Source organism: Pteropus medius, unplaced genomic scaffold (genome assembly GCF_902729225.1).
Source record: "Pteropus medius unplaced genomic scaffold, Ma_sr-lr_union100, whole genome shotgun sequence".
NCBI lineage: Eukaryota > Metazoa > Chordata > Mammalia > Chiroptera > Pteropodidae > Pteropus > Pteropus medius.
Genome location: NW_024342467.1, coordinates 18470748 through 18614926, shown reverse-complemented (window position 1 = coordinate 18614926; position 144179 = coordinate 18470748). Strand labels below are relative to the sequence as shown.

General features: G+C 43.0%; 3 long non-coding RNA genes and 3 pseudogenes across 6 annotated transcripts; 4 read left to right on the top strand and 2 right to left on the bottom strand.

The window, feature by feature from the left end:
- The first annotated feature begins 20957 nt into the window (after nt 1-20957).
- On the top strand, nt 20958-21076 carry LOC120602693 (uncharacterized; annotated as a pseudogene).
- A 12165-nt stretch (nt 21077-33241) lies between these two features.
- LOC120602675 (uncharacterized) lies at nt 33242-33360 on the top strand (annotated as a pseudogene).
- A 40639-nt stretch (nt 33361-73999) lies between these two features.
- On the bottom strand, nt 74000-125310 carry LOC120602436 (uncharacterized). 4 transcript variants are annotated; one of them, XR_005652762.1, is made up of 9 exons: nt 123471-125310; nt 122569-122753; nt 121087-121304; nt 91325-91690; nt 87756-87823; nt 85715-87645; nt 78887-81022; nt 76282-76469; nt 74000-75772 (listed from the first exon to the last, which is right to left on the bottom strand). It is a non-coding gene; the product is annotated as an uncharacterized LOC120602436 (long non-coding RNA). The 4 variants fall into 4 exon arrangements; XR_005652764.1 differs by lacking the exons at nt 74000-75772; nt 76282-76469; nt 78887-81022 and having other exon boundaries at nt 84489-85883; nt 87437-87645; XR_005652761.1 differs by lacking the exons at nt 74000-75772; nt 76282-76469; nt 78887-81022 and having other exon boundaries at nt 86108-87645; nt 121087-121297.
- LOC120602687 (uncharacterized) lies at nt 93856-93974 on the top strand (annotated as a pseudogene).
- Nucleotides 125311-125333: 23 nt separating the features above from the next.
- Nucleotides 125334-143020, bottom strand: LOC120602433 (uncharacterized). The gene is made up of 5 exons (XR_005652758.1): nt 142815-143020; nt 141182-141227; nt 126856-127326; nt 126295-126460; nt 125334-125686 (listed from the first exon to the last, which is right to left on the bottom strand). It is a non-coding gene; the product is annotated as an uncharacterized LOC120602433 (long non-coding RNA).
- LOC120602434 (uncharacterized) lies at nt 132427-135142 on the top strand. Its single transcript, XR_005652759.1, has 3 exons — nt 132427-132930; nt 133036-133105; nt 134351-135142. It is a non-coding gene; the product is annotated as an uncharacterized LOC120602434 (long non-coding RNA).
- Nucleotides 143021-144179: the final 1159 nt, after the last annotated feature.

The following is a 144179-nucleotide window of genomic DNA, read 5'->3' as shown; positions in this document are numbered from 1 at the left end:
AGCAAAGGACCCAGGCTCTCAGTCCGATGGGCTTCGAGGAACTGAATTCTGCCAACAACCGCGTGAATGAGCTGGATGTGGGTCTTCTGCCCTCAGCCTTCAGATGAGACCTTGGCCCCTGCTGCCACCACGACTGCCACCTTGTGAAAGACCTTGTGGCAGACGCACCTCGCTAAGCCACACCTGCCCTACAGAAGTTATGAAATACAAATGTTCGTTATTTTAAGCTGCTAGGTTTGGGGGATCACTTCTTACACAGTGAAAGAAAACTAATACAGATCCTCTGTGGTCCCAGTTGGGGAGGGAGTCACTGAAGGTCCTCGCTGACCCTCAGAGCTTCTGGGGGACCTAGGGGCTAGCATGGCGGTTCCTTCATTTGATATAGAATTAAAAGAGCAGGAGTCCTGCTGTGATTCACCATCATCCGTGGACACAGCCATTGTGGCACATCGGCATGAGGCAAAGGGAAGAGGAAGGAAAAGCACCAGGGCATTCTCTCCAGATACGCTTTATGACTCAAAAGAACAGAATCCATGTCCAGGATAATAACAACCAAATGGAAGAAACCCGTAGGGTTTACAAAGTGTTTTATATCTGTGATGTCATCTAACCCTCACAAACACTCTGCAAATTTCTTTTTGGACCTGGAGGGATCGTTTAGAAGGATTGGCAGAGGAGCACACTTTCCCACAGACCCAGATCAGAAGGATGCTGCTTCTCTATTCGAGAAGAAGACTGACCGCTTTGACCAAGCGCAGAGCTTTAAGTAAGGAAGGAAGGGGCCACCTGCTTAGCCAGCCAAATGGGCTGCATCAAGCCCGGCCACCACGCAGAGAGAAATGTTGTAAGTAGATCACCTTCATACCTCTGCCCCAGAGGGGACGCCATGTCCAATTCTACAGATGAGGACGTTAAAATTTGCAGAGCTCATCCAAAGGAGCGTAGCCAAGACATGGTACATGTGCAAACTGGGCCCAGGACCTATCTCATGCCCTGTGGCTTTTCCACATGCCAACTTGAGTTGTACACTATTTAGTATGCAAATCCAGGTTCAGACTTCTTCCCAGGTCACCCTAGCAATTTTCTCAAGGCTTCCACAGGAAACTAATGACGAAGGAGAATGTGAGAATATTAGCAGAGGCTTCCGCATTTGGGATTGTCTCACATTCTTTGACATAAAAGATCGAAATGAATGGGCATGGTCCTCGCTCCCAACACATGCTTACCTGCAGTGTTTTCCCTCTTCCCCAAATCGTAATTCCAGTCGACTCCCAATCTCATTTGCCCTCCTAAACGTGGAGAAAATCTGTTTCTCCCTCCGTCGCTGTTCGCGCTGCTGTAGCGCAGGTGACACCGCTCACCTTGACTTCTTCATAACTAGTCTTCTGTCTCGTCCACAAAGTGAACTTGTCAAAACCTAGATCTGACCCCATCACTTGCTCCTTTCAATGTTTCCCCACAATGTCTTCCCATATAGTCCAGGATGAATCTCATTTCTTAGCTAGCATATCAGGTCTCCCATGGATGGCCTGACCCCATCCATCACAGCTTATGTTCCAGCTGCCACCGGAGCAGCTTCTGTGTTCTTACAGATTATCCCATCTCATGCTCCAGACTTTTGCTAGTACCAGTCCCTCGACATGAACGGCCCATTTTGTCTTCTGCACTCAACTAAATCCTGCTCCATCTTTAAGACCCAGGATCTCATCCTGCTCCTCCCTGCCTGCCCCTTCCTCCCCTCTGTGCTCTCATTATACTCTGGGCATCTTTCCACGGTCACTCGACCTCGCATTACGGTGTCATTATCTGTGTGCGTGCCTGCCTCCCACACCAGCTGGGGACAGAAATCTGAGAGCAAAGCATGTGCGAGAGACAGAAGGCTGAGAGCAGAGCCTGCCATCCACGCACACGAGTGGCCAGACAGAATCCTCACACGCAACATGAAAAGGCAGGCCAAGGAGTAAGTTCCCATGCTCACTGCCTTGGACACAGATTCAGGCTTGTTGCTTGCTGTCTGCTCAGAGTAAAGTGGTCATGCGAACATCTTCAATTAGCCAAAAAAAAAAAAAACCTTTCTAGATTCAAACAAGCACATCTGCTAAGGGTGAGAAGTCTTGCAGTTTAAAAAAGGTATATAAATGCCTCTGATCTAACATTCCCAGAATGCATTTGACCATGGCCCGTCCCTCCTCTTCTCTCTTTTCCACGTCATCTGCAGTATCTCTGTTCCAGGTCCCCTCTAGGAAATGTGAGTATAACAGAAGCTTGTTTAAGCTACCGAATCCAGCAGAGACCAGGTCAACTCTCTGCTCCACTACGTTCCAGCAATGAGGGCAACTCGTCTGAATTCTCAGAGCCTGAGTGTCTTCACCTCTGCAAAAACGGACAGTAATATCCACCTTAGAGGTCGTTGTGAGGATTAAGAGACGCCTTAAGTAAACCACATGGCCCTCATTAGATACCAAACGGTCGCTAATTCGCTTTCCGCAGGATTGCCTTAACTTTACCCTACAGCCCTATCTAGATGGCCTTCAAACCTCTGGCAACGAAGTCAAATGCCAGCTTCATGATTAGTTGCTTTCTAGGACACCAAACAAACACCAAGCTCATTTTTTTTTTTTTTCTAAATCAACCTAAGACAATACGTATTGCGGGCACAGCAGCAGACCCTCCTGTTGGAACTGACTAATCACTATTTCCAAATAATGACTGCCTTTGTGCCATGAATATCAGAAGACCACGACACAGACAACAAAGCTGAACGTCCCGGCGCCTGCGAGACGCTCAGTTATAAATTAGTCCCCAACTAGAGGACTGGGGCCACCAGGGTACTATTCAGAACACACGGCAGACACAACCTTCATTTTGTTTCTCTTTCTTTGAATAAAACTATGTCTGATGCTTCACCTACAATGAAAACATTCTCCCAGTTGTAAAAAACAAAAGTAGTAACAGACTTCGTAGGCGTGCATAAGCATGAGATAATTGTGCTTCACAGTTCGCTGATGTCGAAACCCCCCGCCTAACCAAGCTGGGTGTGATAATGTACGCCTTGTTGTGTGGCAGTTCCCCAAAATATTATTCATAGGAGGTTTGCAATAACAAAGCATTTCCATAATAAATACTGGTCACAAGAGTCTTCTATCGAGGAAAAGCCTGCTGACCTCGCTCACATTCCCTACCCTTGATTCGAGATTAAATTTCGCTTTTTTAATCAAAGATTCTTAAATCCTAAGAACTCCAAACCTTGAAACTGATACCCTTTTTTAAAAGAAAAATTGTACCAGAACTGTCAGAAGGAGCAGTCAAAATGACATGAGGCAAATCAGATGACGTGTGTGTAAGAGGTTTTCTTTAGTTCAGCTGTCAAGAAAACATCGAGGTGTCTTATCTCCCCAAAGCCTCAAAGCCATGGTCTCAGGCCCGGCAAGCCAAAATTGTTTTAAGAAAAAATAAAGGCACAAAAGGCTTCTTAGGAAATTCACGTTGAAAGTGTTACTTAAGCTCACAGCTTGGACCAGTAAGAAACAGGAACCCAGGACAGCAGTGGGAAATGAAAGAAGAAATTATTTATACTAAAGATCAAACCCTGTGAGTAAGAACTCTAAAGAGACCAGGTTGTTTAATTATTCGACCCTCCTACCCTATCGAATATTCCTTCAAGTAAGTAAGTCAGGATTTAGACCTGAGAAATGTAGTTATTATACATAATTTTGTTGGAGGAACATTTGTTAGAATGCAATTAGGCTTTCCGTTTTGATTGAAAAGGGAGCCTACTTTTTTTTAAATCTCTTTATAATGAAGTATTAGCAACTTCTCTTGAGGCGTCACTGTCTCAAATCATGCATAGTACAGCAGAGTCAAATCTGTGGTTAGGCAACATCGGACTTACTGACTATTAAAGTCTCTGTGTTTGAAACTTAACTGGGACACCACTTGCCTTGGCCCTTAAAAAATATTTGGAAAGAGTTTGCATGCACTCTCCTGTTTTCGTAATGACCACATTATGATCATAAGAGAATGAATTACTGTCCCCAATTTTCACCATCATTTGCCTTGGTCTCATCATGGGCAAAGTGCATTTCCTTACTTACATTCAACCAGAGAAGCAGAATCATGAGGGAAATGTTGGATTTATTATACAAATTAGATCTTGCACAATGTAAGGAGTGGGTTAAGCCACGCATGTAAGGGTGTTGTACTTGCATCTGGTGCCGGGCCCAAAGCCAGCACATGGGAAGGAGAGCTGTATGTGAATAGGGAACAGCAATGGCCAACCAGAGCCCAAAAGATGAGCTAGTTCCCACATGGGTGCCTCACTGTCCCCATGCCCCCAACATTCATGCAGATCTACAGAAGAGCTGGTGCATTCCTCCCCCTATGGAATTGCCCACGAACTTGGCCCGTGATCCGGAGAAGCTAAAGAACAGGATCTGGTAGGTAATAAAGGCACTGCAGGCCAGCTATGCTTCACACCCACAAGATGAGCCAGCAGGTCCTCATCAGTGATTTGTGACAGTTGTAGACATGGCTGTGGCTTCACTTCCACCGCCGAATCATGTACACATTTCTCTTGGGGCGAATCCCACTCAAGAATCACGCAGGGAAGGGCATTCTGAGATCCACAGCTCCTGCCTGGCTAAGCCAACACACTGCCCCTGACTTTGAGCTCAGCCACCTGGCTCGTCTTGGCCAATGGCATATAGACAGAAGCAACGGCATTCCAGATCACTATCCAGGATAATTAAGAGACCTTAATTTCCGCCTGACCATTTGTATCATCTTGACCAGAACTGAAGAGATAACAGAGCAACTCGACACAACTCTAGCGGCCACAGCCTAAAACAGAAGACCCCAAGCCAAGCCACAACTAGATAAGCTGAACCACAGCCAACTGGCAGAGGTGTGAGCAACAGTAAGTGATTGTGGAAGCCCCTGAGCTGGGGGAAGTAACTGAAACAGACCGAACTTTACTTTGATGATTCAGGACTCATCTCTTTACCCGTTTCTCCCATGATCTGAAATTCCTGCCATGAACCAGACTCCTGAAGCCCACAAGCCTATGCCCACAAGTGATGCACACTGATGCTCTATGACAGGAATCTAGCCCACTTGCCTAATTTCAGGACATTCTTCTCTTAAAAATAGTTAGAACCAGCACCAACTCAATATTAAATCCCAGCTATAGCTACGACAATACAAAACCTTCAGAAATACAGTTTCAAAAATGTGCAAGTCCTTCATGGAGGCAAACCTAAAATCTGATTGAGGACATGAATAAATAGAAAGACACATGATGTTCCTACTTGAGAAGAATCAGTATTGTCAAGAGGATGGTTCTCCAGATTAAATTATGAATGGCATACAATTGCATTTAAAATCCCGTGGAGTTTGTGGGGTGGGGGAAGCTTGGTAAGCATCATGAGGGAGAAGAATAGCAATGAGAATCGCCAAGAAATACTTCTCCAAGGTAAGTAAAGCACACTCAGAACCTGGCGACCAAGACCCTGCTGGCCCAAGGACACAAGGAACCTGTTCCTCAAAGACCCCATTTCCTTGGCTCCCTGTCAAGGATGTGCCAGGGACTTCTGTGTAGACTCAATAAAAGCCAATGAGATAGACGTGTGTTCACACACATACGCACACACACACAAATAAGTCTTTGCGTGTGAGCATTTGTGTGGATTTCTGTTTTTAGGTGTGCCTCTCCATTCTTTGAGCTACTTTAAAAGTCTGAAAGTTGAGATTTGTCGCTGGGCAAGAGAGAGCAAAAAGAGGTGACCCAGTGGCTTCCGAAGACGCCCCTGGTGGTGTAGAAGGTGTCAGGGCTTGGTGGCATTTAGACTCACAACAGACCACCGCCCAGGCCAGGAGAGAGAGGGTGATGTGAAAAAGTTTCAAGTTTTGCAGGAGATGCAAGGGGGACAAAGTTAAGGTTATGTAGTTTGGTCTTTCAGAAAAAGGCTTCGCTGACACTCAAAAGCCTTCTGTTTGTTGTTGTTGTTGTTTTGTTTTGTTTGTTTGTTTGTTTTTACTAGAAAAGCCCTGAGTGTCAGAGAAATCACTTGCCAGCCATGGAGACTCAACCGCTGATTTTCCCGACTGCTTGGCTGGTCCTTACACAAGTAGCATCAGCTACAGCCTTTTGAGTCAAAGGCTTTACTGCAATAAGATTTTGTGAGAGAGCTCAAGCAAATAAGCTTACATTAGCCAACAGGTAGTCCCCGGCTGCTTCTGTGGGCCAAGGCCAAGGGGAACTCAGAGAGAAACCTGATGGGGATTCTGCTCCCCAGACAGCTGCTGCTGAGGATGGGGCTCGGACGTGGAGTTAGGTCTGAAGGTGGCCAGTAAGACAGTGTAGCCAGGCAAAGGGTAGAAAGAGTAGAAAGTTCTGGGTTTAGATGACTCTCATATAGACCATATCACCCTGAGCGAATCACCTGTAGAAGGAGGGTATTCCTGCTTCCTTGGTAGATCCTGGTGGGATTAAATAAGAAAATTACGTTGTGCCTGACACACAGTAGCACCTGGAAGACACTTTGCATATTAATGAATGTTGAAAACAGTGTTACGAGTGCTGGGCTGTAAGCACATTCGATAGGCAGCAGGGGCCAAGGATGGGACTATTTCAGCCTGGGGAAGTTGCAATTGGCTTCTCATAGGACATAATGTTTGAGCTGGAGCTTCAAGAACGAATGGGATTCAACAGCTGATGATGAGGGAAGGCTTTCCAGGGTGAAGAAAGAGCACAAGCTAAAGGATGGAGGTAAAAAGCGACATGATCAGTGAAGGCCGGGAGAGACAGGTGAGGCCACTGAAGCAGAAGGGCTCGGGTTATGGGGTGCCCTGTGTCCCATGCTGATGATGGGCGGTCATGGAAGGTTGTGATACAGGATGATCCTCACCCATTTCTTATACCACTCTCCCTTCTAAATTTGAAACCTTCAGAATTAGAGAAAAGCAAACAAGGAATGGCTAAGAAGGAAGTGGCCCAGAATCCCCTGGTCCATTATATTACAAATCCTGTGCAGTGTATTACACAGTCCGGCGTGGGACCCAACCTCCCACCAAACCTTGGCGGGGCAAGCCTGGTCGCCAGGCTGTTCCATTTTCCCAGAGCCCCTTCAGGTATAAGAAAATATTTTTCCACTGGGAGTCAACTAGATGTCATGTCTGATTTAATCCTAAATACATTGCCATAGAAAAAGAAGTCAATGAGTAAACCTCTCCTAGTCCCTGATTTCTTGTTTCCCTAGCCCTTCACCCACATCTCTGTTCCATCTTGTTCTTTCTTTTCTTTTCTTTCTTTTTTTTTTCTTTTTTCTGCAAGGGAAGTAGAAGCGAAAGAGAGAGGCAGACTCCACACTCGCTAATTTGTTTTCCATCCTCAGCTCTGAATTTCTTTCTCTCTGACCTGCACTGAGACGGTACAGAAGGGACAGTGCCAAGGGGAGACTAACTTATTTATCTTAAAAGCATAAATTACTTCCAATTACCAGAATACCAGATATATCCAAGGAAGCACCTCTTGCTTCCCCTTAAATGTTCTGGTTTTCTCAGCTGCTCATGTAAGTTTTAACAGGGCGGCAGGAGGTCAGAAAGTCAGAGAGACATTTAGCTTTGCTGTAGATCGAAGCCCTCTCCCCCTTCTACCTCTCTTTCTTCCCTGCTCTTCCCCACGGGGGACCTGAAATGATTTCGATCAGATGATGGGAAGAGTGTTGGTTAAGAACTGGAGACCTGGCTTAGCATTGGCTTGCCACTGAACGCCCATGTGGAGACAAACTCTCACACACCCCGAGGCTCACGCCCCACATCGGCAGAATGAGAGGATTGAAAAAATTGACACCCGAGACCCCTTCCCATTTCCACTGTGATGATTTCAAGATTCCAACTCAGATTTACCTTTTGTTTCTGAATCATACATACTCAGTTTGATTTCAGATTATTTATTGAAACCTCATGTGTTGTACGAGTTAGCACAAAGCTACTCCAAGTGTGGTCATGGACCCAGGCTGGTCTGCAAACTGTCACTGGTCTGCGATGAGATCAGCAGGCTAGTTGAGAGTAAGCAGTAGAAACTTTCTGGCAATTTGGCATGGCCACAACATCCAAGAGTGTGACGGTGGCCTCATTTGGTTGCGTTTGCATGATGAGTTGCATGTGTCACGAACTGTGTCCTACTTACGTGCAGTGGGACCACATGTGAAATAAAATGAAAATAAAAAGAAACAAATACTCCATCCAGGTGATGAAGGTCAGCATCAATGGCCACAAATCACGTCGAGATTTGTACCCTTGATACGATGTGATGAGAATGGCGCCTTCACCACTAGAGTTTTATTCCCAATAGCCCATTAGCCCAGGCTCATCATGAGAAAAACAGCAGACGACTTCCAATAATGAGACAGTCTACAAAATACTTGGCCAATACTCCTCAAAACTATCAAGGTCATCAAAAACAAGGCAAGCTTGAAAAACTGTCACAGCCAAAAAGAGCTAAGGAGACACGCCAATTAAATGTGATGAGGTACCATGGAGGGGTCAGATGAAGGACATTACGTAAAAACTAAGAATATCTAAATAACCACGGACTTTATCTTTAAGGGGAAAAAAAAGAAGAAACTTAGATAAGAATTTCTCTATATACATTAATTTATTTAATCCTCATGAAAGCCCTGGAAAATATGGAGAATAGGCATTACGGTCGCCATTTTAGGGATTTTATGGATGAGGAGACCCAGTTAGTGACATTTGGTGAGCTATGAAAGCATAAGGTTTGAATCCACTTCTCTCGACTTTTCTCTCTTGCTCTTATCTACTAGTTTTTCTAAGTAGGCAGACATTTATCCAAGTTTAAGCTATTTTTCCGATTAGAAATACGCTTGATGTAAAAAAAAAAAAAATTAGAAAGAATATACAAAAATAAACAGATTCCTTTAAAAACATCACCAATAATTTTCCAATCCAGAGCAAGCATTTGTTAACCTTTAGATTTCCTTTTATTTTTCCTTTTTCTGAGCACTTAACCACTCCTAAGTGTGAAGAGGAGAGTGTGTAGAAAGAGAAAGACAGACAGACAGACAGACAGAGACAGAGACAGAGAGACAGAAAGAGAGAGAGACTGTGGAGAGAGCCATCCAACAAGTGATCAGGAGATGGGACCTCCAGTGGAGGAATGCAGTTAACCCGCTGGAAAGGGGAAGGGGAGAAAAAACAGAAGCTTCTGGGAGCAGCAGAACAGAGGGGAGCTTTATTTAGACCAGAGTAGCCATGATCATTTGCACACAAATAAGAAGTTGCTATTTAAGACAAAGGGGCCGCAAATGCACGGGGGAGAGGGCTAGATGGTAACACAGGCTCTGGAGGAGGCGAGAACGATGGGTCAAGAGCCACAGGGAAGCCCGTGTTAGAACAAAGAAAGGACCGGATTCCTCAGAATCGAACAAGGAGGAAGAGTGATAATACAGTGATGTCCCATGGACAAGGGACACAACTGAAGTCAAATGACTCTTTTTTTTTTTTGCAAAGTAGGATTTGAAGCCACCTACTACTTAGGAGGGGACGAAAACACAGTCAGAGTTTGGGGAAGGTCCAGGAAGTTTGAAATGTCTGTATTGTCATTTCTCAGCTGCATCCGTGGAGCGATGACTGTACTTGAACAAACTGCGGGAACCTGGCATGGGCGAACCTCCGGACTTCACGACAATGACCTTGAAGGAAGCCCTGGGGTCACCGTCAGTTCTCCCCAGCCTGGCACCACTCGCTTCGTCTGCAAAGGATCGAGCTCAACATTTCCCACACACAGCAGTGTGACTCAGCTCGAGCCGCACTTGTGACCATCATTCGCCAGGGAACGGACGTGCCTGCCATCTAAACGCACATGGTGAGATATTTCAGTGCGGAACCTGAGGTCACGAAGAGAAGCAGAACCCGTGACGGAATGATAAACCAGTGAGAAACGGCGGTCTTTAAAGGCGCAGAGCAGGCCAGGGGGTGTCGTGGTCACCTCCCGAGGAGTTAAGAGGAGTGAATCTTCTTGACGGGGCCAGCAGACACGCGCGTTGTCATAACAACGTACCCTCGCCCCTTCTTCCTGACCAATGAGCCCCAGTGAAGCTGAGAACGACATGCCTACTAAAAGACTGTATTTCCTTCTTTGCAGATGGAATGGCATGTGACACAGTTCTAGTCAAATTATGGAAGCTGAAGTTAGTGCATGAAGTTTCCAGAATAGCTGCTTAAAAATGCGGGGACGGGAGCAGAGGGAGAGGGAAGAAACGCAGACGCGGCTCTCTCCAGCTGTTTCGCCCTCCGCCTGCCCCCTTCGTCCTGCCTCCATCAGGAAGACGATGCCAGCGGAAAAGCGAGGCGACCAGCGGTCTGCAGCGAAGAACAGCAAGAGACGGCCAAGGACCTGGATCCCGACATCCGTGACCCACATTTCAAAATCGTCAGCTATGTACCTCCAGATGGCTCATTCTCTAAGAAAAATAGAACCAGCAATTTGTTTAAGGCTCTGCTTTGGGGGCTCTGTTTCTCCCAGTTGAATATAATCCCTGATCTACACAATAGGCAATTTCGCTTCTATCATTAATTTAGAAGTAGTGCGTCACGGCTTTGCGCGTGGTCTAGAGTTTCACGTAGCCAATGCCCCTTGAAAGAGCCAGGCCATGCTGTGGGGACCTGGCAATCCTTTTGTAGAACTGCGTGTTTTGTTTTGGGGGTGTCTGTCTTTGCTGTAAAGTGAGCTGATCTACACACACAACATATGATAAGCATGAAGCAGCCCGACTGGTTTTATTAGTTTTCCTTGGGCTTTGGTCTAAAAAGGTTTCTTGCTGAGTTGATTTCACCCCCGATAACTTCCTTCACACTCCACTTCCTAATCGAAAAAGGCCCACATCAGGGGTGGAGAAACAGAGACCAGTCCTTTCCCAGCTCTCTCCTGGGACTCTTTTGCTCTTTACTGCACCGCTGGGCTGGCTTAGCAAAAGCAGTTTGACGTCCAGAATCCCCTGGCAGCCTTCCACGGGTCTGTCTGCTTCGGCAGAAAGCTCCAATCAGTAAGTCTGTGGGCTAAGGGGAGTCTGATCTCACTGGTGGCGTTGCCACGCTTTGTTCTTTTTCTGATACGTTCCCTTTTCACAATGGTTTTGTTCTTTTCGAGTCCCGAGAGCTGACGTGCTCTCGGAAAGTGCAACGTGCTTCCCTAAATTCTGGCCCACACTCCCTCAGGTGAGAACTCTCCAAGTCATTAACCTTCAGGTAAACCTCGGAGGAGGAGGAGGGCTTTTTGTGCTGGATTCCAAGAGCTACCTTTCTGAAAGCCTTGACTTTAACAGTGCGAGTTACAACGCAGCTTTTCTAAATGAAACCGAACAGGGAAGGCCAGCGCATAAAACCAACAGAAGCAGAGTAGTTTTGTTATCAAGTGAAGGCAGGTGAGGGAAGGGAAGGGGCCTGTGATGGGGAGGCAGCTGAGAGTCCCTACAGATTAGCCATAGCCTTTTCCCTAGGGGATTTCCATGGGACGTACCCCCCCCCAAGGAACCCTGGGGTTCCAAGGAACACAGTTTGAAAACCACCTTGCCAGTAAGCCCAGAGTGGCAGAAAAGATGTTTCATCATTGTCTTTAAGAAAAGCAAGCTAAAGACGACTTGAATCTAGAACACTGGGGACTTGGGTTCAAGAGAGTCTATTTAAAACTTGCCCTCCATTTCCGAATTATATTGCTCGTTTTCAAGCCCCTTGCGTTTTGTTGGGATCCGTTTTTCACGAGCGTGAAAAGCTTGTTGATCTGCCAAACCCAAACAGACCCGGATCGTTGCCATAGCTCCCTAGCATTTTCTGAGTTGCGAAGTAATGAGTCTGTTATGCAGGCGATGACCATGTTACGTGACCCACAAGCAGTGATTCAGAATCAGGGACTGCGTTAAGAGACACGTTCTTCGGGTTGTGGTGCTCAGGCATAAACAGCAGTATTCTCTCGCCCACAATTCCAAATTATATTTCCTTTGCATCACCTAAGAGTGTGTGTCGCTTTTTCTCTAGTATCTGCACGTGGTCTCAGGACAGACAACGCCCCCCTCATCTCTTTTACGTCTAACTCTCCTCAACATACTATAAGCATCCGCAAGCAGACACACCTAAAAAGACAAAAAGCCCATATCCACCTCCAGAAACTCCATTTCCTTACCAGCCAGATGGGAAAGAATCCCCTGTGTTTCTAGAGCAGCCCTGGTGACAAAATGAAATAAGGTCCCTTGAAAGTACTTAGCACAGTGCCCAGCGCACCGTAGAAATTTTATTTCAGACGTCGTATTTCCTGTCTTTCCTTCTATTCACCTTACAGGGCAATGTGAGAAGACCAGGAGGAAAGCTCTCCAGATAAAGCAGAAAACTCAGAGTAGGTGAGCGGCCGGCATTCACCGGCTGCCGATCCCGGCTGCCGACCCCGGCGAAGCTCTGCATTGGGCCACTACCGAGCCCTCTGAGCCCAGAATTCCGGAGCCTCTTTATTGTCACACACACACAGCACTCGCGCTGTCTGTCTGTGGCTGGTTTGTCTTGGATCCGCTTGTCCAGCCTCTGAGAGGGGCCCCTCAGTGTTTGCCATGAGGCATCTTTGTTTCTGCCTCTAACCGTACGAGCTTCCATTTCATGCTGGAAAAAGCCGGTTCTTTAAAAAAAGGTTTCCTTGGACCAATAGCAGAGTTGAATTTTCGAGTAAAGAAAATGTTTCCTCTTTCTTGCTCTGATTTGCACCCCCTTTTGACGGAGCAGAAGAGATCGCCACCCCATGTGGCATCGCATTCAAAGCGTGGCAGAGAAGCCATTTCCATCCACTCGGGCCTCGTCCTGCCATCGTAAAATTCCACCACAAAGCTGTCTTTAGATTATTCCAATGGTTAGAGAAGCTCTATTGCATTCAGATTTTTGTTTTAAAAGGTCTGTGTATATGTGGTATGGCGGGGGCATGTGGGTCTGTGTGTGAGCACTTATGTGAGTACACCAAGATTGTGGCAGCGTCTGGTGGACAAAACACCCCAACTGCGATCTGCCTTTCAACTCCATCCTGCCTGTTCATGTTTCTAAGAAAGTTTCTCATTCATCTGCCTCTTGCCCAAAAACTTGAGGTAGTGTAGGATGAGAATTAACATATCTTGGTTTCCTCTATTAGACCAGGCCCAGTGCTGGACACTAGATACTACTTTAATCCACGCACTAGCCCTTAAGGTCAAGTGTCATTATCACCATTTTAAGCTGAAAGCACTGAGGTCACATATTACGAATTTCACCCTGTGAATTAAGCTCTCAGAGAGTAGAACTGTGTTTTGTTCACTTGTGTACCCAGACCACATTTTCTGACCTATCATGAGGACTCTCTCAGGAAGTTTCAGCTCAGTTTGGGTACAGGAGTGATGACTAAGATTAGAAACTCGGGCCAAATTTAAGGTGTCGGTGAGTTAGCCCAGGCTGATGACGGGGAAGGGCCTGGAGAAAGGCTTTCTCCATGGAGTGGGGGAAGAGGGTGCTGTCTGGATTTCCTCAGGGATAGATGATGGGGTTGCAAAACCTAGTGGGCTTTAGAATGGGAGGGAAATCCCTGGGCTTGAATTCTCATTCTGCCAGTTACAGGCTGTGTCACTTTTGTCTCTTATAAGATCTCTTTGAGCCTTCCTTTTCCATCTGAAACAAATGGAGACAAAAATATTTATCGCAGACAGTCACGGTCATGAGTGTTAAATGAGAGAACATATGTGAGACTCCACAGTCCTGATTTGGCAAACGGTGAACGCTCCGTAATTATTTGTTTTTTCCTTCCCTTTCCCCTGACTCCAAAGCATTCACAGACTCTCTTTACAAGGTGACAAGGTTTGTACTAAGTACTACCACAAGCTCCAATGTTCCCAATCTTGACATCTTTATGAAACGGGACAATATCTAGAAATGATGACTTTTAAAAAAAAAAAAAATTAGAATAATGAGAGCGAGTCGATGCAGTGGAATCACCGTCTTCATTTCCACGTCCCCCCACCCCACCCCATTGTAGAACCATTTTCGAGTTTTATTTAGTACAAAATTAATTTCACATTTTCATCAAGGAACTCATGTGGATCCCAGGGTGATTCAGATTTTCCGATACAGAAATTCATAGCATGCATTACTGGTCTTTTTCAAGACAAAAGAGTTGATGCCAGAGGAGCCCGTTTCAGACCTGCTCTACAAGCAAAATAAAGGAACCTTTTACGTGATACTTCCAAAGTCAGACCCAACATCAGTTTTTGTAACTGATCTTTAAATATATATATATATATATCTGCATGAGTTTCTCAGCCTCAACTTTCTAGTCTCCCAAATAAAAAACACAACTTGATTTACCTTAGAAATAAGCTGGGTTCCTCGTGAGCTGAACTCAGAATTGACACTGGGCTCCCTTGTCAGGGAGAAATGCACATTATGTCAACATGTGTGGGTAAACCTCTGGCCACAGAGAGCAGGAAAGTTGGTATCTTACACTTCTCCGTTGGCACAGGCTACCCCGGCGTGACCTTACAGGGCTGTCACAGGGAGGCTCCAGCGATACCACATGGCTTTAGAACCAGGACCCCTCTTGGCTGGATTCCAGCCCAGCCAAGGAAAAGCAGAGGCCGTGCTTTGGAACTACGCATTTTAGGGAGTGCTCCCTACTTTTAGTGTCCAGAACAGAATCTACCGTCAGAAAAACGAGCCAAACCAGGGCGGGTGAGCAGGGGACACTGGCCGGGGAGAGGTGAATGGGTGTCTTCTGGGTGTCCCTGTGTGCACGCTGCTTCCCCAGCAGTCCCGACCCTGGATTCTTTACCTGCCTCTCTCCAGTGCTGAAGACCAGCCGTCCTTACCCCTGGTCCAGCTCCAGGCCCCGAGGCGCCTCTTAGCAGCCCCCAGGATACATCAGCACTCTGCTCCTGAGCACTGGGGGGAGCTGACGTTTGTTCCATGGCTTAACATTCTTAGTTTCTGGGCCTCTTTTCTTTTCTTCCATTGGAGGTGAAACTCACGATTTTAGCCATTTTAAAGTTCACAATGCAGAGGCTTTTAGTAAATTCATGATGTTATGCTCTCATCACCACTATCTAATTCCAGTACATTCTCCTTACTCCCAAAAGAAACCCTGTACCCATGAAGCAGTCACTTCACAGCCACTGCTGCCCCCGCTCCTGGCAATCACTCGTCTCCTTCTGTCCCTGTGGCTCTGCCTATTCTGGATGAGTGACTCCTCGCTAAGCAGCACTTTTTGCCCTTGGCCAAAACCATGAGAAATGAAGGTCAAAAAATGACCCAAACTTCTTTTGATATCACCATGTCTTCAACAAAAGGGCAGATTGCCCTCAGAGTAGATTTAGTGTATTTTGTTCTATTATCTCATTCCCTGAAATCTGTCCGTGACATTGCAATAAGCCTGGATGCTTGAGCCATCAAAGTGCGCATGCACGGACAGCTACATGTGTCTAAACGTGTCTCTGCATATGTCCCTGTATGTTACCGTACATATGTGTTCTGCTTACACAGAAAGTCAACATCCCACTATCTTGCCATTGTCAAATGAGAGGAAGTCTCTGACGTTGCTTTCCAGGGGAAAAAGAGAGGGTCTCTGATTACAGCCTGGCACAGTGGGAGAAAACAGGACCACTGGATTTTGGCCAAGGCGCCCTCGTCCATGGGTCTCATGTGCTTACGAAAGTTCAGGAAGGGGCTGTCAGGCATTGATCTGTCCGAGGCCTCCTGGCAACACTTGGGGAGCACAATACAGTTTTGTAGAATTATGTTCAAAGGTCAACTCTACTTGTTAAGATTCTTAAGGTGTCTGTTTCATTTAAATCAAGTTTTGTGTTTGTACATGTGTGTTTTTTAAGGGAGAATGGAATCTCCTGAGAGAAAAAATCCTACGTAAATTGGAAACATGTGTAGGCATTCAGAAGGTCAGCTCTGTAAAGATGTGTTGTAATATCTCGTGTTTATAGGAATTTTATTTACAGACAAGGCCCCATATAAATTGTATGATTCTCTGGTGCCCAGGTTAGCCATTCCTCCCCATCCTGGTATAGTTGTTTAGATAAAAAAATAATAACAAATAAATAAATAAATAAATAATAAAATAAAAATAAAAACTTCTTTTCCACTCCTTTAGATACAGAAAAAGAAGAAAAATCTCATATTACAACTGAAAAAGCTAGAGCTTAGCTAAGTAATGGGTACATTTATGAAATATTTCAATGCGGCATCATATTTGATACCCAAAGAGTGGAAAAGACACAAGGCTGTGGACCGCACTGCTTTAAAGTAGCCCTGGCCTATCTTGCTTTCATTGTAATAGCACAGCCCACATAGAGGCCGAAATCCTTTCTAAGCATGAGACACATTTAGAGGCAAGATTAATACTGTTCATAGGACTTTCTGCATTTTAAATTAAATACATAAAACCATATTTCATACGCTGTTTACAATTATAGCTTCCTCCCCAGCCTCTCAAATACTGCTAAATTCCATATGTCAATATAACAGAAGAGGGAAGCAGGAAGAAAGCGAGGAAAACGAACATTGATTGACTGTCTTGTCCTCTCTGTTAGGCTTTAATCTATTTGATCTTATTTTTATTTCTTACAACTACCATACAAGGTAGATATAATTATCTCCATCTTACAGATGAGCAAACTGTGGTTCAAAGAGATTGAGTAGCTCCGCCCAAGCACACAACTAAGTATTGAAGCTGGAATTTGAAGCCAGGCTGGTCTGACTTTAAGAATCAAGTAACACTAGACTTACTGGGGGAATCACTTCATAAATTATATAAATGTCTAACTGTTATGCTACACTCTTGAAACTAATACAATATGGAGTGACAACTGCAATTGAAAAAAAAAATTTAAATAACGTGTAATTAACATAAAAAATAAAAACATGGTATATTAAACATGAAAAAAAAATCACATAACACTGTTGGTGTTAGACTAGAAGCTCCCAAATATAGTGGGACAAGCCCTTGGCAGGGGCCAGAGTATTCTGCTCCTGCTCCAAAATTTGCCAGTCCCTCTTGGTAATGTCGGGAGAAAGCCAAGAATTCTCTGGGCTCCACATTCCCCACTGAGGCCATGGGAATAACACTACCTGCCAAATAAGAAAATAAATGGTGGGGAACATAAGGCGAGACTTTGAAATACGAAAGTAAAGCATTTGAATTGTAAGGTTTGGTGATACACAGATCTCCCCAAAGCGGGATGCACAGGATAAGCCATGGGAGTGTGGGAAGAAATTAATTATTTGAACTTCTATATGTGTTTCATTTTAATTTAAAACATGGAAAATATATAGATATATTAATAATAGTAGATGTGCATAGTTTATTAATAAATTCACAGATAGTAGGACTGGATGCCCCCAATTTTTTTACCGATTAGGTGCATGATCAAAAAGTTTGAAGATCACACATCTATATAAAAAACAATATAAATTCAAAATATTGTCTATTGTTGTGTGTTTATGAGTAGTGGTGGCTGCAGATACATCATGAACTACCAAGTGAGTAGCTCAGAGCTCTGCTAATAAATTGTCAAATATTTGTTTCTAATCCTCGAGCATCCCAACATAATGGAAAGACCATAAAAGTAACTTTTTGTCTGTTAGCGGACTTCAATTGTAGAGTTAAATTTTTCATTGCCTTAGTTCAATCACACTGTCACCATTGGTCTACATTGGGCAAACTTCTACTTCATTCATTCATTTACTCATTCATTTGTTCGTTCAGTTACAATGCCATGAATACCCAAGAGCCTACTACTGTACATAAGAACTTGAAGTATATTTACCTATATTTATCTATGTGTCTCTCTCTTATCCTATCTCCTGCCTCCCCACACAAACGTAACCAGTATTCAGAATTTTATGATTATTCCTTTGCTTTCAAAAGTTTGATCACATTTTGTTTGGTTTTGCTCGTTTTTTGAACTTTATGAAAAGAGTACAATATTCTAAGAAGTCATTTGAGACTTGTTTTTATCTAACACTATATTAAATGCCATCCATATTGTAGGTGGCTGTAGGTCACCCCATTTAACTGCTGAGTGACAGTCCAGTGTGTGATTAGACCATATGTTATTGATCCATTTCTTTGAGGATGGGCATTTGGATTATTTCCAGTTTGTTGCTACTAAGAACATTACTTCTTTGAACATTCTTATGTGTGTCTCCTACTGCTCATGTGTAGAAATTTTCTTTGGGACTATATCAAGAAGTGGAAATTTGGAGTTGTAAGGGTATGTGAAAGTTCAATTTGATAGAATAAAACCAAATTATTGTCCAAAGTAGTTGCACCAATGGGTCACTTCCTTAGCCAATTTACTTTGTTTTCTCATATGGGAAACCTGGCTAAAATGACTATTTTACAGGTACCTGTGAGGATTAAAGAAGTTGAACAGGAAAGTGACCAGCACCCTCTCTGGGATACAGAAGACGATCAGTAAACTAGCACTTAAATCTCTGTCTCCCAGAGACCCGAAACCTATGCCCTATGCAAAACAAGGAGGCAGAATTGGAGGGGCTCAAAGCCCGTCGCAGCTCTGACGCATCATTAGTGAAACAAATGCTGGACCAGTGGCCCCTCACTGTGGCTTCCCGAAGCTTGCCTCCACAATGAATGGGGTGTGCTTGCTCACAACCCTGGTACTTACTCCCTAATTCCTGGAGCGCATAGTCCTAGAAATTCCTGCATAATTGGATGATGGCTGATGGGTACTTGGTGCTCAATAATGGTTGAAATTACAGTGGGAATAAAATGAAATTAATGATAAAATTGTGCTTAGCATGAAATCCAGACTCTACCAAGGTTGCATGTGACCCATTCTCGCTGACCTCTCCTGCCTCGTCCTTCCCAAGTGGTTCACCTCATCGCTTGCCAGGTCACAGCCATCGGTCGTGTTCAGTCCCTGGAGCACGCCATGCTCTCCCTCCCTTGGGGCTACTGCACACACCATGCCCCCTGCTTAGAATGCTTTACCCCATGTTCTTCCCACGGCTGGCTCTTCCTCACGCTTTAACTCTGCTTAAAGTCACCTGCTCAGAAAGGCGTGTCCTCTCCTACCCTAAATGAAACACTTTCACACTTACTTCAAATATTCTCGGTCTCAGCCCTTGGGGTCTTTATAACATTTGGCTAAATTTGTTGTGATTATATATATCTATCTGATTACTTTTATTTTGGGTCTGTCTCCTCTACTAAAATCTTAGTTTTATGACACCAGAGGACCGTCCGTCTTCATCATTCTTATGTTCCCCAGCGGCTAGCACAGTGCCAAGCATTTGTTGAATAACTGAATATAACTTAAATCTCTGTAGGTGCCAGTAGGCATCAAGTTTTAAGTAAGTCACTTTGTACGCATGTAACAATTTTCATTCTCTCAACAACCTGTGTTATAGTCACTGTCAACAACATTCGGAAGGTAAGGAAACAGGCATATGGGGGGTAAGTAACACCTCCAAAGGCCCACGGCTAGAGAGTGGTAGAGCTGGATCTGACACAGATTTGACTTCAAACTCTGTGCACTTTCTGCTGAGTCATGAAGACCACAGGAAAAGGTATTTAAGGAACCCAGCTGACATTGATTGGCCTTTTCGGCTGCCAACCTAGACTTTCCCTGGGAATTTCTCGTTTTTCTATGCTAAGTCTTGGAGCTGTTAGTTTTGCAGTATTGTAGGACATGCCGATGGAAAATGCCACCTGACTTCTTTATCTGTTAAGCAAACGTTAAGAATAACTATTTGGCCAAACTCACGCTATTGTTCCCTCACCTATCACACTGCAGTATTACTTATCAATAGAAAAGCATGTTCCTAAAATGTCACAGCGGGACTTAAACAGCTAAGTAGGCCAGTAAATCATTCTTCTAAAAGCAACAAAGCTGACCTCTTCCTTAACACTCAGATGCTTAATCTGTAAATTATTTAGCTTGTGCTATTTCTTTCTCCCAAAGCTTAAATAGTAAAGCAGCCGTTTTCATTTCCTTATGATTTCCCCAAGTGATTAGAAAGTAGCACTCTTCAGAAACACAGGCCACGTCCATATTTTCTATAAATGGATAAAAAATAGGTTTCCTTGGCCCACAAGGTGTATTGTATTCTCACTCAAGGGACCCAAACGCCAAAGGAAAGTTGTGAGGATGTAAGTAACTTCCAATTTTCTCAGTCGCTCCTCTTCATTTTATCATGTCAAAAAAGACTAGAGAGCTATATATTTCTCCACCGACCACAAGCATCATTTCTCTCAAAAGTTCAGGAAAGGCTGTGTCCCCCGGGCACCCTCCCCTGACTAGTCCTGATTTATGCTGTTCAATCCCATTCTTGACACTTACATGTGACACTCACACCACATTATTCACCTCAGATTTGGGTGCTCACTTATGTTTTTGTTAGTTCCAAGAGTTGCAGCATGATTACATGTTTGGTCTTGTCATATTTAGATGGCAAGCATTTCAAGGATAGAGACAATTTCTTCTTATTTTTTTCTGTCCCGCAAACACCTATGAATACATGCATTCATCTTTTATCCCTCTATCCACTCAGAGCTCTTCAGAGCAACTTTAAGGCTCCAGAAATGGTGCTAGGGGCTCCTGAGGAAAGAAAACTGAAAGATATATATGTAGTTTGAACTCAGTCGAAATGAAGAGGTACTGATTCAACAGGCATAGAAAAAAATGCAGAAGATAGTGGTTGTCCTTAATTAAGGTGATAGAGTTCCTTCACTGATTTTTCTGTATTTTCAATCAGAATATGTGTTTATCTTATATCAAGGAAAAGCTATATTAAACAAAATCTAATCAGTAAATTGAAAGAACAAAGTCAAACTTACATCACAAGGAGGCAGATAGAAATAGAGTGAATAGAGTCCTCAGATAGGACTTAAAGATTTCAATTTGAGTTGGGCCCACAGCCATGCCACCCTGAACAAGCCCGATCTCGTCTGATCTCAGAAGCTAAGAAGGGTCGGGCCTGGTTAGTACTTGGATGGGAGACCACGTAGGAAGACCAGGTGCTGTAGGCGTAAAAAATAAGAATTAAATAAATAAATAAATAAATAAATAAATAAATAAATAAGGGATCGTAAGCTGACAAGGTCCTTGCAATCTGTGAGGTCAACCAAGGGTTGCCTCACCTAAAAAATAAATAAATAAATAAATAAATAGATTTGAGTTGGGACTATGTGATCTTTTCAAGACTTAGTGTCCTTGTCTATGAACTGAAAATAAAAATATCTCCTTCATAGTGTTGTTCTGAGGATTATATGAGATAATGTGACTCAAATGCCTTACAGGACTGTAAAAGGCATTAAGTATTGGAAGGTATTATTACTTATGTTGTGAATTGGGCCTGATTTCAAATGGCTGGTGCTGGAAGTCAGGCCTACTGCAGACACCACTAAGCATATTATGGGACTAAGAGGCTCAAGGCCAATTATCCACAACACTGGTTTAAACGTTTGGTTCTTCCCACCCTGTGGATGTCACAATTTTCTCCAGAGGAGTGAATGCTGAAAAAGTGTGCCAGTTCAAGTGTCTTTCCGATTTGGAATTAAGACCCAGGCCTTGAGGACCACAGAGAGAGTGGGTTACAAATCCCTTGGGCTCATTCACCTTTTCTGGGCTTCTTTCGCCTTTTCCTGGGCTAGGATAAAATTACAAAGATATATTTTTATTTTATTCTCACAATTCAGGAAAACTACAGAAACCAAGTTGCTCTATTTTTCCTATTCATAAAAAAGGGGAAAAGGCTATGGAGTTCTGTCTCTATATCTAAGATGAGATGGTAAACTTTGGTTTACAGAGGGACAAATTGCATTTCTACTCTGACCAACTCTCAACTTCTTAATATCTTGTATTATTCCCTCTTCTAAAAGTCCTTTAATAATTTTGGAATTGACTGTACCTTCTACAAAGCTCTGAGGGAAATATCCGCTCCGCATGTCACTTAACCCAAAGACGGAAACGAACCTCTCACGGTGTGTACTAATGCCTGATTTCTCCTCATTCCAAATTTCTCTACACCAAGCAAAAGGAGTGAATCACTTACTAGACATGCTCACCTCTTCTGAACCTCAAGCTTTCAAGTTCTATCTCTTTCTCTCTCTCCCCACCCCCACCCAATTAAATGGAAAGATAACAGCTGTTGGAATCAGATTACACTGGGTTTAAATCCTGACTCCCCCACTTACTCCATTTACAAGGTTTATGGGCTTGGGTAAGTCAGTGGTCTTCTCAAAGTTCCAGTTTCTTCATGCTAGTAAGAATACCTAATTTGCAAAACTTCTATGAGGATTAAATGAGATGATTGCAAAGCATCAAGTACAATGCCTGCCATATAATCAGGCTCAATAAACACTAGTTTCTATCTCCCCCTCCTTGGCCTACTTAGCACTAGTTTGAGCACAGCACATGTCTTGATTGTATATCCATCACAAATTCCTGGACCTCCAGCACATCAGATGTTCCAAGCATAGACGTAATAAATTGGAGGGAACCCCTCAGGACTGTAGGAAGCCTGGCTTCCCAGCCCCTTAAGCAGACCACCTACTGCTGCCTGCAGCAGCCACCCCATGAAAAGAGCAGCTGCCAGACAAAGGGACAGGGGACAGGCTTCCATCTGCACCTCCGCCCTCTTGCCGCCTTGCACAGAGGGCAGCCGCGATCCCTAAGGAGGCAGAGATTTCACTGTTTCAAATGACAGATCAGCCTGTGCTCTCTGACCCAGATTAGACCCAACCCAGGACCAGCTCATCCGCCTAAGTCACCAGCAAATGATTTTAATTCACTCCCGGGAGACCGTAAGAACACTTGGACCAGTAAGGCATGTAATCCGGTGGAGCTCTGCAGTGAGCCTTCGTAAGGATGTGGGTTTCACATGTTCCACTAATATTTCACTGGCCCGTCAGCCCCGGCTTGTCTGTGGGAGCTGGGCTGCACACACAGCCCTCCCGTGCTCCCAGACAGTTGGGGGAGGGAGAGATAAGGAGGAGGCAGAAGAAAAACTCCGAAGGGAAGAAGAAAACACTAAAGACCTAACAGTGGTTCTCAGAATGTGGCCCCTGGGCCAGCAGCAGCAGCGGCACCAGGGAGCTTGTTAGAAATACAGATTCTCAGTTCTCACCAGGCCCTACTGACTCAAAAACTAGTGGTGGGGTCCAGCAATCTGTGTGTTCCAAACCCTCCTGTGGATCTGATGCATGTTATAGTTTGAGAACCACTGAGCCAGATCGACAATATTTAAGTCGACTCAAAGTCTAAATTCAAAGAGGAAAGCAAGAATCCAAGGAAGTACGATTATGATAAGGGAGGAAACCTCTGGATTTGACAGGAGGCCTTCGTTTGAATTCCGCCTCCAGTGATTGCTAAGTGTGTGATCTTGGGCAGGTGGCTTAACTTCTCTGAGACTCTGTTTCCCTATGTGTAACATGGAGGTGATCAGACCTCCCTTGCAGAGCTGGGGGTTGAGATATACTCTTCGTGGATGGCCTGGCACCTGTACACCTATTCTGGTCACTACGCCACACGGCTTCCCCGGTATTCCTTCAGGGCAGGATTCTTTCAACCTTGGCACTATTAACTTTTGAGTCTGATAACTCTCTGCTGTGAGGGGCTGTCCTGTGCATTGCCAGATGTTTAGCAGCATCCCTGGCCTCTACCCACTAGTTGCCTATAGCTGCCCCAAGTTGTGATAAATATAAATGTCTCTAGACGTTGCCAAATGTCCTCTGTGGGGCCAAATTGCCACTGTTTGAAGACCACTGCATTAGAGTATTGGGATTCGACATAAGTAAAAAGCAAGGGCGTTGTATTAAGTTAGATCTAAAATACAAGTTCATCTACCAACTAGATACCTGACCTCAGACATGTCTGGTACCTGTCTGAGCTTTGGTTCCTTCTCCTGCAGAATGATGATTAAAACATTTACTTCACAGGGACGGGGTAAGATTGAAAAGTTATCATATGCGAAATGCTCAACGAACTTGGATTTCTGTTGAAAATCTGATCTTTCTTTGCTTTTGATTTGACTACTAAGAGGCAGAGGAATAGCTAAGATGAACTTTTGATGATGTCTCTTAAATTACAAGGTAAGGAACAGCCAGAGTCATAAAAGACAGGCAAGCAACCGTCAGAGAGAAGGCCTGGGTCTTCACTCTGCTGGGCTTGGTATGACAAAATATCTTCTAGAAAAGGACAGGCAAAAAGTCACAGGCAAAAAGGACAATAACAGGCAATTCTTTTGAGAGGTTGTATGACAGTCCATCTCCCCAAGTCCATATCTTGGAACCAAGTCAATATTAGGGTGTCATTAGGCCATTCACGTCAGCCTGGCAGAATGAGAGGCGGTGAAGTAAGGAGGGTGGGTAAGAGCTTGGGGGTCTGAGTCACACAAACCTGACTTCAAATCCTAGGTCCGCACATACTGGTTCCGTGAGCGTGGCCAAATTACTTACACTCTCTGAACCTCAATTTCCTTATCGTTAAAATGAGGAGACAGATTGTAGCCACTCGTTAGGGTCTTAGCAAAAAGTTGTATGTGCTGGTGTGTGTGCAACACTTAGCACTGTGCCTGAAAATTATCACATTCCTGTGTCAGAAACACAGAAACCACGATCTTTGTAATATCGTCACATTTGGCTAAGCCCAGGGCAAGCATGTATGATAAAACTGAGAACAGTGTCTCTTGACAATGATCACAAAACAATGCATTTCAGTGCAAGGAGAAACTGGTTCGGCATGTCGCTCTCCATCATTCAGTCTTCTGAAGATCATTCTGAACCGAGGCGCTGTCCAAGCAGAAAGGCTGGAGCTCTGACCAAGCCCTAAAAGGTTAAGCAACATCGGCTTTAAAGGGACGCTTTCCTTCATATTCCTAAGTGTGCGCGTGTGCATGCGCAGAGTGAGAGAGAATAAGAGAGAGTCTTCTTGAACTCAGTACCAGTCAGCTAGAACCTCTCACCTCAGTGATAGGACGGAAAGACCTCTCTGTAATATTATTTAGGGGCCGCTTATGACACCATGGCTCAGTGTGTTGCCTGCACTACTTACTTTATACAACCATAGTCCCTATTTATAGATGAAAAAGCTGAGGCTTATAGGACTCGTTATACCTATACTCTATTAAGCAGATAGAGAACTGGCCTAAATAACTCTCTTCTTAATTCTTAGAGAGATCTTACAACCAATCTTTAACATCTATTTCACCGTCTAACATTTTCCACAGTCAGAAGAATTATCTTCCTCTAAGCTCAAGTTACTCTGAGATCTGATTTAGGGAGGTGAAAGGAACTGGATTGGAGCCAGGGTCATGGGCTGGATTTATGGTCTCCTCAAAACATCTTTATATCCAAGCCAGACGCAGCCCCAGGGACAGAAAGTTACAGAACTATACTTCAGTGTTTCTAATTTCTGTACCAGGATGAGGATCCCAGCCTGGATTCCGCCTGAAGGGCAGCTGGCAGCCACCTAGGTACATCTCGGCCATATCTAGCACCATCTTGGCAATTGAGGTCCCCTTTCATTTTTCGAAGGGCACCAAATTTCACTGGTTCACACTCTCTTCATTTTATGAATCCCAGTTGACCATAAATTTATCACCTCCAAAATCTATCCTTTTGTTTGGGGTCTACACTCACTGAGCCACCAACAACCTCTGGATTTCCTGGGTGGTTTGTCAGGCATAGTCACACTTTGCTCTCCTCCCAAATTCTATAAAACCCAGACACTGAGAACACAACGAATCAGGCTCTGAAAAATCTCATCCTGGGCTCCCCTCCGTGGCTTCCTGCAACCATCCCACTGAAGTCTTGTTGAAAGACTCTTGCCCTGATTAAATGGCAGATGATACATTTAAAAGGCTTCCTTTAATTTTTCTCAATGATGTTTACATTTAAGTCCCTTCCGTATTCTTTCTTTTCAGGGGAAAAAAAAAAAAATCACCTCTCCCATCTACTCTGGTGTGAGTCCACCAAGAAACCATTTGCGATTTATCATTAGGAAGGTTTTTAATCAAGGATAGAGTGAGGGGGTGGGTGTGACTGGGTAACTGCTAGGATTGATTTAGAATGCAAAGCCTGGCTGGGAATCACTTCTGCCACAAAACTGTCACTTCTTTTAAGTTTAGTCCAGTAGGAAAATTCTTCCCCTGCCCCCATCAGTGGAAGAAACCAAATAATAAACATACTTTGTCATCAGATTCACAGATTTTGATTTCTAAGGCATCTTTGCCGTTGGCCCTTGGGTTATAGTGCTCAGCAGGCGGTGGGAAATAATATAGAGGGACTGAAAGATGGGCCCTGTATTAATCCCTAATCTAGCAAAACTCCAGTTACTGCTGGAACTAAACTTGTTTCCTAGGACTTTTACCATCTTTCCATCTCTCAGACACATCTGGACAGCTGGGTTCCAGATAACTGGGGAATGAAACAAACACTGAAATCTTGCAGCCAGAAAACCTGTTTATTTTTATTTGAAGTTCTTAAAAATCGTATCTGGGAGGAAGTGTGGTCTAATTTTTAAAATTGTCAGTGATCCCTAATGTCCTGAGTTCTGGTCTCTTTGATTATTAACAACTAATCATAGGAGACCTTTAAGGTGATTTAATTTAAACTAAATGTGGCCTGGTGTTCCCGGTGAGTCCTCAGACCCCAGAATTAAAGATGTTATTCATGTGTAACTAAGCATCCAAAATAGAAAATTTAATCCTGGGAAAGAAGCCTGAATTTATGATCAAATTTGGCGAAGAAAAGGAATCACTAGGTACTTCTTTTAGGGAGGCAGCATCCTATATTTACAAAATTTCCACCAGGCACTCAGGAGTTAAGGATTTGGTTCTCCAACTGGGTTTCAAGACATCCCCTCCCAGAAGTCTCCCAAGGCAATAATGAGTATTGGCACACAATCTCCATCACTATGTAAAGCCCAGTAGAACCTGTACGTTTGTCCTTGATAAGGCTACGCAGGCAACTAAAACACTGAATTTCTTTGATTTTCAGTTTGTTGTCATGTTCTGAGCAGAAGCTCTCACAGGCAGTCTTTGATTCATGAAAATCCAAAAATAAATCTTTATTACTAATTGAAGTTTGCTAGATCGATGCATTTAAAATATGGGGTCTATGAAGAAAAAAAATGATTTAAAAAGGGGTTCTTGGTGGAGATGTTTGTTTGTTGGACCATTGGGTGGTTGATTTGTTTTGAGGAGAGGTAGAGAAATGAGGCAAAGAACAAAAACGAGTGTGAAAAGAAAATAGAATAGCCAGCAAGCACTCCACAAAGCTTTTATAAATTAAGGGTGATTGGTTATAGCGCCTCCTAATGGTTGGAGGAGTTTTTGTTGTGATCATTTATTTAGGTTTCATTCACTTATTACTTTTTCTCCAACTCAACTGGAAGATGGAAAATGATTGTTCTCTAAATAGGATGCTTTCAGGATGCGATACCCTTGGTATTTCCAGGGTGCCTTCAGGTGTGTTCCACTTCCAAAAAAATGAGCCCCTGAAACGCTGACCATAACTTGATAGTTCCCAGAGTGACAATCTTTTTGTAGAAGGAGGCATTCTTTTTGTAGAAGTTTCCTCCCAACAGGATGTAAACAGTGTATCACTACCAACTTATAAGCATCAGGCTTCTTGTGGATATACATTACTATTCAACACAAACTTCGCACGGCACAGTTCTGCCCAGCCCCCAGGCCAGACATCATTAATCAACCACAGAACCTTTCTCAAGAAGAATCGTTCTCAACGAAGCATTCCAGGCCCTAATACTAATCGACCGGATTTGGCATGAATCCTATTTGCTTACACAGCCTTAAGACAAAGAGGTCCCATACATTTAAGATATAAGGCCTAGGAGACTGAGCATGAGCCCACAGCCACAATGAACTAGTTTTAAACCCCAGCTCTGTCACTCTGCTAGCTATGTGTCCTTAGAGAAACTACTTTGCCTCTCTGGGCCTTGGTTTTGTTCTCTCTTCAACAAGGGTTTCTCATCTGCCAACAGGATTACTGGGAGGACAACATGAAAGAACCTTTCTAAGCCCGGAAGAACTGTGCCTAGGACTTGCTGTGTTTAACAAATGCTAAGTCACTCTCCTGCCACTATTAATCATAAATGGAGTTCTGCGTCTTACCTGGAACTCCGAATTCTCTCTTAGTACCCTCTGCCAATCTCCCCAGCTTTGGCTCACCAGCTCATGAGCGTCCCAGATTCAGCAGATAAAGTACGAGAAGAGAAATGCATTCACTATTGCATATTTCAGGGTACGTTAAAGACCTAAATACGGACTGCTAAGCATAAAGTTTCACCCTACACAAACAGCAAGTGTTCACCGTCCTGTTGGGCCCCAGGTAGGCACAAAACAGACGGCTAAGCCTGTAAAGCCACGTCCAGAAGCCATTAAGCAAAGGAAAACAATTGCAAGGCAGGACTGAGCAAATTTGCTATTGCTCAGGCCATTTCTGACTTAGTTCCAGGTCTTGTGACAGAGACCCCTTTGCCTCAGCAATTCAACTTCGCCACGCAGTCTTTCTCTGCTTCCTTCCTCTGGAATAAACGGAGCTGGTCCTGGGTCTCTGTGACCTGATCCTCAGTGCAGGCACCGGCTCCCACTGAATCCAAGAAAACCAAAGAATGAACAAAGGGAGGGAGGAGGCTACCACCGCCACCTCCTTCCAAAGAGCAACCCCACTGCTTTCGATGGGCAGACGGGAGCTGCGAATGCAATTATGCCCAATGCTGAGATGAAACCCGGGAATGATCTGGCTCGAGCTTTCACAAGAGATCAAAACCGTGTAGCACAGCAGTGTTTACAGGTTTATAGATCCGCCTGCGGCATCCGACGCCCTTGACTGTGATTTATTATTACAGGACAGAGATTATCTCAGACTGGGCTGGAAATGGATCTTGGCTGAGTTATTTACTCACCGGATGCAATGTGTGAGAGTTGATGGCCTTGTTTCTCAATTTGTCAGTTGTAAAGGGAGTCCCCAAGGCTCAATTTCAGACCCAGTATTGTTTACATAGTCCAGCAATAATACATCACATGTGGCAAAATAGTACAAATTCATTTTTATGCTGATGATATGGCTCATGCATAATAGTGGCTAATGTGCTTCTCTTTTTAGTTGAAATTGCAGCTAAGTTTCTGAAGGCACAAAGGGCCTTTTGTGTTTTGAACCAGAAAGAAGAGAAAGTATATGACAGTTCTTAGAAGGACTAATAAAGGGTTTTGATCTGCCTCGGCTGCCATCTGTAAAAGAGCCCCATTATAGCAGTTAAGGCCATTATAATACCAGACCATCTGAAGGTATCTGACAAGATTTTTAATATTATTATTATTATTATTATTATTATTATTTTGGAACCTATGGAAAATGGCTTCCCATTTCGCTGTTTGCATTTAGAAGATGGGAAAGGAATAATCTGAATGATCCGAATGATGATTTCCATCTGGTACTTTATTCAAATGGCCAGCACCAACCATATGGAGACGACACTCGCTAGCATATATATTATGTACCAAGAGATGTGCTATATTTAAAACAATCTCCATATAAATCAACTCACTAGGAGTCACAACAAATTGCCTGCACTCTGACTCTGAAGAATCTTTATCAAAAAAAAAAAAAAAAGCACCAGCATATTTTAAAGAATACAGAGACGCCCCAAAGAAGCAAAAACTGCATTTGGTTTCTAGATTTAGATTCCGAGAATATAAATCCTGGGCATCTTTCTCAAGAAAGAGCAGTGCCTTTTAAATAAGATTTCATGCTCTATGACACTAACAAATTAAAAAATAAACAAAACAGCAACCTCTTCAGGAATTTGGTGCGTTTTAAATGACCATTTACAAAAAAAAAAAAATCATTCCATACCTTTTTTTTTTTATATGGTCTGGTCCTAAGAAGCCCTCCGCTTCTCCACACTGGAAGACAGCAAGTAGCTGCTTGGCCACGGGTAATTTGGATTTAATTGTGTTTGCTTAAACTGTACATTCCACTCCCAAACCATAAAAATGAATCCTAGAAATCTCGAAGACTTGAAAACTCTAGAGTCTGTTTCCTGTTTGCCTTCTCAAAGGAAGACTCTCAAGGAAGCTTCATCTCAACCTGTGTGTTTGCCTTTGACATCTTGCTAACATGCTCCGTGTGCACCACCTTATTTTGAGGCATATATGGAAGATGAAAACAAGTGCCTTCAAGTAATGACATCGTAGCTAATTGTTAGAGGAGGCCAATGAGAGGAAGGACTGGATCGCCCGGGCCCTCATTCTCATTTGCATATTACATTAAGGGCTTGCGTCCATTCGTTCATTTTTCCAACAAACATTCGTTGAACATCTACTATGTGCTGAGGAGGGAAAAATAGTAGTAAGAGCACACGCGGGCTTGAAATTTGATGGGCTTGAGTTCTAGAAATGGCTTTGCAGCTTTCTAAATGGGTGACTGTGGGCAAGTTATTTAACCCCTTGAAACCTGGCACACAATAGGAGGTCAATGAAGATTTGTCGAAGAAATAAGCGACTAAGTTTTCGTTTCTTAATCTGTAAAATGTGGATATCAGGGCCTATTCTGCAGGGTGGTTGAGGATCTGATGACAAAATGGATGGTTAGTGCTTTGTTATTAGTTCTCTCAGTGGCCCCTGTGGAAGGAAGACCAGCAAAATCGACAAGTATTCTGCAGTGTGGTCGAAAACCAAATCTAACTCGGGCAGGCTAGTGAGATGCAGAAAAGGCATCTCAGGGGAAATAACTCTTGAGCTGTTTTTCAAAGGTAGGTGAAATCTAGCCAGGCAACAACAGGGAGGAATGGCACTCCAGGCACAATGCAAGGCGCAGGGATTGGAATAAATAGAGGCAAAGGGGCATGAGGGCGTGGCGCGCCCTGATCAGCCTGCTCTGCGCGGTTCGGCTTCCAGGCCTGAAGAGGTAGGCTGCACAGTGCTCTGCTGGGCCTCGTAGGCTACACTGTGGACCCTGAGAGCTGTGAGCTGTGAAGAGCAAAGGACGCCCTAGGTTCTCAAACCCAAACCAAGCGCCAACGATGGAGGCTGTGATATCGTGATTTAGAACAAGAAATATATGTTTGGTCTTTGTCCCGTTTCTGGCACAGAGTGCCTAAAACTGTTGGAATTTCCTAAGAGATGAGAATGATAAGCATGTCTTTTGTTGTGTTAATGAGGTGACTTTTGGACCCCACCTAAGGATGGGGGCTGGTCATAGGGAAAACGACCACGTGATTAGAGGGCTCTAACTTTCAGTGCCGCCCCCCACCTCTGGGGAGGAAAGCGGGGCTGGAGGCTGAACAGTCTCCCAAAGTCAATGACTTAATGAATCGTGCCAATCTAATGAAGCCTTTATAAAAACCTGAACGGAGTGAGTTCAAGAGGTTCCAGGTCAGCAGCTTACCAGGAGGGGCATGGAAGCTGCCTGCAACTTCCCTGTACCTCGCCCTGTGCATCTCTCCCGTCTGGCTATTCCTGTAATAAAGAGGTCACCCAGCAAGGAAAAGGTTTCTCTGAGTTCCGAGAGCTGCTCTAGCAAATTAATCGAACCAAGCGAGCAGGTTGTTGGACCGTCTCACCTGTAGTCGGTCAGTCTAAAGCACAGGTGACAGACAACCTGCATCTGCGATTAGCATCCGAAGTGAAATCGGGGGGTATCTTACAGGACTGAACCTTTAACTTGTGGAATCTGAATCTGACATGGTCTCCAGGTAGTTAGTATCAGAATTGAGTTGAATTGTAGGACACCCAAGTGATGTCAGGGAATTGTTTGCTTGGGTGTGTAAGGCTGTGCGCACACACACACACACACACACACACACACACACACACACGTTGGGATTGGGAATTTAGGTAAGAAAGAAGCCTGCTGCCAGCCGTGGGAGGATCTAGGCACCAGCTCTCCCAGATGTCACCAGAAAATTTGTGGGAGCCGCCAGGAAACCTATCAGTCCCCTGAAGTACTCAACCCTACGGACTTCTGAAGACTGAGTTTTCATATTTTCAGCCTAGTCCTTTCAGACCTGAATTCCTGAACTTAACTGCTAATCCCATCGACTTTTACATTTTTAGCTTTTTATCTCATGAGTCTTTTATCTTAACATTTTACCTCTTTTATGTTTTTAACCATTTATCTTATCAGTTTCAAGCCTTTTATCTCTTATTTTAAATATTACCTATTTTATCTCCTGAATCTTATGAAGATTTTAAATTGATTTTTAATTAATGTTCTATTCCGCTTCCTTTATTTTTCTCACCTTGCTGTTCTAGTTTTACTCTCCTTGTAACTTTCTAGCTTCCTTTATTTTAAAAAGAATTCCTTCCTTCATTTCTTTCTCATTTTCCTCTTCCTCCTCTTCTTTGCCTTCCTTTTCTTCTACTTGACCCTGTTTGAGTTTGTTTTTTTAATGTCTAGGAAGACAAATGTCGACAGTGAAGGCAACGTGGTGAGAGGCTGCTCCACGGACAGAGGAGGCTAGTGAATCGCAGTCTCTCCCCAGCCTGCTCAGCCACCCCTAAAATATACCGGTGACTCCCCTCCCCCTGCCTGCAGTCCCCACTCCCGCCAGCTCCACCAACGGTTTATCCAGCCCTTTAAAAAATGGGTTAAGAGGGAGAGAAAGAGAAAGGAAACTTGCCTGCGGAGAATAATGGATGAACCCCTCCCAGGCCACGGTTCTGCGACAGAGCACACGAAAGTCATCGCCACCCCTTTCCAAGGGGATTTTATTTCTCAGTGTAGAGACAAGGAAAAGGAAACAGAGAAAGTGGAAAAAAAAAATGTACTCAAAAAGGTACTATTTAAAATACCACCCTAAGAAGAAAAACACTATTTACATTTTGGGGTGTGTGTGTGTGTGTGTGTGTGGTGTGGTGTGGTACATGTACACGTGTTTTTTATTTAAGAAAATGAGATGATACTGTACATACTAAAAGGTAATATGCTTAACTCATGTACTTAATTACAAATACATTTCCACATCAGGAAAAATCATCCAACAGAACTTACTTTTTAATTTCGTTCTTTAAGATGTTTAAGGTTTGTCCCATTTTGTGGGTGAACTACGATTTGTGTGATCCCCTATTTATCTCTGTTAGATATCAGAGCCACACACAGTGAACATCTTTGTAGCTACACCTCAGGGCACACCCAGGAGTGTCTCCTTCAGTGAATTTCCTAGGAAGAGTCTACGGCCATGCCACCCTGCACAAGCCCGATCCCGTCTAATCTCGGAAGCTAAGCAGGGTCGGGCCTGGTTAGTACTTGGATGGGAGACCACCTAGGAAAACCGGGTGCTGCAGGCATAAAAAATAAAAAAATAAGAGATTGTAAACTGACAAGGTCCTTGTAATCTGTGAGGTCAACCAAGGGTTGCCTTGCCAAATAAATAAATAAATAGATAAATACATACATACATACATACATACATACATACAAACATACTCCAGGCTATCCTCATCTTGCAGTGTTTTTTTATTGTCTCACTGCCAGGCAAGAAGGCTATATCAATTCAGTCACATAAAAAATACCAGTTTCTACTCACTGGTTCAAGGCATTATTCTTCTTCTGAATTATTCTTTACAGCCTTGCCAAAGTGACAGGCGGTGTGTGGCACTGCATTTTCATCTGCGTGTTGGGCAGTCCCAGCGATGCTGGCCATCTTCTCGTACGGATGCAATCCTGGCTGTGCCTTCATCCCGTCCCAAACTGCTTTTCCCAGACTGAACTTTGGAGCATTGTCATGAACGGACCTTGAACAACACTATGATCAAAACTCCTATGATGCACGTGTTTGTATTGGCTGTGAGAATACTGCGAATGGTTTGTTGGGTCATCATGAAAAATAATGTCATCTTCTAGGACCCATTTTAGTGCTAGAAATAACTGTGCTTCTACTGAACGTCTAATTTATTTTTATCTCATTGATACTGTGGACTGTGCAGTGGATAGCATCGTCTTTCCCTCCCTCCACCCCACTGGCAGCTAGAAAGCTCGGAGCCAGTTCCTTCTAACTTCCAGCGAGTTTGTTCCACTCGCCTGTTTGTGTCCCAACCTCACGCATGGCTTCTTCTTATCTTTCCAATCCTTATTTTCTCTTTGTCATATTTTCTTCAACTCCTTCACATTGATTTATCCTTTGCTTGGCAGGCATTTATGCCATATGGTGTAAATTAATAAAGTATGGTAATTTATGAGTTGATTGTGGCTCCTTAGGCTTGGTGTCACCCAGGGCCTTGGCACCGATATTGAGCTGATGTGGTTCTGCCTAGAATTTTTCACATCGTGCCAAATCCTGAAAATGATGATGTTCGTATGATTCAATGAGGTAAATGGAAGATGTTTAGAGACAGGATATCGCCCACCCTGTCCTATTCCCAAAGGCCTGAAAGACCATTATCTCTGAACGCCTGTAACCCATGGGTGGCACCCAGGTGGAGAGGCACTGGGCTTCTGTTCAAGGAGATCACGGCTTCTTTGGCTCCTCATCTCCCCGCCTAGCTCCTGGGGATCCTTTCCTCTTCGCTCCACAGACTCCGCCCTCCTCCCTCAATTTCTTCGCAGTAGCGTCCGTCACCTTCTCCATCTCTTCAGTCTCTTCTCTCTGTTGTCCCACCAAGACGAGCATTGAAATAGGACTCAGACACCTAAACTCGGTATTTTTTCTCTCTCACAGTGGCAGATGTAACCGAGATGTTCTCCATGCAGGTTTCATTTTTCTAGACGCACAGCTAAGTCACCTTTCCTAGCACACGTGCATCTAGGAAAGCACATGTACATATTAAAGGGTAATATGCTTATCGCATTTACTTAATGACAAATACACTTCCATATTGGGAAAAATCATCCAACATAATTTATTTTGATTTTTTTTCTTTAACATGTTTGTTAACGTGTATCCCATTTTATGGGTAAACTACAGTTTGTTCACCCATAAAATGGGATACACATTAAGAGAAGCATGAGACCGCATCTCAGCCATGAAATATGAGCAGAAGTGATTATGTCACTTCTCGGCCCAAGTTGTTAAGAGCGTGTGTCTTCTCTCTTTCTCTCTTCCCTCATCTACAGCTAGATCACGCCGGGGGACCTCGAAGTCCCATTCTGAAGATGGCAAAGCCACAGAATGGGAGGAGTGTGGATCCCTGAATGATTGCATGGAGCAGAGCTCCTCCATAACCACATTAGACTGTGGCACAATGAAGAAATCAACCTTTATACTTTAAGATTTCAAAATTTAGAAAGTTGTTATAGCAGTTAGTGTATGTTAATTAAAGCATCTTTTTTTTTTTTTTTTTTTGCTGTTTCTAAAGAAGAAAAACAAACGTTTCTAACTTTTTCAAAGATTATTATTACTAATTACCAAGGAAACACAGATCTTTTTTAAAGCCTAAAAGTTTGGGAATTATCAAATTCTTGGAAGAGTGCTTTCCAAAAAGCAGTTTGTAGAACATTCGTTTTCCAGGAAGTACATAATAAAATGTGGGGGAAAAACGTTCTGTGGTGTAATAATATTAGGGAGTACAGAATGAAAAGAAACAGGCTTCCTTGGTACAGGACTTCTCAGAGCCTTTAATATTAAGTTGTACATTGTCACTGAGACAGATTTGTCTCGGCCTGAAAGCCTAAAGATCAAATCAGAACAGAATAAGAACTGGCTTCTTCCAGCTGTGAGATTTGTACCTCTGAGTACCTTTAGATGCGGAAATTCTATTCCACTGGAACTCTGCTATGGTCCAGAGTTTCTCCCAGAACTGACCTTCTAATGACTCCTTGCCTCCCAGAAGAGCCAGTCCAGAGCTGACATGCCATCATCTACTTCACCATGACGCCTCAAACCCACCAGAGTTTTGGCAGTGCCACCTCCCCCAGCGAAAGCACAGGCCCCTCCCACTTCTGAGCTCCTGCTACTTGGAACAATCGTGGCCTCTTTCTGGGAAGGCAAGAGAAGAGACAGTCTCTGCTTAACTGTCAGCAGTTGAATAGTCGATCTGGTACAACTAAAGGGAAAGAGCGAGGGGCATACCATGTGTGGCAAGAAGAAAAAAGAGTGAGAAAGGACAATAGAATGGAGGAAACCAAACCAGCAAGGCGAACATTTGGAGTGTGTGTTTAATGACAGTCCAGAGGGGGCAAGACACGTTGCTGTCCGAATTCCATGTAAGCATGTTAGCAGTCAACTGCCTACAAGCCTTGTGGCAAATAAAGTTTATATTTGCATAGATTTCTGAAGGGGAGACTGTCCGAACTAGCTCTGAATCACAGGCAACTGGAGCTTGTAATGCTACAGTCTTCGAGCCTCAACACCAACTCAAAGCTGCATCACCTGCTTCTGCCTAAAACTCCTAGATTTCAATCCTAAGGAGAATTGCAGCGTGCAGATCTCAACAGACAAGATAGCTTGTGAGATACCTTTAAGGCATATTATATGTGCATGTCAGTTTTAATCTCATTGGAAGATGGCCAGCACCAACACCAGGAGAGGTCTCTGTCAGCTCCAGACCAGAAGGAACCGATGTCATCCCCAGGAAAGAGGTGGGGTAAGACCTGCCACAGGCCTGCAAGCCCATGATGCTCACTGATAATCCTTACATCTGCAGCACATTGTTGAGGCGGCAGACATCAGCTGGTGCTGCAGAAGTCGTCCAGCACCCAGAATCCTGGCCCACTTCTTCCCAAGGACTTCATTCAGTCTTGCCCGTCTATTCCTAGTTCTAATCTCTTGGCTCTGTCATCCAGATGTCATACCTGATGGCAACGGCATAGAAGGACACCGAACTCGCCCCCTCCCATGAGCGGATGTAATGCCTACCTCGAGCCTAGATACAGCAGGGAAACTAAGTGTTCAGGCTAAATCTGCCCCTTGCCTCTGCTGACACCAATGCCCAGACATTCACACTTCCCAAAGTCAAACCTCCTCTTTGTCACACATCTCTGTCACAAGCCCGGACCTCTGCTGAGGACATACAGAACTTGGAGTTGCTGACCAGTTCCACAGACACAGGAGCTCTGCTTTCTTTATTTGTGTTTCCTGCAGTACCAGACATGTTGGAGCGTAGTAGATACCTTCCAAATAGATGAAATGGGACGAAATACAAACGAGAACACGTTTATGACCCCTAACTCCGTCCAAGTTGCCAAGTCTTTTGTTCACTTTCTGATTCCTCACTGTATTTCCTATGTGTGGTTAACTGCTTGCCAGCATCATGAGTCTAAAAATGCAATTCCCAGGCCCCTCAGACATTTTGATGTAGAGTCGAAGGGAAGAGCCTAGGAATCTGCATTTTAAAAGCTCTCCACATGAGATGCTCCTGCACACAGAGTCTGAAGAAGGTGGCTCTCGCGCTTCCATTCCCAGCAGTCCCCCCTCCCATCGAGAATGAACCGCCAGCCTGGCCCCCACATCTCATCTCCTGCTTTCCAAGGCTACCAAGGCTACCTGCTTGCCCTCAACTCTACAAGCCCTCGCCTCTGAGGCGGGCAGTGACCTTCTCACTCTTGCCCCAAATTCTACCTCTCCTGCCTTACCCAGGATAAGGCTCCATCGCCTGGACTCCACCCCACATGCATTGCCAAGTGATTTCCCGTCCTGCTCCATCTGTGAGAACCCCAGAGCATCCCCATTCTTTAAAAACAAGAAAGTGGCACATTTTTCTTCAGTCCACCTGTTCAGCCTACTGCACCTGTTCTTCTCTGCCTCCCACTTATTTTTTAAACCTCCACAATCAGATTCCTGCCCACAGCACTCAACTGAGTCAACTCCACAGCACTTGTCATGAGAATCGCAATATATGGCACCCAAAGGGTACTTCACAGCTCATAAAATACTTTCACACACATTTGTCGTTTGGACTTCATGAGTCTGTGCAAAAAGCATGTCATAGACCAGACATCCCCAAACTTCAGTCTAGATTATCGGACCACCTTCCCAATTTTTACCATATCTATTTGCCCCTACATTATTATTAACTTAGTGTTTTTCTTAAAACGGTTCGCATATTTTAACTTAACGTACATACTTCTCATAAGCGGAGAAGCAAAATCATTAGTCATAAATAAGAGGAACCAGTAGAAAGCAATTCAGTGGCAACAAAACAACGTTATTAAATTTTAAAGCCAAACTGACCCTGGCCTGTGGGCCTACAGTCGAAGGTGGACACCTGGGCCGCAGGAGGAAGCCAGCTCTCTTGTCTCACTGCTCCGACCCAGAGCCTAGGAGGGCTCAGCTCTACTGAACTTCCTCCTGGCCTTTTGGGTTCACAGAGGACTGGCTCACTCACAAGGGGTCAATATCAACCCCATCCCTTCCCCAAATGCCAGACCTTTCCCAGGACCTAGGCCAAAACACTGCTGTCCAGCCACCGTCCAGCCCATGAGCTGTGCAACACCAGTCTTCCCATGAGGATTTCAGCAGAGCGAGGGACTTACTCACATCCAAGTGCCTACAAGTTTCAGCCACTGCCTATAAAAGGGGCAAAGAGCTTGAGTGGGGGCCTCTTCAGGTGGCCATGTTCCCAGAATTCCTTGCATGATTCTGATTAGATACCACGGCCTGTCAAGGCATAGAGTCCAAAGTCCATTCATACTTTGCTTAAAAATGAGATCACATCCATTAGAATAGCTATTACTAAAAAAAAAAAAAAAAAACAGAAAACAAGTGTTGGCATGGACATGGAGAAATCGAAACTGCTGTGCACTGCTGTCGAGAATATAAAATGGTGCAGCCACTGTGGAAAACAGTGTGGTGTTTCCTCAAAAAATTAAGCATAGATTTACCATAAGATCCAGCAATTTCACTACTGAGTATATACACAAAAGAATTGAAAGTAGGATTTTGAAGAGATATTTGTAGGCTGATGTTCAGAGCAACATTATTCACAGTAGCCAAAAGGTAGTGACAACCCAAACATCCACTGACAGATGATAGACTATTTTATTCAGCCTTAATGAGGAATGAAATTCAGGCACATGTTACAACATGAATGAACCTTGAAGACGTTATTCTAAGTGAAATAAGCCATTCACAAAAGGACAAATACTGTATGACTCCACCTGTATAAGGGACCTAGATTAGTCAAATTCATAAAGACAGGAGGTAGGAGGGCGCTTGCCAGGGCCTGGGGGCGGGTGGGGGGTGCGGACTTAGCATTCAGTGGAGACGGGGTTCCGGTATGGAATGAGGAAAGGGTTCTGCAGATGGATGGACAGAGCTGCTGACTGCACGACAACGTACACATACTCGATGCTGCTGAGCCTTATACTAGAAAATGGTTCAAATGGTGAATTTTATGTTACAGATATTTTATCACAATTTTTAAAAATGAGATCAGCAATTACATGTCAGAAGTGTTAAAGTCATCCTTGCACCAAACCGACACTTTCTACTTGACCCAATTAGGGCTGAAATTGAACTGGAAAGCAGATAACTTTCTCATGATGTGATTCAATATTATCGAAGGTCATATTCCAGCATCTCCAAAACCACCAGTAACATGTTCACCAAGTTCTAAGAAAACACTCTGATATTTTGTATACTCACGACACGGATAAGGACACTGAACTCCAGGCGCAATGGATAATAAGGGAATTTCCCAAGGTCTCACATGGTAAATGGCTGGATATTGGTTATTCTGATCCCTGGTTTAGCATCAGTCCCATTACCCAGAGTGCTCCTTCCCACCCCTCACCTCTTTCTTCCTTGGTGTCTAAGACACTGAGCTCTTCGTTTTCCTCCTCCCCATTTTCCTTTCTCAATGATTTTTTGTGATTTTTTTTAATTAATGCATTAATTGTTTAGAGAAGGTTTAGGTTTACAGAAAAATTGAGCAGAAAGTACAGATTTCCCATATAACTCCCCCACTGACCCCCCTTTGCCTCCTTCCTTCACCCCAGGCTCCCCTATTACTAACACGTCGCATTATTGTGGCACATTTGTTATCATTGATAAGCTAATATTGACATAATATTATTAACCGAAGTCCATAGTTTAGAGTTCATTCTTTGTCTCGTACATTCTGTTGGTTTTGAAAAATGTATAATGACTTGCACCTTCCGTTACAGAATCATGCAGAAGAGTCTCACTGCCCCCAAAATGTCGTTTGTTTCTCTTTTTTCACCCAAATTGAGAGATTCCCCAAAGTCCCAACCTGTTTTGACTCTTGCTCTTAAGGGATCATTTCCATCCTCACATTTTCAGGGACCACGTCCATCCTAACAGCTCTCCAAGGCACACATCCATTGGCTATCAGACGCGAGCCCACCGTGTACCCCACCCCCTTACCCCTGACCGCCGATTTCTCTTCATGACAAGCCATCCTCCTAGTCACCTCGTCACCCTCGAATCAACTTTGACTCTTCCTTCCTTATCCTTTGAGGCAGAGGCCCTAAAAGGAGGGGGGAGGGCACCCAGTGACAGGTTAGAGTCGTGTTCACGATGAGCTTAGACTCTCTGGCTGCAGGAATCTGTCTTCGAGTCCTGTGACCCATGCAAGGTGAATGGCAAACATAATGACCTGGTGACCCAGCAGCCATTTTCACAGAAGTGCGTCTTTGTAGTCACCCCAGCAAAGACTTCACCCTCTTTTCTCACATCAAGCAGATCTCCCCGCCAACCCCCCTCTGCCTTTGATGTCTCTCTTCTCTGACCCCGTCTTGGCACTGGTGGGAAAGAAAGTCGGGATGAGACCAGAGTTGCTGATGACCAGTAGGATGCTCGAGCTTATTATCTGAGGTCAAAGCTCAAAGAATTCATTAAAGGTTTCTTTTAAATATAAACTCATCGGTGGGATAAAAATACACTGCACGAGGCTACGTATGACCCAGTGTTGCCCACCACGTAGTTCGCCAACGTTGAGGAGAAGCCGGTGTAAATAAGTCATGAAGATTCGGTGTGATGTGTGTAGTAGTGGTAATTTTATGAGTTCAGAAGACAAAGGAGTGCATTGGTCAGGATGGTGCCCAGGTGCTTGTAACACGAAACTGACGACAGCAATGTAACCCAATAGGGGTAATTTTTCTCAAGTAACAAGAGGAGCAGTAAGGCAGTCCAGGGCAGCAGGCACAGAAGCTCCATGAAGCTGCCAGGGACCAAATTCTTTTACCACCTCCTTCTGCCATTCCTTATTTGTGACTTTCATCTCCATGCTTGCAAGATGATCTCTTATACAGCCAGATATCAAATATAAATTTGGGGCAGAAAAATCAGACAAGGCTAAAGGTTAAAAGGCACGTACGAAGTGAAATCATCTCTTTTCAGCAGGAAAATAAGAGCTTTCTTAGAAGGTCCACCCGGTGGACTTCAGCTCATATCTCTTCGGCTGGAACGGTGTCATAGGGCCTCCTTGGGTACAAGTGAGTCTGGGAATTTAAGTTTGTAAAGTGAGTGAACTGTTGCACTGAACAAAATTTGAGACCAGTAAGAAAGAAAGATTTGAGACAAGCCAGCCACCACGTCGTGGGGACACTCTATCAGCTCTGTGTCGAGGTCCACATTGTGAGAAACTGAGGTGTCCTACCAATAACCAGCACTGACATGCCAGCCATGGGAGGGAGCCACTTTAAGAGCAGGTCTCTCAGCCCCAGTCGAGCCTTCGGCCCAGCTGTGACCCTACAGCAACCTCATGAGAGACCCTCGGCCAGAACCACCCCGCTCGGCCCCTCCTGAATCCATAGCCCTCAGAAATGGTGTGAGATCCTAAGCAATGATTGTTGTTTTAAATGAATTCGGGAGCAATTTGTCATGCAGTGATGGAAAATAAGAAAGAAGAGGCACCTCTGTATGAATTGGCACCCAGCTGTGCCTGCCACGAAGAGGGTGCCATTAACCTTCCTTCGGATTTGGAGTGCCAATAAATCTTTGCAGAGGAAGTAATACCTTAGTAAGGTGTATAGGAATAGATAAGTGACCAGGCTGAGAAGGAATCTCCTTCAGATAAAGGGGACACATGCACAGCTCAGTGAGCCCACACAGTGTGCGTATGGGGGTTGGGGGAGTACTGTTATTTCTGTTTAGCATTGGGGGGGATCGGGAGAGGAGCATGAAAGAAGCAGAAGATGTACACAAGAGCTGGATCGTACAGGGTCCCGAAATTCCTCTTAGTAATCTTGGTTTATCTTAGAGGCAACAGAAGGCTATTGAAACTTTTTAGAAAAGGACAGTCATGCTCAGATCAGAATTGACAAAGGTCACCCCAGCAGTACTGAGGAGCACAAACTAAACGCCAGCTTCTCAGAACATTTAAAAGAAGATTCTGTTTGTTCAATGAGAAGCAGAACATTTACCAACCATGTGGCTTTTAGGGGCTTAGAGTCTTGCAGAGCTCATGGGCCATTTCCATAAGGCCTAACAACAATGTTTAGCATCTTTATATCCAAAATACAAGTCGTGGGCAATGAGCAGAGTCCACCTGCCGGGGCTCTGGACGGAGACCTGGGCCTGGATCACGCTCTGCTACTGAGGCGACACATCACCGTGGGCAACTCTTCAGCCTCGAAGCCCATGGCTGCTAAATGAGGATCACAACGAAGCCTACTGCATAGCAGTGGGTGAGCCCAGAAACAACTGTGGAAGGATCCCAGCTGAACACCTGCACATGGCAAGGGTACGGAAAACTCTTGTGTGGATGGTCTCATTTTACCTGCAGAACTGTTTGTTGAGTGACACAGACTGGACTGCGGTACCCACCTCGCAGGCGGGGAAACTGGAACGGAGATGACACGTGAGTTACAGCAGAGTCAGGATTTCAATCTGGGGGGTCTTGACTGTCAACCCAAGGCCAGTCTACTCATCGACAACACATAGCCCAGCAATTCTGTTCTCGCTTCTTTTTGGTGATGAAGCAAGTATTGGAAAAGATCAATGAAATTATAAAATGAATAATCAAAATGAGAGCAAAGCATTATTCCCACAAAACGACCTGCAGTCTTCGCCTTGCTTCCGGTTTACAAATCTCTAGTCCATCTCGCTTTTCTTCCTTGCTCTGGTTCATAGTGCCATCAGGTAGCTAATAGAAGGTGATCGTACCTGTCTATGACTGACCTCATTTTACCCTCAATAACTGTTTGGTGAGTAAGAAGAAATCAGCACTTGGTTTTGTCACGTATGTTACAGGTACATTATTTGAATTCAGAAGAAATTGAGTCCCCAGCATGTAGAGGTTATTGAGTATATAAACATGAATACGTCAGGTCTCAGCCTTGAGGAGTCCAGTATTTTGTGGGGAAGTCAGACCTTGAAAAAAATACCTGTGGTGCCAGATGATAAACCCTCCCCTCGAGAGAAAAACAACCTGCCCTGAGGAGCACAGACGAGGACGCATCTCAGTCCGTTTCAGAGTGCAGCGAGGAGGATGCATGGCCCACAAAGTTATAATGAGAGTTAGGTTTTGAGGGATGAGTAGAAGCTCGCCAGAAAGATAAGCATTTGAGCCAAAGGGGATTAGCATGAGCGCTGTCCAGGGGCACCTCACCGTGGGCACAGATGCACAAACCGTTTGGGAAATTTAACGTATTTTGGCACTGCCAGAGGGAAGGGTGCTCAGGTAGAGAGTGACAAGTGATGAGTCTGGAAAGAAAGGCTGAGATTTTGATGCCTCCTTAGGGAGGTCAAGCTTAATTTTGAAGGCAGCAGGGAGCACCTGGGACATCTATAAACATTATGTTCAGCTATTAGGCTTTTGGGAGAGGCGCTGACAGGGAGCCCCTCTCTGACCACTGGGCTTATCTTATGGCGCTGGGGTTATTCACACAGCAGGCTCTGCTGGGAACATGGAAGATCTATTTTATTGGGGACTGAGTCTGTCCCTTCCGTGAGCCTACTGGAGTCACAAATGAGAAACAGCGTGAGTGAATTACACGATCAAGAGACACTTAATCTGGGCCAAATCCATTTGGTCACAAGGATGGCTTATCAAGAAAGCAAACCCGGTGCCGAGATAAGGGAGTAGAGGCTCCTGGAGTTGATTTACTCTGGCCAGCCACACATTAACGTCACCACGTGTCACACTGGAGCCAAGCACTTCTCCCTGACCACTTTATTGCCTCTCCGCCACAGCACGGGACTGTTTGAAAGCAGAACATCACCTTTCAGACCACAGCACCACAAAAAACAGCACCAACCAAGCAGAAAGGCTTTGGGGTCCGCGGAAGTTGTCACGAGTCCCCCCAGGCTCCAATAATGTGATTTGCAACCCTCACGGTGGCCTCTGATGGGTGTGCTTCGTAGAGACACTCGGCGCCACGAGGACTGAAGAAATTATTTATCACCTGCCACTTACAGGGCTGCAGGAGGAGCAAGACCCAGAAAACTGAGTCTCCCATGGTTCAAGGAACACCCTGACTGAATATTATGCTGCTCGGGCTTTTACTGCCCTTCCCAGCAGCCCTCTGGATTCCGGCTCTGGGGCATCGCCATGCCCTGGGGGAGGAAGCTGCTGCCATCTCCACCAGCCCATCCAGTCCTCTCAAGTGACATAAGACCCAGCCGAGGAGCATAGCAATCTAACTGGCAACAGCCCCCTCGCTACCCGTGAGACACATAAGTATCTCGGGGCCACGACCTCATGCTGTTTTGTAACATAAGCACTTTCCACCCGGGGTGCATAAGTCAAGGAGGTCTGACTGCGGGCTCCAAATAGTCCCTGTCACAGTGTTATTGTAGCCTCCCGTTCTTCCTCCTGACTTCTTCACTCAGCATAATCCACAGCATCCGGCGATAAACCCACTGGCACTCAATTTACAGGCAAACAATTCCTGTCTCTTTTCAACCACTTATCTTTTCCAGCAGTCAAAGAAAAACTATATATAGTGTCTCTCTGGCATCCAGTCCCCTTTTTTTTTTTTTTTTTTTCCTGGACACAAGGGAGACATCAAAGTTTTATGTTGGGTAAAAGCAGAGAGTCTAGCTTCTCCCTTGGAACATGACAAATGGTGGGACTGTGTTCCAGGGTGGGACTGTGTACCGCGGTGGGACAGGCCGGTGATGCACGGCCGGCTGTAGCAGAGGAGAAGATGACTGAGGTGGGAGACATGGCCCTGGCATGGGTCAAACGACAAACTCAGACGCAATAAAAGCAGAATCAGTGTTAATAAATAAAACTACTAATTATCGTAACTACTATCGATAATTGGCCAGGATGCCCATTATCGATAGTGGTTACGAAAGCATCTCATGTGTCTTCACAGGGCTAAGGTGTCGAGGAAATACCATGGGATGTCTGCGCAGCATTTTATTTATCAAGCATTTTTAAAACTTCTGATTGCATTTACGAGCTCTCCTATAAGGCAGACAGAGATGAGAATCTCTCTCATTTTTAGATGAGTAAATAGATACAGTAAATTTGCCAAAGGTCACAGCACTGATAAGTAGAAAAGAAAGGAATAAAATGCACAGGTTTCTGATTTTTCAACCGCTGCTTTTCTCATTTACTCTGTTGTGCCTTTATCCACCTAACTCAGCTGTACCCCGACCCAGTTACACACACACATACACACACCCCTAACTACAAGGGTTCAAGTGGGAAGAAAGCTGGAAAAGCGGCTGAAACTCTCTACAGCAACATTTATAATATTCTCTATCCTCTGCACAAATGCAGCACTTCAGAAGGAAAGCTAAAATTAATCAGAAGAAAGCTTCACTTAAGTGACTATGCGCTGCCCTCAACTTTTGGAGAAAAACATAAAACTCCCAGAAAACAATTATTAATTAACGTTACGCCCCAGATCACTCAGCTCAGTCCCCTAACCGACATCTCTGGTCCTCTGTGCTGTGACGAAGGCGAGCACCCCACTTGCTGCCCCTCAACTACCAAAACAAAACAAAACAAAACAAAAATGTAGTGTAGGCAAAATAGTGACAAGTATGAAAAACTAAAAGGAATTTTGCTTAGGACGAATTAAAAGAACAAAACTCCCCATTCTCCGAGCATTCCAGGTAATCAAGAGGTTTCTCTACAAGATTTTTACAAGAGGCTTTTAAAACCCTTCTCAGAACAAAACGCAGGTATTGCTCATTACACAAAAGCACCTGCCTATTAGTTTCAAATGAGTGTTTAAGGACTAGACCCATTCTCCACCCCAAATTCCAAATCAGATTCTTCTATCAGAAATACTCTGATGACCAGATGGTTTTCTTCCCACCTCCAGTCCTGGCCCTATTTGGTTCTAATGAGATCTCTGTAACGACACCACTTTTTAAACAAGAATTGTGCTGGGAAGCCTGTGTGATCTAGGTCCAGGGAAGAGGGGGTTCAGGCAAACTGTGGGGACAATTTCCAGACATATAAGGTTTGCAACAAGTGTGTGTCAGATGGAGGGCAGAGCCACAGAGGCTTCAGAAGTAAAGAAAGCTGTTTTGACCCAAAACAGGAAGAGAGAACCAGGACCCAGACAGAAGGACCTTGGTCTTCATGCAAGAGAGAAGCCGGGAAGCAAAGTTGGCCCTTGGAGCAGAGGACGTGGGCCCTGCTCCGTCCTTGAGGAGCTCTGGGTCAAAGGGGACAGACGATCACGACGATAAGCACGTGCCGTGAGCAAAGAACTAGCACCCAGGAGGTGCTGTGAGCAAGCGTGTCCCATAGAACAGTTCGGGCACGGTTTCATACTGAAGGTGACCCCGGGGTGGAGATTTGAAAGATTTTTCTAGATAGAGGAGGGCTGGGGAATAGTTGGGCAAAGTTAAAGAGATTATAGTGGGTTGAGTGGTGCCTCCCCGCCCCCAAAATAGACCCACATCTTAAGCCCCGGAGCCCACGAATGTGGCCTTATTTGGAAAAGACGTAATTGAGTTATGATCTCTGGCGGAGCTCATCCTGGATAATCGGGGTGGGTTCCAAATCCAATGACAAGTCACACAGAGGAGAGACACAGAGAGAGACGACGGGGAGGCCATGCGAAGACCGAAGCGGCGATGCGGGGGACGCAGCCAGCACCGAGGGAGACCGCGGACCGTGGACGATGGCGGAGGCGAGCGAGGGTTCTCTGCTAGCACCTCTGCAGGAAGTGTGGCCTTGCCGGCACTTCGTTTTAAACTCCTGGTATTCAGAACCGTAAGAGAATAAATTTCTGTTGTGTTAGGCCACCGAGTTTGTGGTAATTTGTTGCAGCAGCCACAGGGAACTCGTAGGAAGGTATGAAAGGAACGCCAGTCCCAGGACTGCTGCCCCAAGGCCCGTTCCTCGCCGTTTTCCTGCCCTGCTCTCTATGGCGGGGCCTGAGCCCTCCAGGCTGTTTCCCAGACTCCTGTGGTTTCCAGCTGGACTGGGCCGATGGGCAGCAGTCTGCGGGAGACTGAGGCTGGGAGGAAGGGGGCAGCCAGGGTGCTTCTCCCCGGCTCCCTCACCCCCGAGTGGCATCCCCAGCAGCAGCTGTGTCTCCTCCAGGGCCCCCACTTCCCCCAAATGGGAGCACCGTGATTCCCGGTTCTCCTGGGTGAGCGCGGCCCACTGTTCTAACGAAAAGTCACAGTCATTTCCTGAAATAATGAGTCCAATATGATTAGAGCACAAGAGAGAAGGGGAGGGAGAAGAGCCTGGAGCCATCGGCTGATGCCAGATTGGGACGAGCATCCCGTACACTGAAAACCATCGGGGCACCAGGAGCGAGGCTTTGAGGGTCCTCTAACAAAGCAAAACCTCAAAGAAGTCACAGGCTCTCCCCCGCTGGTACCCAGCTTAGTCACCATGCAAACTCCAAACATTTCCTGGCAGGGGACGCTATTAGCGGTCTGCTAGGGTGGCCATCACAAAGCACCATGGACTGGGTGGCTTAAACAACAGACGTTTAGTTCCTCACAGTTCCGGAGGCTGGAAGTCTGAGATCAAGGTGTCAGCAGGGCTGGTTCTTCTGAGGCCTCTCTCGTTGGCTCGTGGATGGCGGTCATCGCCCTGGGTCTTCACGTGGTCTTTCCTCCGTACCTGTCTGTGTCCAATTATCCTTCTTAGAAGGACACTGGTCAGATTGGATCAGGCTCCATCCTGAGGACCTCATCTTACCTTAATTAGCTGCTTAAAGCCCTGTCTCCTAATACAGTTCATTCTGAGGTCCTGGGGGTTATGACTTCAACATATGGATTTGAGGGGGACACAAGTCAGTTCATAACGGGGACGTCACCATCCACGGCAGACTGAGAGAGGCTGGGACTCACCGTATGTCCCGTGGGAAATGGATGTCACCAGCAGGTGCTCGGTAGGAAACAAAGGTGCCAAGGGGGTTCAGGGGGTTCAGGGGTCCCGGGTAGGAGTTGTAAGGTGCTGGACCGGAGCCAGCAGCCCTGCCCAGAGGAAGAGGCCAAAGCGGGGGAAAAGGAAGGACACGGGAGATGCCTTCCGGGCGCCGAGCAGATGGACAACTGGACAAGCCTCTGAGAGCACGCGAGAAACCCAGCGAGGACCCCCGGAAAGCTTGAGTTGAGGTTCTTGTAGCCGGTAAAGACAGAGCTGGCAAAAGAAAGTTTTGCATCATTGACGCAATCCTGTTTATACCCACAGGTTGATGAAATCTATAAGGTAAAATCTGTGCATTTTGGAAGGAATTCATTTCTTCCTACAGCCTTGCCCTTCCCACTGCGACACACACATAACAGATGGGGTCTGGTCTCATTTATGTAGCATCCTCCTGGAGATAAAAACAAGAAATCAGGGCCCGCAAACAGTCATTGCAAGGAGAGGGAGAATCAGATGGAGGCAAAGGGGTCTGGACTGGGGGCCCGATCCAACGGGAACAGTTATGTCTGTGTGTTGGCCCCATGCGAACGTGCCGCAGCCCTCGGACCACAAACCTATGTCCCAGGGAGCCATATACACGCGCTTTTGCAGATGAGATGCAATTTATTAATATGAGACTCTGTGGGGTGCAGAGCAATAAATTGTAATTCGTGAAATTTATAAACTGAGATAGCACTGGTGAGGGTCCTGTGCATTGTAATTCTCTCGACCTGACAAATGAACTGCTCTGAGCAGTGACAGCTTCGGCAGGGTGAGGGAAATAAATCAGCCGGCTGAATTGTGGTAAGAAAGCCGTTTTATTGGTCTGCGGATCTTGAGAAATGTTGATTAAGTCAGATCTGGAATCCCCCCACAGTTGTTTTACAAGCTGCTTTATCCCAGAGACCCCCCGGGCCTCCCCCTATTACCACAATCTCCCAGGAAAAATAGGAAGTTAGCTATGCTGTGTTTGGGGTAGGAAACAAAAATATATATTTTTACGGTCCTGGGAAAAGGTAAGTCTGACCGTTCAAGGAGCCTTCTGTGTTCCCAAGGTCGAGATTGGAGGAAAACGTCGGGGGAGGTTTGCTGCAGCATTGATAACCTCTCAGTCTCCCGAGAACGAAGGAAAGAGAACACTTCCGGTGTGGAAGCCATTTTTCAAGAATATATTTAGAGTAAGTAGGACTCATCAGAAGTTAGCTTTTGAACTCACAGAGTAGGGATTAACTCATCGGTAGAAGGGAAAAAAAAATGTGGGGGGCAAGATTTAAACCATAGACACTAGAACAAACTGTTTTTAATTGTATTTGTGTCCTAGGAGAACCCACTTGCTATCAAATAACTAACCTGTGAATAACACGCTGGTCCATTGATGAAGCAGGCCCCCTAAAGACATTTTAGGAAATGGTTTGGTTTCAGCAAATGCTCACATTTATTCTAAACCGTAGCCATCAAATTTTAAAATGTCATGTATTTAAGACTTGTCTTCCCTCTAGTTGATCAAAATTACCAGACGGGAACTATTTAATTCAGAAGTTTATTTGCGAGAAACAGCAGGAGAGAAATAGCAAGTCAAGTCGGGGAGAGGAGGGTGGAAAATCTAACACTGGTTAGCCGTCCATGCGCCAGGAAGGACGCCCAGGGTCTCACAGCTTTCGAGAAGCTACTATCGTTCCCTTTTAGAGAGAAGACCAAGACTCAGAGAGTTTTGCTACCAGCCAAAGTCACACAGCAGCGACTGGAAAAGGCAGGAATTAACTGACAACCAAGTTCACGCCTTTTCCTTGCGAGGCTGACAGCCCTAGAATCTTCCCATCGAAAGCAAGCGTTCTCTCCGTGTCGCCCAGCTTCTTTTTGCATAGGACACGGCTCCTGCCCCTCCCATGCCCAGGCTGCCGTGCTTGCACAGCGACGTGGGGCACACGGCCCGTCCTCCTGCCACCCCACGAGCAGCACAGACGCCGGAGCCCTGGGAGTCTCCGGTTTCAGGAGCTGGCCGTCCTGAGACCCGGCAAAGCCGGTCACGGCGGTGCTGCGAGGCAGACCCCGACCGCTTGTTGTAGCCGCAGGAAACCTCCGAAATGCCTTTCCCAGAAGCTCTGGAGCCACCGGGAGCAGCCGGGCCCTCCTTGCTGTCCTGCATCCCCAGGGTCCGGCGTAGACTCAGTCACAGCAAGGAAACCCAACTTCAGTACCACAGACCCTGGGAGTGTCCATTCCCGAGTCCCACTTCCTAGGGCTACAGTGACAGCCACCAAGTTTCCTGCTGTGAAGGGGTGGCCCGCAGCTAGAGGCCCGCCTCAGGCCTTTGCTCTGGGAAAGACTATCTCATCCGACTCCCCTGCTGACATCTGGAATTCCCATGGACCCCAAGTGAGTGTTCTCTCTCACTCCACTGGGCCCCTTCCCAAACGCTGCTGCCATCACATGACTCCCAGCTCCAAAATCTTTCTCGCTTCCTCTTAGCCTAGAGCAGTGCTTGAATGAAGATACAAATTTCTTGCGAAAATGCAGGTTGTGATCCAGTAGATCTGGGTGGGCCCTAGGAGTCTGCATTTCTAGCAAGCTCTCTGGTGACTGCTCGTCCTGGGACCACACTTTGAGTGGCAAAACCCAACAGGATATGTCCCAGATTCCTAAGCCAGTATTGAAAACTCCAGGCTGGTTCCGCAGACTACCTTTCTATCCTCTTTGATCTGTTCCCCTCTTCCTCCTCCTTCCCACCTCTGCTGGGCTCCAGGCAGACACCATCTAGCCCTCAGGGGCACCTAGCTCACCCATAGAGGGGTTACGTGCCTGCCACCTCCCCTGCATCCTTCTCTTTGCTGCTGACACCTTTCTTCCTTGCAAGTTCTCGCCTTTCCATAAAGACCATTGTCTTCCTAACAGGAAGAGCCGCATTCCAGACTTGTGGCACACCAGGGAACAAGCCCAGCTTTCTCAGGAACCCAGGGATTGTGTGGGAGAGAAAGATCTGGACCACCTCCCTCTGAATGGAGCAAGCGCAGAAAGCTCCCCAGGTCGGCCCATCACTCTCCAGCTTGAAGCCCTGCTTCGTGATGGTCGGTCATTGTGAAGGCAGCAAAGCTTAGCTATGCTCAGTTATTTAGGGAGCAGAATGCCTCATGCAGCGAATATCTGAATCTGAGAGCATCCACTGACAAGCAGAGTTGAATTTTCCTGCTTTTCGTTGGTGAGAACAAATACTCACTAATGAAAAATGGATTAGGTACTGTCTATAGAAACTACTTTCTACAGTCTGATATTTAATCGGGAAATGACTGAAGAATGGGAACTCTTAGCCATCTTTTGTTTCAATTTAAATATTCAAAAGCACCTATTCCGACGAAGCCCCCTCAGAAAGGCTATCCGAGGCGCTCCTTACTTTTCCCTTTTTGCTTTCAAAGGGTGAAATTCCAGCCAAGATTTTCTGGTTCTAGCACCTCTTTGGACCTTGATGTCGCACTGTGAAAATTATCGAGAACTAGAATGAAATTTTCATCTTATCTGCCTTCTGTGATTTCGCAGCGGAGGGTGTGGTGTTGTCAGCTTGCAGTGGGGCGTAGGGAGGGTTAGCCTTGCAGAGATTGTGGCGGGTTCTCTCTCCCTCAGCTTTGCTGTCAGTTGTTTTGAGGGAAATGGGTAACCGGATCTTAGAATCCCTGGATGTGACGAGATAACATTGACTATAGGCAATTCTACTTACTGATAAAAATAATATATAGTTTTCAAATAGTCCCAGAATGAGTCACTTCTAAATAGTCAGAAATACGTTTCCTGCAATTCTTCTTTGAGACTTGTATTAATAGTTTTATAAGATTACTCCCCTCATTAAGTGAATGCATGTACAATTAGCAAAACGGTCTTATATTTGCCATAACCTAGTCTTTGGGGACCCACCAGATATAAATCAAAGCCCGCAGCATATTCTCTCATAAGAAATGTGTTGTACTTCTCTTCCTGAAAGTAGCAAAGAATAGCATAAGAACAAGAGTAGACGAAACCTATCAGCAAGTTTCCAGAATGCCAGACCACCGGCAAAACGCTAACGTCCTGAGTCACTGATGGATGTAGCCAAAGCCCAGTCTAAACACGGTGAGCGAAACTGAGGAGTCTTGAAGAAAAACCCATGAGACCTGGATGCCTTCTCCTGTCCTACCTCTCAGCTCTGTAACTCCGGGCAGGTGTTTTACACCATCAGAACCTAAGTTTCTTTATCTGAAAATGGGGTTATGGCTGCCCCACCACGTGACACTCAGATTGGCTTCCTAGAGCGGAAGCCTTCTAAATTCACAAAGAGGTCGATGCCGTGTAGGTGGCAGGCAGTGTCTTCTGCTGGTTCTGGGGCTCCGCAAAGGAGCCCTTCCAGTCCTTCCTCCCACCCCTGGTTACTTTGTGAAGGTAGAAATGGAAAGAAGAAAAAATGATAGGTAATTTAGAGGGACCAGAATCTCATCCAGTTTCACATGTGATTCTTTACATCCCTCTGCTGCATTTCCCTCATTAAGTCCCGAAACAAATTCTCTCACCTCATCTCATTCATCTCAGTAACAGAACTGGTGAATTCTAGTGAACCTAGATAAACTTTCGCCCACCCCTAGGAAGCCCAGGTCCTCGCTGTGTTTCTAAAGGCTCTCCGAAAGATTACTGGTCATCTTCGAAAGATAGGGGAGACAGGAGAAGAGTTATCTTCAGAGAAGGGAGCCTGAAAAGAATTCTAAGGCCCCCTCCTGTATGCCTGCTTCACGTTGGTGAGACCAAAGGGGACAGTCCACCTTTTTGAAAGCCCTCAGGGCCTCGGGGAGAAGTTACACCCATAGCAAAGCTCTGCCAAGAGGCAGGAGAGCCACCAGCCTTCGAGAACAATGAGGACCTGGCAAACAAACTCATCGGCAGTCCACCCACGTGGACCAAAGACCAGAGGGCCCTACCTGAGTGCCCTGGGTGGACCCTCACAGGAACCAGGAGGGAGTGAGTGTTCCCCAAAGGCCTGAGACTGAATTTTCTACCACCCTGGCAGAATGGCTACAACAGCATATCAAATTTAACTTAAAGTAATAAAAGAAATGTGACATTTCTCATGCATGATCATGTGGAGTCGAACTCACATGCCTGTTGTTCTTTCTGGGACATTCTGGCAGATAGCTCTGCTTTCTTTGGATGCTCCAGCGTTCGGGGAAAACAGTTCTAAAGACCAGCATAAGCTCTTTGTGAAGTTACCTTCCGCTCCCACCCCCAGTGAGCATTTACCCAGGGAAATACCAGCCCAGAAAGTATTTCCTTCATAACCTGAAACTCAAGCCGTGAGCGGCCTTCCTCCCCTTGACACACAAGCATGCCTCTGCAAATCTGTAGTGAAAAAAAAAGGTTTTCTCTTTACCGCATCCCAAAAGTTACACACAATAAACACATCGAGAGACCAATATGAACGTCTAGCAAACGCCGTCCATGGTTCCTAGGCGAGAACCGAATGCTGAACTGCTGATTTATAGTCCTTATTTTGCCCTGAGGAAACTGAGGCCCAGAACTGTTAACTAGTCGCTAAAGATTTCAAGCCATTACATGGCAGAGCTAGGATTAGAACCTAACTCTGCTTTCTATTCTACTGGGCTACCTCAGCTCAATGACCTAGCGTTCTTAAGCAATGCTCCCATTTCTGAGCTGGGAAGTGTGTGAGTGTGTGAGTGTGTGAGTATGTGAGTGTGTGTGTGTGTGCGCGCGTGCACGCATGTGTGTGCTTGTGGTGAAGGCTCTGCTGCTAAATGTAGACTAGCGAGCACAGATTTTTAAGTGTAACCATTGCCATATTTGCTTAACTCTGGAAGGAAAAACTGTGAGTTCCAGTAGGCGTCTGTTGAGCTTCAGCTGAAATGTGCCCATTGCTGATTTAATGTGATAATCAGGGGTGGGGGCCCTGGTGACAGGCTATGATGTATTGGCTGTTGTTCTGCACTTTGATGTTCCTTGGAATTTGTCAAAACTTCAGCACTCCGAAAAGTGCCATGGCGTCATCTGTCCCACTCTGACGGTAGGAGCAAATGGCAGGGGAGTGGCTGCCACTCGAGTTAAGGTCAGCACCAGGTCAGAAAGTGGCAGACCTTTCCCAAGGACAGCCAGTGGCAGCCACCCCTCAGGGTCACCACCTCACACCCAGGGGACGCCTGTCTCTGGGGGATAAACATGTTTGCTGTCTCTGGCTGAAGGGGGACTGCAGATCCCTGTGGTCTCAGCTCAGTCATGGGGCTTTGGGAGAAAGAAATCGTCTTCCACACCCTCAGTTATGCTGGATGGAGCTGCAGGCAAAGCAGGCGGGCCGGATGCAGGGGGCACACCAGCCGCGCTCACGGCCTCCAGAATGCTCCCGCTCAGGGCCGGGCAGCCAGCAGCATGGGGTGGGGAGCCAGCCTCTGCCGTGGTCATGGCCAAGGCCCCAACAGGCAGGAGGGCGTGCTGCTGCACAGGCTCCCGTGGCCAGATGAGTCACTCCGGGTCTTGCCAGCTGGAGAGCGATGCCAGTTTCCCAAGGCTGGTCTGGGCAGCATAAAAATTTTGGAACAGTGCTGGCACGCAGCGCTGGAGATCTGCAAAGCCTTCTTGAAAGCCGCTGATCTCTGAAGGGTCACCCTGTCCTAGAGGAGAGGGATGGCAAAGTTTGGTTGTCCTCAACTGTCCCGCTGGATGGGGAGAGAGTCAACTGCCGAGAAAATCCCGTTGTACTATTGGGTGCCTTCACGTTGGCCTCTTGAGGAGCCTGGGTCTATTGAATAGGGTCTCAGCAGGTCCCTGTTACAGTGACATTGGGATCATTGTTTTAATCCTCCCAGCAGAAGTTGACACCACCTCTGTTGAGGAGCCAGTCTTCCAAAGAGTTTTTTTAAAGGCCATGTAACTCTTCGTTTTATTTTTAGCTCTCCAGACCTTACCCCCAAATCCGTAACATGAGATTTGTAATGCTCTATCCTAGGGAGTTGTTTTGAGAGCTAAATGTGATCACATACATTAAAATATTTAAGCACAGTGGCCGGCTCATAGTAGGTGCTCCATAAATGTTCACTCGTTCCCACGTCCCTTCCCTAGGCCCATTGCCACATCCTCCAAATGTCCAAATTAAAATGAACGTCATTTTGTGATAACTAAATCTTAGGAAAGATGATGTGACATTGTCAACTATGACCAAGCTGGGGGCTCAGCGCGATAGCAGGGTGCTGCCAGTCTATTGCTGGAAGCCACATTCAAATCCTCCACGCTGGGGCAGAAAATTGTGCGGAATGCCTACGGATGCGCACCAGCTAGGAAGGGTGCCCGTCGCTACAGCCTGTAGAGGCAAAGAGACAAAGGTCTAAAACGTAAGGCTCGGACAGCCCAGACACGCGTCTGCCAGGGAGAGGGCCTCAGCCAAACAAGCCATCAATTTCTTTTCTGTTTCAGAATGAAGGACAAGCTCATTGCCAACTGCAGGGACCCAGGAAGGACCCTGCTTGCTGCAAACCAATAATTTCTGACAGGGAAGTGGCCTAAGGGTCACTTGGGATTAACTACTGGGAGACAATTCCAGAAGGGGCCACAAACATCGAGACAGTTTGGCTCCCTGTGCTCAGAAAGCGACGTCAGCCATGCAGATAAATTCCAAAGAATCTATCACCCCCTCTAACAATGTTTTACTAGCTTGTAAAATGTTCCTGAGCTCTTTCCATACAGACAACTTCTGGGGGCTGTCCAGGGCATCCTGGAAAATTACAGCAAGAGGGTATCTTTCCGATTCTTCCTCACCCAGAGCCTAATTTCTTATAAACTTAGTCTAATTTCTTTCTATTCTATCAATCATTGTTAAATAGGAAAGCTTATTCCAGGGCTAATGCTGAATGCTGTGCGAAATAGCCTGGAAAAATGACCAAACTCTAGGTACTGATTAGTAAATATGCCAGACTCGGATGATGACCATAGCATTGAAATCATTACATTTTTCCCCTCTGAGTAGTTCCTGTGGTCTACTAAGTCCCCTGTGTCCTTTAGGGGGCTCTTTGAGAGAACAGAGATTTCATGGGGTGGAAGGAGGAGGAAGCATGAGAAGCAAACATTTGCTACCACCTCAGATCATTTCGTGGAGAAGGCAGTCTACTTCTACAAAGAGCTTCTGAAAATATATAACTTCTTCAAGCTTGTTGCTGACAACAGAGCTATGAGTAAAGTCTGATTATTGCCATTTTCCAGACAAAGAAACAGAAGTTTGGAGGTGGTACTTTGCCCAATGTCACTCAGTTTAATAAGCAGTAAAACTAGACCACCCAGCAACCCAGCTTTTCTGATTCCAAGTCCACTGCTCTCTGCCCCATATTTCAAAGTTCTTGCACAGATGAGTTAGCCAGGGCCTGTGTCATTGGACACCAAAGGAAATATTTATCAAAAAGGGCATGACCGTGAACTAGGGGAGCTGACTTTTAAAGGAAAGTTCCCCTGTCGGTTCCCAAAACTACTTATACAAAACACAAATGGCAGAGGGGATCCAGGATGGGGATCACCTAAGAAGACTGCTCTGGGTCAGGAGAAGTTCTAAAAGTCTTTCTTTGCCCTGAGAACCCTCTAGGGCTGGTATCTTTCCAATATGAGAGTCTTGGATTCACTCTAATGTGGGTCCAGGGTGGCCCCTGAGATTTTAAACTGTGGAGCCTTACGAGGAAGCCCTAGGATGTTTCAGGCCTTCTATAATTCTGAAATCTGGTCTAAGAGGATGCAAACCAGGCCTCATGTTCTCCTAGGATCATGCAAGAGATCCAGCCTCCTGCTCTCTGTTGTGTCTGAACCCATAGGGCTCAGCCCCAGGAGATGAAATGAGAACAAGATAAGGTCCCCAGGTGTCAACTCCAGCCTCGGTGCAGACCATGGGAGACCAGTCCATAATGAAATACCTCCCCCTGGCCAACACAGTCATAAGCAGAGACCATCATATTCCAGGCTAAAGCGGCGGAAAACCAGTAGGCAAGAAAACCGTTTTGTCATCCAAGGACAATAAAGTTTATATATTCCCAGATGTGGGTCCTCCCACTTAATCAAGCAAAAAAGCCCATTCCAGCAAAAAGAGCTTTTCTCCAACAAATTGGGAAGGCAGCTTCTTTGGGGCTAAATTTAGATTTTACCCACAGGGGAAGGGCTCCAGTTCTTCGGGGCTGCCGACAGAACGAGTAAATGGTTCAGTGTCCCAGCTGGCCACAGGCAGCCCCAGAGCCAAGCCAGTGTGAGTCTGAAATGTTCCTAGCCCAGGAGCGTGGGCTATGCTACCCCTGGGGCTGAGCTCTGCCCCGGCTTAATCACAGTTTAGAGGGTGTGCGGCTTTGGGCACTCTGCCGCGGTGTCAGGTCTGTTCGCTCACTCTGCCAAGGGGCAGCTGCTCCGTGCCCACTGCTCCAAAGCCTGGGCTCAGAGCCCCCAAGGATCCAAGGTGCTAGAAGGCCCAGCTTCTGTCCTCGGCATTCTTTAAAGGTAGCTTGGAGATCCAGGATGCAGAGGGCAATGCTTGGCAAAAGGACCAAATTCATAAATAAGGTGGTATGCTTCCAAAGAATGAAGACTCAACCACCCGCAGTGACATAAGGCTTCCTGGGAGAGTTGGGGGTTTTCTCCTGGGGCAGGGCCTCTTCCCCCACCTAAAGCTTGCTCTGTCCTCTCCCTACATTGCTACTTTTTCTCAGTGTCCAAAAGGCATTTACGGCAGAATATGGAGAGGTGTGCTTCGTCCTGGGGAATAGTTAGTGCTGTCCCTACCAAAGAAGCCAAACCAGTTCTATTCGTGTCTCTCCTTAGCCAAGTAAGAGGGGAGATGGAAGAAGCTGGCATCGAGATCTGGGTTCCCATCCTTAACTCTCAGGAAGTGTGTGCCAGTACACCCCACAGCAGTCCCCAATTCACTACTGTCAAATCTAATCACGACTTAAACCAGACAGGGCTGGGTTCCCTGGGCAAGATGGCGAACGGAGTAGGTAAACGCTGTGACCACATTAAAATTACAACTAAATTATAGAACAATCAGACTGGAGAACCATCTGAAGACTAGCCGAACGGAACTCCTATAACTAATGATACAGAGAAAAGGCCATACAGAGACTGGTAGGAGGGGCAGAGTCGCAAAACAGGCTGGCCCCATGCCCTTGTTGGGTGATTGAGCATCAGGAGGGATATCTCAGCTGCAGAGGTCTCCCAGAGGGGCCCCAGCCCCACACAGGGATCCCCAGCCTAGAGCACCAGTCCCAGAAAGAGATGCCCCCACAACGTCCGGCTGTGAAAATCAGTGGGGATTCCATCCACCTGGTGAGACAGAAGGCTGCAGGAAACCCTCTTAAAGGGCCCGCGCACAGATTCGCTCGCTCGCAGGCGCTCACCTTGGGCTCCGGCGGAGGAACAGCAACTCGGGAGGCTCCAGAAATGTGCGAGGAGAGAGTGAGTTGTGTGGCTTCAGGGTGAGGGCTGGAGGAACAGCCACCATGGTCTCTGTGTAGAGCCCTCCTCCCGCGCAGCCTACCCATCTTTCCTACGTTCAGCCCTCCCCCTACGCCGCCCAATTTGACGCTGATTGGCCTGGTGAATTCTGTTCACTCCACCCCATGACTCCCAGGCCCTGCCTCACCCAACTCATAGTGTGGTCTCTCCCACACACCTCTAGGTAGTGACCAACCTTGGATCTCTTTGTACTCTCACGAGGTCACCCGTGGTCAGTCACAAGCAGCAGCTGACTACGGCCTGCATAGGAGCCCCTTCCAAGAGGACCCAGAACCAACGCTCTCAGAGTCTGACTTCAGATCGCAACAGAGAACCATCCAATTAGCCCCTCAAATGGCATGCTCTCAGAAAGCACCGGAACCTGCTGGGGCAAATCCCACTTCACGGGGTCAGTCCCCCCCAGACACAGCAGCTCATATGCAATGGGTGTGGACAATCCTCAGAGCCAGGCAGCTTGAGGGCCAATGTCACCCACTGACATGCCAACAGCAATCAAAGCTCAACTACAACAGGAGGGCACGCGTAACCCACACAAGGGACACTCCTGGAGCACCCAGAGGAAGTGAATAGGGAGGCTCGGAAACAGAGCATATCTACTTAATAGATGGAAACAAACACAGGAAGGCAGCCAAAATGGAGAGATAAATAAACATGTCCTAAGTGAAACAACAAAACAAAGCTCCAGAAAAAGAACTAAACAAGATGGAGATAAGTGATCCACCAGATACAGAGTTCGAAGCTGGTTATAAGGATGCTAAATGATCTCAGAGACAACTTCAACTAGGAGACAGAAAACATGAAAAAGAACCAGTCAGAAATGAAGAATACAGTAACCGAAATGAAGAATGCATTAGAAGGAATTAAAAGTAGATTAGATGAATCAATTTAGATCAGGTAGCAGAAAACACCCAATCAGAAGAGCAAAAAGGAAAAAGAATCCAAAAAAATTAAGATAGTTTAAGGCAGCGGTGCCCAACCTTTTTGGCACCAGGGACCAGAGCTGCTATGAGAATCTGATGCTTGATGATCTGAGGCGGAGCTGAAGCAGTGATGCTAGTGCTGGGGAGTAGCTGCAAATACACACGAAGCTTCACTCACTCACTCACCACTCACCTCCTGCTGTGTGGCCCAGTTCCTAACATGACACGAACCAGTACTGGTCCATGGCCAGGGGGTTGGGGTCTCCTGGTTTAAGTGACCTCTGGGACAACATTAGTGTACCAACATTCCCATAGGGGTGCCAGAAGGAGAAGGGAGAGAACAAGGAATTGAAAACCTATTTGAAGAAATAATGGCTGAAAACTTCCCTATCCTAGAGAAGGAAATAGACATGTAAGCCCAGGAAGTGTAGAGAGTCCCAAACGAGATGGTCCCAAACAAAATGAATCCAAATAGGCCCACACCAAGAAATGTCATAATTAAAATGCCAAAGTTTAAAGCCAAAAAGAAAAATTTTAAAGTAGGAAGAGAAAAACCATTAGTTAAGTACAAAGGAGCTCCCATTAGATTGTCAGCTTATTTCTCAATAGAAACTTTGCAGGACAGAAGGGATTGGCAGAAAATAGTCAGTGATCAATAGCAAGGACAAACAACCAAGATTACTTGACCCAGCAAACCTATCATTTAGATTTGAAGAACAGATAAAGATCTTCCCAGACAAGAAAAAGCTAAAGGAGTTCATTACCACCAAACCAGTATTACGAAAAATGTTAAAGGGACTTCTTTAAAAAGAAGAAAGGGAAAAAAACATATAAATATGAATAATAAAATGGCAATAACTATGTACCTATCAATAACCACTTCAAAAGTAAATAGATTAAATGCTCCAATCAAAAGACATAGGATAGCTGAATGGATAAGAAAACAAGACCTATACATATGCTATCTATGAGAGACTCACTTTATTATTTTTAATAATATTTTTTATTTTTCTTCTTTAAAAAATTTTTATTAATTTATTTATTTATTTATTTATTTATTTTTATGGTGACATTGGTTAACAAAATCTAGAAAGTTTCAGCTGTACATTTCAACAGCAAGGCATATTCATATTTACACTGTGTGTTCACCTCCCATAGTTAGATTTCTTGCTGTCACCACATATTTGACCCATTTTACCCTATCTATCTCCCGCTTCACCCTACCCCCTGGTAACCACTAGTCTATTGTCCATGTCCATGAGTCCTGTTCATTTGTTGCTTTTAGGTTTATATTCTATATATAAGTGATGTCATGTGATTTTCAACTTTTTATGTCTGGCTTATTTCACTTAGTATGATTATCTTGAGGTCTGTCCATGTTGTCACAAATGGCAATATTTCATCTCTTGTTAAGGCTGAGTAATATTTTATTGTATATATGTACCACAGCTTCTTTATCCAATCATCTATCGTAAGATACTTTAGTTGCTTCCATGTCCTGGCCACCGTGAATAATGCTACTAAGAACATCGGTGGACAAATAAAGAGACTCACTTCAGACTAAAAGACATACACAGTCTGAAAATAATGGAATGGAAAAAGATATTCCATGTGACGGGAAATGAAAAAAAAGCCGGAATAGCAATACTCATATCAGACAAAATAGACTTTAAAACAAAGGCTATAATAAGAGACAAAGAAGGACATTACATAATGATAAAGAGGTCAATCCAACAAGAGGATATAACTCTAGTAAACATATATGCACCCAAGATAGGAACACCTAAATGTATAAAGCAAATATGGACCTACATAAAGGGAGAGATCAACAGTAATACAGTCACAGAAGACTTTAACACCCCATTGACACCAATGAACAAATCTTCCAGACAGAAAATCAACAAGGAAACAGTGACCTTAAATGACACCAGACCAGATGTATTTAATTGATATTTTTTTGAGCTTTTTACCCCAGATCAGCAGAATATACATTCTTCTCAAATGCACATGGAACAATTTCCAAGATAGGCCGTATGCTAGACCACAAAACAAGTCTTAATAAATTTAAAAATATCGAAATCACATCAAGCATCTTCTTCAACAATAATGGTATGAAACTAGAAATCAATTACAAGAAAAAAACTGAGAAAACACACAAACACAAGGAGGCTAAGTAACATACTACTACTAAACAATGACTGAATGGGTTAACAATGAGACCAAAGAAGAAATCAAAAGATACTTTGAGACAAATGAAAATTAAAACACAACAATCTCAAATCTATGGGACACAGCAAAAGCAGTCCTAAGAGGGAAATTCATAGTAATACAAGCCTACCTGGACAAACAAGAAAAACTTCAAATAAACACTCTAATCTTACACTTGAAGGAACTAGAAAAAGAACAGCAAACAATGCCCAAAGTGAATAAAAGAAAGGAAATAATAAAGATCGGAGTGAAAATAAACAAAATAGAGTCTAAAAAAAAAAAAGATCAACAAAATTCAGAGCTGGTTTTTTGAAAAGACAAATAAAACTGATAAACCTTTAACCATCGGACTCATCAAGAAAAAAGAATGAGAACCCAAGGAAATAAAATCATAACTGAAAAAGAAGTAACAAAAGACTCCACAGAAATACAAAGAACTATAAGAAAATACTCTGGACAATTATATGCTAACAAATCTGACAATCTAGAAGAAATGGATAAATTTCTAAAAACATACATTTTCCAAAGACTGAATCAAAAAGAAGCAGAAAATCAGAACAGACTGATTACTACAAACAAAATTGAATCAGTAATCAAAAAACTCCCAACAAACAAAAAATTCCTGGACTGGATGGCTTCACAGGTGAATTTCATCAAACAGTCAACGAAGAATTAATACTTATCCTTCTCAAACTATTCCAAAAAATTCAAGAGGAAGGAAAATTCCCAAGCTCACTTTACAAGGCCACCATTACCCTGATTCCCAAACCGGACAAAGAAATTATAAAAATATTAAATTACAGGCCGAGATCCCTGATAAACATAGATGCAAAAATCATCAACAGAATATTAGCAAACCGAATTCAGCAATACATTAAAAAGATCATACGCCATGATCAAGTAGGATTTATTCCTGAAATGCATGTTTGGTTCAATAACTGCAAATCAGTTCATGTGATACACCACATAAACAAAATGAAAGATAAAAACCATACGATCCTATCGATCAATGCAGAAAAATCATTTGACAAAAATCCAGCATTTATTCACGATAAAAACTCTCAGCAATGTGAGAATAGAGGGAACATACACCAACATAATAAAGACCACGTATGACAAACTCACAGCTAACATCGTACTCAAAGGAGAAAAGCTAAAAGCATTTTTCTTAAGATCAGGCACAAGACAAATACGCCTACTTTCACCACTTTTATTCAGCATAGTATTGGAAATGTTAGGCATAGCAATCAGACAAGAAAAAGAAATAAAAGGCATCCAAATTGGAAAGGAAGAAGTAAAACTGTCATTTGCAGATGACATGTTACTATATAGAGAGACCCCTAAAGATTCTACCAAAAAATCTATTAGAACTGATAAATAAATTCGGTAAAGTAGCAGAATACAAAATTAAGATTCAGAAATCAGTTGCATTTTTATACACCATTAACAAACCATCAGAAAGAGAAATTAAGAAAACAATCTCATTTATAATTGCAACAAAGAAATTAATAAGACTCCTAGGAATAAATTTTACCAAGGAGGTTAAAGACTCATATTCAGAAAATTGTAAGACATCGAAGAAAGAAACTAAAGAAGATACAAATAAATGGAAGCAGATACTGTGCTCACGGGAAAAATTAACATCATTAAAATGTCCATATTACCCAAAGCAATCTATAAATTCAATGCAATCCCTATCAAAATACCAATGGTATTTTTCACAGAACTAGAACAAATAATCCTAAAATTTGTGTGGAACCACAAAAGACCCCAAATAGCCACAGCAATCTTGAGAAAGAGGAACAAAATAGGAAGCATCACGTTACCTGTTATCAAACTATACAACAAAGCTATAGTAATCAAAATAGTCTGGTATGTTCATAAAAACAGACACATAGATCAATGGAACAAAATAGAGACCCCAGAAATAAACCCACACCTATATGGTCATTAACTCTATGACAAAAGAGACAAGAAAATGCGATGAGATAAAAATAGTCTATTCGATAAATGGTGTTTGGAAAACTGGACAGATATACACACACAAAAAATAAAACCGGACCACATTCTTACTTCACATACAAGAATAAACTAAAAATGGACTAAAAACTTAAATGTAAGACACAAAACCATAAAACTCCTAGAAGGAAACACAGGCAATAACCTCTCTGGCATTGCTCTTAGTAATATTTTTTCTGCTATGTCTCCTCAAGCAAGGGAAACAAAAAAAATAAACAAATGGGACTACATTAAACTAAGACGTTTTTGCACAGCAAAGGAAACTATTGACAAAACAAAAAGACAACTTACTAAATGAGAGAAGAAATTCGCCAATAGTACATGTGATAAGAGGTTAATATCTAAACTTTATAAAGAACTCATACAACTCAATACCAAAAACCCAAACACTCTAATTAAAAAATAGGGAGAGAACCTGAATAGATATTTCTCCAAAGAGGACATACAGATGGACGATAGACATATGAAGAGATGTCCATCACTAATCATGAGAGACATGCAGATCACTTCATACCTGTCAGAGTGGCTATCATCAATAAATCAACAAACAACAGTGCTGGCAAAGATGTGGAGAAAAGGGAACTCTAGTGCACTATTGGTGGGATTGCAAATTGGTGCAGCCATTATGGAAAACAGTTTAAAGATTCCTCAAAAGATTAAAAATAGAACTACCTTATGACCCAGCAATTACACTTCTAGGTACTTATCTGAGAAATCCAAAACACTGATTCAAAAGGGATATGCACCATTATGTTAACTACAGCACTATTTACAATAGTCAATATATGGAAGTAACCTTCATATATTGAAGTAACTAATATATATGTGCCCATCAATAGACAATTGAATAAAGAAGAAGTGGTACATATATACAATGAAAGATTACTGAGCCATAAAAAATGAAATCTTACCATTTGTGACAACATGGATGGACCTAGAGGATATTATGCTAAGTGAAATAAGTCAGACAGAAAAAGAAAAATACCATATTATCTCTCTTATATGTGAGATCTGAAGAACAAAATAAATGAACAAACAAAACAGAAACAGACTCATAGATACAGAGAATAAAATGATGGTTGCCAGATGCGAGGGGATTTAGGGGGCCAGGTGAAAGAGTTGAAGGGATTAAGAAATAAAAATTGGTAGTTACAAAATAGTATGGGGACGTAGAGTGTAGCATAGGGAATATAGTCAATGATATTGTAATAACTGTGTATGGTGCCAAGTGGGTGCTAGACTAATCGAGGGGATCATTTTGCAAATTATATAAATGTCTAACCACTGTGTTGTATACCTAAAACTAATATAAAATAATACTGAAGGTCAACTTCAAGTGACAAAAAAAAAGCAGGGCTGGGGAGACTTGGAATAATACAACTTGACTGCATCTTTCTCATCCATCATTCCTGTAGACATGGACCAAGATTTGCTTGGAGGGTGAAACAAGATGGAAAATTCAACCTCTGAAACGTGTCTCATGCACAAAGATACAGCTCAATACTACCTCTTTAGGAGCTTCCCACAGATGGAGCTACTTACCATCTCACTGTGCCCTCATAGCCCTGCACCCCAAGTTCAGTTACAGTACTTACCCCTCTGTGGAGTCATTAATCATTCACATTAGTCTCCCCTAGAGACTGGGAACTATTCAAAGGAAAGATCCTGATCTTATTTCATTTCGACTCTCCAATTCTTAGTGTACAGTAGTCCTTCCATTGACATTAGATGAATGAATGAGTGAATGAATGGACGATACTCAGATGCATAGACCATCTTGTTTAAATATCCGGGTGCCTTCCTTAATAAAAGGGGCTGATATGATGCAAAGGTTAACAGAGTTCCCTAGAAGGGAAGAGGTATCCCAGTCACCTTCCACACAGTAATGAGACAGGCACAGTTCTCTCCAGAGCGAGCAAACATCACTAACCTGATTATCCTCAACTGATTCTTGTTAACTGGAAATAACTGGGCTACCTTGTTTCTCTCTCTTGCTCCCTCCCCCTCTCCACCTCCCTCTCCCCCTCACTCCTTCTCCCTCCCTTCCTCCCTCCCCCAACATCCTCCCATCTCCTCCCTGATCTTGAAGTGTTTGCACTGGCGTATCTAATGTGGTTCCCCTGGCAGCGTGTTAAAGCAGGATATCAAAGACTCAGCTGCACTCACTGTCTGCAGTGAAGCCCCTCGGCGACTTCCCGGGGGGTCTGCCCCTGCACCAACTGGCACCACAGGCAGAGTTCCTAGACCCTACCAAACAGACTCAGGAGATCAGTTTCTTGGTGGAGAATTCCCATTTAAGGAGTGGGAGCATCTCAGATAACCTAATCAAGCAAAGCAATCACCCTATCTCATAGCACCGATGCCAAGGATATAAATATTTAAAACAGAAGCGAGTCTATGGCATCCTTCCTGAACAATTTGCTCTGCCTTTTACCCAGCCAGGAAGGAAGGAAGAGAATGCAAATTCTTTTTATTTATTTTTATTTTATTTATTTATTTATTTATTTATTTTAAAGATAACTTTCATGGTAGCCAGGCATTTCCAAAAGAAGCCTGGGCTACAAGTCGATGTGCCAAACATGAATATCTGGAGATTGCTGAATGAAAGGATTACTAGGATGGACACATATGTTTCCTTTAACAATAAACAAATATTAATGACTGTAAATTGCCATGATTGTACTTCAACCTGATGTTTAAAGATATTGGACTTAGCTGATAGGAACTGTTGCCCTCTACTGGATGGAATGTCACAAGAACGCCATGATTTCAAATTTGCAGTGGCCTAAATGCTTTCATCTTTTCCAGGATCCCGATGGTCAGGACGGTGGTGAGGATGAGAACGATGATGAAGGAGAGGAGGGGAAGGATAAAAGGGAAGAGGAGGAGGAGACAAAAACCTTGACGAGGGGGAGAATCCCCTAGATTTATGCAGCACGTTAGTGCCTTACGAAGTGCATTCACGCAGATTATTTTACCTGAGCTTCGCAGTTACTATGTGAAGATGACATATAGTGTTGCGAATGAGAGGACTTTGGCAAAGAAAGTTAAATCATTTGCCTACAGATTCAGAGGCAGTGAGCGGCAGAGCTCAGATTCTGACTCAGGCTTTCTAAATCCAAGCCCTGGAATGGTTTTCCTTCATTCTTCTTATTTGATGGGCTTTACTTATATTTACCTAAATCCAGTCTTGGAATGTTTTTTTTTTTTTAAAGTCTCTTTTATGTATTGAAGACATCGTTCATTCACGCATCCATTCAAAAGCATTTATTACATGCTCACTCTATGCGTGGCCCCCCAAGCTCATTTCTGAAACAGCTGTATGACTGTTACGCATTTAACTTATTCAACCAGTTACATGACTTGAGCAGCTTTATTTATAATATCCAAAACCCGAAGGCAACCTATGTCCTTCGACAGGTGAATGGTCATACAAACCTTGGTGTATCCCCATCACGGAATAGTATTTCAGCAATGAAAAGGAACAAATTATTAACACATCAATGACTTACATAGATCTCCGGGGCATTATGCTGAGTGAAGAAAAAGCCAGTCTCAAAAGGCTATGCACATTGTGTGATTCCACTGATACAATATTTTTGAAATTGCAAAACTGTAGAGATGGAGCACAGGTAAGTGGTTGCCTGTGGAGAGAAAAGAGCCAGGGCTGTGGCTACCAAGGGAAATACGCACAACTCCAGAACTGTTCGGGAACTCGATGTGGTGGTGGCCGTACAAATCTAAACATGTGATCGAATATCATAGAATTATACACAAAGACACACAAAAACATGAGTCATGTACGAACTGGTGAACAATGACATAATCTGTAGTCTAGTTAATCGTTTTGAGTCGACCGATTTCCTCACTTCATAATGTCCTGCTATGTACGAGGACATCCTAGGGGAAAGCAAGGAGATGGGTACACGGGACCTCTCTGTACTACGGTTACAATTTACTGTGAGTCTGTAATTATTTCAAAGTAAAAAAGAAAAAAAGAAGAATTAAGAAGAAGAAGATGTCCTCGGATGGGCCAAGCTGTCCCACCACTCCATCGGGCTCTGCTGTTACCTTGAGAGGCGTCCTGGGGTCCTAGGCTTTGAGAGGTGAGTAAATAATTACATGGTGGGCACACACTCTGGCGACGACAAGGATGCCATACGAGTTGTAAGAAATAGAGAAGAAAGAAATCAGGATCCACGATGAGCACAAATAGAAAGTTCTACATGGAAAACACCCTATCGACACGCTCCTTGCACACAGCCCATGCAGTCGAGAAAAGAGAATGGGGGCGGGGGAAGCGTGGGTCTGGGGCAGTCCTGCACCCCTCGATCTCTTCAATACTGCTCCCCTGTGGTTCACAGTCAGAGCACCCGAGGGCCCCCACTCCTGGCAGGTGGGACTCGGGCTGGCGTTGGCGGGATCTGTGGGGGCTGTGGGGGCTCATGTGGCAGCAGCTCCCAGAGCTGGGGCCACAGCAGAAAGAGTCTAGAGAGGGCCTGGTTTGGGGCACTCGAAGGGACACTAACGTAGGGGCTGGCCCTGCTGCTGGGTTTGCTGGCAGGACATCTTGGTGAGAATTCAGTCAACTCAGAAAGATACATGTTTTTCTTTTAAATGGAGGGATTGTATTAGATGGCTCTCAGGATGATCTAGCCCTACTATTCTGCATTTCCATGAGTCGCCTGAGCTAATCTGGTCACTGTGATTCAGCATTCACTAGTGCTCTTCACTTTCAGCTTTCTGGCAGCCCAGATGAAATCACCTGGTTTTTGTGCCAAGTATCTGACACTCATCATAGACAGCTTCTATTATTGACTATAGCTTTATTTAAATATCTTGTTCCGCAACTAAACTATAAGCTCCCCCTGAGACCATAACTATTATTTGTAACCCTTCGTGTCTTTCGCATAGCAGGTATAATTGTAGAATTTAATTGAACATAACTCGATAACTAAAAAAATAAAAAGATTCACTTGAAAACGTTGATAGATTTGACCACTTGGCTATATAAAAAGTTAAAAGTTTTATAGAGTAAAAATCACCACAAAGCCAAAAGATTAATGGTAAATCGGGAAATGTATTTGCAAAATATATGGAAGATAAATAGAATAGGCCAGACGAGAATAAACAATTCACAAAACAAACAGAATAAATAGCCAATAAGGTATTCAGTCTCACTACTCATCAAGGATATGAAAATTAAAACTATATGATGATGGCTTTTGTCTTGCTTTGTTTTTATCAGGTCAGCAAAAAATTTAAGTCAATCAGAATATGTAATGTTAGTGATTATCTAAGAAATGGACATTCTCATACCCGGCTGGTGAAACCAGTAATGACGGTGGTAGAGATGGAGTAAAATCTGACAGTTGATAACAAACATCTTTAAAATGTGCCAAATGCTTTATCTATTAGAAAATTGTCTTAAAATAATAATAATTTGGGAACAAGGAGACACCACAAAAATAGGCATTGCAGAATTGCTTGTAAATTTTAAAGGAAATTGTCCATTAATAGAAGAATGTATAGATAAATAGTGTTTTTATTCAATAAGCTATTATACTAATTAAAATTAATGGACTGGAGATACTTGAATAAATGTCTAAAATACACTATTGATTCCAAAGACCAGATTGGAGAAGGAAATGGACAGTTATATTGTTTTAAAAACGTAGGAAACTATATGACTTTGTTCACTATATATTGTCCATAGTTATGTAACAAAGGCATAAAAAAAAGGACCAGGAAAGATACTCATCAACTTCAAACCTGTGTTTGAGGGAGGGAGATGAGACTGGGGCTTCGACTGTTTCTATATTTTTCTTAAGGTTGGATTAAATGAGAAACCATATGTAAGGCATTTAGCACAGTATCTGGATTAATAAATATAAATGTCAAGTAATTATTAATGTATACTGTGGCTAAGTTTAAGGATAGTCTAAAAGAGAACTTGAACTTCATGAGGGAAAATAGAGTAAAAACAGGGCTCAAGTCTAAACATGAGTGAAAATGGAGTATACATTAAGATAGCCGCTCTGTGACAGGAATCTTGCGAGGGGTAGGACACGGCTGACTCACCGAGTCCTCACTGCAACCTTCGGTATGATTTCACTGGGCCCATTTCACTGACTGGGAAACTGAGGCTAAACCAGGTGACGAAATTTGGACAGAATTATATTTCTGCCCATGGAAGACCCAAGATGTGAATTCCTGCTGGTTTGACCCAAGTCTCTTCTTCTTTACATAGGAGACAATGAATCCAGAAGGGTGCAAATAAAGGAAGTTTCCACCCGATTTTTGGAGGACTTTGCAAAGAAAGGCAGGGAGACCGCACTCTACCCAAGTCTGGGAATGGGTTTGCCCTCAAATTCCCTGCTTGCTTATTCTCCAAAGCTGTCCCCAGGCTGGGGACTGGGTCATTGACTTATTAAATAAACTTCCCTGCTGACAAGCCTAAAGGCTGTTGAAAAGGAACATGGAGAGAGAAGGAAGTTGACCGGCAGATCCCAGCACCCACAGCATGATCAGTGAGATTTCCAGCAAAGCCCTGAGTCCCAGAGGGTCAGAGGGCTCCCAGGTTTCTCCCTTTGCTGAAGCCAAAAACGAGAGCACAAATGATGAGCAGATTAGGGCCACCTGGCACGACAAACAAAGCCAGGGGCTTGGGACTTTTGGGAGAAAGGGGAGACACATGATTTGCAAAAAGTTTTTATTTTTCCTTTCTGTGAAAATTGCCAAGACCTGAAATATAAGTGTTGGGAAACAGGAGACAGTGCTGTTGTTACTGCAGATAATACAGCTGTTGAGCTAGAAAATGCAAGAGAAACAAGTAAAAAACCATGAGGATGGAATGTTTAGCAGGATGGTGATTATAAAATGAATAGCGGCGTACCAAAGGAAGCCGAGAGGCAAAGTCACCCAACACCAAAAAGAAATCTTCATAGGGAAGAGACGGACACGACATCGAGAGGAGCCTTCGGAAAGCTCACCCTCTGGCATGGTCAGATGGCCCAGGAGCAAGTCCAAAAAAAGCCTTCCGAAGCCCCGCATCTTAGACCAGCAGGAACTGGGGACGCTTGGGCAGTGATGCTGGGAGGACCAAGAAGAAGGATGACGGCGTAAGAAGGAGCCCAGTAATTAAGCCAAAGCTTAGAATCTGCAGAGAAATGAACACTGCTTTAAAAAAAAAAAATGTTCTTAATATTTAGCATCAGAGAAATCTACAAATTTCCAAGAACGTGAATAGCTGAATAATGCTTCCCTCGAAAATAATTTTTTTACAAGTTCTAATCCCTACAACCTGGGAATGTTACCTTATATAGCAAAAAATAAGAAGAAGAAAACAAGATTTCGTAGATTATCTTGGATAATCAAAATGATCCCTAAATATAATCACATGTATCCTATACGAGAGAGGGCAGAGGGAGATTTAACCACAGAAGACAATGTGACTACAGAGGTACAGATTACAAGGATGCAGCCACAAGCCAAGGAATACCAGAACCACTAGAAGCAGAAGAGGGAAGGAAAAATCTAGAGCCTCCAGGGAGAGAACAGCCCTGCTGACACCTTGTTTTCAGTCTAGTAATCCTGGTTTCGGACTTCTGATCTCCAGGGCTGTGAAAGAATCAATTCCAGTTGTTTTAAGCCACCAAATTTGTGGTAATTTGTTACAGCAGCTGCAGAAAGTTAGCATAAATAACTGACCTTTAATTTTGAGAGCTCTGCTTTGTTGTTCTGGTAAATTATCCCCACCACACTGTTAAATGGTCATTTCAGCTTTGCTTGTAAAAGCAAAACATTGGAAACGGCCTAGAATGTCCATAAACATCAGTTTAGTTAAACAAAGTACGTTTTATTAAGTGGAGTACTATGCAACTATTAAAAATCAAATGGCAGTGGTATATTTACTGACATGGCATTATGTTCACGATACACTTACCTTTAAGTAAAACAAAAACACCACCAGTTATATACTAATGAGTTAGATTTAAACTCTGACCTATTTGGAATTTATCCTGGTAAATGGTATGTATTTTCGTAGCTATAAATTTATCTCCTTTCACTTGGCTACGATTTTATGATTTGTTCCAATATCATTTATTGAGTCGAACAGCCTTCCTTCACTGATTTCTCAGATATTGAGGCTTATTTTTGGACTTTTCGGTCTGTTCTAGTGATCTCTCTGTTTATTCAGGCATCAGTACCACACTGTTGCTAATTTAATATCTGAGAGGACAACCTCCTCTATTGCTCTATTCCTTCCAGAATTTTCCTGTTCTTCTTGATTTAGAATTATCTCAACTATTTTTTAAAGCCCTGTGGGTTTTTCTGTTGTTGTTGCGATCATGTTAAATTTAAAATAAGTGAAATTTGACATCTTTATGGTATTTTCTTCCAAGATTTGGAGTGTCTCCCATTTGTTCAAGTGTGTGTGTGTGTGTGTGTGTGTGTGCACCACACATGTGTTCACATTTTATGCATGCTCTTCAGAAGTGATTTTAAAGTTTTCTTCATATAGGTTTTGTTATCCTTATGAAGTTTATTCCTATGTATTTCTCTCTCTTGTTGCTATTAAACATGGGATATTTTTTCCTTATACTTTGTAACTGATTATTATTTTATGCGTAAGCTGTTTATTTCTCTGTATTAACTTTTATACCCTGATATTACTGAATTTGCTCATTTCAACTGTGTTTCAGGTGATGCTCTTGGGTTCTACAGATTTATGCTAATATCTTCTGCCAATAATGCCAGTTATATTTCCTCCTCCTAATTTTTGTAGCTATAATTTTTTCTTGTCTGATTCTATCAGTTTGTACTCTAGCACAATGATAAATAATAGTGGTTTCTATATAATATTCCTGACTTTGGTGGGAATGCTGTTAGCAATAAGTACGGTACTGGCTTTTGGGCTTGAGATACACATAAATAAAGTATCAGACCATTATCAATTTATTGAGCATTTTATCAAAAAAATGTATATGGGATTATGTCAAATGATTTTTTCAGCATCTGTAAAAACAATTTTTATAAACAATTTTTCTTAGATTAATATAACGAATGGATGGATTTCTAGATTTCTCAATGTTGAACTACACTGGCATTCCTAGAATACCTACTTAGATAGGATACATTATTATTTTAATATGCTGTTAATATTTAGTTTAAGATTTTAGAATAAGTATTTACATGACAGATTGCTCTTTAACTTTTTCGCAGTCCATTTAGGGTTTTGGTAGCAACATAACGCATTTCGTTAAACAAAATTGGAAGTTTTCCTTCTTTTCCTATGCGCTACGCTTTTTCTCTGCTATGGAGTTATTTTTTTTTATTGAAAGATGCTTTGTATTTAAAGGTGCTTTTGTGGGGGATCAGTCTTTGACGACTTTCTCTGTGTGTTTGGTGGAAACTGTTTTGCATTTTCTTTCTCTTCTGGGGTCAGTTTTAGAAAATTATATTTTCCTGGAAAACTGTTTATTTCATCTAAGTGTCAGAATATATACAGTTTAAATGCAATACAGTTGAACAAAACAGTCTTTTATGATTCTACTTTTTTCTTCTATTCTTTTCTCTTAATTTATCATTTCATATTTTTGTAGAAAAATAAAAAAATTTCTTTTATTTAACTTCAGAGTAAAATATGAAAGCTTTTCCAACTATGACTTAAGGTCCAGAAACCATCCAAAAGAATCGATAAATTCTGTTACAAAAAAAGTAAAATAAAAAAACCTTGCATAGCAAAAAATAACTATAAGCAAAGTAAAAAGTTTGACAACAAATTGGGAAAAGATTTGCAACTTATGTAGTAAGTCAAGGACCAATATTCTTATATATTTGTGAGATTTTTTTTAAAAGCTTCTGTAAATACATACAAAAAAGACCAGCAAATCAATAGAAAAGTTACCAAAGGATATAATCATGCAGTTCCGGAAAAACATTACATATGGCTCTTGTTCCCTCACTCATAAGAGAAATGCACATTAAAACACAACTGAAATACCGTTATTTAAACATGTACTGGCAAAATATAAAAGTTTGCTTCTATGCTCTTTGTGGGGTGGGGTGGGCTGGGGGTGGGGAGCAGGTAGCCTCCTATATTCCAGGAGGAAGTAAAATTTCATACAATATCTGAGGAGGGAAACTTGAGACTCTCCATCTAACAGGAAATGCTTTGACCCAGACAGTCCACCTGCAGGAACATAAGCTACATTTCCAGACCGACAGCCAAATGCAACTTCTGACACCATCTCTGCTTCTAGCAAGTTCTACAAACTCTCACCGGATGGGGACAGTTTTCACACAAAGGATGACAGGAGCCGCAGCGGGCTGACAAAATCCCACTTGCTGATATTGGCCAGAATATTTCTCACAGCTGGTTCTCTTTCCTCAGGATCTCTCACCTCTCAGCAGACCGAGCTATCTGATCTCACGGCACAGTACCTCTTAGTCCTCAAATGGCAAAAAACCATCATTGAGACGGGGTACTCCCTCCACAGATCACTCTAAGATGTGATGTGAATTAAAGTCACTTTTCCCCCTTTTGAATTCAGACCCCTCTATTAATCTCGTAACCCAGGGGCGATAACCCCAATTTTCCTTCATTTTGTTTAACAACCTGCCCTTCACTTCAAATTTATGACATGTTTCTAGAAAAAGCTTTTAGTCAAAAATGCCCTCCGTCCTTATACTTACTAAGCTGTGCACACTGTCTTATCTGCCTTGTCATGATTCTGTATTCTGAATAGCAATACGAAGTGACAGGAACTTTACCAAAGATGGTCACGATCCTAATATAACATTTTCCATTTCTATCTCATTCCTCATTTCCCCCCAAATCAGAGAAGCCCTTCCTCTCCTCTTGCTCTGCTGTAGGAATAGGAGATAAGCAGATGTTGGGTCCTGGGCTGACGGGAAAGGCAGCATCCAAAGGGTTAAGCCCTTCCCCCACTACCCGCCCCCAACAGAGTGAAGGGTTTTGCTGACCTAGTGTGAGATGAGTTGCAACAAATTCAATTTAGCTGCAGTCAACAGGAAAGTAGGAAGGAAAATAGGATTTAACCAACAAAGCATTAAAAAAAGGGGGAGTCCACAGCAGGAAATAATTATCTGGGCAATTGTTCACTTTGCGAAGGGTCTGGCCTGTATGAATATCTATCAGGATGCAATGCTGCGTCCAGGGGTTTCTCCCAGCACCCTATCTGGTCTGATTAGCTACAGAAGTGGCTCTCAGGGCTGAAGAAATCTGCAATTGTGCTGTATTTCAAGGGAATAAACACATGTGTCACTGGAAGTGGAGGCTGGCACCAGCTTATTCTGGCGAAGCCTTGAGTGGCCAGCCAGAATGGAACCAATACGAAAGGAAGCTCTGGACGGCCACAGAAGTGGTATGCAGAAATAATTCACTGACTATCCATCTGCCTCGGATTAAGCACATTAAACAGTTCAGTTCAAGTTAAGGTTTCTAATATAGAGAGATACACAAATAAACAAAACCACATATTTTGATCAAATATTTGCCTTTGAAAACCTCTACCGACACACGCAGAACTCATCACGTACTTTCCCCCTTAGAATTAACACGTACGCTATCGACGTAATCTGAAAGGGAACTCGGAGTGTCCGATTAGAGAAGAGCAAACCCCCTTTGGAAAAAAGTGAAAATAATACCTTCGGAATAAAAATTCTCCAACCCGTAAAAGGAATTTTGTAGCTTAGCCTCAGGAAAGTCAGCCAAAGGTTCGACTGACGACGGGAACAGAGAGGAGCCCAGGCCTCGCAGATCGCCTGAGTCACTGTCCCAGCGCTGGGTGCTGGAACCAGATCGGTGATCCGTTGATATCATAAAATATCAATTTGCAGGTAAAGTCTGTGGACTGCATTTTAAAAGCGCGTAAATTAAAAATCTATGAAGGTGACATGATGTCATAGATAAATGGCAAACAAAAGATGTTACCACGTATTGAATACTGACTAAGCTAAGTACTTCCATGTAATCATTACAACCACTCTGTGAGGTGGGAACTTTATTACTACCCTGCTTTAACGGATGTGGAAGCCGAAGCACAGAGTGGTTAAGTAACCTGACCAAGGCCACACAGCCAGTACGTACACAAAGCCTGGATTGGGATCCACATAGTCTGACTCCAGATCATGTTCTACCCTGCTTCCCCATGTACACAGGAAAGACAGAGGGGGCCAAACAGAAACTCAGAGCAAGTCCTAGGAGCAGACAGAGCGAGAGTCACCGACGCATCTGCAGGCTTTCGCCTCCCTTCACACCCCCCCATCCCCACCCGCCACGGGGCTGTCACCCTTGTTCTAAAGTTGAAGACCCTCCATCTCGCTTGGTTTTCGCTAAGACTGGGCCCCTGCTGCTTCTCACCTGTGCAGAGGAGGGTGGCATGGGAGAGCTCTGAACATTCGTCAGGGAAAGGAAGCCGGCTGCCTCCCCGGGAACACGTGCCTGAGCTGAAGGATGGCTTTGCGGGCTGTCCGAATCAAGCCAGGTCAAGTTTAGCCTTCGGTGCTTTGGCATCCCTGGAGGTCACATGATCCGTGATTCCAGGTCGCCTGGTAAGGAAGTAGGGAGTGGAACCCTCGGGCAAGCCCTAATGATTATGAACTCAAGCAGTTCTTACTGAGAGAAGCATCTTCCCAGCTCATCTCATTTCAGCCTCACGTAAAATCAGTGATAACGGGTGATGAAACCAAAGCTCAGAATGTTTAAGTGGCTTTTGCCCAAAGTCACAGAGGCAGGAAATGGCAAAGCGAGAATTGGAACTGGGCTCTGACTTCAGAGTCCTTGCTTTGTTCACTTGGGGATGCTTGGCAGCCCCGCCACCGGCCTCAAAGGCCACTTTGTGTGAATTCGTCAAAGGTGCCCTTGCTCAAGATACTTTACTGCCAACTGCCAGAAAATTGTCGCAATCATTATAAAAACCTACGAGATGAATGGCACCCCCGTACTGGGTAGCCCTGATGCTGGAAGACAGGGACTCACGTCCCCAGGCACCTTCCCCGTACCGGACCCCGACAGAGTGGCCCTCCTTTCCTGTAACCCTTCAACATGAGCAAACGCACGTCCCAGCTCAGGCAGTGTGGGGCGTGAGCTCATGCGGCTCGCTTTCAGGTTGAGCAGGAGCGTGGAGAGTTTCCAGCACTCAAGGTAACGGGAAATGTTGAGCAAAGTAGGTGAAAAGCCTTGTCCAATATTTCCATTTACCTACTTTGTCTGTCTGAATAAGTGTCGTTAATTCAAACCATTTCAAGATGGGGCTTGATGATGTGTGAGAGCGGAAGCCCCCGCACCGCATGCTTGCTGACGCTATCTCTTGCTTGGAGCGATCGATTGAATCCCAGCAAATGTGCTGTGAAGGCTGCAGCTAAACCGACCACTAATGTGCGTGTGTCTGTGTGCGGCGAGGGGGCCGGGGATGGGGAGGCGTAGCAGAGGCCGCTCTTCCCAGACCCCTCTCCCTGGCCTGACGTCTCTCTCTGCCCAGCTCTACCCCTCCTTCCTAAAGCCCCCCACTTCAGGGCCCCACAGAAAACTTCAGAGGAAGAAAAGACCCAGGAGCGTGATTTTCTCTCTAGGAAATTCCCCGCAAATCAACCGCCTCCCTTCCTCCTTGCTACTAATGCTTTTTGTGCAGACGGCAGAGTTCTTACCACACTCCGAGCCAGCCTCGATAATACTGTAAAAACTCTGCAGCCAGGAGGAAAATCCATCCCTTTCCAAAAGCAAGAGAGCAGTCTGAAAGCTTAGCAACACACAGCTTTAATATTTTGGTTGATAACGTGCCATGGACTCAGAGTATTTTCCATTTCCTCTTTGTCCTTTTTCCAGTGATTTCAAAGGCCTTTATTAAATCTATCGAAATCTAAATATGGTAAAATTAGGTGATTTTTTTTAAATACACTAAAAAGTATATGGATCCAAATAAGTCTTATTCTTTTCAAAATAGATTCCTGTTTGGGACTTGGACCTATTTCAAGGAAGCCTCTCCCTTTCCCTTCCCCCAACACACATGCACACATACACACACGTGCACGCGCACACACATACACAATCAGTTATCTATCTGTGTGAGAAATTCTTTTGCAGTTGCGTTCAGTGCTTAGCCTATCATTTGGAATATCCTTCAGCTTGCATAGTATGATTTGTAGGGAAAAAAATCCAAGATGCTAAGTGCCATGTCTGATGTCTTAAAAAATATAAGCTGGAGCATAGTATTAGAAGGTCAAAATGAGATTTCACTACAGCAAAATTAGTTGATTCTCATGGCTTTTAAGTGGGCTCTGCAGGCCACTTTAGGGCAGTGACCACCCACGCGTTCTGAGCGGAACGATGCATCATGGGCTAAATGGATTCTGGGATGTCGTGGAAGCTCAGGGAACCTCTTTCCTCACTGGCAAGACAGAGAAGTTGACAGGGCTCTACCTACCCCACGAGGGACCCAGAAGACTTTCTCATGAAGAAGTGTTTCTTCAGAAGTCATTTGTGTTCTGGTTCAATACCCAGAAGGTGTCAAAGCAGAGCTGTTGTGGTGTGTGGCCAGGGAGGAGGGCAGAGCCCGGCCTGTTGAACCTCTGGTACTCAGACCCTGCCCACCTCTCGGCAGGCCCTGAGGCACCTCTGAGGTCCCTGCCTGCCCTCCGCACGGAGCCCCATATTAGAACATTCAAGCCAGTTCTAGAAAGGTCTTTGTAAATTGTAAAGCCTGGGATGAACATGAGTCTATTCTCCCCAGTTTGCTCTATCAGCCACAGGATCCATCACCTCTATAGTCACTGCTAAAATAATAATCACTTCAAAACATTCATCTACTGGTTGACCCTGGCTCTGACCTCTAGCGACTTACTGTCCCTGTTCTCTCTAATTATCTCTAATCTCTATGGTAGGCAGGATTCTACCCTGAATATTTAATCCAACACCAACCTAGGCACTCCTGTGAAATGATTTTGCAGAGGGAGTTAAGGTTACTCACCAGCTGACTTTAAAATCGGGAGATTGTCTTGGATTGTCCAGGAGAGCCTGATGCAACCACATGTGCCCTGAAATACAGAAGAGGAAGGTGGAAGAGTGACTCAGAGAGATCGATGGAAGAGAGAAAGATGAGTCAGAAGGGGAGGTAGGAGAGTTTTGAAGTCTGAGAAAGACTCGACGCATTATTGCTGGCTTTGAGGATACAGGAAAGGAGCCACAAGCCAAGGAATACAGGTGGCCTCTGGAAGCTGAGAATGACGATGGCCAACAGTCAGGAAGGATACGGGGACCTCAGTCTTGCAACCACTTGGACCTGATATCTGCCAACAATCCGAATGAGTCTGGAGGCGGATTCTCCCCCAGGGCCTCCAGTAGGGAACGCAGCCCTGCCACACCTTGACGTCAGCTGGGTGAGACCCGCGTCAGACTTCTACAGAACTACTACCTACAGAACTGCAAGATAACAAAAGGGTTGATATAAATAAATTCGAATTTGCAATAAATAAACTGTAAGCTGCTAAATTGGTGGCAATTCATTATAACAGCAAGAGAAATCTAATACAGCGACTCGCAGTGTTTTTCTGAAAACTGCAGCCAGCCTCCTAGAGGAACCCAGTCATTCTTGGTATTAGAAGATCTTGTTCCGGTCAAGTTCATTTGTCAAACATACGGAGACCCATACACTGGGCACGAGAGAGGGCATGGGGCAGGCAGGAATGGAGAAGACATTCCAGCAGCTAGATCAGTTAGGGCCTTTTATGCGGAAGCAGCCATGGGGAAATGATGCGAATCCAGCAGTGGCTCCATTTTGGCGGCTCATTCAAATCACTCGGGGTGCTTTTAAAAATCCCCTTTCCCAACTTGCACCTCAGGCCAATGACGTCGAAACCTCAGAAAGGTGAGAATCAACGGCTTTTAAACCTCCCCAGGTGATTTCAAATGAAAGCCAAGTTTGGGAACCACTATGTGGAAGGGCTGGCTAGACTTGAGGGGAGAAGAAACTGACTAGCTGGAGGGGGATTCCATCTGCTGGTAGAACTCATAGAAAACGCCCAAGGGGACAAACTCGTGTTCAGGTGTTGGTAGGTTGTTCCGATGGAGTTTACCTTCACTGTAGATGTGGACTGCTTCATCAGAGAATGGCGCAGACACTGTCTGTCTTGAAAACTTTCGCATCCTCCAGAACTGAGATGCACGTAGATGGTGCTCAGAATGTTTGTGGATGATCCTACCTTCTCGGTGATTCTCAGTTCCACTTAGGCGGATATGGAAACGCTGCCAAGTTTCCTAATGTAAGAGTCAAATGTATTCACAAAGCAAACAGGCCCTCTGCTCACCTCTGCTGGGAGCAGCCTTTAAGAGGACATAGAAGAGTTTTCGCAGAAATGGGAAGGAGGGTAGAATGGAAAGTCTGTCACAAGGCTTGTCCTTAAGTCTGAAGTCTGGATGCCAACAAGGATACTTCTTTCCATGATGGAAGCGACAATTCTACAACTTGAGCTAACGATGGTCTTTTCTGCATTTACAACTTGGCAGAGGTCGCTTTAGAATCCTCAAGTTATTTTGTGCGCACTCAATACTTGGGCATCAAGGCAAGGTGAAAGACAGGGAGGTTTGTCTTTCTGGTGTCATTCTCCACAGGATGCATTCTCTGGCTCAGGTGTGAGGCCTTACATACCAGGTGGGTTCAGTGTGATCGCTTTCCAGAATCTCTCCCACATGAGCTGCACCCTGGGGTCTTCTCTCCTACCCGAGTTGGCACACTGAGCGGGCATTCCCCAATGCCTGGCACTCTCCAGACACCTGAGAACGCCCCTGCGTGGATCCTCACATACTGACTCCAGCTGAAACTTTGAACAAGTTTTCCCACGCCACGAACGTGCAAGGTTTTTCTCCTCTGTGGATTCGCGTGAGGCCAAGTTATGGCTGAATCTTCTCCCTACAGTGGCCCTGTGGATCTCATGGTCTCGTGAGCACACATGCTAATCACATTTTGAGACAATTTGAGAGGGTAAGTTATTATTTCAAGTGTCCTTCCATTTCATAGGCATGAATCCGTTTTCATTTGGCCAATGGCCTAAATCAATACCATTAGCATCTTGAGCCCAGGCTGGCACAACAAACTTTCCCATTAAACCTGTTTTTGAACACACAAATATTACTTTGTCAGAGGCTCCGCGTGCTACTAGTCCCCGGCCCAAGAACCTAGAGCTAAAGTTGCTGCTGCTGCTGCTGCTGCTCCCGTGAGCTGCTCCTCTGTGGCCCTCGGCAACCCCTCCTAATAGCCAGTAAGCCTGAAGGAAACGCAGACCCAGGCAAGCAATGTCTGGGGAGGGGAGTCTGAATATAAAACTGTGCAACTAAAAGGTTTCTACAGTTAATACAGCTCTTTCCCCCTGCGAAAGGCTACCTTTAAAAGCTGCCATTTCCTTTGCATTAACTAAAAACGGACACATCTGTTGAAAGAAAGGGGGAGGGGAAAAGACAATAGCTATTACGATAGTCGGGCAAAGTGTGTGTGTGTGTGTGCGCGCACGCGCGCACTTGTCTATGTGCATAAACTCGCTAAAGAAAATGCAGAGAGGCGAGACTGGCAAAAAGACTCCGGGGGGGTTGCTGTCAGTTATTATTTATACAGCATCATAAGTGCATGGCTGTCAAAGCCAACAGCCCCCGTACTTAACTGCTACCTAAGTGCTGGCAATGCGAGATCTCAGAAGAATGACTCTCCTATTTAATATTTAACCAGATGCTTCCATTTTTGAAAATATATTTTGCTCCTTACGGCGGGCAGAGGAGAGGCTGACTTGCAACTTCTGCGATGCATGAGCTATTGTTGGGAGTGACAGAAAACCAGTTTCTGTTCTTCTCACTTCGCTGTCTATATTTCCACCGTGTTGGCATCCAGAGTATTTCTTCCACATGTCTGAATTGCTCCCTATAATATTGTATTCGTTAACATCCTGACGAAATAAGATAAGGCTTAGTTACTCTAAAACCATAAGGGAGATGTAAAAGCTAAGGCTTAATGAAGGGGTTAATGCAATTGGCCCCAAGCCATGCAAGCCAAGGGAAGGGATGAAGCAGAACTTGACTCTTTGCAGGGTTTGAATTTTGTGGTATGATGGAAAGGCCGTGTAACCTGGACTCCTGCAGTCCCTGAGAAATTGCCCAGACCACCAAGTAGAAGCAGGACTGCCGATTCCACTTCAGCACGTGGTAATGTACTAGATGCCGGTGGCCATTCCGCCAGCTACGACCGGCTGACTTTCCACCTCTCTTCCCTGAGTTCGCCCTCTCCTTGTCCCAGGTACATCCCCTGCCTCTCCATCATTTCTTATCTTTGTCCTCCATCTCTGGTCCTCCTATTCAGAGGCCCTGGAAGGGCTCTCTCAGATACCGCAGCCACTACTGACCACGTATGGGACCGAATGCTCATGCTTCCCATGGACTCTTCTGGAAACTGACTTAGATGCCTATCAATTAATCAATGCCGTAGCCAACAGGCACACAGAAAAGAGGCGCCAGGAGCCTCTCAAGTTCACCTGCCAAGACCCGTTCCTCCCTCTTCTGCATCACCAAGAATTTACTCTCCTCACGCCTCTCCCTCCTTGTCCCCGTCGGTGTGTGTGGCAAGTCTCTTAATGGCTCTGAGCCTCTGCCCATGATACGGGGGATGCATGGACGTGGCCAGCCCCTTGAAAGGCCCTCTGTTTTTCCAGCTCTGTTATTGTTACAGCCCAACTGTCAAGTTCTTTCTCCCATGTCTCCCACACATCATTTCCTCCTGTGCCCGTATATTTCCAATGAAAATTGCAAGGACAATACGACAATATAAGAACAAGAGCGCAGTATCCCCAAGAAAGAAGACCGTCTGTGCTTGTTGTTCTTGGGTTCCTTTCATCTCACCTTTGGGGCTCTTTAATACATCCCACCTTCCTGAAGGGAAAGTAAGGGAGACGGAGGAGGCCTGAACAATGAAGCATTTCTCTGCTCCACTCCCCTCCTCCCCCACCCCACTGGCCCAGACCCCCCAGACCAAGAATGACTCCCATGCTTCATAAAATTGCAGATAATACTGAGGGGGCCGTCGGATGACTTCACTGGCCTGTACAGACAGCATCTGTACGGGCTCCTGAGGGAGATGAGATCCGACACAGAGCTGCCCCTTGTGCTGGGGACGATATCAGAGGGTCCCATTATCTGCAGAGGGGATGTGAAATTGGAACAAGTCCAGCTGAGAATGTAGCAAGCCACACCATTTACATGAAATATACGGTGTCGGGTCCGCCACGCAGCCGACTGGCTTTGATCTTGGTGAACTTTTGAATCATGTGTGACTAAAGAATTCTTTACAAAGAATTATTTCAGCTTTCTGAGTTAATGAAAAGCCAGCCAGCACAATTTATGGAAGCAAGAGACCAAGCATTAGAGGGAAGGGGGAAAAAAAAGTCATAAAAAAAATCCCCAGGAGCCTTTAATGCGACAGTCCTCATGGTCTGTGAGGATCTCTAACTCCACATTTTCCTGTCAGATTTATTGGGTTTTATCGGAATTCATTCCTGTCAGCCTGGGGTTCATGGAGATATCCTTAAAGAGAAAAATGTGTCTGAGGCAAGATGACCCAGATCGATGAGACAAAAATCAAGGGAATAAGCCCCTAATTATTGGGCAACGATGAACCCTGATTGCCACGTTACAAAACCAGCATCACACGAGCACAACCATAGTCCCAGGAGGGGGTTACGGGAGCTTCCGATACTTAGGGACCAACTGGGTTGTAACCGATATAGCAAAACTCCACAAAATCAACCTGCCATTTTTATGGCGTGAAAACGATTCTGCTTCCCAATCTACTTCACGGTAGATGATGTGTCCTCAGGGGAAAAGAAATATGGGAAGCTAGGGGGGGAAATGACCACTTAAAAGCAGAGTGCATGTCTCTTCTGAATCGGATGATGTCTGCGTGCGTTGGCCGGGAATTTGCTACAGAGCTCATCACCCAGAGAGTAAATCACAGGATACGTACAAAGAGATTTCGGAACAGAAAGGTTAAGATGTGAGTCATCTCAGATGTGGGAAACCATTTCTCTCCCAAGGCTGGGCACCGTGCACTTTCATTTATCCTTTCCCAAGATTTTTCTTTCAAGAAGAGATTAAAGACAGCCGTGATCTCTGAGAAGTCTTCATTCTTTATACTGCGGTAATAATAAATCTAATTCCTTTCGCTAGTTCTCTCTCTCAATAAAAAACATTTTATCCATAAGCTATCGTCTGTATCGTGAAAGGGTAGCGCTTGGGATAATTTTCTGCTACAGGGAGGCAGCCCGGGGCAGAGGTTAAGAGCTTGGTCTCAACCCCATGCCGCCTTGGTTGGCTCTCTCCTCCCGTCCTAGCTGGCGACTGTGCACTGACAGTCACCCTCTCGGCCTCAGTTTCCTCGTGGGGGTAATGATGGTGTCTCTCTCCTCAAGTCTTTATAAGAACCAAAAAGAGATAATAGGTCAACACTTTCTGGTATGCGATAAACCCTCAACAAATACTACATGACTTCCTAAAACTAGATGCCTTGAAAAATAGATTACAGGTTCAGTCCTTTGCACTTAATTTTAAGAAGCTTTTAAATTTGAGAAGACTCGTGCATTTTAAAAACAGGACGACCGAAATGCAGAAAATAGCCGGTTATTACCCTAACAGAGTTTCGATTTAATGAATTCCCAATAGCTATTTTCTAGGATGTACCTGTGTGTGGGCATCATGCCAGCTAACTTGATGTACATTATCTCATTTTAATTCTCAGAATAAGCATAGGAGGAGATCACTATCTTGCAGCCTTGAACAATGGTCAGCGTGGTTATGTGATCAGCTCGCAGTTTCAGAGGCAGAAGTGTCAGAACTTACATTTTAAACTCGGATTTTCTTAATCCAAGTCCAGTACTCTTTCTAGATACCACATTTCTCTTCAGTGCGCTTCCTATTAGGTCACATTCAAAATTCGAATTATTATAACCATAGATTTTAGTAATACTAATAGCTTATCACATTATAAAATACAATGTGCCATCATATTATATAATCTCTCCCTTAGACAAATACACATGCCTTTGCAAATCGAGGAAAGTAAATTACAAGCCTCTTGGGCAACTACTAATAATTAAGCAGGGAATTACATATTGATTATTAAGGGCTGAAATTGAGAGAAAAACTGAAAGCTAAGTCAGGTGATTGAGATAAAGATAAAGAGCGCTACTAAATCTTCAAGAAAATAAAGTGAAGGGTTTATTGGGTTTGGGTGTTTTTTGTTGGTGGTGGTGGTGGTGGTGGTGTGGGGGTGTGTGTGTGTGTGTGTGTGTGTGTGTGTGTGTGATTTCAAGAGAGAAGCCACAAAAATACCTTCTCTCCTTAAAAATATCTCGTCAAATAACTCGTGAATTCTTTTCACTGCTAGTGAAAAGTACGTATTATTAAAGTGGCCTGAGGGCTGTCTCTTCCTTCTTTTCCTTCCTAGTCTAACTAACATTCTACAAAGTAAAAGAAACCTAATCTGTGAGTTCTTACCCTCCTCGAATACCATTTTTAAAAGACAGACGGCCCCCCTGCTGGGCCATACTGAATTTATAATCTATGGCTCTTCTCTGGAAAGAAGAGGCACCTGCCTCCTGACAGTGCAGAGGCCCCGGAGGGGCTGACGGAACGAGACAACGGTAGAGCTATTCCTTCCGCTCGCAGCCGTGATGCCAGAGTTTGGTGGGCGTGTTGGTTTACTGAGTTTGCCAGAACAAAGTACCATAAACTGGGCGGCTTAAACAACAGGAATTTGTTGTCTCACAGTTCTGGAGGCTGGAAGCTCAAGTCAGGGGTGTGGCAGGGTCGTTCCTGCTGGCGGCTGTGAGTGAAGGACGTGTCCGGACCTCTGTCTTTGGTTTGTGGATGGCCATCTTCTCTCCACGTCGCCTCACGTGGCCTTTCCCCCATGACAGTTGGTGTGCAAATTTCACCTGTTTATAAGGATAGCAGTCACCTTGGGTTAGGAACCCACCCCACTCCGGGATGACCTCATTTTCACTAATTATATCTGCAATGACCCTATTTCCAAATAGAGTCACATTCTGGGGTAAGGACTTCAACATACAAATTTGGGGGAGACACAACTCAACCCATAACGGTGGGTTATGGCTCTGAAATTTTTCCCGGGAAAGGTTGGCTCTCGTCACTCAAAAGATGCATTGACATTAGCCAAATAATTTTATGGCCATTAATGTACTTTCCAGGAGTAGTATTCAAACATAGTGGTGTTGTCTTCACAATCTTCTCGCAAGGTGTTTCCTCTGAGCAAATAGTCTCTCAACCCGTGTAGTCACGGGCACTAAAATGACATCCTGACACTTGAGATACCTAACTTGTTTTAGTATCTAACGCCCTGAACTGAAGGAGAAGCAGCAGGATTGGGAATGGGAAACCAGCAAAATCTTATTCGGACACGTTATTGAGTCACAGTCCATCACTTGGTAAGACAAACAAATATTTCCCACTGGGAATTAAGGCTGGGGCTTATTCAATCTAATTCCTTTACAATTCAGAGTACTAAAGTCAGCTCCAGTGTAGCCTTCTCTGCATACTTTTCTCAGAGACCCGCCTCCGCTCCTCACGGCCTTCCCCAATCTCCCCCGTCCCATTGTCACTTAGGCAGTTATCGTTGCATTATTGATGTACCTCCTTCAAGAGACAGAAATCCTTGAGCAAAGAGACTTAATCTCTGTAGCCACATGCAAAGGAGAGTACAGTCAACATTTGTAAATGAAAGTTGTTCAGCGAAGGGTTTGCGGAATTAAAATCGGGTCAACATGGACCACGTTAACTTAAGAGTCTGTGAACACCTGACTGTCCCTACTGAATAGAGAGGAATGGCCATCTCTCATTTGTTCTAAAAACAGCACGGAGGGAACAAGCGGAAAGCATCGGGACCTGCGCTGAGAATGTCGCTCACCCTGGCTATCTACTCCAGTCCCTTGGGGGAACATGCACAAGTGACATATCAGAGAGCCCGAACCATAGCCGTGAAGATGGAAAGATTATTTTAAATAATTCTTAGTCTCTTTAAATCAAAAGGATTATGGTTTAATCTTTGTCCTCCTTTTTTCTTGAGCTATTTTTCTTGAATCTCCAGCCAAAGCTGATAGTTTTATATACATGTATATATTAGTGAGTATCTAACTCCCTGAACTAAAAGGAGAAAAAAAGCAGGATTTTTTTTTATATAGCAATAATTTGTTTTTTATGAGAATTTCTCTGTGGCATTTACCCCTATTTTATTTGGGCACATTTAGTTTCTCCCAAAAGGACTACATCAGCTGGCATTAGGAAACCTTAGAAATGTGTTTAGGCTAAAACACTTGAAATTGAATCTTCGGGATGACCCAAGTCTAAAGGGATTTATTTTACTAATGCAATTCTGTCTTCCCTAACTCTGCTTCTGTGAAACTAAAATCTCTCACAAGTCGAGGTTGAGTTGGGAGGCAACAAGCAAACTTAACTTCATTTGGGTCCCAACCTCTGAGCTAGCTCAGCGTGTGGCCACACTTGTGCCAGCCCCAAATTCGCTGCCTCTCAAAGTGCTGTCTTCGTGTGTTTTCTTGCACCCCCTGTGCATTCAAATTCAGGCACACCACGGAAAACAGTTCAGGGAGGTGTTCAGGATCCCAGGACGGTGTCCCTGGCTAAGAAGTCCAAGTTAGTCTTAGTTTCACAGCATCCTTTGGGCTGCAAAAAAAAAAGAGAGAGAGAGAGAGAGAGAAAATTACTTTCTTCTCTGATGGTATTTTCATAAAAAGAACTCCAAGCACTTAAGAAAATAAAAGGGTTTCCTTCACCTTTCATCCATGTGGTTCTATATGTGTGTGGTTCTGGGACTCTGCTATCTAGAGTCTGCTATCTTCACCTTGGGAGAAGAAAGGAAAGCTTTTCTTATCTGACACACTAGTCCAATGCAGTACGGAAAAACCCCTCTCTTGCTCCGTGGAGGACAGTGTCCACAGCAGATGTGTGACCAGAAGATGGCGCTGAACCCCTCACAGCACCACCCCCTCCCAACACCTCACTCCCACTGAACCCCGGTAGCCCATCCCAACCTTCACTAACACTGTTGGGAACTCTACGAACCACTCTGCCTGAGCCAGGCTCTGTCCATGGAGGAGATGAGCTATCCTTCATTTCCTCTTTCTCAAGGAAACAGTGGACGTTGGAGTAGGAACTACATAGGGCTGAAAACCCACTATAAAACATGCCTCCTCTGTGGGCCACGAGGAAGACGCCCACGTTTCCTGACACATGTAAACCCAGAGATGGAGGAACATCGGGAAGAGCTTCCCTTATGACTCAGTAGCTGGCAGGTGGGACAAAGTTGCAGATGCATTAAGCCGAACGCAATGGAATGGATGGAGACTGCAAGATCTTTCGGTGGCTTTCCTTGCCCGTGGAATATTGAAAGCTCGCTCTAGTTTTCAGCATTTTATTGTCCTGTCCGTCACAACCTTGCCCTTTACTCCCATCCCACACCCTCCCGCTAAGCTTGTGTGCCGTCAAGTGCTTCCTTCACACCACTCCTCGGTTCTTTCCCTCAGTTTCGCTATTAATCACAACAGTGTGTCCTCTCTATTATTTCCTTTGAAGACCTGGGGAATTACGTGTCACCGTTTTGCCACAGCCGCCTCCTCCTCCTACGGTTTTATTCATGCTCTTTTTTAACCTCTCTCATCTGAACAGACAGACTTAACATTCCTTTTCTAACATGAGACATTGGACCCAGAGACCTTACCACAAAATCATCTCGATCTCTTTGAAACATTACGTCTGAAGCCAGTTGTGTTGAATGTATTCACAGGTTTCTTCCTCGAACATTTTTTCTTCCAATTCTTAGCTTTAAATCTCTCCCCAATAAGTTCTTCATTGGTGGGCTTTGCTATCTATCCTAACCTTTCAAAGCTAGTGTGAGCCGCTGAAAAGGCATCACGTCTAATTAAACTGTGTTGAATGTCAGGAAACGGCATTATCAGCCCTGAGGTAAGAGGTGCTGTGAGGAACCAGGCTCTGCGTGCTCAGCAGTGAACTTGGTGCAGGTTGACCTTGGAAGAGGGGCTGAGAACCACACAGGGGAAAACGCCATCTTCAGAATGATAGAGCAAGTTAGAGGGTGATATATATTCTAGAAAAACTTACAAGAGCAAGGGAAGAGAGACTGGGTGCTGGAGTGGGAGGGCTGTTGCAATTTCATATGAGGGGTGAAAGCCTCGGTGAGTAGGTGACCCAGGAGCAACGGTCTGAAGGAAATGAGTGGATTCCCATTTTAGGCAGAGGGAAGACCGAGTGCCAAGTCCCTAAGGCAGGGGAGGAGTGCATGTGAGGAGCAGCAAGAAGGCCTGTGTGGATGGATGAGAACGGAGAAAAGGCCAGTCTGGATGGGGAATGGTGCTTCCATCAACTCTGGAAAGTTCTAAGGGTCCCCTGGGCCTTCTATGACACGGCAGGGACTCTGGCCCTCACCGAGTGGAATGAGGAGCCTCTGCTGGATCTGAGCAGAGGAGTGACATGCTCTGACTCAGATTTTTTGGTTTTAGGGGGAGTTTGGGTATTTTGCCATTGTTATTTTTAAAAATTCATTATATCTAACATTTCTGGGTGTCCTATGTTGACCATATTACTGGAAATTGAAGTTTCATGTTACTTTATAAATACGTTTATAACTAATCCCTTGCTTGAACCACATCAAGTTGGTTCATATTTAATGTGCTTTACTATTTTTAACCAAATTTACAAAAAATATATTTAATGTAGTATGGTTGGTGTATTTATCCTAGAAAACAGGCAGGAGATTTAGAAAAGCAGAGAAAAATTAAAACACTAGACATTATGGGTTTCAAAGCAACAGAAATCTTACACAAGGATTTGTTCCTGGTGCCTAATTTATGACTCCCGGTTTCTTGCTGATATGCCACCTAGAGAACTGAAACCATCAGCTGAAATTTTTGAACAAAAAAAAATTGTGTCCAAAAAAAAATTTCATTGGCTTATTCTATAAGTATTTATCTATCAGAAGATTTTTCTGAATAACAAAGGATCTATACACGTGAAATCGCAACCATTAAGCAGTAGACTCTTCTTCTGAACTTGAAGCGTGGAGATTGATTCTTTCCTTGTCATCACCTGCTTAGTTTGTGGCGTAGATAAATGCTATTTGCATTAACGTTTCAAAGGAAAAAATAATTATTGATTCATTTAAATATTTCTTTTTTTTTCCCCTTGAATACTTGCACAGAATAAAGTAGTTTGTAATAATAGTTGAATATCATATTATTATCGTATCGTTTTGTTTACTTATCTATTTTTAATTTTTTTAAATTTTTGCTACTACCGGGGACCACGATCGATCAAGAAGACGCTGCTGGTTTTATGCATCCCTCAGACTGCTGTGTGGGGAACACACTGGAGGGAGGTGGGGACGGGGCAGAGCCAGATAGGGACTATGTCAGTAATGCAGAAGAGATGACGCCGGAGGAGTGGGGGAGGGGGAAATGCTCAGATCGCGGGTACGCTCTGAAAACGGAGCCAAAAGAATTGCTTGATGAAGTGAATGTGAGGTGTGAGAGAAAGACAGAAATCAGAAATGCTCTTAATCGATAATATGGATGAACCTTGAAAATATTATGCTAAGTGAAAGAAGCCAGACAGAAAAGGCCACATATTATATAATTCCGTTTACATGAAATGTCCAAAATAGGCAAATCCATAGCCACGGAAAGTAGATTAGTGGTTGCCAGGAGCTGGGGCAACCGCTACAGAGAATGGGAATGGTGGCTCGTAGGTAAGGGATTACTTTTTAAAATATTCTGAAATTACATAGTGGTGATGCTGGCACAGTATGGATGGGCTAAAAGCTGCTAAATTGTACGCATTGAAGTGGTTAAAATGATGAATTTCATTTTCTTTGAATTTTACCTTAATTAAAAGAAAAATAACTCGTAGTGTTTCTGGTTTGAGCAACTAGAAGAATAAAGTCTCCATCAGTGGAGGTGAGTAAGGAAGTCTCTGGCTGGGGCAGGCTAGTGGCGGAAGATGAACAGTTTAGTTTTTGACATTTTGAGTCTGAAAGGTCTATTAGGCACCCAAGTAGAAACATCAGAAAGATAGTTTAGTATTTAAGATTTTAGTCTGGAAGAGCGTTTGGGCTAGAATACATACATCTGCGAGTTGTTGGCCTAGAGATGGCATGGACAGCCATGAGACTCAATGAAATCATTAATGGCATGAATTTAGAGAGAGAGGACCAAGGACTGAGCTCTCAGAAACGCTGAAGTTAAGGACCAAGGAAGGGAAATGAGGACCAGCCAGGGAGATGGAGGAGTAACCGAGATAGTAACCACATCCAGCGCTTTCTCATGCTCACCTTCTTGACCACACATCAAGGTCCTGGCCAGTGTCAGGATGGTTCATACCTTGAGGCTTCTTCCTACGTGCTGTTCTCTATAATCAGAATGTTCTTTTTCCTTTCTCAACTGGTTAACTCCTTCTCATCCTTCGAAATTAAGTTTAAATATCACCACTTTTAAGAAGCCTCCCTTTCTCCTCTAGTCTGAGTTAGATGCTCCTCTCTATGCTCTTTTCTGCATAATACACCATAGCCCTTGTCGTGTGGAACAGGAAACGCAGCTTACACATCCACCCCGCACATGACTCAACACAAGGGTATGTCGTTACAGCGTGCTGAGCATTTAGTCCAGTATTCGGCATACAGAAAGGACCTAAAAAATATCTGTTGAAGGAAAGACAAATATATAAATGCCTTACTTCACCCCACAGAAATGCTCTTAAGATGGTTAATGTACATCAAAGTGCTTAGGAATTTTTCATATTCATAATCCTCTATTAAACAAACTGGGCAGGAATGCTACTTAAATCAACTCTGTGGAAAGTTATTTTATGAAGCAAAGAATTCTATTCTAACACACAAAAAAATCAGCTGTGATTGCAAGTTCCTATTTCTATACATTTTGGGGGGATTTATATACTATTCATATATATAAAATGAATTGGAAGAGATACTTTTATATTGCATTTTTACATGTGCTTTTAAATATATACTTATATTTGGATGTTTGGGGTAAAATAAAATCTAAAAACAACTGCCAGAATATGTACAAATAAAATTTCCCACCTTTAAAATGGGGACCTGGGACCAGCACACTATATAATATCACCTATGGATATAAACTATCAAATGAAGAATAGTTAAAATTATACACAGGTGTCTAAGGAGAATTAAAACATTGTGCTCAAGTCTTTGCGTTCAAAAAATAAAAAATCGAGAATCTCTCAGGAACTTTTTATCACATGAGGAAAACTCTCTCTCAACTTTAAGAAGTTTTGTAATCTTATTAAAGGAAACATAAACTTTGACCCCCTCGGTCATGTTTAGAAAAAGTAATTCCATATGTTTATTAAATTAGAAAAGGTAATTATGTCAGAGGCCAAACATGCAGAAAATAAAGACAAACTTGAAGGTAAAGCCACCTCCTGATCACCCCCTTTCCCCTTGAGATTAATCTCTGACCATGAGAGAAGATTCTGGACAAGGCAGAGGAGGTGATTTAGGTGGCTAAGAGTGGATTCCAATTTTGGATCTGCCATTTAAAGAAAAACGAAACGATAGCGGAAATTGCAACAATTCGTTTTTTAATCATTGCCCTGGAGTGGCCCTAGAACCTGCCATAAACTTCCCAGCTCTCCTGGGCTTTACAGCCCAAATTCCTGTTTCCACTTTCTTCCTTTAAGTTTTGAGCAGTGTTTGGCATGAGAAAAACCATTTTACAACTCAGGGTCTTTCGTCCATATTTGCTACAAGCAGAGTTCGGTTACAGGCTGACTTTGGGAGCATTCTGGACTTCTTCGGTCTCTTGATATTTACCAAGCATCGTTCAATGAGGACTCAGAGAGCTAAGACCAAAGCATGTCGCAAGAGTGTTAAATTACTACCTCATTGCTTACTGAGTGGGATTCGGCATAATCTTTCTCAATATTAAGCTTGTCTTTCTGACAGATTCTGTAAGGAAGCGGTTTGATGGAAACAAAAGAAGGAACGCCTCGAAAACCAGCCTCACCAATCCCCCGCCTTCCAAATACCTCGCTCAGGTTGGCGGCCACGTGCACCATACACGGCAGCCGCGATACCTAATTATGCTGCCACTGGAGGAACTATTTGTACCTGTCAATCACAGGACCGAAATGGCAGAGAACTGCTGCAGGCCAACCTATTCACGAATCTGCCTTCTCCTGACCAAACACGGCAACGTGATGTAATCTTCCTAGAGCGTCTATTGTTCAAGACTTGCAAAGAATGTTAGGATTGTACGTGCGGTGGGCTTGTGGAAGGACTAGCCTCTAGAACTACGAACACGTCTGACATTATTTTCTCTAATGTTAAAGACCAGCTTGGTTAACCCTTCACTATCCGTCTCTCTCACTAGAGTTCAGGCCCCAAGTCTGCCTGTCATTTTTAAGATCAAAATCTTTTAGTTAAGTTTCTTGTCAAGCCTATTTTTTTCCTATATGCCGCATATGTAAACAATGGGCAAAATATACAACAGTCAGAAAAACATGTCATTATAAACATTTCTTAGACCAGAGTCCAGGTCTCGAAATTCAGTAACATGTCAGGGGACAGCTTCAGAGCTGTGGTCACACTCTTCTCTGGCATGTAAACATAGCTGTCGCAATCTGGAAGATTCCAGATTCAAACCGGTCATCACGATGAAAGGGGTCTAGTTTGAGAGTTTCAGGGCCATCATCCTTACTGTCTTTGGCACCACATGCTTTGGAAATCACCCTTTTATAAAACTGAATATTTTTTAAACTAAATTTTAATGCATGTTGCCCCATCAACAAGAAACATAAGCCATGCCTAATACAATTATTCCTTCTGTCTGCGGCCATGCCACCCTGAACAAGCTCGATCCCATCTGATCTCGGAAGCTAAGCAGGGTTGGGCCTGGTTAGTACTTGGATAGGAGACCACCTAGGAAGACCAGGCCCTGTAGGCGTAAAAAATAAATAAAAAATAAAAAAATAAGGGATTGTAAGCTGACAAGGTCCTTGCAATCTGTGAGGTCAACCAAGGGTTGCCTCGCCTAAATTAACTAATTAATTAATTAAATAAAATAAAATAAACAATTATTCTTTCAATCTACTAGTACATTCAGTCCATGAGGGCAGGAATCATGTCTACGTGACAATATATTCAATACTAAACTCAAATGTTAGGTCTGTACTTTATAATTAGCAAATGAATATATCATACTAACAAGGCAACTTTGAAAGTTTTCTCGCAGTTTCCATATACTAAGTTCATGCATGAGAGGGCCACAGGTATATCACAAGCCTGTAGCATGAATCTGGCAGTGGCATTAAGTTACTGCGAATCTAGTTAGACTTTTCATTGTTTAAGGAAGGACCTAGGCTTTACATGTCTTTTTTCTGCCTGTAGGGACTAACACTCGCTGCAACCAATTCTGATGTTGGCTAAAAGGCAATATTTTACCTCTGAAATGTTATGATCAATGAATAAATTATAAATTTTGTTACATTTATCTTGAGGTTGAGATGACATTTATTTATGTATAAGAAAGTTATGTAGAAAGAAACAAAATGATGAAAAGAAGATCAATAGAAGTAAATCAAGAATTTAGAATTGTTCTTAAGTCTTTTCACTTGGTAAATGAGTTGTTGCTTCTCCGTTTTACCCCAAAATAGTAAAATAGCATTTCCTAAAAATATGAAGCAAAATATACTTTTGGAAATGTCTATTGCTGTTTTTTTCCTTTCATCTCAACTGATAAGTTATTTGCTACAAGAAAAAAAGGCTTCTAAAGCCACTCATAGTGATTTTGATAACTCTGTGTTTGATATCTGATTTTAAAGCATTAATGGGTACAGGTAGAAATAATAATAACAATTGCAACTCTTATTCAAACAATACGAAAAGGATTTTCATGTTCATTGTTGTCTTAGAAAAAATAACCACAGAGTTTACTACTTCTAAAAGAAATGAGGCAGATGACTTTCTTTTTGAATTTATCCAGAAATCTCTCCTTCCATAGGTATATGGAAATTCATAGGTATATGACATGAATAGGAAATTTATAGGTATATGAAATTCAATTATATAGTACAATCATGTCACTGTAAATAGATCTACAAAGTAATGATACTGTCTTTTAAAAGAGAGGCAGAACTTAAATCTCCCCAATGCAATCCTGTTGTTTAGGGAGTCAGTTTGAAAGGGGATCCTTATTTTCTCCGTAAAGACTTCCGTAACAACCCATGCACAGGTCGCTATTGAATAATATATAACATATAAGACATAAGGATATATCTAATACAACAGCATTTATCATACTGTAGTTCATGTATTTCTTCCATGCCTACCTCATTCCCACCACCCAAAGTGGATTCATCAGAGAACAGGCTAAGTCTCATTCTCGTTTTTAGTCCCAGTATCTAATAAGGAGTTGGAATAATATCCAATAAATGAGTGAATAAACCAAAAAAATGATTCAATTAATACTAAAAAATATTTCTGAAACTTATTTATAACTACCTTCAGAACCATTTTTGTCATCTAAGAAAATAATTTTCATTATTCCATAGTGACACCTCATGTAAATTAAAACAATACTCCCCATTTTATCCACAAGACATGATAGTGATGTTTCCGTGATGAAATTCTTTCTTAAAAGGAAGAAATTAACTGAGAGCATCTAACAGACCATACTTCAGGATCTGAAGGCAGCAGGCACCCAAATCCACTCTCCCAGGAGAGTAACCATGATGAAGGCCTTATTTATCTCCATGACTTTTATTATCATTTTATAGATACACTTCATGGAAGAAAATATTTACCACTATTCTGAAATAATCAATGACAAAGACAAGCTATGCTCTCCGTGAAAAATATAAGTGAAGCCACAAACACTAATAGAGCTACTTGTGTGATGTCCATGGCAACTCATCTCTGATTCTCAGAGAGAAGATTAAGACCTTATAGGTGATTAATCCATTCCCTTTTGTGGACAACATAATTAGAAAAATCCACATTAACCTCAACACCAGAATTTTAATATTGTGCTAGAATCCTCCATATGCCTCAAATGAGGGGGTTACGTCTCTATTCCATCATAGCCCGTGACAGGAATGCCTTTTCAGGGAATTCATGAGTAGGCAAATCTAGCTCGGTGCTAAGAAAAAGTCCCCGTTGCGGCACCAGCCTGAGCACAAGGATTTTCATAGAACATGACAGCTGTTTTCATAGAGAATTATACAGAGAGTTCATAGAGAAGCACAGCACAGTGAAACCTAATAGACCACATTAGTGCATATTTGTGTGTATAATATATACATGCATATTAGATTATACTCTAATCTAATATACTAGTGGCAGAGGTCAAATTGAACTGCAAAGAGGGAGAAACTGGCTTTCTAACAACACCTATGTGAAATCAGCCATAGTTGACAAAGCACAAGCTCACCTACACACATGGGCACGGGCACACACACACACACACACACACACGCACGCAGTGGCTATACCTGAATCATATAACAGATTGACTCCAAGAATTGAGGACCCCCTGAATTTTTAATAAGACCACACTGAGGGGCTGAAGGGAGGTAGGTGACTAACATTCCAGGAGTGTCAGAGTCTTTGTCAGGCAATTCATTAACATGAAATCATTTTCACTTTCCTGTACAAACAAAGTTGAGTCTTAGCTCTGTAATTTTGCTTGTACTGCCTCTAAGACACGAACATTCTTTTATTTCCTCTTCACCTGAGTAGTTCCTACTCTCCTTTTAAGAGATGCCTCTCAAGTTTCAGGTGTCACCCTCTCAAGAGCAATCCCTGACATGTTCCCACACCCCCAGGGTGGGCTAGTTGTTTCTCAACTATACTTACATAATGCATCCCTCTATCCCAGCACTTACCACTTTATACCCAAATAATCACTCCTGTGCTTCCCTCCCCTGCAAACTGCTATCAAGGATTTTTGGCTTATTCATTTTTGTATCGCCAAGCATACCTGGCACTTAAAAGGAGTTTAAGACATGTTTGTTAAATAAATAAATGAATTAAGTTCTTAATTCATTTAATATTATCTATAACTCTAGCACTGGTCTCTCTGGCTTATGAGAGAAGAGACTGAATTTGCAGTCTCTTGAATAAATTCTCGATCCTATCTTTTGGACAAGTTTGACTTGTCCAAGTTCACATAGTTCATAAGGAATGATCAGGAACAGCACTTTGAAATAATTAGAAAATGAATTATTTTCCCTTTGCACCAGAATAAGAGATTGGAAACAAAGATGAAGGGCATCAATTCTTGTAAATTATCATAAGCAGCAGGAGGCACTGACCTTAAAGACAGAAACCCTCTCAGGGAAGGGTCCGCTGACCAGGAGGTGCTGTTTGCCTCATCACCGGTTACTCTCCCAGAAATACTTAGTGTCTTTGGCTAACTTGATGTTGATGGTCTAAAGCAACTAAACTCAGGGTCAATAGTCAGCACAAGTTCAAACTTCCATGAAAACCAAACCCATAAAGAAAAAAGAGGGTGTGCTCAGTTTCTTTAGTGTGCGGGTATTCATTTGTACAGTCCCAGAGAGCAGTGTTCCACTCCTGATGTATTCCGACGTAAACGTTAACACCAGAGTTTCACTTTTCAAGATGATACAGGAAAGACATTTCTATCTCCTTATCCCTTAAAAAATCATCTCCAGACAGTAAATAGGATGAAAAGCAGAAACACAAACTCTGTCTTCAATAGTGTTCGGTGACACATATAGCCTTTTACTGTAATATACGCATAAAGCGGATGATGGCCCCAACAGAGTGCAGGAGGGTTAAAATAAGTGCCTCTAGGTGGCGCTATCGATGAGAAGCAAGCCAAACGACTGTGAAACTCTGGAGATGCTCACACACTGGAAACACCCAGAAGGCAGGCTGGGGGAGGATGCCTGAAAACAGGGGGTTTATGTGAAGTATATGCTGGAGTCAATTATAACTCCAGGTTTCATCCTTATTGATTGAACCACTTCCCTTATCAGAGATAAGAGTATGGTCTCTGGGGAAACAAACTAAAGAGGCTCCTGAAACAAGGACCCGATAATGAAAAAAAAAAAAACAGACTAAAAACTTAGCGATCAAGTGAATACTGAACGATGATACCCCCAGGCTTCCTCTCCTACTTAACCTCTGAACACCAGCCGCCAAGTTTAAAACTCCTAGGTAGAGGATTGGAGGCTTCTCCTTGGAGGCACTGTCCCACTGAAAAGATCTATTAGATACTGACATTTGAGTCACCAATGAAATAAAGAGCCAGTTAGCAGCTAGATCACACCACGAGGAGGCATCACACATATCTCTTTCGATCAGCTTCTTAGTAACCCACTTCTTACATATGAAAGACAGCCAAGGGACACTAGACATTTGAGGAAAGCCTCCAAGATAAGCAAGGAAGACCAAGGCATAGAAGAACAAAAGAGAACTCAGACGTAACAGAGATACTTCAGGAAGCAAGAGAGAATTTCAAAGAAACTATGAAACAAGAACAGGTTGCTATATAAAGGGAATAATGAGAGAAGAAGCAAGAGTTCTTGGGTATTAAAAGTGTAATAGCTAAATATTTTTAGTCAGCAGAAAGTTAAAATGTCAAGTCAAACAAATCCCTCCAAAAGTAGAACAAAAAACTGAAAGTATATATAATAGAGTAGAAAAGATAGGATCGAGAATTTATTCAGGAAGTCCAATTTCCCATCACCCCCCCCCAAAAAAAAAGAGAATATAAGAAAAGAAATAATATAAGAAAAATTTCCCAGACTGTAAATTGGAAAGGCCCAGTGTGTGCCCAGCACAACTAAAAAAATAAAATAAAATGACGAGCTCCACCAAAACATAATATCATGAATTTACTGGAACATTAACAATAAAGAGAAGATCTTAAAAGCTTCCAGAGGAGAAAAAATGTTATACATAAAGGACTGGGAAACAGAATGACATCAGATTTCTCATAACAATATTAGAGGCAATATTAGGCCTGAAAATGCTGAGTGAAAAAAAAATTCGAGAATCCTATCTTGGTGAACCATAAATCAAGTGCATGAATAAAATAAAGATATTTTAAGATGCGCATACCTCGGGCTTTTTTCCCAGGGTGCTCCACAGGATACACTTCACCAAAATGGGGACGTAAAACCTAAAAGAGAGAGAGAAACAGGATCCAGAGAACAGACGACACAGCAGGCAAGAGCAGAAAAGAGGGCACTCCCCAGGTGACCAGTGGGCCACTGGACCAAAGACAGTTCTCTTCGGAGTGGGAAATGAGACCATTATTAACTACAGAAAAAGCACAAAGTTATTAAAAAAAAAAAACAGGAAAAAGAATCATGAGCGTCAACTTGGCTCAGCTAATATATGTATATGTGTATAAACCAATAGTTATAGTAATATAACCAAAAAATCTGATATTATTGCACATAATGTCATAGTTCGTGGCACAAGTAAGTGCTGGTCACGGTGGGTCACCACAAACCAAGGGCGGAATGACCAGGAAGAGAATTCAGGGAACAGTCTGAAGCTGATGAGCATCTGGTTTTATCTCCTTTAACAAGGCTTATCAAAGATTTGTGGTGTAAATTGACAAATAAGTCATGAGTTTTAGAATTGAATCAACTGCATGTACATTTCTCTTTTTTGCTAGAGAGAACAGTTTCATAAAGTATGCAAACATCAGACATACTGAATATGATAATTTATAGAAACTGTTCTCCAACGATCCTCAAATCTTAAAGCTGATTTCAATTTTTGTTATGCTTTTTTGCATGCTATCAAGTTTTTTGAACCTCAAAATATATGAAGAGCTATGTTTATTAACTGTCTGTTTTGATCGTTACTTTATAAACATCTATTTTATCCTCTTTGACCATCATGCAAGGCAGGAACTTATGACTACATATGAATTGTTTTAAAACAAATTGGATGAAATAACAAATTGGCCAAATGATTAATTAGATAAAAATGAATATTTCCGGACATGGATTTTTTTGTTAGTACATGATAGTCATTTGGGTGTTATTGAACAGTTTGGGTACTCTTTATAAGTTTTTATGCATCTCGCAGGTTTTTTAATTCAGAAAGAACCCCAAAATTTTACGTGTGTTTTTGCATTTTTGTCCATTTTCCAGACCACTGGTTTTCAAGTATTATATTTACTGTTAGCCAATTCTGCCTACTCTATCTGGCACTATTTTCTGTGTTTTAAATTTTTATGTCTAGTTCTAAGTAAACTGATTGAAAGTAAAGTGGTTCAGAAATTCTCGTTTCTCATCAGTAATTCACATATGAATGTCTGTGTATCCTAGAATGATTTCCTGCTTTCTAATTAGGATTTTTATTTTAATTCATTTTCTGTAGACATTTCACCACTTTCTAGATACTTTGCTTTTGAAAAAAACTTAAACACATTTTCTGGCAGTTGGTCCACCTGTCCCTTCTTACTAACTGTGAAATAAAGGGACCTGTGCCATCTAGATATACAACAATGGTCTTGAGAAAAAGGCACCACAATGCCTGTTGGAATGTTTAAATAACAAGAAACAGTCTAGACAAATATTCCTCAGCTTTTTATCCCCTATTCCATTTTTTAAAAATAATGTATTAGTAGTGTCTTTCTCAATATTATCTAGCAAAAATGTACAAAAAATAAAAAGATTTTGCATAAAATTTATGGAAATACTGGCCAAAGAGGCATTATTTTTATTGATATTTTATGTTAATTATTGTTATTGTTCTTTTAGTTTTATTTTATCTTTTATTTCTAACTTTGTTCATCTTCACAAATAACTGAAAATAAATTAGAAATATAAGGACTCTCAAAGGCAAACGGAGAAAGCATTACAGTACATTAGAATTTGCTAAACTATCCTAGAAGTCACAAAACAAAGATTTTCAAACAAATGTTCTTTTTAAAATGCTTTTGAAGTGCATTAAAAGTTGCAAATAACTAATATTTGAACAACCAGAGGCAGAAAACACCAATATTCAACCAATTAGTCATTTTGACATATTAATTGGCAAGTAAATCATCCATTTTTGTTGCTTTTGTCATTGTCAGGTTCCCAAGGAGGAAACTGAGGATGAGGGAGATAAGGTCACCTTGCCAACTGTCACACAGGTAGCGAGGTCAGAACTGGGACATAAATCCAGGCCATTGACTCTCATGGGCACTGCCGCCCCTCACTGGCCCTCTGTTTTCTCCTGCTTGATACTCTCAATACCTGGTTCCCAAGGGTTTGTCAAGTGAAAGTAAAGGAGATCAGCTCACATCTAAGGAGTTTATACTCCTCTGAGTTTTAAAAATAGCTTGATGTGACGGGAAACAACGCAGTAGCTTAAAAATGAGACTTTGAGATTCCAGATAAATTTCACACATTTCTCATATTCCTGAACCAGGATTATCAAGGTTTGACTATTCTGGCAAATATGACCCCCAAAACACATTGGATTCTGAACAACACCTTTCTTTATGGCAAAGGCCAGTCACAAAGAGAGGTGGTATCTGGGACAAGTGTCTACTTTGTACACGGTTCCAAACCAGAATAGGGATGTCTGCATCAAAAATCCCCAGGCTGCTTCTAGATTTTCTGGACTCCTTCTTGTTTTATCAAATCAGAAAGATAATTTTAAAAAATAGGCAATGTATTCTCATCAGAACCAGATGAGAACATTCTTCCTAATGTTCTTCCTGTCTAAAAGTTGTGAATACGAAACACAGTATCGACTCAGCACGACGGTCCATGCTTGCCAGAGAGAGGAAGCCCTTGACCAAAAAAGCAAAGCCGGATATAAATAGATAAATAAAAACTGAAATTTTTTAAACAGAGTAAGAGGTTCTTGGCTTAATTTCTTTCAATTTTTCTCCCTCTTTTAAAACATTATCGATTAAAATATTAAATAGTACTATTGAAATATTTAATATTAATCAATATCACATAATATATATGTATTATTATATTATATATTAACTTATTACATATTAATTATGTTAATATAGTAACATATTAATGCATAACATAATACATATATATAACATTGTGTAATAGATAACATAATTTATATAATCAACATGAATTAATATTAAATATTAGTATTAAAATAGGAAATATTCCCCTCTTTCAAAATATAAAATTATTTATAATGCTAGTAAACAAACTTCACTTAAAAATTCACTATTATTTGATTAGTCAGATAATCTTTTTTTTCTAGAATTATTATTTAGAAACATTTAGCGGGGGTGAAGGATTAAATGAATGTTGATCACATTATACATATTATCTCCCTTAAGCCTTAGAATAATTTTGTGAAACGAGTATTATTCTACCCATTTTACAGATAAGATGGAAAAATTAAGGCTCAGAGAATTAAGTCATTTGGTCAAGTTCGCTCAAATAGTAAGTGTCTAAATAAACTTTGAGGCCAGGTCTGCTATTCCAAAGCCCCATTCTATCCTGCATGTGGTACTGCCTCCCAAGGAGGGAGAGATTCTCAAACACTTTATTAAGGTTTCTAAAAAAGTATTAACTCAGAGGGAGCTCACGTTAAAAGCAATGAATGAAGACAAAAGGGCACTCACTTCGCTGTGAACGCAGTAAGTTCACCAAACCCATGAGTCTTTTCTCAGGATGACTCCATTAATCGGGAGGAAATCCCGGGACCAGGCCTACTTCCCCCGCCTGGAAATCCATCTCAAGAATATTGACTGGACACGGCATTACCCTTCAGGCCGCTTTTTAAACGTTAAACAAAGTGGTTGTGTCCATAAATAACCCCTCCTCTTCACCACACAGAAGATAATACTTTGAGAGTAGAAGATACACTCATAGCTTCACTTTGCCTGATTCTGGCAGCTTCTGTCCCCAGCCCCAATTCTCAGTGGTAAAAGCAGTGCATCGGGGCTGGGGGTCATGGCTGGAGGTTAGGAATTGCCTGATAGCTTTTCTTTTCTAGTTTGCTGTGCATTTCAAAACAGGCAGGCGTGGGGCCCACATCAGTGCATCGTCTGTGCCAAAGAATAGGCTTGACAAAAAAGCAGTTTCTTGTGTCTGTGGGCAATTTGTGGAGTCCTTCTTAAAACGGGCACAAAACAACTCGAAAAAAAGACATTTACTCCAACAGAAAAAGAGAAACGGGCAGACAGAAAAATCAAGAGGCAGGAATGGGTGTGGCATATCACAAGACGGCACGGGTTTTCTTTTTCAAGTCACAGAAGAAAAATGAAGAATGACAGAAATTGTCACGGGGATGCTGTGAGCTTGAGAGGGGCGCTGCCTTTGTGACTTTTTTAAAAGGTGCGTGTACTTGTGCTGCTGTTTTTAGCTGGCCAGAGAATGCAGGGGAAGCCATTCCCCCCACCTCCTTGGTAATCCTGTCTCTCTTGGGGGACCTCCATTTTGAACTCAGGGGCATTAACTGGATTAGTCTATCAAGTCCTTCTATCCTTGGGGAGTATCTCATTCCCTCAGCTTGATCGTAAAGCTGTTACATTGGAGAGGATAGAGTCCCCTGTAAGTATTAAAAGTGCACGTTTATGTGCGGGTCCCTTTTGTAAAAATCAATCAGATTTAGCTTTGAAACATAACTCAAAGACAGTTCACTTTGACAGGAAGGAGGTACAGAATATGATATTCCAGAATCAAAGAACTTTTTATTCCCCAAAATGAAATACGATTATGCAAATGTTTACAAGCAGCATCTATTTTACTTTCTCATTCTTGGTCTTCGGAAAACTATATATCATTGTTACTTACAAAATCAATGTAAGGGCCGAGTCCCCCCCGCTCTCCGCTCTGCAGCCATCGGCTTAGTTTTAGCCTTCATTGGAAAAAACACAACCAGCCAAGAGCAACACATGCACAGTACCTATGGGAGCTTGAATAGGCTGCAGTGCAGGCAGGTGGGGCGCTATCAGATACACCCACAGTTAGCTAACGTCTCCTCAAGCAAACCCAATGTACTAACCCTACCAGAAGGCCTGTCCATTCCACTGGATTTCTGTGAACCTCTGGAGCATCTACCTTTTATCTGTTTGCCACATTACTGTTACTAAACTTGAATGAATGAATGAGTGAGTGAGTGAATGAGTGAATGGGTAACTCAATGGGTGAATGGGTCAATGGATGAATGAATGAAAGATTAAGAAGCACAGGCTCTGTAGACGTAGGGCCCCGAGTGCAAATCTCACCTTGTGCGACCTTCTGGAACTCGGAGATTCAGTTTCCTCATCTGTAAAATGGAGATGAGAATAATAAACTATTTCACAGGGTTTAGGAGAGGATCAAATGATAAAATGTTCCTAAAAACGTTTCATAAACTGTAAGAATGTAATTTAACAAAAGATTGTGTTGGTTTAAGTGATACTGAGAAAAATGTTGGATGCTCTGGAGGGTATTTTTGGAGCAGGAGAAACTCTTTGGAGCCAAAATAAAAACAGTGAGGGGAGGTCATGAATGATTAAGGGAGGTGAGTGTCTGCTACTGTCTATGGAAAACAGAAATCAAAACATAATTCCCTAAAAACAGAAAAATGAACCTTTCAAGTATTGAAAAAAATCATGGCAACAGACCCTGGTCATCATTCCTGCATAATGTGAACATGTTTCAGATTATAGATCTAGTTTGCTCAGGGCATAGTCAGAATCCCCCAAAGCCATCATTTTCTATTTTGAATGCTTTTCCAAATATGTAATATTCAAAATAAATGGTTAGATGCCACACGCACAAAAAAAGAGAGCGCTCGTGTTTTTAATAGCTTGTGAAATGCAGCCATGGGCCTGCTGGTTGGGGTGGAGAGGAAGTAGCCCATAAACAAGTCCATCAAGCGTGACAGAGCATGTTTGAGCTAAGTTTCACACAAAGAAATGTCTTCCCCAGTTCCAAGTGCCTGGGTCCCTCCAGCAAGATCACATCCTTCTGGTAGAGACACGGGGCCCTTTAAGAAAGCGACAATGATACCTTGTAGTCCTCATCTTGCAGCTGAGAGATATGAGGTTTAAGGTTTACGACAAATGTGGGATCTATTTATTCCTCACCTCTAAAACTGATAAAATCTTTTCCAGCAGTCTTATAAAGTCAGCGTTTGAAGGAGAGTGTATTATGGAAAGCATAATTTCAGTTTAATTTTACTATTGACCAATTGAGTGTGCGTTGGAAAAGACATCTTTCGGGGAGGAGGAAAGATGGAATTCTTTTAGATTCCTTCATCTAGTACTTAGAATTACCCATCTAAGCAGTTACAGAGTCTACTCAAATTAGTAGATTCCCTGAGAGCTAATGAAATACATTCAAGTAGCCAGAAAGAACAAAAACCTAAAATCTGTGTTCTACTCTTAATCCATGTACCCCAACCCCACCACTCTGTGTGCCGAGTCAATCTGAATTATAAATACGAAGCCTGGATGAGCCATAGAGAACATCCTTCAGTTTACAGATATAGAACCAGAGAAGTAAAGAGACTTGCTCAAAGCTACATTGTCTGTAGTGTAAGATTAATGGATATTTTCTGTTATAGCCACAGCGTCTTAGGCATAAGTCTTAGGGTTTTGTCTGTGTGTTCGTTTTTCCATTTTTCTCTCTACCTTTCTCTTTGGATCCCTCTTGCTTCAGTGGGGAAACAGTGTTCTCTAGGAAACTCGATGTAGGAATTTAAGAGGTCGGGACACAAATCCTGTGCTATAAGTCACGATGCCGCAGGGAGATATGGTGGGGGGAAAAAAACATGGTTTGGGCATCCGACGGCCTGGGTTCAAACCCAACTCTACCGCTTACCAGTGAAGCGACATTGGCAAGTTAGAGTCCTCTGAACTGTAGTTTCCCTCTGTGAAATGGGAATGACAATGGCCATCTCGGAGCGGTGACGCAGAATGAAATGAAATCACCACCTGTGAAACGGCGGGTACACCACACGTAATGCTGGCTGCTATCACGGGGCAGACCGTCCCAGCGGACGGAGGGAAAAGGCCACTCAAGACCTTTCAGCCTCACTGGTCTTCCTTATCAATACCCTCCGCAGGGTCTGAGAGAGCAGCAGCTCCCCAGCAGTGAGGGAAGAAAGCAGACGCATTAGGATTAGGGAGAACTGAAAAAGCCACCTGGTGAGGCATTCACAACACTCCCAACTGCTCCAAACAGACACACGTGCTAAAATGTGTTTTGTGCTTTTTAACAGGTCCCTTTCTCTTTTCTACCTCCAGGTAACTAGGACATATGGAGCCAAATGTTTTCACATAAATGTTCATAAATACTCCACTTACTTCACAGCATCGATATTTTAACTATTTGAGAAATTTTTCAATTCACCCGTCCCTACGCCACGAGTCTTCATTTCTCACGTCAAACAAAAGCTCTCAGGCACGCCTTTTCTCGCTGACACTGACAGAGAAAGTCATTTAGCAAAGTGGATATTTATTTAAGTGACTGGGCGTTGATTTAAACGCTAGTGATAAATTTGTGGATCTTGCTCTAAAGACTGTTATTCCTGGTAATGTAATTGTCATGGGTCATAACTACAAGACAAAGTACAGCTTCAGCCACCCCGCTTGTTGCAGAGGATGGAATGCCAAGTGATGTTTTGACTGTGGCGCATTTCCTGCAGAACAGAGAACAATAGACCCTTCTCAATACGGGATTAAACACATATGAAAACACGTCTCGAAATCGGGTGGAAGCATGGGTCTGTCAAGGAGACATAGGAGTTTCTTTCTTTCTTTCTTTCATAGCTCTAAAGAGCATTCGGTTAATGACATTCGATGGCACCCCACTGCCTCCTAGAACAGCTTTGCTTCCCTTCTGGCTCCATGAGCTCGCCACTTTCCTACCTCTGTGTCTTTGCATGTACTTTTGCCCCTGCCTGAAATCTTTTTTCCTTTTCATTTATTTCACCCAAGCTTAAACTTCTTTTTTCATTCTCTAAGAGTCAGCTCAATCCTTACTTCTTGGAAAATCTCCCCAGGAAAATCTTCCCCAAACCGGGCAGAGATCTGGCTCAGCGTTAGCAAACCTGTGCTTCACGACCCCCACGTGACTGAGAGTGGACGCACTCGTGTGTCTGTGGGCCCAGTAAGTGTGACTTCCTTAAGGCGGGGTCCACAATTGTGCATTCCTATCTGCACAATAGATGCTTAATAGATAGTGTTGATTGAATGACTGAATCAGTTCACAAATCGATGAATGAATGACCTTTCTGCCAAAAAGAAATGAAGATGGTATTTCTTGTAACTTATAGAGACTGGGAATTTTCTGCTACTGCAGCCTAGCTGATGCAGGCAGAGCAATTACATGATAGGAAAAATTTCATCTTTACTTTTGGAAAACAGTTTGTTTTAGAAACAATCTGAGATAACAGATCATATTTTCTGCATTCTCCTTTCTTATTTGTTATTCTCAAACGATTTTTAGAAAAACAGGATGTTACTTGCTTTAGAGTACAATTATTTCTGATCATGACCCTTCATCAGAATGTTTAGTCCTTAATCAGTAGGCACGAATGAAAATGATGATACTTCCTCCCCCATCTCAAAAAAAAAAAAAAAAATGATGTCAGTGATGTCAGATGGGTAATAAGCCACAGGAGCAAAAGTAGAAAGTATTAAACCATCATCAAGAAGGTCTTATTTCTATTCCTGTGTCAGGCACGATGGGAAAAACAGAAAAGAATCACACAATTCACGTGATACATATGTGTTCATGGGGTCGTTCTGCAAGAGTCCGCCCCAAAGCTTCCTGAATAAGAAGCTCTGATCACACAGGTTGACAAAACATGTAGAAATGACATGCTATCGAGGAGACCGACTTAAAAGTATTGAACTATTGTACATGGAAATTGCCCAGATTGGCCCATGATGACCATATATGGTCCTTCGACATATGGAGAGAAGAAAAGTTAAACAATAGATTCCCAGTTTTCTCAGCAGCAATCCTGCTGGTGAATCCCGCAGTTTGAACTCATGAGAAAGGCTTCCTGTCTCCACGGTCCACTAGGCTAGACAGGTAGGTTCTCTCTGCATCTTAGGCTCCAGTTAGCAAGGAATTCCTCTAAACCATTCCTCACTAAGACAACCTCCCTTGCTCATTAAATGCCTCTCAAAGAGAGAGTGTGCAAAACCTTTCCTCAAGCCATCCCACAACATTCTAATCAGATTTGGAAGAGCTGGCCTGGCATTTAAATGTAAATGTCAATAACAGCAATCAAACCATGTGCCCAGCACTGTGAAGCACATTCCTCACAAAAAAAATCCTGGCGTCTCCTGGTATTTTTATCCCCACTTTACGGATGGGGAAACTGAGACTCAGAGATTGGCCGGTTTGAATATTTATGGAGCTATGATGTGGTTGATGCAGATCACACCCAGGCTGGCTAACTCCCAGGTACATTTTCATATCCGCCGCTTTTGGATGGCCCCAGTGGTCTCCTCCACACTTGACCTATCGGAGCACAGAAAAAGCCAGCATAAAAAACTGCTGAGAGACTGTTTCTAAGGCACTTCCCTCCTCGAAGCTGAAGAATCGCAGCCCTTTAGTGTTTAATTCAGATGATTTTTAAGTTCTCACCGTTATCGTCTTCGTCATTGCCAGTCATCAGAACTACCATTCATTAAACCGGTTCTGTGAGCCACGTCCTCTATTACACATCTACACGAAAAAGACTGAGATGCACGACTACCTACACTCTATGAATTCACAAAATGAATGTCTAGTGAGATGAGCTGACTCCCCAAGACCTGGTTTCTGGTGAGCCGCAGAGCCAGGATGCTAAGTGTGCGATGCTTTTCAGGCCCGGCTCCCCCTGGAGCCCCTCGCTACACTCGCACAGTTGAAGCTCTTGACTCCTTTCTATCCGAGCCCTCCCTGAATAACGATCAGTCACAGAAACTAGTGCTGGACCCTCAGAGCACCGTGGAAAGAGAATAAGGCTGCATGCCAGCATCACGTTTCAAATGACAGCCCTCACTGCAATGCTGTCTTCCTCCACTGCACACCTTACGTCATTTCTTCCTCTGAAACACTGCGGGACAGTGTGGAAAGGGCATAACCTGATCCAGGACGGCCAGTCAAATTCCTTCTGCTTAAAGGACCCGGACAGGAAGTGACTACAAAACAGCCAGTCGACAGACTTTCCTTTAGCAGGTTCCTCAGAAAGCTGTCGGAAATTTCCAAAACCTTCCTGATTTAAAGAGTTTGGCAGGTTACTTAAAACACTTCCTTCCTTAGTTTCCAGAAGAAACCTCGAGGCAATATGGCGGAGTTAAGTGGCCTTGGGCATGTGTCACTCTCCAGGTTCCACTTGGAACGGCAGTAGGGATGGATGAGCTGGTCGAAAGAGGTGGAGGGTGAGAGGGGAGGATCTTGAAGCGGATGTGTATAAAATGCACGATATTACTTACTTTGTGCAATGTGCAATCGTATGCAAAATTGTCACCATTTATTAGTAGATCAGTTCTGAGTGGTGGCTTGGCGGTGGTGATAGTCAGCCAGCGAAGACCTTGAAGCTTAGCACGGCCTTCCCTATTCACGGAAAGTAGCCGTGCCAAACCTCCACTCCCAATCTGTCAAGTGGAGATAAAGACAACGGCCATGCAGAATTTTGTGAAGACTCAGCGAGTTGACAAAGACAGGGCTGATACACAATAAATACTCAACTAATGGTAGTTATTTATTAACATCGACTTGGGTTAAAACTATTTGCCACTCTTCCTCCTCCTTCACTGAGCTGTTCCAAAAATATCTTCCCTAATACAGGCGAAAGTGCTCTGACTTTGCCGACAGAAAACTTCTCCACACCAAACGCTGATGTGGAGGACAGAGGACACTTTCCTAAATACTTACATCTCATTGAGACCAAAAAAGGATTGAGGTGGCTCACAATTAAAAACCAAAGTGCAAGAGATCCGTGGAGCATGAAAGAAGGTAGAAGACAAGATTCCAGGAAAGGGGAGAGGGAGCCAGAACAGACACAGGGTGGAGCTCCCCAGAGTCACCTGGGGGAGGGGGGCGAGTACCCCAGTGCTGGTTCTGCTTCACTAGGTCCTCGGCAGGGGGCCCGCATTCTGCATTTCTAATAAGCTCCCTATGAAGCAAGTGCCTCTGGCCTGTGGGCCTCACTTTGCGTAGCAGGGTTAGGGGAAGCTAACTGCAACTTCATCGCTCAGGTGAACCTTTCTGCAAAATGCAGCGTAGTCCTGGTGTAGATGCGTTCTAATGCTTTTTAATTAGCAGGAAACTCTGGGAGTCTTGGTGCATGTCAAACAGTCCTCCCCGCTGAAGAAATGCTTGCTCTGTTCCACCTCTCCCTCCTCCTCTGGGACCTTCTGGACCTGACACTGAGCGGGAAATTTGATGTGCCTGACAACCCTCTTTCTAAATGATTTCAAGGAAGAAGATGTAGGCTGCGCAGATACTGGAAATGCATGATGTAACCTTTTGCATTCAGAGAAAGGGCTGTCCCTAATTCGAGCCACATTTCCCCCCAATGAAGTAGACGTATTTGAAACTGGAAAACATCCAAAGAAAATATGGTACTCAATATATTTTTGCAAATCCTAGCCTTTGCCTCCTTGTGGCCCGATTACCTGCCTGCGCCTGGCATGGCCCTCCCTCTTACCTCATGCTGGACGCCTCCCAATTCCAACTCCTACTTGAGCTCTCAAGTGAGGCATCTGTGGGTGAGAAATCTATAAAGCACTTAAAGGTTGTTGAGAGCCTCCCAGGAGTCAGGCCATGTGCTAAGAGCTGTAATAGATTATCTCAGTTAACCCACTATGAGGACTTTACGGATGAGGACATTCATCGAGATGGAGTGTGTCACGAGGTCACGCTTCTCTTAGGTACCACAACAGGGACTCAAATTGAGGTCTCTGTACCTCAGGATTTCTCATCCTCAACACCACTGACATTGGGATCAGATAATTCTTTGCCATTTAGGGGCTGTTTTGTACATTGTACAATATTTACAGCATCTCTGGCTTCTGCCCACTAGATGCCATTAGCAAACTCTCACTCTAGTGATGACAGCCAAAAGGGTCTCCAGACATTGCCAAATGGGAGGCAAAATTGCCCCAGGTCTAAACTCTTCCAACCCAAAGCCTGAGCAACTGATGAACAAGGATAGGCATTATTTTTCAACACTTTACAAGGCTCAGAGGTGTTATGAGCTAAATTATTTCCCCCGAATTTATATGTTGAATCTTAATACCCAACACCACAGTATGTGACTCTCTTTGGAGATAGAGCCTTTACCGAAATGATTAAATTAAAATGAGGCTGTTAGGATAGGCCCTACTCCAATCTGACCAATGTCCTTATAAAAATAAGAAATTTGGACACTCAAGGAGCCACAAAGGATGCCTGCACACAGAGGAAGGACCACGTGAGGACACAGGAAGAAGGCGGCTATCTGCAAGCCAAGGGGAGAGGCCTCAGAAGAAATCAATCCTGCCAACACCTCAATCTCAGACTTCCAGCTTACAGAACTATGAGACAATAAATTTCAGTTGTTTAAGATACCCAGGCTGTGCTTCTTTGTTACAGCAGCCCTAGCAAACTCATACAAACTCCACAGAGCCACACTGAGCTTCTTGCTTTTATGCTCCCATACCATTTTGAGTATAACTTGGAAGGTTTCTAAATTAATTCCAAGCCTAGCAAAATAAGAGGTTAACTCATGGCAATGCTGTTTATAATCCATGTTTCTCTTCACAGGCGGGGGATAACCATTGCTAGAAAAATATCTTGGAATACTTACAATGCCTTAGTAATTTAGACCTTTTATAATTACTTAGCGTTTATACCCTAATGCTAACTCTTGTTTGTGCTCTTATCTTTATGTGTCTTTAATGAAAATATACTTTTTAGAAACTATGAGTGGAATGGCAATATGGGATCATGACAAGACAGCAAGGACACTTGCAATGTCACTCCCCAGTCCCAGCTCATGGCAGAAATTACAGTGATGCTCACAAGACAAGAAGGCATCAGAATCTTTCTTCATTTATCGTCAGGCTACAGGCAAGACCGAAAGATCAGAGGTGGCAGGAGAGATGAAGCTTTATATTATCTTAGATGTAGTGCAGCGTTCTCAACTCAGGCTACCCATTAGAATCCTTTGGAGAGCTTTAAAAAATATGTAGGTGCTTAGCCTCTATCCCCCAAGTTCTAATCAATTTGTCTGAGATAGAGTCCAGGCATCAGTATTTTTCCAGTGACTCTAAAGTACTGCCAAGTTTGAGAACACTGGCTTGATGAAGCAGAGTGTTCAAACTCGACCACAATAGCTATAGGGCTGTGCACACGGCTCTCAATTTATTAGGGCCTCAGTTTGCTCACTTGTAAAATGGCCATTGTAAGCCTTGCCTTGCCTGTCTTATAGGGTGACTATGTTCAAATTAGTTACATTGAAAACCACATAAAATGTCTAGTATTGTAAATTCTAAGTGCTGACACGAGTGCTTCTGGTTCTCACCATCGCTACACCAACCCACTGTGCATCCTCAGGTGAGTAACTTTACCTCTGTAGGCCTTGGTTCAGATCCAAACGAAACGAAGCAGTGTCCAAAGTCACCTTCTGGTCCAACATTACATGTTCTTGGCAGGGCAGTTTAATACATCGTATATAACAATAGCTATTTTGACTGAGATCTGATTTTCTCATTAAACTAGAACATGAAGGTTTACATTCTTCCTCTTGACCATCAAGATGACATTAGGAATAAAATTTAAATTACACCGTGGCCTGGAAAGTAATTTGATAATTTGGATTCAAGTACCTTAAATGTTCATTTTTTTTTAGCCCAGTCATTCCAATTCTGGGAATCTATTTTAAAGAAAGAATCAGGACATAGTCAAAGTTTTATGTACAAGAACATACATTACAGCATTATTTATAGAAGTGGGAATGCTGAGGGGGGAGTTTAGATGTAACGTCTAACAAGAAAAAGCTGCTTCTATAAATTATGATAGTCATCGAATATAGTATCACATATTCATATTATAGCCACAAAAAAACATATTTTTCACAAAATATTCAATGACAAAGTACCATCATGATAAATAAAATAAATATAAATTTTTTTAAAAAAAAAAACAAGAATGAGGACAGAAAACTATACGATATAGCAATTAAATACACACACAGGAAATTAGTAGAAGGAAGCACACAAAAACCGATCAGTCATAACTTATCAGTCATGGTCGTTTTCAGATCTTTTAATTTTTTAATATTTTCTGTACTTTCCTAAATTTTCTTCCATACACATGGGTCGTTTTTACTATCAGAAGGGGAAAGACATTATTTTAAAGAGCTACGGTGGGTTTCAGATATAGTCAAGACAAAAACCTTTGAGGAAACGTCTGATGAAGGAAAGTATAAGAAGGGCTACCATCCCCCCAGCCAAAGAAACCCACGCCACCGACCAGACGCGGGCCCATGAGGAATCAGTGGGAGATACATCAGGACGTCAGGTGCAAACTGAGGGTGGGATGCTGGGACCTGCTGTCTCAGGAGACCGTTATTCAGTTAGAAAACTGTCAGAGTCTCGCTGCTCAGTGTTTAGAGGGCTTCTCTCATCTCCTCTGCAAAACTAACCTTCTAGCTGTGGAGGACTTGGGAAGGGAGAAAAGATCCAGCATACTACATGGGGGAGGATTCACCTCAAATGAATGAAGCTGAAGCTTCAGGGTACCTCACTCCTCCGGCCTCTTTCGAGACCAAGAAATATGTTCATGGAGTCGTTATTCCCCGAAATTTGTAAAAGTAAAATATTTTAACTGCAATCGATGATGACTGCAGTTGCTTCCACTTTGACTTCCTTTTGTCAGACTGCTCGCTGCTCACGTCAGGTGACATTAGAATGGCTGTGGCTTTTGGGGACTCCATCAAGTCAGAGTTTCCTAGCCTCGCACTGTTGACATCTGGAGCCGGATACCTCCCCTTGACGGGAGCCGTCCTGTGCATCGAGGGGTGTTTAGCAGCATCCCTGGACACTATTACTAGATTCCAAAGTGTCTCCAGACATGGCCAAACGTCACCTGAGGTGAGAGGAGGGTTGCAAACCACTCCCTACACGCACTTTGAGAACCGCGGACCTACGGGATATCGAGCTGGGGACACATGTCATTTGGACGTAGTAGGGTCTAATTCCACGGTCCACAGTGTAAGCTCCCAGCTGTCTTGGTGGGACTGGCTTTCCGGAGCACCCTCCCACAGCTCTGTGCTGATGCACCCCACGTGAGTGAAAAGTGTGGGTCAGACAGGTATGTGTGACATGAATAAGTCTACGGTTCCTGACACTTGCAGTCTGTGGGCAGCGGAAGGGAAACAAGATGTGAAATGTACGGAGCCAAAAGCTACTCTACAGAAAATCCCTCCAATCTGAAGTGTTAAGAAGAGGTTTCGTTTCTCACCAACGCTGATCATAATGAAAGTTCTAATGCACATAAATTACAAATGCACCGAATAAGGACATTTCATATAATTTTGTATGCAACCAGTGCATCTTCTGACATAAAGAAGCAAACTGTAACCAAAACATTTTTCTAAGCACGCAAAAATCATTAATTCCTTAAGAAGAAAAGATACATTTTAAATAGAAGTCATGAACAGGCTCTTAGATTTCTTGATAATCCATCAAATAAAGAAGAATAGAAAAAGATGTTGCTTTTTTTTTACCATTTGCATGAAATTACTGCTATGGATGAAGATTACATAAAACTCATAACGCTCCATTAAAACAAGGATATCACTGACAAACTAGTTAGTGAGTACTGTCAATTCAAAGAATACTTAGAATTTATTATTTCACAAGAGAACTTGAAGAGCCCTGAAATAAATTTAATAAAGTTTTTTTCTAAATTTGAGAACAACTCTAAAATTTTACATAGTACCAATAACAAGTTGTAAAGTTAAAAGTGCTTTATAAAACTACCAACAGCAAAAATAAAAACCCAAAACAGGTTCATTTAATCGACCATGTCAGAGAAAAGACAAAATTATCTTCCTATTCTCTCCACAGAAAAAAATAACACAAAATGTCATATGATGAGGTGGCCAAGAGTATGCATGCAGATCAAAGATACAGGAGAAAAAAATATTATGGGGTCAGGGATCCAGCATTTAATTAATGAAAACCAATTATGCTATCATTCTGGATGTTGCGATGTTTGTGACAATTGTTGGCTTTTAAATATTTTAATTTGAGACTTTCCTCATTCTGATGTATTTTTAATTCATAATTTTCTATTTTTTCTCATTGGGCACCCCCCCGCCCAAATCGCATAAGCTTCAGGCCTCACCACCCTCTGGGCCCTCGCGCACACACCCCGGCCAGGCCCTGGGTATGTGTCCTCTCAGGTCATATTCACACCTACTAATGAAGCAGGTCCTGTTATTCTCCCTTTTACAGTTAACCTAATTGATTGGATCATATACCTCTCTCCAAAACACGTTAACGTCTCTGAGACTCAATTTAGAAGTGCCAAGAAGTCTCCGTCACAGGAGAAATCTCTGCTAGCCTTCGTTACCAAACTGTAGAGTCCGTCCACATGTGTCAGTGATTCTGGTGTCAGAACAGAGCCAACACCCTCCTCCCCATGGCCACCTACAGAGGCACAGAAGCTCTGGAATCAGCAGCTAACGTGACTGAGCCCCTATCTAATCTACTATGAACTAATCAGCTCAATTAAACTATCTCCTGTTTTTAAAATGTAAAAGATAAGTTAGGTAAATTATACTCTGAATAAGGCAAAATAAGTACATTTAGTTTATCAGCATTCTGCACAAAATAGGGACCAACTGACGATATGTCCCTATTTGTAACATTAGGCCATTTACACCGAGATCATATTTGTTTTGGTGTTCTGAGGAAAAAGATTTTTAGCCTTGTAGGCCATCTCTGAGAGGTCTGTTAAAAATTCCAGAAAGTTCCACAAGTGCCAGGACTATGCGATAGTACCTAGCATAGTGCCTGGCACATATATGCGCTCAACGAATAATTGTTGAATGAACAAGATTCTACCATTCTTCCCTGTACTCTAGAAGTGAGGGAGGTAAGGATATAAGAAAATATGAGGAATCATTTCCTTTGTGCAGTGACCCCTACTTAAAAGGAGAAACCCATTCTTCAGATTATAGGAGTTAAGCAGATTCTTTTAAGGGAAGCAAGGATGGATTCTAGTGACTTAGGTAGATGCATCTTAATAGCACCGAAAGAATACAAGATGAATCCTATGAGAATCAAAAGGCAGCTAAAAGCTAGAAATTCCCACAAGGGGCTATTGATCTTAAAGACTAAATTTGGCAAAATTCTTTCTCTTATCAAAGATCAGGCAATCCAAAGATTTAGCCTCTAAAGGATGTAATTGATTAAAATTTTTCAGTTTCCATGTCTGCATTTCTACATATCTGACTGTTAGGCCTATTAGCCAGGAAAGTATATTATATATCCTTCTAAAATGTGCGATTTATAAAAGTTGCTTCGATCTCAATACTGATTTTTATTACATAGTGGGACCATTTCCTTCCTTCTCTTTTGAAAATGTATAGCTCTAACACCATGTTTCACAGGAAAAAGTTTCCCACAGCCAATTTTATAAAAACATATTAAAAAGAATTCTAAAGATTATTCCAAAATTCTTTCCTCACCAATGACTGGTTTTGTATTTGTTATGCCCGAATCAATATACAACATTCCTATATTCTCTTGCTTTTGCCTTTTACGGGTTCTTATTTACATGGTCATCCTCGTCTATTTTTAAAGGGTGGCAGTATGAGATGATGACACGTAGGACTGAGAGCTCGCTGTTTCATCTTTGTCACTGGCATTAGCTGAAGCTCACGGTATAACTTTCCCCTCTGCTTCTTCATAGTCCATCCTATTACTCACCAGTGGTCAACCAGAGTAAATGAACTGTCACTTAAAAGAGAATGATTTTCCTGTTAATTTATCAAATTACTAACTCCATTTTTCAGTCTATTTGTATAGGATATGTAGGATACTGCTTCCTTCAAATGTATTTTGCAAGAGCACATGGGTGATGGTGATCAGTTTTCAAAGCTGACTAAATTTGAAACCAGACCATTTGGGAAAAATGCGAAAAATTTCAAATGACTCAAAAATACGACAGGCTTCAATTATATTTTAACAGCTTTCACAGCAAACCTCAGTGTCTGTTTTGGCAAAAAATATCTCATAACTTTATTGAGAAAAACAAGCTTGAAATGCCAAACATTTTTAGCAAGATTTCAGACTTATGGTTTATGGCTTTATGATTTAAAATAATAGGAAAAAATAATTATTAAAAAAAGTCTAGGATAAAAGTGCCAAAATTCAAATTTAAATTCTTCCAGCTACCTGCATGTGGGTCTTTAGAGCAGCTTTATTTATAATTGCCAAAAGTTGGAAGCAACCAAGATGTCCTTCAATAGATGATGGAGAAATAAACTCTGGTACATCCAGACAATGGAATATTATTCAGCACTAAAAAGTAAAGAGCTATGAAGCCATGAAAAGACATGGTGGAAACTTACGTGCATATTAGTAAGTGAAGGAAGACGATCTGAAAAGGCCACATATAGTGGTATGGTGCCAACTCTATGACCTTCTGGAAAAGGCAAATTTGACAGTGAAAAGGTTAATTGTTGCCAGGGGTTGGGGGTGAGTGGGTAGGGGCAGTAGGGAGGGATGAACAGGCAGAGAACAAAGGATTTTTAGGGCAGTGAAAATACTCTATATGATACTACACTGGTGGATTCATGTGTCATTAGATATCTGTAATGTCCAAACTCACAGAATATATAAGACTAAGGGTGAGCCCTAATGTAAACTATAGCCTTGTGGTAATTAGGATGTGTCCAAGTAGAGTGATCGATAATGTAAAACATGTACTGCTCTGATGGGGAGGTGTTGATGAAGAGTTAGGCTATGTATTAGTGGGTACATAATACATGGGGTATTTGGCAGCAGGTATGGGGGCATGGATCTCTGTACCTTCCTCTCGATTTTGCTGTGAACCTAAACTGCTCTAAAAAATAAAGTCATTTTAAAAAAAAAACAAGACACCTTCTAGGGAGTGAGTCTGTTCACTCACTAGAGATTTTCAAACAGATGGAAGACCTCCCTGTCAGAGCTGTGTACAGGGCCCAGGCAGAGGATGGGTGTTCAAATTAGATCTTAAAAACCTCAGTTAATATAGGATACAGTCAAAACAATTTAAGTCAAAACTCTACAAATAAAACGAAGAAAAACCCTGAAGGCAAAAAATTTTTCGAATAGATAATTAGGAAGTTTAACATCTAAACAGCCTGGTTAGTAAAGTGCATTAATAATTATTATTTTTAAAAATTTCTTCCAGCAGAATTAAATATCTATTATGATAGGCAATTGAACGATGTTGGTACAAGTTTATGCCAATACTCTGCCACGCTACCTCGTGAAGGGAGATGATGCCTAGTGATGGTTCAGTTGCTTCATGTTGTTTATAATGAGTTGCGTGTAATGGACTCTGACCAACGGACTCTATATCCCAGAGTCCGCCTTCTGAAGACATACTAGGCTCAAAGGGCAAGAAGTCCAAGTTAGGAGAGGAGCCAGTACCTGACTGCCCCACAAGCGGTCCACACGTGACTTTGGCTCCTCCTAGTGCCAACAGGACTAACACTTAACACGTAGAACCCCCATGAAGTCCTCAGAGGTTAGGTAAAATTGGAGAGGAAATAAAATCTGAGGCTGCATTGGTTATACTGCCCCATCATGGAACACAACTCCTGCTGACACAGCCTTCCCGAGCTAGAAACAGATAACTAACCAACTAGCCAAACCCCATCCCCCGAGTCCCCGAGAGAAGAATGACCAGCCCCAACCTGCAGCGGAGCTGGGATGGGGACTCAGGGCCCTACATTTACAACGAAAGTCTTCCGTAGAGCCTTCCCATCTCACTCCACCCTGAAATAAACCGATTCTACTTCTTAACGCTTAAAGCGATTGTGACTTAGGCTTTTCATGGAAACTCTCTTCGCCTTCAACAGCAGCTCCTTGTTAGCACCGAATTCTATTCCGTCCATCTAGCCAGTCCCTAAGCTGGCCATGCTTTAAAGTGAGTGCCAAAGGAGGGAACAAAATGATGGTAATTGAGCCTTCTAATTTCTCCCATAAAAGTTATGAAGTTGCTGGATGAAGTGAACTTAGTATAGAAGAAATGCGTGGTAGGGCGAGGGGTGGGGGGCTCCTCCATTTCAGTCACCAGGGCTCTGGCTGATGAGGCCTTTGAACTCCTGCCCGCACCACGCCCAGGAAGCAGTGTCATTTACCATGTGCATTTAGATAATTGAAATAATAAAGATGAAATGGATACAAAAGGTCTATTATTTCATGAATAGCAACTCCTTTTTATCAGTGCATCCACGGTGAAGCGAATTAGACCACCTACATTCCTGGTTCATAAAAAGATGCTATCATTTTCCTGTATCTTTCCACCATTCTAGTCATTTTCATCTTCTTCCTCAAAAAGTGCTAATATAAGCATGTATCTATATATATGAGCTTCTGATCAAAATTACAATTCTGAATGGAAATGATGCAGCAATTTATACTAATGATAATATGCAGGCAGAAAACTGGACACAAATGTTTATATTTTCTTTCTTCGCCATGGTCATAAAAAGCTTAAGCATACAAAAATTGAAAGTTTAAAAACTCGGCTTACTATAAACTTTGAAATACTATGCTGAAAAAGAATGGAAGTGTTCATATTTAAAGCCACTTAACCTGCTATAAAGTCAAGAAAGAATATCATTCTTAAAAATTAAATACCCCTAAGATACACAGGGTCAGGAAGACATCGTTGTTTTGAGACAACTTTGTTAATTTTGAACATGATTTTGAACGTCCGAGCCCGGTCTGGAATTCCGGGGGTGAGGATAAATCACGCTTCATTTCTTTTACTAGGAACTAACACATTTAAAAGTGACAAAGCACATATGATTCAAAAGGATTCTTCTAAATCCGTTGCCAATTTCAACATTGGTTTTTCTATCTAGGACTGAACTTGAAAATGCTAAAACGAACCATCCGCAGCTCCCTGTCATAAAGAAAGAAACTAATGGATAAAAAGAGCACATACTCTCAAACTAAAAAAACAAAAACAAAAACAAAAACAAAACAAAACAAAAAAACACCAGAGAAGAAAACTTCTAAAGAAATCTCTATAAAAATAAACATTTAGTGAATCCATGCATGATGTTATCAATGAACCTTGTCACTTGCCTATGTCACAAGATGACACCTTGACAGTGGTCTAAGTTCAAAGCATGGACCTCCTAGCAAACATCCTTCCCCCACCGCAGACCCCCCTCGCCATCCTGCACTGCCTCGGCCGCTTAGAAGATCATTCTCCCTGAATGTAGTTCTTTCTCAGAGCCTAGCACAGTGGCAAGCACACACAAGGCACTTAATAAATATTCGTGAATTCGTTAATCAGCCAGTGCTCCCACATCTCCGAGGTGTCTCTTCCACCTCGCCTAACAGCCAGCAGGAGAAAGTTAATTTCCTCTTAAAGAGCCTCTAGAACGTTCTGCTCAAACCTTCGAGATGCCGCTTTGGCTTGACTTGCAAACTGGGTGTTTCCCCACAGAGGGGTGCTCTCTGGAGCTTTTTCTACAAGTGCTCAGATTAAATCGACAACAACGAAGAAGAAATCAGAGTGTAAGTAAATCATAAAGAAACTCTCATTGTTCTCTGCTACCAAATATATTCAAACAAAACCAAAAACCTCCAGCACCGTCCTTTTTTTTTCTTTTTTTTTTTTTTGCATTCCTTAAAATGTGGGCATCAGTGTTCCACAAAGGTGTCAATTCCAGCATCTCAGACTGGGTTCAGGGTTGAGGGGTGAGGGAAGGTTGTTATTAGAGAGTCTTGGGAGTATAGAGGGTTATAACACCAGAGCCAGGTTTCGGGGCTCAAAAGACCCCTCTGTCTCTAGGAGAATCAGAAATCACCTTCATACAATTTTGAGAAAATAATAGTCATGGGCATCTCTTTGCCAGCCCGCGCATAGACTACTCACCAAAAGGAATTCACAACCCAGTTCAACTCCAAAAGCATCTCATCGGGCATCTATGCAGAATCAGACTCCGTGCCAGGCAGTGGGGGTCAGAAACGAGTGAGCAGTTGTCCAGGAGGGAGGCATGAACGAATAGCTGGAACGGGACACACGAGTGTGCCTTCTGGGACACTCGGCAGTTCATCTACCAGACTTCAAAACGACAATGATTTCCCTTTTGTCTCCGAATGTGTTAAAAAAAAGAAAAAGAAAGAAAAAGAAAAAGAAAAAAGAAAAATTAATTATAAGCAGTGATCGAGCTCTGAAATTCCTAGGGGAAGTCATTTTATTTCAAACATGATCCAGATGAGAACTTGTAGGAAAGCAAAAGGGGTTCTTGCCTTCCTCCCTGTTTGAGAACGAGGGGCAAAACATAATGCAGGGTCCTGGGGCAAAGAGGCAGAGCATGCAGTCAAGTGAGAGGGCTGGTGCCTACTCCGGAGGCTCCGTCAGTGCCGAGTGGCGCACGCACTGCCGAAAGCCAGCAGGTCTGCCCCCGGACCTCGAAGGATACACGCAACCTCCTGGCACAGCCAAAACAGAGCACCTGGGCCAGGGAGTGGGTGCAGGACCAAAGGGAGGTCTTGTCTGCAGACGAGACCTCCACTTGGCCAATCTGAGAAAGACTAGGTGATACATTTATCAATTGAGGACATCAGGGAAAGAGGCCAGCAAAACACAGGGGCAAAGCTGCCAGTGACGCCAGTGGCCGCAGTGCAGCTGCAGCCAGGGAAGGACCAGCATCCTTCGTGTAGTTCCAGGTAGCATCTCTATGTAGACCCAGGGACCAGCCCGTGAGAGTGAACGCAGCCTCCACTCCACACACCCAGCCACTGTCTAAAGACAGCAGGGGACGTGGGATAGAAATGATTAGGAAATCAGAGCCATCATCCCCAAAGACGGGTTTATCTGGAGACACTCTTTTTTGATGAGACCTAAGGTTTAAAGTAGGTCGTGTATTTAGTTATTTTCTTCTCGCCTAGGAAAGTGGAGGGTCCTACAAAGCACAACAGAGTTCCAGAAAAAAAAAAAACTATATTTTCTCTTGCACATCTGAATTGCAGTGGACAGCCTCTCCACAAAAGGGGAGTGGCAGTGAGGGGTATGCCAGGCTCGAGAACACATAAAGCAAAAGTACAGAGTTGGGAATATGAATAAAACATTCGGAGATTAAAAAGATTTTCAACTTGACTGTAGCAGAAGGTTTAAGAAAAAGACTTTGGAAGGTCAGGGCAGTAGGGAAGCTCACTGCTCTCTGGATATAGAATTTAAACTTTATTTTATTGACTGCAAACTTAAGTTTGATTTTGCTAAGTAGCAGTTTTTTTCTGAATTAAAAAAAAAATCAAAATTTCAAATGAATGTCAGCATTTCCTTTCAGTGTTCTCATCTGAAGACCTTTTTCTTTTACCTAAAAACTCACTAACAATTAATTCTACTACCTACCAGTGGAGCGGAGAAGGATCCTCAGGGTGAAATAAGTCTCATGGACGAGAAGAGCTGAATTCATGACATGCATGTTTCACGTAAAAAACGATCAAATTGAGCAAAATAATATAAAGAGACACACGGTAAAACTGTACCACACCAAGGGATTGCATGGTTTTACTTTCCACTGCACTGTAAACTGCCTGAAAGAAACAAAAAAAAAAAAGCATGGCTGGGTTAAATTTCAGCACGTTGCATAAGGAATTAATTACCTCCAATTTCAAAACTAGGCTTTCTGGAGTTTGCTTTCAGTTTGGGGGAGTTATGATTTTGAATTATTTTTACACTGAATTAGCAGAGTTTTCCCTTTTCATTACCTATGATGCAAAAGCAGCTGTATCCTTCCCTATCACACAGAACTGAGGTCCTCGTGACCTCACTGCAAAAGATGGCCGTTATCAGAAGCCCCCTGTCCCCCACTCCCTACAAGAGTAAGCAGGGTGCTCCCCTTCCCCGGCTAACTTCGCCTCTTCAGCAAAGGAGAGTGGGGAGGGATAGCAGCCCACTTCGGCACTGAGTGCTGTCATCTGACAGGCCACAAAAATCTGTAGCAAGCACTGAGCAACTGAGTAACACAGGGTCATGGTCTCCCCTGCCATGTCGGTCTGCATGCCTGTACTTTGAGGGGAATGAATTTTGACCTCCATGCCACCCAACCCAAAATTTCACTAATTTCAGTTGAAATGCAATCTGGCAGTTTGGGTTGGCTTTCGTTTGAAAGTCAATGGGACTGTGCGCCTGCCACCCAGTTAACATGGGTTTTCAAGCTACTGCAGCGGGGTTGCACACACGCGACCGTATGCGGTTCTCAGCTGTTCCAGGTTGTTTCGTGTCTCTTTCCTCCAGTGAAATACGCTCACCCACTTGTCCCTAGGCAAACTCCTAAGCGCTCTTCAAGACCCAGCTCAAGCACCACTGTCAAAGGTTTCTCTGGCCTGGGTGACCTTGCACAGCCCCTAATTATGGGGTATGTCACTCTTCATTGCATTCTTCTGTTAAGAAGTGGTCAGTCTCCCCACCTCCAGTAGGAACTGTGACAACCTCGAAGAAAAAGAGTTCATTCGAAGACAATGCTTGGCGACTAGTAGGTGTTCAATAAAGGCTAATGGAACATCACGGGTCCCGATAAAAAGATGACATAACTGGGCTAAGCTGTATTAGGGGCCAAGCAAGTTGCCTCGAAATATTTGCTTTGCAATGAACTTCGTTGAGTACCAGAATGGGGTGGCAAGGGGGGTGGTGATGCCCAAGTAAGATTCAAATCAATGATCATTAACTGATATATAATGATGAATAACTAATGAAGGAAGAGATTATTAATCAAGCAAAACGTTAGAGTTGGTAGGACAAATAGGATCCCCCAAAACGGACTTGTTAACTGGTCTTCTCTACCACGGAAATTCACAGGAGGTACCAAGGCCTATACATGGATAAAAGAGGCATGCAGAAAAGAGAGATGCAGAGTCTGATGAGCTCAGGGTGGTCTGGGTGAAACAACAATCCTTCGAGTGTGGGCCAGACCCCAGGCATGAGAATCATCTGCAGTGAATCAGAACCTCTGGACGTGCAGCTGAGGGATGCGCACTTCACGCACATCCGATGGCGCTTCCCATGCACAGCAGTCTGAAAACGTAGGCAGCAGAAGAGAGTCCTTTCCCTGTTGGGAATTTCAACCTTGAACTTGTTTCAAAAGTGAATTTCAGTGGAGAGAGTGTGATCTCTTCCAAAAATTGTATTGGAGAAACTGCAAATCCATATAGAAAAAAAAACAAACAGACAAGCAAACGAGGATCTTGACCTCCACCTTAAACCACGAACAAAAAATCAATTCCAAATGGTTTGTAGACCAACATATAAAACATCAAACAATAACTGTTCTGGAAAAAAAAACATAGACAAATAGCTTCACAACTTAGAATAGGAAACAATTTCTTAACAGGTTACAGAAAGTATTAAATAATTTTTTCTTTTAGGAAAAAAATGTATAAATTGAAATACATTAAAATTAAGAACTGGTGTTATCAAAAGACACTATGAAGGAAACCACAGATAAATGTACATATCTGCAATATATATTTGCAATACAGACATTTGACAATAAGATACACGGAAGAGTTCGACAGGTGCCTCACAAAAGGCAATGGATATATGTAAAGGTGCCCAACATGATTAGTTATCAGAGAAATGAAAATTGAAACCACAATGAGATGCCACTTCACACCCAACAGAATGGCTAAAATTACAAAAGAAAAAAAAAAAAACTGACTACACCAATGTTGGTAAGGACGTGTAGCACCCAGAGCACTTACACATGACTTATGGTAAGAATCGTACAACCACTTCGGAAAGCCGTCATCAATATCCACTAAAGGCAAGCTTTGTGACCCAGGAATCCCACTCCTAAACACATGCCCAACATACACGCACGCATACGTTCATCGAAAGGCATCCGAAAGAATGTTTAGTAGCACTACATGTAATAGCCAGAAGTCGGAAACAATTCAAATGCTCTTCAATAGCAGAATGGGTAAATGGTGCTATATTCATGAACAAAATTTGTACACTAAAAAGAACCGAAGAACGCTGCATGGATGAATCTTGATAACATCATGCTGAGAACAAGAAGCCAGACCCCAAAGAGCACATTCTGCGTGATTTACGTGACGTTCAAAATCAAGTGAGACTGACCTATGGCGAAAAAAAAAATCGCGATAACCTTGTAGGGTGTAGGGAATGAGAAGGGGCACTGGGGATACTGTAATATTCTATTTCTTAATCTGGGTGCTGGTTACATGGGGTGGATTCACTGTGCTGACACTCATCAAGCTGAACGCTTATGACTGGTGCACTTTTTTTTGGCCGTGTGCTCACTAAAAAGCATACTTAAAAAACAAATTTCTTAAACAAGGCCACTTATCTGAATAGTGCTTTGGCATTAGCATTCCACTGCCTCGCACACTCTTCCATCCAACAGCGTCGCTAAGCTGGACTTCACCCATAAAGCCAGTCTTCTGTATGACTATAATGGATTTCTGCATTTATATGGCGCCTTTCCTCTGCAGAGATCAAAGGGCTCCTGCATAATAAAAGATAGCATATCAAATGCCGCATATCGAACACAGTTAGGTCTGAGAGGATAAAGGGGAAATATTGAACTCGGGGACATATATTCTAGGAACCCTGTAGACATAAAATAAGTCATAAAACTGTATGTAAAAACAATCATAAACATCAACTATTAAGAATTCATTCGTGTGAAATAAAAGGCCCGCTGCCCCTGAGGTTGCTTTCTTACTCTTCGTGTGGGAAGGACAGAAGGCAGCACAGGCATTCAATTTAGGAGTTAGACTCCTAGGCACCACATCGCAAGATTTCTCTAGAGCTGACTTGGCACCTCACCGCAGTAAAACAGAGCTACTAAATAAACCCTCTGTGCTGCTGTTCAAAGAGCTCGCATATGTGCTTTGAGATGTAAACTCGCCAACCCTGACAACCAATTAAACGGGCCTTTTTCACATTGGTGAAATGAATTTTCTGTTGGTGCACCTCTCTGAGGCATATACAATAGAATTACACACCTTGCTTTAATGTTTCAGGTGGACACTGAATAAATGTGTGTTCCTCAAACTTCAAGGCTTAAAATCGCCACGGGAAGACGTGCACAGCAAGGAATTTTGCACTGACCTGAGGCCGCTTGGGTCGCCTGTGTGGAGTGACGTTCTTGGGTCACCTGTGTGGAGTGACGTTCTGGGTTGCCAGTCACCCCAGGAGATACTTCCACTAGCCTAACGAAGGACATCTTGCGCTCTGTGAATTGTGAAACAGCTGCTCAGACATCTCTCTGTCATCTCTACACATGTGGAAGGAGAAAAAGAAAAACAGTTGCCCTCGAATAATTTAAATAATTCACGTTCCACAGAAGGATCACTTCAATAAAGGGAGTCAGATCAATGAAAGCAGTGTTTTAATTTTGTGTAGCTATCCCTTGAGAGGGATGACAATAATCAATGATAATGGAGAGGAGGGGGAGAAAACTGGCCAAGTGACAAGCACTCCTAATGGATAACCTCATTAAATTCTCACGACAATCCTATTAAGTTGGTAGTTTATTATCTCCATACAAAAATGGAGATAAATAAAAAGTTTAACTAGCTCAAGGTCACACTACATAATAAGTGATGAAGCCAAGACTTAAAGACAGGCGGTGTGACTCCAGACCTCAGGCTCCTTAGTACTAGAGTTTACCGGATTCGGGGAAGGGACACTGGGGCATCCGTGGTGAGGTCTTGCGTTGGAAGAGCGCCTTGTCATTCTGAGCAGGCTCATGGCGGAAGTTCCTCCTGTAACCTGTGACGAACTCCAAAGAGAGTCAGACCTACTTCCCTAATTAGAAATGGATCACGAGCCTCATATTCCCACAGGGGATCACCAAGATGTGCGTCAGGAACCAGGCATCCCTTGGTGTCATGCTTCGACGCAGTCACATACGTTTAAAATAATGCAACCACTCCCCGTCATTAGAGCTTTCTCTTTTTGCAGATGTCTGACTTGTCCTTGTGTTCAAGCTTTTAGTCTAACAGTGTCTACAAAAGATTCCCTGGAAGGTGAATTCACGTTCCTTGGAAGACTATGGAACAACACAGATTTCATCCATAGGCAGAAGCGATGATTCATTCGTAACAAGAGTGTTGCTAACTTGTCCAATAGGGGACCAGTCTGTGGGGAAAAAAACAACAGCTAGGAGATTTTCATCCAACCAGGAGGTCACTTTAAAATTCAATTTAGTGACACCCTTGTGGGCTTTCCCTGGCACCTAGAATATATGGACTAATAATTGGGAACAGCTGCTTGTCTTGACTGGAACCACTCTATTTAAATAGCTCCAAGATTACACCCTTGGCCTCTGCTTCTTTATATACTTGGGGAACAAACTACTGTGGATGCCCAGATGTATTCAGACAATGGAAGAAATGATTTATGGAGACTGACCACATCCAGGGCTGGTTCCATCATCACCACCCATGCGAAGGAGGGGGGACCAAATGACAAGGTCACACGGTTACTTATCCCCAGGAGTCGCCTTGAATAAAAGTTACCCTCAGATTGAAGCTCTTTTTCATGACCTTCACTCTAAGACAGTTTTTGCACTTGACTCCACCAAAAACCAAACTTAGTTTCCAGTGTATTCATTCTGATGCTCCCAGAGCATTTCATTCTGGTGTGCCCCCCGGTGAAGTCCTAAGCAGTTCATGAGATTCCTGCAGAATGTGAGACTGACATATTATATCGAACATTTTAAAGGACATTTCGGTTTTCTTCCCATTTGTGTCGTTTTGTCCAATTTTATATTTCTTTTGAATCACTGATTCCACAAAAATTTATTGCATGTTTTCTGGGCCAAGTACTCATCCCTCATAATGGCTTGAGCTAAATTTATTCGTGCCAAACACACTTGTAACCTTCCTTTTCCAATGTAAATATCCAACAATAGAAAAGTAATAAAATATAGCATGACATATCCACTTGGAAAAATATTATAGGCCTATTCACGAATTATGATAGTATCTGTAGGATTATGAAAGAAATTGGGGAAATTAAAATAATATTGTTAAAAAGAAGCAAAATTAAATAGACCTGTGATGACAACTGTGTAAAATTATGTATAGACAAAAGATGGGGGGAAAATCGAAAGGAAATAAATATTCTATAATCTGACTCTATAAATATTCTGGAAAACCACAGAAGTCAGCAATATAAGCAAGTAAAACCATTTGAATTTGTGCCGATAGCACAATGATGAGAGAGAGAAAACTACAAACTTCAAATTATGTCCAAATAGATAAATAAACAACCCAATTCAGAAGAGCCAGTTGAGAAAAGAGGAAAAGAAAGCAGGCGCCTTGGTGTGAGAAAACAGACGCGGCCACCCCAGGAAGAAAATGTCTCTCCTGAGTGGGAAAATACTGAACACAGGCATGAGACGTGGTAGATTAAAGCACAGTTACTGACGAATCAAAAGGAAGGAGCTTGAAAGTCTGTAAAAACAGACGTGGACATCTTGAGAAAGGACCAGTTCTGTAGGAGAAGCCTTTAGAGATTAGGTGGTGGAGAAAAATAAGAAAGAACTAGAAACAAAAAAATCACAAAATCAGAAGACACGTCACCATCGTCCCAAAATAGGGAGAAATTTTTAATAAGCTGTACTTCATAAACAAACAGAAGAGGAAGCTCTTGAGTTAAGAAATCTCATGTATAATCTAAAGCTTCACCTCCTCATCTCTACCTGTGACAGTTATTGCTAGTCCAAGAAAATACAACATCGCAAAATGAAGAATAAACATCACAATATCCACACAGTTACTATAAGAAGAAAAAGGAACATAAAATCAAAGCCTTTTACCTGATGAATATTCTACCGCCCCCCCAAAAAACAATAACAAAGCAGAAGAAAATGTCAACATTCCTTAAATATCCTTAACCATTTGGAGATATAAGGCGGGCGGGGGGCGGGGGGCGGAATAGCCTGGCTCAGAAATTTTAAAACTGAAAACATAAATGGATAAAAATCAGAAATGAAATTTTTTAAAAAGACAAAATCATCTTAGAAATTGACTAAATCACGATATGCCCAAAAGAAAATAGATACATTAAAAGGTGTTCAGGAAAGGCATAAAAACAAATGAAAGAATGAAAACAAAACAAAAAGACACAAGAATCCGAGAGAAAGTGATTGAGGTAAAAATAATTTAAAAGATCTAATGAATGAATAATTGGAATCATCGATGAATTAAAAACAAAATAATGGAATACAATCAATATTTAAAACGATAATCCAAGAAAATTTTTCAGAGATAAAATTGACACACATTTACATCGTTTACATAATGAAATAGTCCACTGTGTATCTAGTAAGACAACCCAGAGTGGTCAACTTCAACACATATCTTACTAAGACTAGTATTAGAGTTTTTTTAAAAAAGAAAAAATAATCCTCTAGGCCTCCAAGGAAAATTACCAAGTCACTTACAAAGAAAAGAAAATCAGTTTGGCATCAAATTTTTCCATGACAATAGCACAGAATAAGACAATAGTGCATCAACACTTTCAAGAGATTTGAGGAAATAGGAATAAACCAAGGGTAAGTGGACAAAACATAAGGATATAGAAGAACACAAACAAAAAAGTAACGTAATTTTAATGATATTTCTTTATCTCTCACTTTGATAGTAGAATATACACGGAATGTTCACAAAAATTGATCATGTGGTAGTTCACAAAGAAAGCCTCAATATGTTCCACAAAGGAGAAATAACAAAAACATATCGTCTCATTACAATGCAATAAAGATTAATAACAAATTGGCCTTCCCATCTGAAAATTTAAAACCCCTTTTATTTTTTTTATTGAGATATATTTGACACATACTGTGTAAGTTTAAGATGCACCACATATTAATTCGATACATTTATATTGAAGTATACCTGCCATTGTAGCATGAGCTAACACCTCTATTACATCACCTAATTATCATTTCTTCTAGTGCTGGGAACAATAGATGTAGTCTCTTAGAAAGTTTAACGTTTATAATATAATTTTGTTGTCTGTAATCACTGGACTGTGCATTAGATCACCAGGACTTATTTATCCACTAGTTGCAAGTCTGTATCCTCAAACGTCATCTCCTCCATCTTCCCCAGCCCCCAACCCCAAGCCCTGGTAACCACCATTTTACTCTCTGCTTTTACCATTACACATTTTCTTAGATTCCACATAAAAGAGATATCACGCAGTATTTGTCTTTCTCTGTCTGACTTATCTCACTTAGCATAATGTCCTCAAGTTCCATCCATATTGTTACAAATAGCAGAATTTCCTTTTTTCTCACGACTGAATAGTATTCCATTGTACCTGTACACCACACTTTCTTTATCCATTTATCCAATGATGGACGCTTAAGTGGTTTCCTTATCTTGCTATTTTGTACGATACCACAATCACCACGGGAGTGCATATGTCTCTTTGGTAGCCTGTTTCCATTTCCTTTGGAAGTATATCCAGAAGTGGGATTGCTGGGACATATGGTGGTTCTATTTTCAACATTCTTAAGGCAACTCCATACTGTTCTCCATAGTGGCTGAAGCAGTTTGCAATCCCACCAAAAGCGCACAAAGGTTCCCTTTTCTCCACATCTGTGCCAACACTTACCTCTTGTCTTCTGGATCGTAGGCTTTCTTACAGGTTTAGTGCAGTGATAACTCATCATGGTTTTGATGTGCATTTCCCTGATGATTAGGGATGTTGAAAACCTTCTCATGTACCTGTTGGCCATTTGATGTCTTCTTTGAAAAAATGTCTATTTCGTTTCTCTACCCAAATTGGATTTTTTTTTTTTTGTCATTGAGTTGTATGAGCTCTTTATAAATTTTGGATATTAACCTCTTATCTAATATATGGTGTGCAGAAATTTTCTCCTGGTCTATAGACTGCCTGTTCATTTTATTATTGTTTATTTTGCTGTGCAGAAGCTTTTAAGTTTGACTCAGTTCCACTTGTTAATTTTTTTCTTTTGTTGTGCTTTTGGTGTCATATAAAAAAAAGTCATTGCCAAGACCAATGGCAGGAGCTTCTTCTCTGTGTTTTCTTCTAGGAGTTTTACGGTTTCAGGTCTGGTGATTAAGTTTTTGATCCATTTAGAGTTACTTTCTGTGAGCAGTTTAAGACAGAGATCCAATTTAATTTTTCTGCATGTGGTTATTCAGTTTTCTCTAAACTCCTTGTTGAAGAGACTACTCTTTCCACCCTGAATGTATATACATGCAGTTGGAAGACATAATAGAAGGGGAAACCTCATTACAATAGCAACAACAAAAATAACATATGTTGGAAAGAACTTAAAAAGAAATGTGCAAAAGCTGTATGAGAAAAACTTGAAACATGAAAAATTATTTTAGAATAAATGAGAAGACATCTCATGCCAGAAAGAAAGAAGTGCTCAAAAACTACTAGGATATTTAAAGGACTCACGGTCTCATTTGAAGGGACGATCACTGGCCAAATTTGGGGGTTATCGAAACAATGATGATAATTATAAAACATAGAGTAAAAAGAATCAGAGTCCACAGTGAAATTAAGAAGTGGAGAGAAGCAAGGGGGGAATGAAAAAATTCTTTACAGAAGAATGCTAGCTAATCAATGCAGAAGGAATAATAGAATTTTAAACATCAGCATTTAGCAATCATCAACGTAATGATTCAAGCGAAAGTCACCAGTGGATGCTAAAACCACTGAGTAAAAACTTTCAGAGGAAGTGGACATTCACACGGTCTCAAAATATAACCCCACATAATATTTATTAATTATAAAGGGAAAGATTATCTTCATGATGAAGGAATCTGGCAGACACCTTCTTAACCAAGTGATCCAATTTATCATCATTAGTAATGTGACAAGCTGACATCTGACTCTTGACTCATACACCAATAAAAAGTGGTGTGTATTTTTTTAAATAGTCATCAGGCTAAGGAGATTTAGTTAAATTTTTTCAATTTCAGTTAAATGATTAACTTTTATTGTTCAGATGCTGATAAATTTTTGAAGTTTAAATCTTCCTTTTCCTCTGCAGAGAAGCAGGAGAGTATGAATAACCTAAGGTATAACAAAGTGTCCAGGTAGTATTTCTTGTCATTCAGGAAGGGGTTGATTTAGGCATTTCCCAAAGTAAAATTTACTACATTTATATATATACCTTGTCTAATAGTCCATGCAGGCTGCTGTAACAGAATACCACAGACTAGGTGGCTTAAAACCACAAATATTTACTTCTCATCATTCTGAAGGCAGGAAGTCTAAGACCAAGGCCGGCCAGTCGGTGTCTGCAGGGGTCCACTTCCTGCTCAGGATGGCACCTTCCAGCCCTGTCCTCACACAATGGAAGGTGCAAGGGAGCTTTCTCGGGTCCTAATTCCATTTCTGAGGGTTCTGGCCTCATGACCTGTTCACTTCCCAAGGGCTCTACCTCTTAACACAATTAACTCCCACATTGGGGGTTAGGATTTCAACATATGAATTTAGGGGGTACACAAACATTCAACCTATAGCACCTTATGACAACAAGAGAGGTTTGCATTCTAAATATTTTTCTTTGAAGATAAGTGACCATTATTTCATGGTGATTAAACAATGGCTTATTGAAAATTTGTTTAGAATATTTGGCCGGAGTGATTATTGCATGTGAGTATTTACTTTTCCACAAGCTCTGTCATGGTTTCAGATCAGTCATGATCTGCCATCCTGAGGACTCTGAGGACAAAGGACAGCGAAGTGAGCACCAGCACCAGGACCTGCCGTTCTTCCAAACTTGAGCGAAATTATTTACGACATTTATTTGTTATAAATATGTCCTTATCCTCACGTTAATCATTTCAGAACTGACCTCGTACTGCCACACTGCAGATTTTATTTGTGATCTACATTTTCACGTATCTGCAGGATAAAGGTGAGAAAGTGAATAAAAACAATATTTCCCTCTAAGCTTGTTTATCTGTCTAGACTATCGATATTCTGAAGGAAAGAAATGTCAGATTTGGTTTTTTAGTTTTGTTTTTTTTGTTTGTTTGTTTTTTTTGTTTTTTTTTGTTTTTTTACGATTCCAACCTACACTCTGACTTAACTAATTTGACAAAAAGAAAAAAGAAAAAAATCCCAGTGCTTCTACAGGAGAGTTAAGAGCCAAACTTGGGCAGCGTCCTTATATTGCAGAAATGAGAGATGGACAAGCCCTAAATAGCTCATTCTCTTTATCCTCTAGAGCTTCCTGGGTGTTTTCACTTTGCTGAACACAGTTTTGTCAAATTATAAACTTACCTGTTTTTCAAAACTTTATTAAATTAAAAGCATTTTAATCTTTTGAGGAATGGAACAAAGAACGATTAAGAGGATAATTTGTTCCTTAATGGGTGCAATTTAAAACCTTGGCAGTCTCTCTTCGTGTAAACATTCCTCTGCTCTGAGCTCAGTGGGTCTGGGGGTGAGGCAGAGGGACACACAGACTCCAGAGGGAAAGCAAGTCTTTTCTAATGGAGGCTACGTCGACACAGCACTTGCTAAGAGAAGACTAGAAGGATTCCATCGCAAGGCAGCACCGAAGCTGGGAGCAGGCTTAGTTATATTCCCAGGAGCTCAAGCCCTAAACCATTCTAAGCAAGTCGCTGTTGCCCTTGGCTTCCAATTCTCCAGACAGTGGAGAAAAACGAGAATAGTGGTGAAGACATGGAAGGGGAAGCTTCCAGAATTCATCTGATGAAGGATACTGGCTGGAGCAATTACCGTCAGGCTTTGGCTTCGCCCATCTAAAGGAGACGCAGCACATTCATTCGCGAGCAAATACTTCATCTCTAGGGAAACTTCTACCTCCAACGCAGGGAGGCAAATTAGACATCGCCTCCCTATTCCAGCAACACATCATTTCCCTTAAAAGGACACAGTGCCGATTTCCTCAATGGAAATTGATAGAAATGCTCGGCCAGACACCGAAAGGGAAAGGAAACTCTCTCGACGAGCCACTTTGTGCATTCCTTGTCTCTGGTTAGGATCGAACCAGCCATCTTGAAGTTAGCACTTTACGACCGAAAATTTAAAATGTCCTTAGAAGAAAATGCTTTCCTCCTTGTCCACAAAGTTCTAAGAATGAGAGAAAGGTATTTTTATCTTTCTAAACTGTGTTTTTGTCATTTCTTGATAGAAATGGAGAAAGCACCTTATAACGTTCCATCTGCATCTGCCATGAGCATTCATCCTTCACGCGTTAGAGCTATCAAGTCCCAGCTCGGATGAACCTTCTTCAGGCGGGAACATCTTCACTCCTTCGTCGTGTCCTCATGTGCATCGCATCGCATCATGTACGGATATTCCTAAATGTGTCAAGCCCACATGTATAATGCACCCGTGCGTTACGAGGTCCTGGTTCACATGCCATGCAAAATTAATTCACATAAACATGTCACCTGTCAAGGAATCAGAGTGGTAGCTGCCTGTGGGCGTGGGGGCCTGGAAGAGGGTACGAAGTGCTGATATTATTCTGTTTCTCGATCTGGAAACTGGTCCCATGAGTGTATTCTCTCTGTAATAATTCATCGCGTCATGCTGTTATGACTTTTTTACACGTCCCTGTGTGTGTTACTACAGTAATAAACTATTAATAAAATGTCTGCAAAAACCCAACAGAGCAAATCATGTCACCTACTGGCTAGTAGCTTCACGACCACGGGTTCCTCATGTATCAGACAGAAATTTCACCTTCTCCTGCCCCTCAGGGTTGTTGTGAAAAAGCATTCAGATCACATCGGGAGGGAGCTCTGTAAAATGGGAGATAATAGATAAATGTGAGTACTGTTTTGGGTGCTTTCCAACGGGCTCTGTTTGCAGTTTCTCAGGACCAGCTAATACCCATGTAACGTTTTTACAGCTATAAACGTAGACAAAAGCAGAAGGAATACGTGATTTACACATTGTTATACCATGGTTGCAAACCCTATTGCCCAACCCTTCTCCAGCCCACAGTCCCAAGATAGATTATTTTGCAACTAATTACTTGCAGATGTGAAATCGTTTTGAGCATTATGAAAAGAGCAGAATGGACCCTGGAATGGGCAGTGCTGAGGATGGAATGGACGACATAACAAATCGTTGTTATTCTCGGCTTGAGGCCTTATTGTGTGGCTCTCGGTTCTGTCTTCCTTTGGTATTCTACTAGGGAGGAAGTCGAAACTCTATCTATCTCATTAAAAACAAATCCAGATTGTGTTTCCTTTTTAATTAGTCACATTCTCGATACCAGACACTAAAAATATAACTTCAGCCCTCCATTGTTCTCAAATAGTTTTAGCTTCAGCCGATTGCAGAGGTGATAAATTCTTCAAGAAAAGTGAAAAAGAGGGGCATTAAGTTACTTCAAACTAGGAGGAAGAAGAAGAAAATAATGAAGCCCCTCTGAAGCGAGACGTGAGAAAGGGAAATTCTGACGGAAGGAGCCAACGGCGTGGGATTTTGTCTCTCTCCATCTCTCTTTCAGCAAAATATTTAGCCTATGTGAGCAACCACCAGTCAGAATGGCACTGCTATTGCTTTAAATGATCATTAAGAATGACAAGAAGTTTTTTTGCATTTCAAGAGTGAAGGACAGAGCCTGAAAAATACATTCCTCGCAAGTGGGAAAAGAACAAAGATGGGGACCAAGCTCGCCCTGCCCAAGCAGAATCTGACACCAAATAATCCATGTGGAGGCCTAATTTAGGGGCAGTCAGAGCTCACTGAGAGGGGAATCTGATAGATCGCGAATAACCTGAATTGTCAATTCCTGTGTCAGTTGATGCATGTCTTCAAGTAAATATTTAAAATCAGATGCATAGGTGCTATGAATTTCTGAGCCCTCGCTACCTGAGAATATCTCTTTGTTGCTCTGATACATTGCAAACAACTTTGCTTGTAAAGAAATTGTTGGACACACCAAAACAAGAAAGAATGCCTTTTTCTACAATGGACTAAGAAGTAATCCAGATGCAAGAAGACAAGAAGAAATAACTTGAAAGTTCAGACTGAAAAACTATTTTGAACTGGAAGTCTATGGTGGGAAAAATATCATTCCCTGAGAAATTATCAATCAAGAATCTTTTCTTAAGAATTGTTAGAGGATATCTTCCAGAAAAATAAAAATATATATATATGAGACACAAATCCAAGAAACAAGGAAACAATGGGATCTGAGGAGAAGCAATAAAGAAATTAGAAAAGCTCATTGGAGCCAAGAGGTGGAAACAACCCACATATCCATCCAAGGATGAATGGAAAAACAAATATGGTAGATACATCCAGTGGAATACTATGCAGCCTTAAAAAGGAAAGAAATCCTGTCACATGCTGCACCATGGATAAACTCTGAGGTCATTATGCTAAGTGAAATAAGTCAGTCATGAAGAGACAAATGCTGTATGATTCCGCTGATATGAAGTACCTAAAGTTGTCAAATTCTTAGAGATAGAAAGTAGAAAGGAGGTTGAAGAAGAGAGAAAAAGGGAGTTGTTTAACGGGTATAGAGTTTCAGCTTTGTAAAATGACAGTTCAGCAGATCTGTTTCACATCGATGTGAATTTTTTTAAGTAAGATGAATTAGCACAGCACACTGAAAAATGGTTAAGATGATAAATTTCAAAAAAAGAAAAAGAAAACTCATTGGTAAATGTATTGAAAAGGCTGGTATTGCAGGCATCGGTCAGGAAATTATGCCTACGTAAAGGCATAGCATAAACAACATTTCAATATCAGCACCCACGTTTTCTTTCCTGCTCCTGGGTCGTTCGTATCTGCAATAAAATCCCTGCTGCTAGTTCTTCCAAGTTTTAAAAAATCTGGCTTCAGAATAATCCAAATTGGTGGGAACTGATCGTTTCGGAAGCAGAGTGACACTTATTGTTCTCTTTTGTGTATACGTGAAATTTCCCACAACAGAAAAAAACATTACGAATTTCTTCCTGTTGAAAGAGATGGCGACAGCAAAAAAAAAAAAATTGTTTTAATCTATGTCGATGACGAAAAGAGATATATTTACAACGAAATTATTTAGAAGGGTTAAAAATAAAGAGATGAACAATAACATACTAGAGAAACGCTTTCAAAAAAGAATTAGATATGATAACATTAGTATTCCAAAAATATAACTCGAAATGAATATATTATTAGACATGACAAAAGGAAGAATACACTGTTGAAACTTAGAATGATTCTTTATGCACATAGATAGTAAAATGTAAAGTAAAAATTGTTAGAAAAATAAGGAGATATTAACAAATCCACAGCGGAAAACTTTAACCTAATCAACAGATCATGTAGGGCGATCATAAGTAAAAAATCTACAGAATATTTATAAAAATGCTTATGCCATGGTCCTCCATGGGAAAAAACTCCATAAATTCTAAAAAGTAGAAATCACAGAGTGTTTCTTCTCTGATCACAAGGTAACAAAACTAGAAAGTCATTGTCAAAAGACAGCAAAGAAAAAAAGTCCCCCTCACAAAAAATATTTTATTAATTCCTTTTAAATAACCTGGATACCAGAGGATATCAAACTTAAAATCTCAGACTGGTTTCAGTGTGACATAGCAAAAGCTATGGGATACAGTCAAACTGGTACTCAAAAAAATGTTATCATCTTAACTATAGATGTTAAAAAATAATGTTGAAAACAGAAGAACTGACCATTCAGGTAAAAGAAGAAACAAAAAGAACAAAATAAACCTATAGAAAATAAAATGAGGTGAATTTCATCTTATTCCATTGTGTCTTCCTCTCAGCCTGGTCTCTCCTTTGAGTGTTGTTTTATTTCAAAGACCACGTTCTGTTTTTATTTTGTTTTTAAACCTATTGCTGTAGCCTTATTATCTTTACAAAAATGTCTTCCAGAATCTGAAGTAGACAACTTTTTAGTCTTCAGGACGTTGTTCCCTTTCCCCCATTCCACAGTTTAGTTTTTCCTACCAGCCTACCTTGAAGATTTTTTTTTATTAACCTCTACAGGGAGAGTTATCTAAACTCAATATTTGTCAGCACCCCCAAAGCAGTCTTTCCACAGCTTTGCTGGCTGCTCCCCTGAGTTTTGGTCAGATCTGCATGGAGGCTGATGTGAATTTCTCGGTGCCCAACTCCATTTAATCAGTGGGCATCGTTAAGTACGGCTCTGCTGTGAAGGGATAGAATTTTTTATTCCCTCCGCTGCTGAGAATCTGAATTGAGGATGCGGTACCACCAGAATCCACTCCTGTGCCCAAGGCAGACATCACTGATAAATAATCGCGGCCGATCACTGAGCCTCAGACTCTTTCTGCACACAATTCTCCAACTAGTCTTCATTCTCTGTCAACAGTCATCATGTAAGACGGAATCTATCTTTCTACTCTGCTCCAAATCAATAGAGCACATGCAGATTCCTGTCTCTAGTGCATACTCCACATGGTCACTCACTGCCCTGGACCAGAGTTCTGGCATTGCTGCCACCTTTGGCCTGGCTTCTCTGTAACTGACTTTCTTCCCCCATAAGCCCTCCTTTTAACAAGTTATCCCCTCCCCCAATCAAATAAATATGTAGCTTGAAGGTAAAGATAACATGTCAAGGTTTTTTGGTTTTTTTTTAATAATCTTGCAGCCCTTTTGGATACCCTCAGTGACTCTAACTTGGGTCATAACCTGAGGTTAGGACCTAATAACTGGCATTTAATTTCTGGCAGATTTCCAGTCATCTACATGTTGACTCGAACTCAATCTGGAATGATCTAAAATTAAATTACATCGTCTTTGCTCTTTCAAAAACAAAGTGTCTTTATCATAGCTGCTCACTACCTACATTTTGAGCATTTTAGACCAAAAACAAAAGGTATATACAGAACAATAATCTTACAATGAATTTAATTTCCTACTTACTTCCTCGGCATCATTCGTTACAGTGGGTAGTTCAAAGAAAAACACCTCACAGACTCCCCTGTGTGTGGATCTTTAATAGTGATTTTAAGAAGTCCACCTCGGGGAAAAAGACCTTAGAGTCGATCAAAGCACACAGGATTTTTCCAGAGAAAAGCAACAGAAATGCAATGCCAACTGACTGAAACAGAACAGGGGGTTATGGAGAGGGGAGTGGGTAGATCGTGGACAGGAAGAGCCGCGGCGGCATAGATCAAGCCAGTTCTGGGTGTTCTGACCCTGGCAGGCCTCCTCCAGCCTTCCTTTGGGATGTCTTGGGCCTGGGCTCCTCTTTGGCATACAGGCTTTCTCCACACAGCAGGACCGGGCCCCAGGGGTCATATGTCAACCGTCACCCAGAGACATTGGCCAAGGGGGTGGGATACTCTGAGTCTAGTCTCTGCTCGCCCCTGGAGTCCAGACGCAGGGCCTGTGGCCAGACAGAAATGGAGCGGGAGTAAAGGCGTGTGGGGGGCGGGGGTGGGGGACCTCAGAGCCACAGCTACTGCAAACCGGTATGACATCCCTCACATGTACTACAATGACTAACTCTGAGCACAGGATTTAAAGAGGGCAAGGGAAGGACACTGGAGATCTGATGCCTTAGAAGTCACTAGAAGTCACTAGAAGTGGAGAGGTCGCAATGACGAGGACAAGGGCATCGCCCATTCCACACTTTTCCCAAGAGTCAGCTCTGACCCCTAAGAGCATCAGTGGAGAAGCACCGACTGCACACGCCTGCGCCTGTTCCTGACACGGCCAGCGAGGGTGCGAGGGATCCACTGTCATCCCTCAGCTGACACTCAGGACGGTGCCTGCAGCTGCAGAAACTGTTCTTGATGTCATCATTTAGCCAGACTGTGGAGCTGGACCATCCTGCCTTCACCTGACCTGCTTTGAATTCCGACCAGGACCTGCCTCAGCTTTTACCTACGACCTCCCCCTGCGAGCGCACGTACCGTGTACTCATGCGTCATTATCAACTCCACGTCTTCCAAATGGTGACTTGTAGAATTTTTCTGAGCTGTTTCCTACAAACCTGCACTGAATCTGTTTTACTTAACACAACCTGGGGCTGGACAGAAATAAACAGCTGAGGTAACGGCACCAATATAAGATATCGCAGACAGTGGGGACATCTGGCAGGTGTCAGCAGAAAAGTCTGGAAGTTCTCTTTTGTGATACCTAATATGTCAGGAAGTACACGAAGTATTTTATACCTATGATTCAATTTAATCCTCACAACCACCACGCGAGGAGGTGTTACCAGCTCTGCCTCACAGAGGAGGCTCAGAGCGTGTGCTGCGCTGTCCTCCAGACCCCAGGCTGCCCCACTGCAGAGTCCAGCGAGGTCTTCCACTCTCGGCTCATCCACTGCTCCTCTGTCTCACACGCTCCATGACAAAAGCTTGTCGGCCCTGTTGGGTCTCGTCCTCCTTTTCAGCATTGAGCCTTAGCCCAAACTGAGCCGTGCGTGTCCCCACCTCCTGCCTGAAACTCAGGCATTTCCAAACAAAGCAGGGAGCCTGGGAGAGCAGAGCGCCTGCGGCCGTCACTCGTGGGGTATGGTGGCCGGGCGCCTGGGGCCCTGGGGACAGCTGTGCATGGCCCGTGTCTGCTGTCGAGTCCCCCAAACAGTCCGATGGACTATGGCCTGCACCCTGAACCGTGGAGAGAGGGGCCGGGGCACTAGGGGAAGCAGCTGTTTGCACAATTCAGGGAGGGCGGAGAGATGGGGTCGGCAGAGGGTGGAGACAACTGGTGGGAACTGGCCGCCCGAGTTACAAACTCCAGCTCACATGGAGAAAAGGCAGCCCACAGGCAAGAAGTCTGCCTCTTACTGACCTCAAAACCACATTTTTCAAGATAGTTATATGAACGCAGTTTATACTAGAGGAAAAGAAATCATTTTTCCTCAGAACAACACTGCACTTAAATTTGTGGAGCATATACCAAAAAATACTGTAAGTAACCCTTCATCGCTTCATGAGGAAGCTACGCCCAAGATCTTGGGAACGTACGAGTAAAACCCATAAACATATCACAATAAATATATTTTGGTATTTACCTCGGAAAGAGCGCCTCTCTTAGCCCCATCTTAGTATTTTTCAAACCTGAAAAAAAAAAGTTAATTTCACCAACTTCACAATGCAAAACAATTGTTCGTATGGTTCCTGAGTTCCTAGCTTTCAAAATCTGTCAGCCTAGTAATATGATTTTACCTAAGAAACATTCCCGAAACGCATCCCCCCCAAAATGTATCTTGCAATTTTCTCAGAAAAGTAATTTTTTATAAGTTTTTAAGTCTTTTTTTAAAACAAAACTATATAAAACTGTTTTCTAGCAAAATCAGTGACTACTTTTGCACTTTGCCTTATGTTTAAAAAAAAAAAAAACAGTTCAATCAAATCAGAAGTAACAGGTGAAAAGAAAGGAATTTCATATAAGGGCCATGCTTCACTGAGCAGCTCCCAAGTGGCTCTTTCAAGGATTAAGTGCTGGGCAAGCAGATTCCCCCATGCAAAATGTCTTCATTCACGGGCCTTGTTTGGTTTGGTTAATCCAACTTTGAGCCACCTAATTTGGGTCACACAAATGCTTTGGAAGGGGTTAGGCTGCCCACCGCACTCCCAGTTGAAAGGTTTCAATGATCCCTTGTAACAAACCAAAGAAATTCTTCTTTAATTAAAATAAAAACATTGCCTCGACAGCTTCCAGGCACCTCACACATTCAAAGTCACCCCAAAAGAAACCACAAATAAGTTCAATGCTTTTATTGACATCTGTCTGTATTTCCAGGTTTTTTTTGTTTTTTTGTTTTTTTAATAAAGAATATATGAGTGTAGAAGTGTGGCCTTTTAATAAGCTACATGTGCTAAAGCCAACACACAATGGACCCTGAATAATTATGTTCCTTTATTATCATGGACTAAAGGGAGGGACAGTGGGGAGGAAATGCTGTGGCCCAGAGTCCAGGAATCGGCAGTGACAGTTCTGAAACCCAGCACTGAAACCCAAATGGGTCCTTCTGAGACAGGAAAACCCAGGCACAGGTAAATCCAGAGGGAGGACAACGCAGAGAGCCCCGTGGAGCCAGAACAAATGAACGAGCCGCAGGGGCTCCGGAGGATGGGAGCGTCGCTCTGGGAGGTGGAGGCTGCCTGCAGGACCGGGGTGGGGGGTGCAGGGTGCCAGGGCGCTCGCTGGCAGGAAGATCCAGGCCAGGCGGGGCGGCACCAGAGGTCCCGGCCTCCGGATCGGTCTAACCTCGTTGCTCATTTACCCACAGGAAATAATGTCCAAAAAATCGTTCCATTCCTGTTATGACTCTGAAATCAATGCAAAGCAGCTTTCGCTCCCTACTCTGTCAGATCGGCAGGACTGTGAATAGTGAGCGTTTCTCAGGCCATCCTGCCTCTTGGGTGCAATTGCTGAGCAAAAGGGTTAACTCTCCCAGGTGAGGAAAATCTGGTGAGAGCCAAGAAACAGCAGCAACAGGAGGGACTCGACCCCCCAAAAGGACAGTAGAGGAAACACTAAAGAACCCCACTTTCCTATGGGAACACCTACCCCCTTCTCCTTATGTCATATTTCATTAGCATCCTGGCATACCGATCTGGCCAGCAAACAATTTCTTCTCTACAGTTTCCAGCCTAATTTGTAGGCAAATCTCTCCTTTCCCTCAACATGAAATATAATACCTTTCTGTGATGAGAGGGAATTTGTTCCATCTCTGCCCCAGTTAGCAGCCGTGATTCCCTGTCCTGGTCCCCGTTGCTCTGTGGAACACCCCCGCGAAGAGCAGCATTCCTGTCCGGGATCCCTTTACTAGTGGTCTCTGTCATCCGTCACCAAGCTGGGAGGGCTGCCGAGAGCCGGTTCGGCACCATAGCGTGGAGCGCATCCTGGCCGATCCGCGGCCATCCGCGGCCACCCGCGGCCATCCGCATCACGTAGGCATTTCCTCACCATTTGAAATCACATCGAGCTGGGCTTTGAACTAAAAGGGAGAGGGGTGTTTTTTTTTGAGGAAGGGGGCTCCTGAAAGAGTGAGGGCCACCCACCGAGGGAGGCTCTGAAACTGGACTCCACGGCCAAGTTGCCTCTACACGCTCGATGCCATGAACGAAGCCTCCCGATCATGCTTAGTGTCGCTCGCCCACTCACCGGTTCCTCCACGGCGTGAGGCCTGGACGGAGCCGGGCCTGTGCGAGGAGGTGAGGATGTGAAGATCGACAGGCCACAGTTCCAAAGGGAGGACACCGTGACCTGCAGAGCGCAGGGCTGCAGAAGGCTTCCCAGAGACGCGGACACTTGAGCTGAGCCCCAAGAGATGACGGTGATGGGACAGGGGTGTCCAGATGAAGGCAGAGTCACTGGAACGGGCTGCTAACAGGACAGACATCGGTCCTTTGGGCACCTGCGAGGCCGGTGGCCGGTCGGTCTGTCTCCCTCCCTCTAATGCGTCTGGCCCCACGGTGCCTCCCCAGCTCTCCGCGGACCAGCTGCCTCTGCCTTCTCTCCTTTCTTCCAGCCCACGGCCCCTGCTACACTCTCGCTCCCGCCTCTGGTGCTCTGTCGTCATCCAGGTAACTGCGGCTCCTCCCCCTGTCAGAGCCACAGTCACGTGCTCAGGGAAGCATTCCCGACTTTCCAAACTGACCGATCCCCGTATTCCATCACCGTGCACTTTCCCGCGGGATCACCCATCAGTCATCATTTAATAGTTAGTTGCCTTCGAGATTCTTCGGTGCAAGTCTATTTCCTACACTTTACTGTAACCCCACGAGAGCGGGGCCAGGAGTTCCTCTGGCTCCCTATTGCATCCCTCCCGCTGGGCAGAGTGCCCATAATCTCTATGGGATGAGTGACTGTGACTGAGAGGATGACTCAATGAGTGCAGACCTCACGGAGCCCTACGCCCGGGGAAGGCTGAGAACACAGAGGCCTGGGAAAGGCTGTGTTTGGTGGGCAGGGGCTGCCAGGGGAGAAGCTAGAGAACGTCTTGAGGGAATGTGGGTCCACCAAGGATGTGAACTTGAATTTGATACGGAAAGCGGTGGGAA